Source organism: Vulpes lagopus, chromosome 20 (genome assembly GCF_018345385.1).
Source record: "Vulpes lagopus strain Blue_001 chromosome 20, ASM1834538v1, whole genome shotgun sequence".
NCBI classification, from domain to species: domain Eukaryota; kingdom Metazoa; phylum Chordata; class Mammalia; order Carnivora; family Canidae; genus Vulpes; species Vulpes lagopus.
This window is the reverse complement of record NC_054843.1, coordinates 23,629,292-23,771,319: the sequence shown is the minus strand read 5'-3', so window position 1 is coordinate 23,771,319 and position 142,028 is coordinate 23,629,292. Positions and strand designations below refer to the sequence as shown.

Sequence of the window (142,028 nt, the reverse complement as noted above, 5' to 3'; positions counted from 1 at the left end):
AAGAAGAAGAAAATTGGAAAATTCACAAACACATGAAAATTAAATGACACTCTTCTAAACAACTAATAGATCAAAGAAGAATTAAAAAAGAAATAAAAAAGATCCTTGAGACAAATGCAAATGGAAGCATAATATACCAGAACTTATGGGTCAAAGCAATTCTAAAATGAGAGTTCATTGGTGTAAACACCAACATTAAGAAGCAAGAAATATCCTAAATAAACAACCTAACTGTATAGCTTAAGAAACAAGAAAAGGAATTACTGATCCCAAAGATAGCAGAAGGATGGAAATAATAAAGATTAGAAGAAAGATAAATGAAATAGAGAACAGAAAAACAATAAAAATGATTAGCAAAGATTTGGTTTTTTGAAAAGATAAACAAAATTGACAAACTTATCTAGACTAACCAGAATAAAAAGAGAAAGGACCCAAGTTAATAGTTTTATTGAAAAACTATATATTGGGATCCCTGGGTGGCGCAGCGGTTTGGCGCCTGCCTTTGGCCCAGGGCGCGATCCTGGAGACCCGGGATCGAATCCCACGTCGGGCTCCCGGTGCATGGAGCCTGCTTCTCCCTCTGCCTGTGTCTCTGCCTCTCTCTCTCTCTCTCTCTCTCTCTCTCTCTATCATGAATAAATAAATAAAATCTTTAAAAAAGAAAAACTATATATTGATATATATAGTGGAATATTATTCAGTCTTAAAAACGAGAAAATCCCACTATATATGTCAGCATGGATGAACACAGACATTATGCTGAGTAAAAAAAGTCAGAGAATGACAAATAACATATGTTCTCATTTATATGTAGAATCTAACAACAACCACCCCAATACTCCTGGAATTTTGGTATAAACAGGTAGAACAGGTATAAACTTCCTGTTATAAGTGAGTAGTAGAGATGTAATGAATAAGATGATTAAAATAGCTATCACTGTTGTAGACTATATAGAAAAGTTGTTAAGAGAGTAAATCCTAAAAATTCTCACCTATGTGAGAAGATAGATGTTAGGTGACCCTCTTGTGGTAATCATTTCACAAAATACACACATGAAATGATCATGCCGTATGCCATAAACTTACACCATGATGTATGTCAATTATTTTTCAGTAAAACTGAGCCAAAAAAAAAGTATTGAAATATAAAAAATAATTGTTGAATCAGGAAAAAAACGACTAACTTCTTCTGTGCTGTGCAAAGGACTGAATGAATTTTATGGGCATGCATGACTTATTTTCAATCTGGTAATTTTGTCATAAATTTCAACAATATTGTCAGCACCAAGTTGTTACAGATTTCACATAGTATGATGATCACAATTCATTAATAATTTATTTCCATTATGAATTTAAAATACAATTAAACATTGATAGCCATTATCAGTACTAAACACATGGTATATGCATTTACGCTGGTAAAGTCAGCATCTGAGCTCTACTGATGATAAAAGGGGAAAGAACAAGCAAAGTGAAAAGTTGACATCCTTGTGCTGATGAAAATATTACATTATAGAGCTGGCTGGATATCTGAAAGTTACAGACCTAGAATTCTGCTTCTGAGTGAAACAGCAGCTGGCGGAGGAATAGTGGACAAAGAGAATGATGAATGAAATCGAGGTTTGATGTGGAGTGGAATATGGGGAACAAACATTGTAGTGCTTTTGTGGAAGGCTTTATTTCCTTTCCGGTTTTTTTTTTAAGTGAACACTACTTGAGAAAGCTACGTACACTTTTCTGTCCTTTCCACTATATTGCTTTCTTTACTTTTTTCTTTCATTTATTTTCAGTGAGATTCAGCCCCACCTCAGAGGACAGTGTCCAAGTGGAACATTTACTTTTACAGAAAAGGAAGGTTGTAAGAAATGGGAAAAAAGATATTTCCTGTGCTTTGATCATTTCACTTGCACTACACAGAGAAAACACTTAGGTAAATATTATGTATTTTATTCAAAATATACTTTTCTAAGAAATTGTGTATAATCATTTTGGAATTATTATTTTCATGATTATTTTATGATAACTTTCAAAGTTTGTGATAATGCAACAAATATAGAATTAGTGTCAAAGTGCTTGGATTTGATTCAGACTTCCATCACTACCTTAGATGAAATTCAGATAAAGAAAAACTAAAAAATATAAGGTTTCTATTTGATATTCTATTATTTAACAATTTCTAACAAATTCTTTTGTGAAAAGTATGTTTTACATGTATCCATTTTCTTTGGACTTCAAGTGTTGTAAAAAATTTTAATAAATTAAGGGCATAAAATAATCTGAAGGTTTTATCAAAGTTGATCACTGCTGTTACTTCAGAAAACAGTTTGATTAGTCTCCATATTTTAGGCTACATGATATATTATCAGCTCTATACTCCAGCAGTTATAATATGACTTTGACTACAATATGAAAAAATAACAAGACAGAACTGCAACAAGAAACATCAAGTCCACATGTTCCTCTATTTGATCAAAAAGTAACCAGCATCAGCAGGCCTGGAGTTTGACAGCACTAGGCAAGTGGTATTCAGAAAGGACATTAATACAAGGCTAAGTGGGTAGAATGCAATTCACATCTCACTTACCTATTAAAATTTTAATCAAGTATTGTTTTATCATTTGAAATATAGATCACTAGAAAATTTCAATGATATAATGATCTATATTTTAGAGGTATTTATTATACTGAAATTTAGTCTTCATTTTACAATTCCTCAGAAATTATCTAATTTTGCATCACTATCTACTTAAAAAAAATAAAGCTGTAGGTTAGATCTATTATTATTATCCAGTCTATCCATCCAGAAGTACTTCTAACATTAAATAAACAAACATCTTTTACATTCCATTCTTAGAAAAGTTTCCTAAACTTATGGTTGTTGTATTATCTCAAAATTTCATGAATGTTCATGGAATAACTATTGATAAGAAACAATTTAATTGTAGGTAAAAGAAAGGAGGTAGCACTGCACTAGTTTTAATGTATCTAGAGATGGATGGCGAAACAAAAGGAACTGAGTATCATCAGGAAGATCTTCATTTGATGAAGCATTTCAGGTAGTTCTTGACAGTTTTGTGACTATATAAATGCTATCTCTTAGCACAAATAGGCCACCAAAACCTTACCAGAAAGAGGCAGGGCGTTCTGACCTACTTATTTACCTAACAATTACTCCATTTTTAACCTTCTCTGTTCCTTTAAAAAAAGAAAAACACTTTTTAAACCATAAGAGGCTGGAGTTTCAAATGGAGAGGTGGTGAAGGGGATATTTTCCTCCTAGATATTTCATTACAACTGTAAATGTATTTATATATATATATATATATATATATATATATATATATATATATACACACACACACATATATATATATATACAATTGCTTTATAGATATTGTGTTTTCCTGTAAAAAAAAAAAAGAGTGTCAGTCTTTCCAACTTGTATGGAAAGACTTTTGCTTTCATGGCCATCCTCCACTCTTCCTATTGTACAAAAATGGATCACTTATTTGAGTAACTGTTACAGTTGAAAGGTTTTCAACTGGCATTATCTGGAAATAACAAATATTTAGAATGCCAGATGTGTTCTAAAATGTAGGTCAATTTCATCATGACCAAGAAGACACAAAGGACTTTGTGAAAGTGATTCTTTTTTTTTTTTAAAGATTTTATTTTTTTATGCAAAAGAGACATAGAGAATGAGAGGCAGAGACACAGGCAGAGGGAGAAGCAGACTCCATGCAGGAAGCCTGATGTTTGACTGGATCCTGGGTCTCCAGGATCCCACCGTAGGCTGAAGGTGGGGCTAAACCACTGAGCCACTGGGGTTGCTCAAAAATGATTCTTTTTGGTTTGAATTAATATTATCCATTCTACTGCTAATCAATTTTCTTTAATACAGTTTGCAAAAAAGATCATTCATCATTTTCCACTGGAATATAAAAGGGCAAGGCAATTTGTTATTAATAAATAACAGTGCATGTTATATTTTATATGTTTAATAAATATGATAACATAAAATAATTATTGATAATTTATTTTATTATTTTTCAAAATAAATATTTGGGAATTAAATACATATTTCATATAAAAAGAATGTTCTGTTTCTTGGTATTATACAAGCATGCTGCCATCAAGTTTAATTTGTTTTCAGACATGCCTCCCTAAAAGATGCAATGAAATAGAATGTAGTTCCATACAAGTTATCATTATGTTTATGACTCTTCAGTAGATCTTACCTTTTAATATAAAATAAAAAACAGACTTTAAAAGTAATGAATGTGTATGTGTGTACACATATATACATTTATATAATATGTTAAAATGTGTATGTATAAATCAATATATTAACTTTTTTTTTCCTGTTAAGATTTTCCAAAATCTAATCAAGAATTGACTTTAAGGGACACCTGGTGGCTCAGTGGTTAAACATCTATCTTTGGCTCAGTTCATGATCCTGGAGTCCCAGGATCGAGTCCCATATTGGTTTCCTAGCAGGAAGCCTGTGTCTCTCTCTGCCTATGTCTCTACCTCTCTCTCTGTGTCTCTATTGAATAATTAAATGCAATCTCAAAAAAAAAAAAAAAAAAGAGAAAAAAAGTAATAAAAGAATTTAAAGGTCAGTATGAAGATTTTTGTTAATGTGAAAAATTTTATTATTTTGTGTTTTATCTAGCTAGGCATTTGTTCAACAAGCAAATTCATGCTGAATATCAGTAGGATGAACTGCCTGAAATACAGATAGCAGCATTTTCAATATGGCATGTTGTAGTAATATTATTTCTTTGAGACAGAAACCACAGAGTTGATTTTCAGTTTATTTCCAAATTCCAATCTAACTAGAGTGATAAGCAGTGTCTGGAATTAAAGAGAACACTCATTCAAAATTATCCAACGCTATGTACATAAGTATACACACATACATATGTGAATATGTGCATGTGTTTACATTTTAACTCCATCAGAAATTTGATTTCATGTTTTCACAATTTTCAGATAATATACATCTAAAAAATTAGAATAACAACAACATTTACTAAAAAGTGTAAAAATTAAGATATATAAATTCAACTAATAATTCCAGGAAACAGAAAATTAGCAATTGAAAACAAGTCCAACATGGTACAAAAAAGAGGACACACTTGGAGTCAAATAGATCAGAGCTAGAGTTCTGTTCTTATATGTACAAATAAGTGATTATGTGTGAGTTATTTAACCTCTTGGAGTCTCAGTTTTCTCATTTAAAAAATATACATTATATTGGGGATCCCTGGGTGGCTCAGGGGTTTAGTGCCTGCCTTTGGCCCTAAAGGGGCGTGATCATCCAGGGCCTGAACCTGGAGTCCCGGGATTGAGTCCCACGTCGGGCTCCCTACATGATGCCTGCTTCTCCCTCTACCTGTGTCTCTGCGCCTCTCTCTCTCAATCTCTCTTGCTATGTCTATCATGAATAAATAATAAATAAATCTTTAAATAATAATAATAATAATAAATATACATTATAAAAGCCTTTTTCAGAGTTGATGAAGGAATGTAAATCTTAAATGACAGATTACAGATATGGATATTTATATTTATAGCCTTTAGCTAAGAATTTAGAACATAAGTGCTCAGCACATGGTTGTTACACTTATTATTATTAAATTTCTTAGTTTTATTCTTTTGTTACTCAGAAGTAAGTTATTAACTAGTATCCATTATGAAACATTTATTAAATATCTACTACATTTGTCAACAGATCAGCTTCTTACCATAGCTATAAAGTCAGTAGGTCATGGTGCTCAAATTCCAAATATTCCCACTGGGTATTGTATGAGAGCGATGAATCACTAAATTCTACACTTGAAACTGATATTACACTGTATGCTAACAAGCTAGAATTTAAATAAAAACTTGGAACTACAAGAAAAAAAATCCAAATGCTCCCAGGTCAATATTTTGCAATTCACCAAATTGCAAATGTTCTCTTATTTATTATTCTAATTGAGAGACTATCTGTAGTACACTTATAATTTCAATTTTAAATCATTAAAATGCAAATATTTTGCATTACAAATGAACATTATTTTATCTATGAATACGTAGAAGATATTAGTTATGATTTATGGACTTCTATTTTCCATTTTGTTATTGAAAAGAAGCATGAGACACTAGTGAATGTGGCTTTGTCTAAAAATACATTTTTCAAGTTGCTGTATGAATAAGTCACTGTTATTAACTATTTAAAGTTTCGTTGGCTCTTTCTATTGGGTGTTTGAGCTTTCCTGACTGATAGGAAAGTATACAATGATGCTAAATGAGAGAACTCAATTATAAAATTTGAATTAAAAGGTGTTTTATTTTATTTTAATTTTCTTTCAAGTTAATTCTGATTTATGATTTTCTTTTCTTCTATAATTTGTTCAAGTAGCTTTTGTTGAACTCCGGTCTGATTATAGTCATCAATCACCAAAGTTTAGTAGGAGAAATTGTATAGTTATGCTCTCAAATGACAGTTTATATGTCAAATTATTTATATATGCATTGTATAAGAAATTGGAAAATTTTAATTAATGTGACTGTATTTAGGTTCCAGAGCTCCTTTGAATTAAGATTGACATTTAAATCTAAATCCTATACCATATGGAATGTTCAATAATATATTTTTAAGATTTTTATTTATTTATTTGAGACAGTGAGAGAGCAGGAGCAGGAGTAGGGACAGAGGGAGCAGGAAAAGTAGATGCCTTGCTGAGCAGGGAGCCTAATGCAGGGCTCCATCCCAGGATCCTTGGATCATGACCTGAACTGAAGGTTGATGACCAACAACTGAGTCAACCAGGTACCCCTGGAATACTCAATAATTTAAAAATAATCCATTTAGTTCTTCTGTGAAAGTTCTGTCCTTAGGATAGGTAGGTAAACTCAATAAAAGAATTATAATTCTTCCTTTTATACATTTTCACTACAAATAGTCAATGTTTCTTATCTAGTATTTAACAGAGGTATTGTGGTAGTTGTGTTTTAAGAGGATAAAAGAGAAGGAAATCCTGAATGGCTATCGTAAAAAACTGCTAACACGTATGACATTAAAATGGGATCTCATGCAGACCTGAAAAGGTTCCAAGTATATCCTACTATCCTTAAATCTGTTGCTAATATCTGGGATCATTTTCTTATGTTTGTTTGTTTGCTCTTGTAACAAGGTAGAAGCAGCAATTGCTGAAAAGAGACACAGGCAAAGCAGGTGAATACTTGGCATAGACTCTCTACGAAAGAGCAAAAACATCGGAACTTCATATAGATTGAAAATAATTTGAAGCCAGAAAAAAGGGACTCAAACCATTTAATGTGACCTGGGAAAAAATACTTCGTGCAGGAAATTCAACAAATCACCAGAGGAAAAAAAATAGAAGGAAAATATTCAGAAATTTAGTTGAGTTACTCACTACCTTTAGGCTACAGAAAAATGAATAGAAATCTCAAACGTATCTGAGAGAATAAAATTGCATTAGATATGAGAGAATGAAAAAAGGAAAATTATTGACAATTTGCTGAAATTTGAGAATGCTAAGCATAATATAGATATTTTTAAAACAATTTATTTATTTATTTGAGAGAGAGCAGCATGCATGTATGCATGCATATGAGAGCATAGAAGGAGAAGTAGACTCCCTGCTGAGCAGAGTCAGAAGAAGGGCTAGATCCCAGTACCCTGAGTCATTACATAAGCCGTAAGCCGAAGGCAGATGCTTAACCAACTGAGCCACCCAGGTACCCCAATAAAGATTTTTTAAATATATAATGAAGTACAAAATTTTGAAGTTGCCTGGCATATAAAAAATGTAAAGAACCCAGTCTAGAGGGAAAAAAGGACGATAATAAAGTTCCTTGCAATTGCTTAAACTTGGAAACATTTTAAATTAAACAAAAATTCAATTAAATGAGTTAATGATTAGATAATAAAAAAGTGATTGGCATGAAAGAGACTAGTGGCCTTAGAAAACAAAGAACTAAAACACTCATTATAGGAAAATAAATCAGATTGAAAGGTTTAGGGTAATCTCAATAAATTTAAAGAAAAAAATAAGAGTGGGAAGAACTCAAAAAAAAGTATTTTAAGGTTGAATATATAAAATTTCTTGTGATGACAAGAGATCTGCAAGCGCAGCTCAAAATAACATTCAACATTTGTCTAAATACATAAACATAAATTCAATAATGCAGAAACAAACAGGTTCATATAGAACTTCAACAGCAAGACTTTTCTTGTAGAGTTCAAATAAGAAGTTTTTAATAATGCAGAAAAAGAAAAGATTTTATATGGGTTGAAGTTAGTGGAGGCAAAAATAAGCATGGCCTTGGATTTCTTTTTAGCTGCTTTCAAAGTTCCAAACAGCAGAACCATGCTCACAACATTCTGGAGGAGAAGAGCATAAACCAAAACTATCATATTCAGCTAATGCTTAAATAATTATGTTATAACCAAACATCTTCAAGTACAGAATAACTCAAACATGGAAGGGGAGGACCATTGAACATAATTTAACCAATTAATTGAAGTATTACAATTTTTAATTTTCTAAGTTTCTATTCCAATAATTGTGCATCAGCATATTACTCATGTATTATTGCATGAGAAATCACCCCAGGTGTAACAGCTTAAAAATATCACATATGTATGTTCTCATAGTTTCAGTGTGTCAAAATATTGGGTATGGGCTTATCTGGGTTCTCTGTTTTAGGGTTTCTTATAGGCTGAAGTCAAGGTACTGGCTAGAGTTGTCATCTCTATCTCTGGGAATAGATCCATCTGAGCTCATTCACATGGTTTTGACAAGAATTAATCCCTCATAGACTGTTGCTCCTCAGTTTCTTACTGATTGCTGGCTATAGTCCATCTTCAATTCCTTACCACATGGGCCTCTCTAACATGGCACCTTGCTTAATCAGAGTAGACAAGGATAGAGTAAAAGAGAGATTGTCCGCAAGAGAGCAAGGGTACAAGCATGAGAGAAGTCACAGTCTTTTATGATCTAATCTCAGATGTTACATCCTATCACTTTTGATGTATTTTATTTGTTTGGAGCAAGTTACTACATCCAATCCACCCATAAAGTGAGACTATTACTCAAGCAAGAGAATACTATAAGTTGAATGATTGGGAGATTTTTAAAAGCAGCTGGCCACAATGTTTTTTCTGATTAACCATTCCATTGAGAACTATTAGAAATGCTAGTCAAATATTAAAACAAAATCCTTTTGAGGGCATTGGAGAACTTTTAAGGCATCAAAGAGTTGTAGAACCAAGATTCCAGATAGTTGAGGTCAATATTTGGCACAATTTTTATCCTCAAGTCTTTTTACTCAAAATGGCAGCTGAGGAAAGAAAAACTGACCAGAGTGAAAGAACTGGAGGAAATATATTGGATTTCAGGCACTGCCTATGAAGAAGGACCTTGTTACATATCCTAGGCTTTTAGTCTGAATATCACAAAACTATATCTTAGGAGTAAGAGATTATCACATTTAGAATGGCTCAACATAATAAAATTAAAGGATTTTAAATGGCATACTAGTAGGGTGGAAAGAAAAGCTCTGCAAGAAAAGTAAAAGCAAATTTGCAAGAGAGAAATAAAATTGGAAAATCAGGTAAAAGCATTTTGATTACAACACAGGTTACTTTTCCTCAGTCAAAATGTTTAACTGCCATTTAGAAGATCTAAACTTACTCTAAAACTTATAAACTGGAAATACAAACCAAATTAATCACCTAAGAAATATAAACGCCAAAAATATAATTAGAATGAAATTCTTCATATAAAAAAATCTGAAGTATAGTAAATCCACAACACATTCTGATAAACTGAGAAATGTATATTATTGTAGTTCATTATGACAGAAATTCACTTACATAATATTTCAGAGTAAATTTCAATTTAATAATTTTCTTCCATAAAGCCCCAATTATTGTTTGAATTGTTTTTTACATTGATGTAAGTTGTGCTTATATATTCAGATTGTAACTGCTTCACCACATAGACCTGCATATATTGCATATCTAAACAAAGTGGAAATACATTATAAAATATGTAATTATGCTACAATATCTTTTGCAAAATACATATGACAATTCCAAAGAAACAGGCTGAGTATATTAGTCAGTGTGCCATTAAACACTTCATACAATTCAAAACTGTGTGAAAATTACATAATTAAACCTATAATTATACCATTCAGGGCCATTCAATATTCATCTTGCCATCTACACTGATGAGAGAGAAGAGGAATATGTTCTGTTCAAATGAAAAACCAGTATCTTAATATTAACATCAATGCTAATTCTCAATGGTATGTTATAGATATTTCTGAATTATCAGTTTATATTTCTTCCACATAGAATAAATCATATATATTAAATTTAAATTTGCACACATAAGGAACAACCACCTGGCAAACATTCATCCATTTTCAAAAGAAATGCAATCTTTTTCAAGTACCTTCTCCAGTGATTTCTTCAATTCTAAAAAAGATCCTTATCTATTTAACATATTATCGCTATTGATTCACATCAACTGAGCTGCAGTGAACTCCACACCAGAGCTATTCTCATCTTCCACTGATTACTTCATGCTACGTTTTAAATTGTCAAGTCTGCCCATTTAGCTCCATGATGCTTTTCTCCAAGACTAGATATAAGCCACTTCTTCCATCCCTTAATTCCTGAAAACTCAGCCAGCAATAGATTGATTATAAATTAAAAACAGATGAGCAAGCAAATGACCAAAATAATTAGGAATAAATTATAAAATATCATCTTAAGTGAATAAAAAGTAATTAGTGTTGGAGCTATTATGTTATAGTTGACATAACCAATATCAGAGCCAATTGCTGAACTCACCATATGGAGTTTGTGGAGTTCCTCACAAAGCAATGTGGTCCAGGTTACCTGCCTTTTATTCCCAAATACAGGAGAAAATTCCTCCCTCAACCAAAGACCTGCTGCTTTTCTCTCTCTGAAGTCTGAATCACTGATGGGGGGAACATACAATTTCTCAGGTAAAAATCACAATACACTCTCTCCCCAACCCTGCCACCTCAGAATGAATCTGATCTGTGTCTCAGACATAATAATTCCTTAGACTGCAGGGCATCTTCCACAAGCTGGTTTATTCATACTTACACAACATTTGCTGAAAACCAGCAATTTAATCCCACACTTCTCCCATTGCAATGTTGTTTCTCATGTCATATGGAGAAAAACTCAGAGTTGCAATCCTTTCTCACATTGAATGGAATCCCAATTTACTGTGAGCAAGCTCTTCTACAACAATGCAAGTCCTTCCCAAGAAACATAATGCTCGCTAGTCTACATCTTCAATTCAGAGGAGTTAGCAAAATACAAAATAAAACAAAACAAAAAACCTTCTTTTTCTCTAACTCACAAAGGAAGTAGTTGGCAATATACCCAATTTAAAATAAAAGCAAAAAAAAAAAAACACTTTTGATTAATCTCCTTATTTTTTGACCTACATTAAATTTTCTTAGCCTTTAATATCTAATAGAGATTATATAAGTTACAAGAGTGCCTCAGTAGCTTCCTGGAACAGGACTGTTTAGAAACAAGGCTACTGGTAAGTCAATATTCCAATTAGCTATGATCCCTTTTTGGATAGAGACTCTTAAGGAATTTTAAGGAAGAAGTCATCACTAGAGATTTAATATGTGAATTATCTTTACAGTGTTACACAGTAGATCATTTCTTATTAAATTAGCCTTTGTATTGTTACAAAGGAGAAAGAATATTCCTTAGGTAAAGATCTGAATGATAAACAGGGAGATAAAGGAGGTTGGGCATTTTCTTCATAATGGGAAATAATTTGCCAAGGAAGAAGCTGCGGCTATGGAAAGAGGTTATGTTGAATGTGCCTGAATCAGTCAAAATTTTCAAGGTTGTCTTTCAATATGTAGGGGGAAAATGATCCTTGTGAATTTAGGATAAAATGAGAAAATGAGTGCCTCACTTGGAGAAGCTTCATTTTTCATAATTTTTTTCTTCAGCTTTTTAGCTAATGCAGGTTAGCTGCTTTTTCAATATTCTTTGAGTTTAGTATCTATACGTGTCTTTTTTTTTAAGATTTTATTTATTTATTCATGAGAGACAGAGAGAGGCAGAGACACAGGCAGAGGGAGAAGCAGGCTCCATGCAGGGAGCCCGAGGTGGGACTTGATCATGGGACTCCAGGATCACATCCTGAGCTGAAGGCAGAAGCTCAACCACTGAGCCACCTTGGTGTCCCGTACATGTGTCTTTAGTAGGAGATTCCCCACTCTGGTGTTCATAAACTAGAGTAGGAATATCCGGTTATTTTACCTATAGGCCATTAATTTATTCTATGTCTTGCTTTCCTTTGTTTTGAGGTTTATGAAATGCTCAGCCAGGGGCTGGAAATCCAGCAATGGGGCTGTTATCCATTCCAGTGTTTGCTTGCCTACCAAATCCCCTATTATAGTATAAAGTCCATTCATAAAAAGTGCAGGGAAAGTGGGTCACAATTGCTTAAGGATAGACTTTTGACTGTTGTCCTCTTAATCTATCCTTAAAATCTCCACTGGTTCCATTCTTTGTTTGCTTAGAATAGGGGTCTTCCAACTACACCCATTGGCTTTCTTTGTGAACAAAGTTTTATAGAGATATGGCCATGCCCAAAACAAATGAATTTGTTTTGTTGGTGTCTGCTTTCTCTCTACCACAGCAGAGTTTAGTAGCTATAACAAAGACCATTTGATCCACAAAGCCTAAATTATTTACAATCTGGCCCCTTATGGAATAAGTTTACTGACTGCTGAGTTACAGAACTGAATTATACACTAACCTAGTTTCACAGAAAAGACCTTAGGTACAGCCTTGAAAAAAATCTTGTCTAACATCTATGATTTTTCTAAAATCTTCTGGTTTTCTATACAATGCAATGTGAGGTCTCTTGACAAATGATCGAGTTATTCCTACTCTTGTCTTTCTCATTTAATCATTTGTATCTGAGACTCCAATGACATACAAAGTAATGGATCCATAGCTGGAGACCTAGTATTGTATTTCTAGACCATTCTGAATTTCTGTCTTAACTAGTCTTTGGAACGTCTTTCACAAAGGCTATTAGTTGAGATTAGGGCTTATACTTTCTGAGGGACTTTCCCTGTTCTGGGGGTGTTTTACTTCAATAGATAATGGAGATTCAGGTCTTTTTAGTCATCCAGGAGAGAACACAGGCAGGCCAAAATGAAAAGAGCAAAGAGAAATAAAGGAGCATCACATGGAGGAATAGAAATAGTAATTTACATTCCTAGTGACTACTTTGAAGAATTTTTGATATTAACATTTTTCCCATTTGAAGGGCTATAGGTTTTTAACATTTTTTATTTGTTTTGGACAATGAATCTTTTAAGAAATCAATTTGGGGGATCTGTAATATTTTTGGAAATTGCTTCATACCAAAGCAGATACAAACACAATTGGCTATTTGGCTCTCTTTTTATTCTAAAATGACCTTCAAATAGGAAAAATGTTAATATCAAAAATTCTTCAAAGCAGTCACTAGGAATGTACATTACCATTGGTGAAATCATGATATATAGAATGAAGAATACAGAATAATGTGAATACATATACTGAGCAGAAGCACAAGGCTATACACCCAGAAACTGAATCAAATCTCTGAGAATTTGGCAATAGTTGGTTCCAAGTTTTGTTTATGATTTGGGCTCCCAAACTAACAGCTAGTTGTCTTGAATCCCAAACACAGCAATCTCTGAATTTCAGGAGATGGAAATTATGCAGAAGAGATGTTTCCCAGAATCAGACTCCTACCAACAAGACAATATAACATTGAGGAATATTTTTGTAATTCTGATATGGGATTCAAAGCAAAATGCTGCAGTGATTCTGACCTGAGGGGGTCTCCTGAACACACTGGTCTTTGAAGCTATGCTCTAGATAAATTTCTTACTGTTTTCATCCATCCTGCTTCCGATGAACTTGTTCTGATAGATTCAGGACAAAGATAGCAAGGAAAACACAAAAGCAGGGTTGTGAGCAATGAGGCAGGTTTCCATCAAGAATTAAAATAAATAAATTGTTAAGATAATAACAGAATTCCTATAAAGTATTCTTTATTCTTAAAAGTAAAAGTGAACTTTACTTTGGAGGGCCTCAACAAAAAAATGCTAGAGACCAGAGCCAACAATGCAAGATGTATTTCTTTACTGTGACTAGGAAGATTCCTGAGTGGTAGGTTCAAAAACTTCAAAAGAGTGTGGTGTTTCTGAAATGGAATTTAGGCAAAGAGGTTTCCATTAGTTCTCGCTGGAAATTCAAATTATTGATAACTGTCTCCCTGAAAAGGCTCTTTTATCCCCATCCCCACAGATAATAAACAAAAAAAAAAAAAAAAAAAGAAGAAGAAGAAGACTGTGAATCCATTGGTGTTACTTACTATAGTTAGTATTATCAATATAGTATGTGAGACCACTACCTTGACAGATTCTTAGTAGGATCTTCATAAAGGGAGGTCAAGATTAGGATATTCATAAAGTTTTCAGGACTTACCTTAAAGTGGAGTCTTCCAATGTAGAAGTCTGATTGAGATTTGATATATAAAAGATATAATAGCTTAACAAGGGCAGCCACAGCAAGATAAGCATTTTGAAGTGGAACAAAGAATGAACATTCATTTTTATGAGGTTAGATGGGCACTTCCTCATTTGGAGAAGAGGGCTTTAACCCATATGAGAACTAGGGGGATAATCTAAAGTTCAGATAAAGAGAGTTTCTGGAAGTTCTTGAACCAAATAATAGTTATTTGCAACTTTATTTTCTTGGACATGAAAGTGATATCAAGACTTACAGTTGAATAGCACTCATATTAATTTGAATGGTGTTAGTTTGTAATTCAATTATGCTATGTGACCAAATATATGTTCTTATGTATCAACTGGACATACATGACTTAACTAAGCAAATACTTAGAAAATATATTTGAAAGATAGAGACATACCTGAACAACAAGGGTAGTTACATCTTTGGCAACAAAGATGGTGGTCAGAAGGAAATTGTTTTTATCTTTATTTTTTGAAATATGTACGTTGGTAATATTTATATTTTGAATGTGTAAATATGCAATATATTTTTAAAGGTATATTATTCAAATGTATTATTCCTTTTCAGTGTCCTATAGGAAGTTGCAATTCAACTATGCACTTAGATTTTTTAATTAAATAATTTAGTGCTTCGCAGAACTCATTCTCCCCATAAGTTATTTAGAATTAAGATCTAAACTTAATTGTCTAAAATCTATGTGACTAAGACAAAATTTAAAAAATTGTCCTAAAGCATATTCAAAATCCAAAAGCAACACAAATGCTGGTGAATGATTAGATATAATATAAACATATTCAAAAATAAAATTTAATGTTTACATACCATGTGGGTTATGAATCTGGTTTTTCTTAACCAAGTAGGCAAAATAAAGGCACCTTAATTTCTTAATCTCTTTCAGTGACCCAAATGAGTTCAGAGAAATTTTGGGTTGTTTCCTACTATGTTATATTAACAATATTATATATACCTCTAAATATATGTCTGTGTGTATAATCTGTATGTCTTTATTTTGATATATGTTTTAATATATAAGTGTTTTATATTAATAAAGCTTTATATGTGTATTAGTTTGCTAGGGCTGCCATAACAAATCACCAGACTAAACGGCTTAAACAACAAAAATTTATTTTGGGGATTCTAGAGGATAGAAGTTCAAGACTAAGGTGCTAGAACGAAGGTTGGTTTCTCTGAGGTCTCACTAGTTGGTATGCAAATGACCACATTCACTCTCTATCTTTTCCTCTCTGTGTACTACTAATTCCTGGTTTACCTTATAATGACAAGATAGCTAAAAAAAGCGGCTACCTGTGGTGTAGGCAACTCCTCTTCTTCTCTTCCAATGAAGTGTTTCTAAGTTTACAGGTAAAGTACCATAAAGCATGTTGCCCATTATTGACACATTGAGGGTTATTCCAAGTGTATAGAAAGTGTAAAGCATACTATGACAAACTCTCATGGATTCATCATCCAGAATTCACACATTTAATGATTTTTTGTCATATTTGCTTTGAATACGTGTTACTTAATTTAACAACAACAACAACAAAAACAAAAAACAGATAGAGCTCAATCTCTAACATTTTATTCCATTCCTTTCACTTCCTGAATATGATAAATAATGTAAACATGGTAAATATTCATCTGGTAAAAATAAAGGTACCAAAGAATGCCAACTGTAGAAACCTATTTAGCTAAACACTACTGGACCAGTTCTGTAGTTGAACTAAATTAGCATCTGCAAAAAAGGAGAGTCATCTCACTAGATACCGAATCTGCTTGCTCCTTGATCTTGGACTTCCCAGCCTCCAGAATAGTGAGAAACAAATGTTTGTTGTTAAAACCACCCATTCCATGGTATTTGATTATAGCAGCCTGACTTATTGAGACAGTGTCTGTATATAATATAGTTTTTAAAATAATGATACCTGAAGTTGGGCTGACATGACTAGAATTACAGTTCCAGCAGAAACTGTTAGAGTTTTTCCTTTTATTTTTTTTTTTTAAGATTTATTCATCTATTTTAGAGATGAAAGGGTTTCTTCTGTAGGCTCTCAAAAAGGAATGTAGTCAAATTCTTAACTTTAACCCATTAAGACTGATTTTGGACTTCTGACCTCCAAAACTATAAGCAAATAAATTTATGTTGCTTTAAGCCACTACGTTTATAGTAATTTATTAGACCAACAGTGGAAACTAATACAATTTTTATTTTATTTTTCATATTACCTTGAGTACTTGAAATATATTCTTCTCTAATACCAAGCATCCCTATGTACACACATGAGGAAATGAAATACCAAGTGTCATTGCTATGTATTCTTTTCTTTCATTCTTCTCTTACATATAATTTGTTTTGTAAATTTTCTACTACATTTCTGAAAGTAGAATTTTTTTTCACTATTCCTTTGAAGAAAATCATATGCAGAGGAACACTACAGAGTTGGGGAGTAGAACAAAACATTTTACTGACTTAGAAATTGAAAAGTATAATGACCTAAGCTATAATTATTATTTAAAAGGATTGTACTTTCTGTGAAATAGATAAATATTGCAACCAGACACTGGCTCTAAAGCTTAAGTTGGGAAGCTAATAATATTTTTGTGTTTAAAAAGGTTCTTACTTATTAACTGAGGATAGAAACAGTAATTATTTAAAAATTTTATTTATTAATGAGAGACAGAGAGAGAGAGAAGAGAGAGAGAGACAGAGACACAGGCAGAGGGAGAAGCAGGCTCCACGCAGGGAGCCTGATGTGGGACTCGATCCAGGGTCTCCAGGATCATGCCCTGGGCAGAATGCAGGTGCTAAATCACTGAGCCACCCAAGGATCCCCAGAAACAGCAAACTTTATATGTAGTTTATACAACTGTTTTTCAATTAAAAGTTTTCTCCTCCAATTTAGATAGTCCTCCCAGTATTAGAAAATAACAAATTTCTAACAATGTTTCTCGACTTATTATTTGTTTACATAATTCCTAAATAACTTATAAATTTAAAAAAAAGGAAAACTGAAATTGTTAATTGAAAACACATGCCCTAAAAATAAGATCCTAGCATATTCTCATGATTTCTAGCCTAGTATTTTCAATTCATCAAGCACCAATGGATGACATGAAATTTATGTATATTCACTGATATGCAATCAATATGATCTTGAGGAATTCCAAGAAAGTATATTAGTTTAAATAAATGTTTGAATTACCTGAACTTATCTTCTAGATCACCTATCCCCAAATATATTTCTACAGAAGATTAATCCTTGACATGCTTTTCAAAAAAAGTTTTCCTTGGTCAGTTTAGTTAAGGAAAGGTATATACTGTATGACCTTCCCTACTTACAAAGCAAAGTAACATTTTAAAAGCTCTGATAATACTTTCAATAAGGAAAATTTTTTGGCTTCTTTTTTCAATCAATGTTCCAAAAAATGTACCTAACTACAAAATCTTCTTGCTGTGCAACATTTATTAATATCTTAAACCTAAAACTTTCTGAAAAAGGCTTCCCAAGGTACCATTTACCAAAGACATTCAAATTTAAATAGTACCCTTTGGAAGATGTTTGCCAAAATTCTCTCATATATAAAGAAACAAGTCATTTCTTTGATAGTTTATTAGCACATGGGATATGTAAGGTTTTCTTAGATTTGTGATATTAACTATTGTAAAGTCTTTTATAGAATAACCTACAACAATAATAATAGACAATTTTGAATTCTTGCAATGTGTCAAGAATTATGTTAAGTTCTTTAAATGAAATAATATATGTGATCCTCATAATACATAGTGCTGAATATCATTATTTCCAATATGTAGAAGAAAAAAATGAGAAAACAGAAAGGTTAAGTAAATCGACAAGTCATATAACAAGTGTGTAGCACAGCTGAGATTCAAAGCCAGGCAGCCTGCTCCAAAGCCAGTGTTTTTAATCACAGCACAATGCTGGCACTTACCATGAGAGCCTGTGCTAGACCCTCCTGATTTTCCCTCCATCTCTATTCATTTGTAGCTTTAGCTTTCCAGGGGCTTCTAGGATCTCAGTGAAGAGGAAACTTACTTTTGCTTCAAAAGCTTAAGACACTTTGCAAACTTTCTGACATATGCCAGCAACAGGGCAGTAATCAATACAAATTCTTGAGCCAGTCAACAGAATAAATTTTTCAAAGGTTAGGCTAACATTGTTTCCAGAAGTAGTATTCTAGCATTCCAATATTTTATGAACATGGTGCCAATAAAAATTTTTCATTTTAGATAAGATGAGATAAGAGAAATATCACACTATTTCATCTGCTTTGATATTTACAGTAACTTTATTTAATCTAGCATATTCCAAATTTATTTGAAGAAAAAATACCTTCTTCATGGCACATCTATTAAAATCTTAAAGAACAGTGTTACAACAACCCTAAGTTTGGTAAAAGTGAGTTATGGCCAGTAATATCCTAGTGTTTAGAAACTGGCTGTCCAAGACAAGAAGGAAAGGAAGGAAGGAAGGAAGGAAGTCAGGGAGGGAAGGAGTGGGATGGGGAGGGAGTGGAAGAAAGAATGAAAGTAAGTAAAAAAGAAAGAAAGAAAGAAAGACAGACTCCCAATCTGTGGGATACTAAGTACACAGGAAAAAAAAAAAAACTTGCCTTGGTAAATGAGGAATAAATATTTAGCTCTAGACCAAACACTGTCTCTGGTCCCACTTAATAATACTTAAAAGCAAGACCAGGAAAAATAAAACTTTCCACATAATTTAATTAGGACTCAGAAGAAAGATCAAAAATGCTTGTGGGAATAAAAATGTATTCTTCATACAACTAAGGAAAATGTCCAATGCCAGGGATCCCATTAAAACCTAAAAGGCTTGCATTAAGGCAGGAAAATATGACCAACCCAGAACTGACAGATGCTAAAATTAGTATAAAAATAAATAAAACAGTAATTATAATTACATTGCATATTTTCAAAAAGTTAAAGAGATAATGGAACATATACTAAAAGACTCATCTCAAACTTCTAGATATAACATATCAAATGAGAAATACACTGAAAGAGTTTAATGACACATTAAATATTACAGAACAAAAGTTTAGTGAATTTGAAGATAAAGCAATAGGAAATATACAAAATGAAACAGAAAAGGAAGGGGAAAAATCACAGTAGTGAACATTGGGTCAGCCTCAAGCTTCCCTATGCACCAATAGTTCTAACTTCCAAAAAATAAGTGGAAGGATAGAGGGAGAAATGGAAAATATTGGGAAAAAAAACCCTAAACATATATAACTATTATAGAATTATATATTATATTGAGCATGGATATTGCTCAATAAAACCCAAGCACAAGAAACATTTTAAGAATAAATAAAATGACAGCAATGCACATTATCATGAATTTGTTCAAAACCAGTAATAATGTGAAAATCTTTTATAAAGTTAAAGGAAAAAATATTATGCACAGAGAAACAAATAAGAATGACAGCAAGATTTTTTTTGTAGAAATTAGCAAACTGATTTTAAAATATATTTAGAAAAGCAAAGTATCTTGAAAAGCCAAAACAACTTTGAAATAAAGCATATTTAAGAGATAAACACTACAGTATTTCAAATAAGACAGGGTGGTATTGTCATAAAGGTAGAAAAATAGACTAATGAAACAGAATAAAGATTCTGTCTGTTCAACAAATGTACAGGAGAAATTAACCACAAGGGGAAAACTGAACTTCAAATCTTATAACATGTAAAAAAGAAAAATCAATTCATGGGGCAAATTGTTGGCTCAGTCAGTTAAGCTACTGACTTGATTTCAGCTCGCGTCATGATCTCAGGGTCCTGGGATTGAGCCCCATGTCCTCTGGTTTCATCAGCAGGGAGTCTGTTTCTCTCCAAATCCCTTTCATTATGCCCATCTCCTGACTCACATTTCTCTCTCTCAGATAAATAAATCTCAGAAAGAAAAAAAAGAAAAATTCAAATCAAAAGAACTATGTACCGAAATTTAAAATTGTATCCTATGAAATGCGTAGAAATAAAAGAGAAAATCTTTGCATTCTTGAATTATCAAAGATTAATCAGATATAATACAAAATATGATATCCCTAAGAACTGATAAATTAGAATTCATTAAAATTAAAATCTTCACTTTCTGAAAGATACTCTTAGGACATTGAATACACAAGACAAAGATTATATTTGCAAATAATATATCTGATAAAGGACTTGTATCAAAATGTATATATGACTGTCAAAACTCATTAAGAAAGCACATACCCTATTTAAAAACATGGGCAAATAATTGAACAGTCACTTCACCAAAAAAGATGTGCAGATAACAAATGAGAACATGAATAATACTCATCATCATTTATGAAATAAAATTTAAAACCACAGTGAGACACTACTGCACATTTATTAGAATCAGTAAAATTAAAAAGGCTGGCCATGCCAAGTGTTGATGATGATGCCAAGTGAGGAAATAGAATTCTCATAACTGCTGATAAAAGGGTACTGGAAAACACTTGGGTAAATTTTTAAAACATTAATTATACATATGATACAGTCATTCAATTTCCAAATGTTTATTGAAGATAAAGGTATACATTTCTTAAATAATGCTCTACAAATGGTCATAGTACCTTTGTTTATAATTGAATAGGTAACCAGTGCGTGAACAAACAGAATGAGGCATATCTAAATAATACAATACTCTGTAGCAATTAAAATATATGAACTATTGATACACAAACCACAAAAATACATCTCAAAATAATTGTTGAATGAAAAAAGTCAGACAAAAATAGTTTATACCTACCTTATCATCTTATTTACATAATTTTCTAGAAAATTTAATTTCTAGTGTCAAAAAGTAAAACAATAGCTACCTAGGAATGGCAGGACCATGGAAAGAAGGACTACCAAGAGACATAAAGAAAATTTAAGGGTGATCAATATGTGTACTAACTTTGTTGTGTTGATGATTACACAGCTCTATACATATGCCCAAACTTACAAAACTGTACACTTTAAATATGTGAGGCACATTGTATATTAATTATACCCCAATAAAGTAGTTTCTTATAAGTTATAGATAAATGAAGGTGGGATGATCCCCTCAATTTTTCTACCGGACTTAAATGAAAACAGGTCAGTCAAAATTCTATTATCTATTATAACATTTATTATCAAACAAGCAAGAAAGAGTCACATACCTTCTTTTGTATGTGTAATGTGGATCTAGTGGTCTGTCCATTTATGTCTTCTAAGCACACTGTACAGAAAATGTTCACTTAGGAACAGCAACAAAAGGGTGCCTGGGTATCTCAGTGGTTAAGCATCTGCCTTTGGCTCAGGCTGTGATCCCAGGGTCCTGGGACTGAATACCACATCAAGCTCCCTGCAGGGAGCCTGCTTCTCCCTCTGCCTCTGTCTCCACCTCCTGTGTGTCTCTCATGAATAAACGAATAAAACCTTTAAAAAAAAAGAACAACAACAAAAAGCTAATATTCTTGAGACAGAATTCAACTATTTTTCTTGCTATCATCAGACAACCAACTAATCCGAGTCCATGAGTAGGCATGGGAATCTTCAGAGATTATGCCCACTAGAGCCTCAAGTGACAGCTAGAGCCTAAAAGCTTCCTAGATTCCTTTCCTCCTCATGCCAAAGAGGAAACTATCCTAAAATAATTCATTTGAATAATCTATTTTACTCAATGCTAATATCAATAGGAGCTCATTTCCTACATCCATTATGTCAGCAAGTCACTATTTTCAGCCATGGAAATTGATTAATAAATTTCATTAAAATATTTAGCAATGTCTCTGGCATTAATGATAAGGGAAGACACCACCACTGGTGTCTGGTCATCTTGATTTCAGTGTTGCTGACATAGATCTGAAGTAGAAATACCCAATCAAGATCACTTCGTACACAGAAAGTAGAGCAAACTATTTTCTTAATCATACCACCAGTCTAAATGAAGGTGTATTCAAATAAAAATAAAATACTTCAGCAGGGATTTGTTTTCAATTATGTAGCACATCACCTTATTCCAATATTTCATTTACCAAATATATATTTGGTACCAATCATATGGCCCTGTGGTACTAACAACTAAAGGCTGAGTAAGATTTGGTTGTAGATAACATAAAGAAAGTAGAAAATACACTCCATAATTTTCACCAAGCTTCAATGATGATAAGAATTATCTAGAGTATTTGACAATGTAATTTCCTTACCACCTCCACCTCCTTTTTTAGTCAGTTTGGGAAAGTTCTGGGGAATTTTTATTTTAAAAAAATTTTTAAGTAGGCTCCATGCCCGATTTGGGGCTTCAACTCACCACTCTGAGATCAAGTGTTGCATGTTCTATGCACTTAGCCAGCCACTGGCCCCTGGAGAAGTTTTAAGACGTCTTTTAAATGATTTTTATTATTGGGGAAGTTTAGAAAAAACTGCAGAAGTGTTTGATACCACAAGTTCCTCTTCAATAGAAAAACTATAATAATAATTTCTCATGAGAATAAAACCTCAGGCTGGTTACTCATTCTTAGTATTTTAATTTATTGTCTATTTGCTCTGGGTTTTTTACACGTACTGAAAATAAGGCATACAAAGATAATCACTTTTAACTCTACATTCCATGTACATCATTTTCATGCCACATTTTACAATGACTCTTGAAGTTATAATTTTCTTTAACCACCAGTCTCACTGAAAAATGTCTCAAGCTAGTTTTCTAAGGAAATCATGTCTGGAGAAAGTACTAGGCATTTGGCTCTCTTAACTTCTATTCCACTTTTTTTTCAAGTCTGGGATTTTAGAAAGATAAAAATTACCTTTCCCAATTTTCCTTTTTCTTGATGTTCTGTACCAAAATTAGGGGTTTTTGTTTTTTGTTTTTCTATCTTGTATTTTTTCTATCTTCTATTATATTTTTAAACTATTTTCTATCTAAGTTAGAAGTGAAATAAAATCAACCTTTCTCCTATTTTTTATTACTCTCAAGCAATACGTGGAATGAGAGTATTTGTATGAATCTGCGGCACTGAGACTTAGTATTCCAAGTCATGGGCATCAAGTGTCAGTATTGGTAAACGAGATTGACTGAAACAAGAGCTTTTCATCCAGGCATCTGCAGAACCAAGAATTAATAGATTACATTCTTAAACAATTCTCATATCAAGAGGTGGGGTTTGTATTTCCTTCACTTGAATCTGGGATAGCTTGTGCCTTCAACTATTGTGGCAAAAATTATCTCAAAACTGTTGTGAACGTACCATTTAAGGGGACTGGGAGTTGTTGCTACATTCTTTTTTAGAGCGCTAAGTCACAGTAGAGAAAACCCACTCCCTTGCCATACTGTAAGGAAGCACAAAACAATGTGGAGACACAGAAGCAGGTATCTGGGCATTTCCCAACTGTTCCAGCTCCCAGCTTTCATCATACCAGCAGTACCACAGATACTATGAAGCAGAAATGAGTATTACTTCCTGTTGCTTTTTCTAAATCTCTGTCTCATGGGATTGTGAACTATAATAATATACATTATTGTCATAAGCCACAAAGATTTAGGGTGGTCTGTTATATAGTTTACCATAACATAATTTAGGGCTGGAACTAATGTGATACTATAACACCATCTGAAGTTGTATAGCACTGGTTTTGGAACTGGGTGGTAGGCCCACACAGAAAGTTCTTGAGGAAATTGTTTTTTCAGAAACACGTTGAGACACTTAATGAGAACTTGAAGAATAATGATGAAAATGTTAGCTGAGGCTGTTGAAAAGGCTTTTATTGTGGCAAAAGTTTTGGCAAAAACATTGCTGGTGTTAATATGGAAAATAGCAAACGTAATAAACTCATGGATTTGCATGAGTATATTTCTTTTGTTGTGTTGTGTTTTGTTTTGGGCAATGGGTAAATTTCTAAGCAGAATGTAGAAAAGCCAATTAGCTACTTCATGCTTCCTATGATAAGACACAGGTTGATAAATAGGAACTAAAAAGGACCTGTTCACTTTTTAAGAAAAATCTGGAAGAAATATTTCTGACTCAAGACTTGGTGGGATCAAAACTAAAACCATCCTATTCTTTATTTTCTCTACTTAAAAAAAAACTCTCAAAGAAATAACAGATGGGGGTCCTTAGGACAAATATAAATTGTATGGTATTTCAAGATGTCAGTGTAAAACTCCCAGGGGTATAACAGTAAGACACTCTGTTGATAACTTAGAAAGATTTAAGGCAGTGCTTCATTGAAGCTTTCAGTTACACAAAAGGTATCCTAAGGGTTTTATGAGCACTCTTCATGGACCAGGACTTTCTGGGTACAAAAATAAAACTAGTTTTCATCTCAAGTTTCTTTTAGAGGAATGTTCTCAAAATTAGAAAGACCTTCAAGAAAGAGATGAAATATGAAAAGCTGTCAAAAAAAGGTCTCAGGCTAAAGATAAAGCCAAGGTTATGATTGCAAATTCTTAATTAGGACCTCATAGACAATTTGAGAGAAGAAATCTTTTAAATAGTTTTAGAATGTGTCTCACAGGCATATTTTTAAAATAACAGAGCTTCTAAGAACCAAGAAATGATGTCCTCCAGCAGCCTTAGCCCAAAGTAGAGAAGTATCTGTCTCAGAGATTTGGGAGCATAGTACATTGTAATGCAGTGTAACCAGTAAGTTTCATTAGAAACCTCCAAGATTTTAAGATAATTGTACAGGTGTAGTCTTCCCAGTTGAGAATAAAAAACAGAGACAGTTCAATGAAAAGAAGGCATTGGATCTCCAAAACCTAATGCAGGAAGCAAGCTGAGAAAGCTATTCAGTTGTAAACATAGTGCATTTCTTATGGAAAAGGTAGAATGACCCAGAAGGGAACCAGAAGAACACAGGTGGCAGAGCTAGGAATAACCGATGATCATTCTCAGGAAGCAAGATTGGCCTTAACTAATTAATCAATTATAACATGTGCCTTGCTGGAATTCAGAACTTCCATGATGATTATTATGTGTATCCTCTCTCCTGTGCTGTTGAATAAATTGTCTATGGAAATTGTCTTGTGCTGTCTCAGTATAGTACATTGGAATTATGTATGAGACCAGCAGAGAAAACTTTTCTAGGTGGTGATCTTTAGATTGAGAAGAAGTGTAATTGAAAAGTTGTTGCCATAAAATGCACCCAAGGATCCTTATCTGTACCCGGTTCAGATAGTGACATGCTGGAACTTGAGCCTGTGCCAAATGCTATAATAAGATGAGATTTTGCATATGTGAAAAATGTAAATAATTTGTGGCTGGGGGTAAATTCTGGTGGATAGATGATTGTTGATATTTATCTAACAGTCCTTCCCTTGGAAGCTGGGGTTTAAACCATCCCTTTTAATCTAGGCTGTCCTATGATGGCTTTGACCAATAGTGTACAATGAAGTGATGCTATACCTCTTCCAAACAGAGATTTTAAAAGAACATTTTCCCACTTTTTTGGAGCCTTGAGCTGTCATGAAAGATGTATGATTAACCAGAAGGCTTCATAGTCAGAGGAAGCTTAAGGCAGCCACATAAAGCATAAGAAAGTGAGAATTTGAAAGATAGAGATAGATCTAGTAGGTCTCCAGAGTTTCAGCCTTAGACTGTGTGAGTGATCTTACCTGAGACCCCTTCATGAGATGCATGAAATAGAAGCAAGCCATCCTTGCTGTGCCCATTCTGAATTCTTGATGCACATCATACTGAGATATAATAATGTTTTTCCCTACTGCAAGGACTGAATATGTGTTTCCCAAAAATTCATTTGTTGAAATCCTGTCAAGGTAATAGTATTAGGAGGTGGGGGTCTTTGGAAGATGATTAGATCCTGAGAGTGGAGCCCTTATGAATGGGATTAGTACTCTTATAAAGGGGAGCCCTAAGAGCTCTCTTCCCCTCTTTCCGCCAGTTGAGAATATAATCAGAAGACAGCAGTCTGCAATCTAGAAGAGAGCTCTGATCAGAACCTGACTATAATGATGACCAGATCTGAAACTTAAAGCTTCCATAACTGTGAGAAACAAATATCAATTGTTTGTAAGTCACCTGTCTGTGGTGCTTTGTTACAGCTACCCAAACTAAAAGAGTTACTAAGTCTTGAGTTAGTTGCTACATATCAATAGATAATATTGATTCTGATGCCTACCTCCAGTTTAAGTACTGAAGTCCTTTAATTTAATAAATCCCTTAAAATTACAGTATGATTTTAGTTTCCTATGCCACATCCCGACTGAAACAACTTCCCAAATCTTTTCTCACTGAAAATAAAACCTTTTCTAAGTAACAGTAATTTTAATGCCTATTCAGTAATGAATGTTATTTATATATTGGCTGAGTATCACTAGAAAAACTGTGGCATTGACTGAATTGTGCTCCCCTGCAAAATCATATGTTGCAACCCTAATCCCCAGTACCTCAAAATGTGACTGTAGTTGAAAATAGGGCCAGAGAGGTAATCAAGGTAAAGTGAGATCTTCTGGGTGGACCCTAATCCAATACGACTGTTATCCTTTTAAGAGTTTGGAGAGTGGGATACAAATGCACACAGAGGAAAACTCATGTGAAGACAAAGAGAAAAGACAGCCATCTATAGGCCAAAAAGAGAGACCTCAGAATGAAATCAACCCTGCTGAAACTTTGATCTCAAACTTCTGGTTTCTGGAATTGTGAGAAAATAAATTTGTTGTTCAAGCCACTTAGTCTATGGTATTTATTATGGGAGCCCTAAGTAGGCTAATAAAATCTATTTCTCCAGAAATGAGTAATGCGTATGAACTTTTGTACGGCATTTCATACTGTTTACTTTACTACTTATGCAGATCAAGTATCTCAGGGCCCAATACCCATGATTAGCAATCATTCCAATATCTATTAATTATTTGAAAACTAATCTCTTCTCCAGAAGTTTATCTATCTATCATCTATCTATCTATCTATCTATCTATCTATCTATCTATCTATCATCTACCATCTATCTATCTATCTATCTATCTATCTAATCTCTGTATCAATCTGATCTATGTTGTGTATGTGCATACTTGCGTATATATATATATATATATACTTAAGCCAGGATATGAAGAGAAAAAGGCCCTTATTATTTCTCAATCTGTTGTAGTTTCTGCTCTTGTTCTTTCTTTGCCCAGTCCCTTTGAAAGCAGAAAAGTCAACTTCCTTCTTCTGAGTTAGGACACATTAATCAATGTTGATGCTTCAAAGCTTAGAAACTATAAGATTCCTGAGATCAATCTTCCCAGGCACCAAATAAAGTTATTCTAATGATGTGTCTAGAGTGGACTCCATTTTCTCTGACCACCAACCTGTCCTTATACCCCATTCCTTGGATGGAAGCTGAGGTGATGGTCTAATTAGGGGTGATGATAATATATACAAGAAAACAGATGTAGGTCAAGAGAAAGTCCTTGTTAGCTTCTACTCTCAAGGCACCAAGCCCCTCCCTGACTTCTGGTAGGATTTAGGTTAGGTCCTTACCTTGACCTAACCATAGAAAATAAAGGTATTTTGCTTGCTTTTAGGTTCTGGGAACTTATCTTTTTTTTTTTTTTTCCACGTGGAAAAACAAATGATCATAACTGTGCCCTCACAGGTAAGTAAAGGAAATGCTTTGTTACAGAAACTGTCTAGCCACCATCTTCAAGAAATGATGATAGAGTAGGTACAGGATACAAATTCACCTCTGGCCATTTTAAATCACCTACAAAATCAAACAAATACAAAATAGTTTTTCAAAAGGAATCTCATTATAACAATTATTAAATAAATTAATATAAAACTGTATTACTCTGGTAGATTTATTTTATTTCAAAACCAAACCGCTTCCTAGTTAATATTGGCCATCACCTCTGTATTCTCTAGCCATACTGTGTAGCTATAGAGCACTCTTTCTGGGAAAGGTTCATCTTTGCATTACTCTGTCCTCTGAATTTCTTCAAAATGTGGTCTTCATCTTTTCAGCTCACAGAATCTATGGAGTTAGTTGCACATGTACTGACCCTTCTCATGCTATATATAGCCTGGAAACTCTCTCAGGGTTGTAATCTGGGACACTTGGGCAGTTTACCTGTTTGTTTGTTTGTTTGTTTCTTCTCTCTCAAATATCACTTTTGTTGCTTGATGTCTGCTGTTACGAAGACATCTGTTTTATATATTTTATCTTTGTTATTACTTTAGGCAAGTGAGTACATCAGGTTCTTATTCCTCCATGTTGGTCAGAAACAAAAACTCCCTCTTTTATATCACTAACTAGGAAGACCACCTTGTATAATAATTATGTATACTTGATGTACCATGTGACAGTAAAACATATATGACACACTTCTGTGATTTAAAAAGAAATTTCATCATCTAAACATGGTGGGATAAACAAAGGGTTATATAAACAAAACTACTACAAAATATAAAACAAAACTAATTGTAAACCTCTTGACTAAAATATCTCAGATAAGAAGAACAGTATGGATAAAATATGATATTATTATCATCATTATTTTAGTATCATTTTAGTTTCAATTACTTTCACGTTCTCAAATAAATTTGAAAAAATAAATCAGTGTTTGGGGAAAAATAGGTATTTTAATGTGATCTAATGAAGTGAATGAGGAGGTGAAAGTTTCAGTTATGGCTGCTGATTCTGTAGAAGGGCATGTGCTTCCCAGTAACCACTTTATCTGTCTACCCTAGAGAATCACTCCTCCAGATAGTGGCTGAGAAAATTAAACCAGATTATGTAAGGGAGCCACAAGTAACCTATATGGTCTTTGAGATGAACCATTCTAATAATTATTCTAAGCCATGGAAATGTGATTGTCACAATGATGTGGGTGGGTAGGTAGGTGCTGCCAGTATTTAATATCCAGGGTCTTGAGATGGCTAAGCATTCTGCAATTTGCCACAGTCCCACAGAATGCCAGAAGCTTACCTATTAAAAAATTAAAAAGCAAAAGACCACTTTCTTTCTTTCCTTGGTTTAGTTTAGAAATGTCTAGCCAAACAGGAAGTGTGACACTGAAAACAGCCCTCAGCCACTTCTTCACAGGTTACATTCAGGTATATAATAAATTTTTCTTCTAAGGCTAGGAAGTAAAGAGTGAATGATAAAGCAGATATTCTGTGATGTTCAGGATAAGTAAAGGTTACAAGTAAACAGCCATCATTTGCTATATTGTCTGGCATCCTCCTGATAGACGCTGGGAAAATAGCAGAAAACCAATGGGTTAGGGATCATGTAAAGAAAGGAAGTCCTGAGTGCCCTGTTAATCTTTTGTTCTTTTAATTTCAGCAACAATATCCTACCTTTTTATTTTCTTTTAATTGAAAGTCAAGGCTGTTTCCTCGTTCACAAAGTGCAATATCTAGGCAGAAGGGAAAATGCTGCTAATTAGCACTAGCACAAGATTTTTATCTCTGTGATTTTTTTAAAAATCATGTTTTTTATTGAGTCTTTCTGAGCTCTGTATCTCTGCATCAAAGAAAAGACCTGCCTCAAGGCTGACTCTCCATTCCCTCTTCACTACTTTATCCTGGGGCCAACTAGCAGAAGAGCTTTCAAAGGTTGTGGATAGCAGGATAAAAGCAAATAGAAGTGGTGCAGCCCTGTCAACCACAGGACTGCAATCTCCTCCAGCCCTCTTACAAAGTGAAGCTGTTAATTGACATCTACCAGCATGATCTGTTTGACTTATTTCCAATAACTTAATGTTACATTTTCAGGAGGAGCTGTAAATTGACCTTCACTGTCTTCCAATTTTTTTTTTGCACCTGGAAGGCATCCTTTCCTTTTATTTTACAATGGTAGTGTATGTTTGCCTCTATTTTTTATATTTCTATGGTTATGTCAATTATGATCACGTGAAGTAAGAGAACAATATACCTATACTCAAGTCCTAAATTTATCATGAGATAAGAAATAGTGCATTTTAGGTGATCATAAAGTAACAAAGAAATGGTGAGAGACGTATCCATCACGTCAAGATTTTACAAGTTTCTAAATATCTACTAACATATGCTCTCTTTCTCGATCTTTCCCCCCTTTTTTTTTCTTTCAAATTTATAATTTCCTTATACATTTGTATATGGGATTTTCTTTAGCATAATTCAGTGGAGAGACATGAGCCATTGCTTCCTGGATCAACAGAAATGTACATCTTATTCTAACAGGGAACAGAATAATTTTCTTAATCATTCTTAAAAACTCAGCCTAAAATTGAACTGAGAATAGACTATGATAAACTACACATATCATATAAACTATATTCTTGGGAAACTTTAACAATTCTAATTTCCCTATCTTTGTATATCCCAAGTGAAAACCAAGGTTTTATTTTTTTCCTCTTTTAAGTAAAGTTGTATTCATTAATCAAAAATATTATATAGGTTTTATTCTGATTCAGTTCAATTTTTCTGATTCTGATTTTATTCTGATTCTGATTCAATCAGTCTCCCAGCCTCTGTGTCTCCTCCTTGAAACTGAGGAAACTTTCAGTTTTGCCTGCCACCAATATTGACAGAGGAAATTAGATTCTCCCTCTGTACCCCTCCCTGTGCTAACCTTGACATACTCTCTCTCTTTCTTGCTCACGTACCAAGTTATACTTGATCACCTAGGAAATGAATAAGTTCTTCTAGATGCAGTTTTTCTCAACTAGGTATGGGAGATAATTAAACACTAATGTCCTAAGGCATACATTGTATGTGCTATCCTTGAGAGAATTGAGTAAATAGTCACGGAAATCATTTCCATCAGACCTTTCAAAATAAAGTACTATATCAACCCCATATATTTGGAAGCTTATCCTTCAAGAGTCTTGTCTTTCAGGTTTCTGCCTTTTGAACACGAACGATTTGCTGAAGCGGGTAGATGATGATGATGACCTTGTCTCTAACTAATCCAAACTATCAGTTCTTTGCTGTTTTTCACTGGGCCCTGTAAGGCTGGACCTTCTCTGCTTCTGATAGAAGGAGATTATTTTTTATTTGATCCTTTTGGACTTTTATTCTAAACTTCAATGTAAAAATTCTATGAGGTATGTCAAATCTTATTCTTGATATGTTAATGAAAACATACAAAAATCTGGGAAAATTTCTCTGAAAATGTATTTCAAGTCAAGATCATCTTCTGGCTCTGGCCTCAAATACTCTGTCACAAGATGAGTACTGGTTCCTTTTTTCTCTTTGCATTTTTGTTCCCACCAATTTTAATCATTCCTGAGGCAGACAGATGTTTCAGGCAAAACAGAAATAGAAGAATGAGAGATAAAAGTATATTGATATTTTTTTCACATCTGAACCCAGTTATTCTCATGTAGAAAAGTCCTTTGTCTTTGAACTATTCATTCATGTGGTACAAATATTGATATATGACCCCATGAATTTGAATATACACCTTTCAGATTACTCAACTGAGCTTCGTTGAATCATCTGTCCAAGATACCAAGGTCCTCAGTTCTGAGGTCACATATAACCCTTAATGCTTGGGAATAAAGAATTTCTAACAGTCATCTTGATTTCTTTACATATAAAAACTACTATTCCTGCAGGCATTCAAATACGTTTACTCCATTCTCTGGTCCAGGTCATGCAAAACCAGCTATAACACTCTTCAAATCACATTTATAAGCTTTAACTGTGTCCTTCAGGAGCAATCTGGCAATAGCGTTACTTTATCAGTCACTTCTTAAGCTGAGGAGAGTTTAACAAGCAGCTTTGCTTTGCCTAATAAGAAGCTCAGGGCTAAATAAAATATTCAAGAACAACATTCAAATTGTGTAGTTTACTGGTTAATTAAAACTAAAAAGAATTTAGTATTTTACCAACGTGACATAGTCATAGCTTCAATTATAAGTCAGAACACAGTTTTTGTAAGCTAGCAAATTATAAGTCATTAAAAATATAAAGGACAAAAATATAAAGGAAAATCACATGCTGTGTTTTATTGTTAGTTGCCTTCCTACCTGCATTATTCTGTTGTTACTTATTTCTATGCAACAACAGCACTTTATTGGCTGACAATGAAAATGTTTTTTGCTTTTCTTCTAATAATCTCTGAAACCGAAAAAGGTGAGCTCTTATAGGAAAAGTAAATCTTATTTTAGAAACTTCATAAGGATATTTTATGAACAATCCTAAATTCTTAGTGTTTCATGTAGAGAATTAGAAAAAGAATTAGGGTAGAAAAAGTAGAATAACTTAAACTGAAACTATTAAAAGTAATTTAATTAGAAATTATTTTTTTGGTCCCTGATGTACACTTACATTTCTAATGATGTATGATTTTATAATTCTTATTCATGAAAAATATCCCTATTCCCATTAAGAAGCAAGTAAATTCTTGAATAGAGAATTAGACTTGTGGGTTTTTTGTTATAATAAGTAATTTAAATTCTGCAAATCTGTGTGAGTTTCTCTTTTGCCCAGTTCTGCATGGGAAAATTTTCACTTTAAGTCTTGAAATAAAAAAATGGGGAAGTTTACCATGATTATGTTTACAACCTACTGGCTTGTTTCTTTCACTCCTTTAGCAGGGATAAAGCAATTAGCTAACTGTAGGAAGAATCAGACAAATTAGAAAGAAAAAAACTCCACAGAAAAATAGGATCACATTCTTCAGTAAATCAAAGCAACCTGAAGAAAAAAGCCTAAAGAAGATTAAAACAAAGAAATTAAAAAGCCTAAGAACCCAGTCACAAAACCTAGTATGGAATTGTAGTCTAGTTTGAACAAGCTGAAGAAGATAGATATATGGGGAGTCAGTGGAGGAGGAAAAATATAAATGTAATCCAAATAATACATCTCACTAAGGGATTCTTACTAATGTTATTGGTTTTGAAAATATTTCAGTATGAAAACTATTTTTAAGAAAATAATATTGGAGCATTACTGGAGAAGACTTATTTATAATTTACTTTAAAGTGCTTCACCTTAGAGAGTATGAAATGTAATATTTACTTGACTTAAATGACACCTTTGGTATGATGGATTGTCCCTATCAAGGATACACACTCCAGTTCTGGCACCCTGCAGGGACTGGCTAAGATAGAAACATCTGCTTTCTAAATCTCAGGAAATATAGGAAGCTTACTAATTAACATTAAAAATTTCAAAAAAATGGGATTTAATTGATCAATGTTGAGGCTTAGCATTCACAAAACGGATGTTAGAAATGTGTTTTCAACTGAGAAAATTGGAAATATTCAAGATATATTGATTAACATAAATCTAGATGCCTTTCTCACTCTTTCTCAAAAAAATTAGTAAATTTTGTAGCTTGTATACTCAGCATAGAACCTGAAACTTGATTCCTGAAAAGTCAGTGGCTAACCAATGATTCAGAAGATTCTTGTGCAAGTATGCAGTTATTAAGTCATACATCCTACCACTAGAATGCTGCCTTGATAACTTCGGTGAAACTGTTGTAAGGAAAGTCAGATCATCTAAGTGGAAAGAGATTTGAGACTTCCATAACCTTAGCAAACATCATGTAGGAACTACTACTACTGCTTGTGTGCCAGATTTTGATCTAAAAGCTGCTTTTGTTAAAACTTACTAGTGGATTTATTGGGGGCTGGCTTAACGACTGGCAGCTACTTTTTTTTTTTTTAAGATTTTATTTATTTATTCATGAGAGACACACACCCAGAGAGAGAGGCAGAGACACAGGCAGAGGGAGAAGCAGGCTCCAGGCAGGGAGCCGGAGGGGACTCGAACCTGGGTCTCCAGGATCACACCCCAGGCTGCAGGCGGCGCTAAACCACTGCGCCACCGGGGCTGCCCTGGCAGCTACTTTTGTATTAAAAAAAAGAACATAATTGTGCCTGACATAACTGATCAAATTTATTTTGCTTGCATCATAACAGGCATCTCATTTAAATTTAATAACTACTAAAAAAATAAAAATTAAATTAACTTAATAACTACTGTATCTCAGAGCAGTTTTGTATCCTATTACGAATACTGTGTATTCAATTTAAAACATGAATAAATTATTCACTAATGTGTATCCTTTTTTTTTCTCTTCTCTTTTCAGATTTCTTACTTCTTTACTTACATTACCTTAATTTTTGTATCTCAGTATAAAATGAACTGATTTTTGCTCCTATCACTGCAAGTAATGCAAACCAATTGTTACTAATGATTTCCTGGTTAACAAAGTCAGCAATATGCTTTTAGTACTTGATTTATCTCACTTTTTAAAAGCACTAATAATTTGATACTTTGATATTTGATTAATACAGTCAGCTTCTTAATTTTTTTTTCTTTTTTCCCTTAAACTTCCTTCAATCTTTCTTGATCTCTGATTTGTCTTCTAACTAGCTAGGGGTTATTTCTCAATATTTTGCAGTTTTTGCATGATTTTTCATATTCTATTCACACTCCATGGCCAATCTCACCCACCCCAATGACATCAATTACATAATCACAAATGAATTTCAAGTGTACATTTTAAGACTGACCAATTCCTCCTAAACCCAGGTACAGATAGTAAGTTATAACACCCCAAGAGGATATCCACAGATGCCTCAACTACAAAATATTTACAATTGAATTTCCCTTTGCCTTAATACTCATCTTCATTATCTGTAGCACATCTTATGCCAGATGCTGATATCTTATCACTTACTGGTATTTAAAAAATAAAATACATATGGGGATAAAATATAATAGCAGTTGGCATTTAGTTACTTTATACCATTTCTCTTCAGTCACATAGATGATACATATTTAAGATGTGGAAATGTTTTCTTTAAACTTAACAACATAGACAAACTTCTGAAGGAAGAACTCAGCAGACACTTCATTTTACAGAGTTTTACATACACTTCTAATTTTCTTTTCTTTTTTTAAATTTTAGACTAAATAGCCTCAGGCTATAGATATGCTCCTGGACTAAGGATAGATAATGAGTTTGTTACAATGCTGTTCAACTCTGGAATTATGTGTTCCAAGACACAAAGCAATTTTTTTCCATATATAAGTGCAAATTACAATATCCACCTAGTGGAGGCTCTAATATAGAACCCAAATAGCCTTTGGGGACTAAAATAATTTTTCCCCTAGCTGCAGAGAATGCTGCTAGCTAAGAACTCTCAGCTGCCATCATTCTTTAGAAATTGCCTTAAGTTAAAGACAGCCATCAGACCTAGGTTCATACCCTTTACATAAGGGCAGCCTGCATCCTCACCCACATTCAGAAAAACTCTGACGAGCTAGCTCAATTTCTGAGCTTCCTGAAGGATCACCTGAAGCCTCTGTTAAGACTACATCAGACCTCAGTTTCTCCCTCTCCAGATCCTGCTTCCTTCTTTTACCCACAGGCATGGATCCTAGAATTATTCTAACAAACGTCCTGCATGCTAATCTTCATGTAAGATCTGCTTCTTAAGGAAACCCTACCAAGCAATAATTGGTTCTCTGAGTGGTTCAAGAAAGAAGTCCCTAAGATGGGATTTTGAAGCTGGGAGTTGGATCACCAACTTCTGATCACTCTTAGCTAGAGAACACAGAAGCTGAAAATAATGATGATATAGATAGCTGTTTATTATTGATTTTCTTCATGGCTCACAAAACTTAAAACATTTGCTATCGTCTACTTCTTGACAGAAAAAAGTTTGCTGATGCCTGTGCTAATGCCAACATCTAGCATTAGGTCACAGTACAACCCAGCACTGGAGCTGCTTAAGGAGAGGAAAGAAGACTATATCCATGTACCAAAGGAGCTGCAGAACTTAGCCACCACATATTTGTAGGAGCTGAGAGCTGGAAGATCCTGGATCAAAGGAGCCTTTGAAAGACTTCCAAACCCTGACAAGGGCTATTAGTCTTTGTGCTTCCTTTGCATTAACTTTCTACTGTTGCTATAACAACTTATCACAAACTTAGGGTGTTAATGCAACAAAAATTTATTATCTTATAGTAAGTCTTACAGACTCAAAATCAAGGAGTTGACTGTGCTGCAATACTTTCTGGATGATTAGGGAAGAGTACATGTCCTTTCCTTTTCCATCTTCTAGAGACTGCTCACATTCCTTGGTTCATGGCTTTTCCCTCCATCTTCCAAGCCAGCCATGTCACATCTTTCTAACCCTGTAACCTATGACACCTTCTCCAGACCAGGGAAGAGTATTCTGTACTCATGTGTTAAAATTGGGCCCACCAGGATAATCCGAGAAAATTTACCCATCTCAAGGTCCTTAATCACTTCTGCAAAAACCCTTTTTGCAAAATATAGCAACATATTCACCAATTCCAGAGATTCGAACATGGACATCTCTGAGGACCCATTTTCTACCTACCACATCCTTCCTCGTGTTGGAAGCTGTAAAATGTAATCACTTGTCCCTTACCTCAGAGATAATATATAGGTATGACTCAGATCACTAAAAATTTCACTAATGTGGCAGAGCTCTAAATATAATTGGACCAGATATACTCATTTGGTCAAAGTGCCAATGATTTGTGACTCTGATAGGACATATGTACTTTAGAAAATGAGAGGAAAATAAAATGTAGTTTCAAAGCTAGGGTACTGGCAGGGCAGTGCTTTATTATCAATGAACGAAGGAAGATAAATTTATCTTCCAGGCTTGGTTCATTAATGAGAATGGGTGAGTTCAATATTCACATTAGAAAAGTAAGTAGGGACACCTGGGTGGCTCAGTGGTTGAGCATCTGCCTTCAGCTCAGGGTGTGATCCTGGAGTCCCAGGATCGAGTCCCACATCGGGCTCCCCACAGGGAGAACTGCTTCTCCTCCCTCTTTCTATGTCTCTGCTTCTCTCTCTGTATCTTTCATAAATAAATAAAATATTTTTTTAAAAATTAGGAAAGTAAGTAAAACGAGGCTGTTGTATAGCCTCATTCAGCTGTGGTCATAAAGAAAGCAGTGAGGAAGGGGAGGGTTTCTCTCAATAGGCAAAGCATTTGGTGGTATACATGACAATCTAATCTGGGTTGAAAGAAAGGTGGCCGGTGCTGGTCCTGCTATAGCTGGAAAAGCCTGCTGTGTTGCAGCCTATGACTCCTGCTGAATAAAAATAAAACTATGTAAATTAACTGAGGACCTGAAAAGTTTAAGTAAAATTGGGCAGATTATGAACGGGGTGAATTTCCAGATATATATATTTCCCATTTTAGCTTTCATAACTTTGTTGTAAGAGTGGGCTCCAGTCATATTGGTGCTTAGGGAAGCAGCAATATAGAGGGCTAAAACACTACAGTAATGAACTGGATAAGAAAAAGAATTCCCTGTTGGCTAAAGAGTAAAAGGGCAGGGATCCTAAAGGGGCAAGATGGAGAAGGGAGTTCCTTAATTCTGATACAAACCCACATGTCAAGTACATCCCTGAACAGTGCAACAGACAGACACCAAAACAACAGGGTCAAATCTTGGAGAATTGAACTAATATATAATCACTATCCAAGTCTCAGACTTATCTCTGAGTGGCACACATAGAAGACCAACACAAATCAAAATAGTAAAGGCTTGGGGTGCCTGAGTGGCACAGTAGGTTAGGTATCTGACTCTTGGTTACAGCTCAGGTCATTTTCTCCGGGTCCTGGGAAGGAGGACCTGGGAACGTCCCCCCCACCCCCGCCCCCAACTCCCCTCTAAAATCAATCAACCAACCAATCAACCAATCAATCTTAAAACAAAATAGCAAAGTCTCAGGGAATTAAATATGATTTAAACAATGGCCAAAGTTACAATTAATCCCTGAATAACACATGCACAGGAGAGATCTAAAGCAGCATAGCTAAGATTCTGAAAACAGAACTGATAATGGAACTATCACTCATAGAAGACAAGATAGAACTTGTGGTCAAATTCTAACTGGATTCATAGAGTAAAAAGAACAAAAATGGGGCAGCGTGGGTGGCTCAGCGGTTTAGTGCTGCCTTCAGCCCAGGGCCTGATCCTGGAGACCCCGAATTGAGTCCCATGTAGTGCTCCGTGCATGGAGCCTGCTTCTCCCTCTGCCTGTGTCTCTGCCTCTCTCTCTGTGTGTGTCTCTCTTGAATAAATAAATAAATAAAATCTTAAAAAAAAAAAAAAGAACAGAAACAACAATAAACATTCTTCAGGCTATTGTGACAGGACCCAGAATGTACACAAAATAATATTCAAAATGTTTAAAATATCTAAAATTCAATCCTAAAACATTAGACAAAGAACCAGAAAAATTTGATCAAAGCTATAAGAAATGACAACTGAAGTAGGTCAAACACAAGATGGCTCAGCTATTGGAATTATCTGATAAATTCTTTAAAGCAACTGTTATATTTTGTCACATATAAAGTTAAACATACTTGGAATTTTGGAACTGAAAAAAATACAATAGTTGAAATTAAAAAGAATGAAATGGGCTCACTACAAAAAATTAGAGGAAAAGAAATAAATGGGTTATTTGAAAATAGATAAATAGCATTATCTAAACTGAGGAACAGTTTGATATTGATATATGGGACAGTATCAAATGGTCTAACATAAGTGTGTCATTGGCAACCAGGAAAGAAGAAAGTGACTGAGCCAGGAACAAATGTTTGAAGAAATAGTTGCCAAAAACTTGAAAATTTGGCTTCATGACCATATCTTCTCATGTAAATTAGTGATTTACTTAAATGAAAAAATGGAAATTACTAGAAACATGTTCTTTTTTAAAATTATTACCATGTATTCATGCATTGAACTGAATTGTCTTAGCATCCTGGACAAAATCAATTGACTGTAAATGTGAGAGTTTATTTCTATATTTTCAATCTATTCCAGTGATCTACATTTCTGTCCTTAGGCCACTAACACATTGTCTTATTTTCATATCATTGTATTAAATTTTGAAATCAAGAAGTATGAGTCCTTCAACTTTGTTCTCTTTTGAAGTTGTTTTAGTCATTCTGGGTCCCTTGGATATTCATATGAATATTAGGATCAAATTGTCACTATCTGTGAAGAAGTCAGCAGATATTTTGATAGGGACTGTGTATTATATATTAAATTGGAAAATACTGCCATCTTAACAGCATTAAGCTTTCTTAGCAATTAACGTGGCATATTTTTTCCATTTAATTGGGTCATGTTTAATTTAATAATGGTTTGTAGTTTTCAGAATACAAGTTTTGCACTTTTACAAATTTATTCCTAGGTATTTTATTCTTACTGATGATATTGAAAATGGAATTGTTTAGCTAATTTCATTTTTAGTCTGTATAGTACCAGTATATAGAAATACAAGTGAATTTTGTAAATTAATAATGTATTTTGCAATTTTAGTGAACTACTTAATTCTAATAGCTTTTGAGTGGATTCTTTATGATTTGATATGAACATGTCATCAGCAAATAGGGATAGTTCTATTTCTTTCTAATTTGGAAACTTACTAATATCATTTTCTTGCTTCTTTTACTTTGTCATACAATAATATCCATTGTCTACATATACCATAGTTTATCCATTTATTACCCACTAAAGGATTCTTGGTTGCTTCCAAGTTTTGGAAAATATGAAGAAAGCTTCTGTAAACATCCATGTGCAGGTTTTTATGTAGACCTAACTTTTCAGCTCTGAGTAAATACCAAGGAACATGATTGCTGTATATATGGCAAGAGCATTTTCAGTCTTTTAAGAAACTGCCAAATAGACTTCAAAGTAACTGCACCATTTTTCATTCCTTTCAGTAATGAATGGGAGTTCCTATTGCTTCTCATCCTTTTGCTATTCTAATATGTGTCTGCAGATATCTCATTTTTTCTTTAATTGGCATTTCTCTAATAACACATGACATGAAGCATTTTTTCTAGTGTTTATTTACCATTTGTGTATCTTCTTTGGTAAGGTCTCTGCTAAGGCCTTTGAGACATTTTTTAATCTGGGATTGCATATTTTCTTATTGCTGTATTTTAAGAGTTTTTGTTCTTTTGGAAAAGGAATTCTTGGCCAGAGTTTTTGCAAATATTTTCTCTCAATCTGTGACAAGTTCTTCTCATTCTCTTGACATTGTTTTCACAGGACAAAGGTTTTAATTATGCTAATGTTTACCTTATCAAGTATTTTTCATGGGTCATGAAGTTGCATCTAAAAATTGCCTAAAGTCGTCTAAATTTTCTCCTATGTTGTTACCTAAAATAAAAGTTTACCTTAAAGATAAAAGTATGTTATCTTCTAAAACTTCAAAAAGAATTTTTTATCTTATATTTATGTCTGTGATTCTTTTGAGTTAATTTTTGTGATGGCTGTAAGATCTGTGTCTAGATTTATTTTCTTGCACGTGGATGTCCAGTTGTTCCAGCACTGTTTGTTGAAGAATCTGTACTTTCTCCATTGTAAAATAGGCTTTGTTCCTTTGTCAGAGAACAGTTGATTAAATTCACATGGGTCTATTTCTGGGTTCTCTGCTCTGTTCCATTGATCTATTCTTTCACCAAAACCACATGGACTTGATTAATATAATTTTATATTGTCTTGAAGTTGACAGTCCTCCACCTTTCTTCTCCTTTAATATATGTTGGCTATTTGGGTCTTTTTCTTCTCTATATAAACTCCAGAATCAGTTTTTAATATATACAAAATACTTGCTGGGATTTTGATTGGGACTGCATTAATATATAGATCAGTTTCAGAAAAACTGAAATCTTGAAAATATTGAGTCTTCCTATCCATAAACATGGACTATGTCTTCATTTACTTAGTTCTTTCATTTCATTCATTAGAGTTTTGTACTTTTCTTCAGATAGATCTTGTATGTATTTTTATTACATCTATATCTCAGTATTTCTACGTCAATGGTGCCAATGTATACGATATTGTGTTTTAATCTCAAATGCTACTTGCTCATTGTTGGTATGTAGGAAAGTGGTTGACTTTTGTACATTACCATGTATACTACAATGTTTTTTATAATCACTTACTAGTTCCAGGAGATTTTAGGTGATTATTTCAGATTTTGTACATATATGATTATGTGATCTGTGGACAAAGAGTTTTACTTTGTCTCCATTAACTTTTACATTTTAAAATATTCTTTTCTTGACTAATTGTATTAGTTAGGACTTCCAATATGTAGCTAAAAGAGAGTGGTGAAGGGCACCTGGGTGGCTCAGCTGATTAAGCAGCTACCTTTGGCTCAGGTCATGATCCCAGTGTCCTGGGATTGAGCCCCACAGGGGGCTCCCTGTGAGTGAGGAGCCTGCTTCTCCCTCTCCCTCTTCCCCTCCCCCCTGCTTGTGCTCTCTCTCTCTCTCTCAAAAAGTGAGAAAATTGAAACCTTTTCACTAAGATCAGGAACATAAGTGTGATGTTATCTATAGGTTTTATACAGATATTCTTTATCAAAATGCCAAAATCTTCTATTCCTAGTTTACTGAGAGTTTTTATCATGAATGGGTGTCAAAATCTTTTGTCTGGGGGCATTTTCACAATATGCTTAAAGTGCTATTACAATGAAAAAGCAGAAAATGAATGTTGGAATACCAGCAGACTGTGGTATCTATCACAGAACTCAAAATTGGTCATCATTTCTGTTCTATTTTACATTTCATGAGTACTTTTATGTATGGTATTTTTTTTGAATATAGAGTAAATTTGAGAAATTATTACTATGTAAAGACTAATTTATTAAACCTCAAAAAGACAATGACCTGCACAAGGTCCACATATATGCTCTAGTCCTTTGATCTTTTAAAATGTGTTACTTCCCTCTTAGTTAATTAAAATACATATTAAGAAATTCCATAAATGCTATATGAAGTTTGAAACCAAATAATGAATGTGGAGAATATAAAAGTTGTTTGCCCTTAATCTACCACAGTGTCATTTACTGAGCAAGCACTAAGTATTAGCAAACACTAAATTCCCAGTATTATAGGAATGAATGAGTCAGAATTATTTCTTTGATCTAGGTCTTTTTCATCAGGAATCTTATGAAATCCAGGGCTCCTGTAATAATAACAACGGTATATCCTGAATAATATGTCCTATTTTTTTTTAAGATTTTATTTATTTATTCATGTAAGACACAGAGAGAGCGCAGAGACATAGGCAGAGGGAGAAGCAGGCCCCTCCCAGGAAGCCCGATGCAGGACTTCATCCACGGACCTGAGATTACACCCTGAGCCAAAGGCAGATGCTCAACCACTGAGTCAGCTACTGATCAATCTATAATGAAGATAAAAACTATTATTTTTCCCAATATTTTATATAAAAATATATATAAATATGCCTCAGGTAAATGAAACTTAACTGACTTTTCTAAGATTACACAGAAAGTGAGGCTTAGATCCCTAATTGGAATCTTTAATGTGCAATGGACTATTGGTACTATGCCCCAAAATCATTTTTAAACTTAGAGACTCAGATAGCTTAGTGTGAATTCCAGAAAAATAAGGTTATTATTTATTGCACTGGCCAGAGACTAGGATGGACCAGATAATCACAAATTGTTTAAAAATGGCATAAGTTCCAAGCAACATGCAAATAATAGCCGGTCTTAAAGAATTAGTTATATATGTGTGTATTAAAGCAAAGAAAATTTCATCTTTTAAGAACAAAAAGCACTATGGTCTATCAGAATTATTAAAAAAAACAGATGAAAATTGGTAATCACTACATTTTATTTTGCAGACTTTATGGTGTGGGAATCGATAGAGGGTAAATTTAAAATATATGGTAAGAGTTGTTAAATGTGTTTCAGTTTACTCTAATGTTTGACAACATTTACCAACCCTCTAGTAACTATAATCAATGTTTGCTTTTTCACTCTTTTTTATTCTCCTTCAAGAATATATCTTTTGAAGAAAACCCAGCAATAGTATAAACACTTGACTTGAATACTTTTCTCCTTACATTTACAGATGCCCTACTGGGAAAGCAGATTAAAAATGAGATCATACATAATACATAGATCCTAGAGCATAATCCTGATAATGCTAAATAAATCACAAAACTAAAAAAATCTATTTAATTTTTTTTGTCATCCATAATATCAAAAAATTCTATGTCACATTGACCTTAAGGTTATTTCCATAAATTATTTTAATTTTTCCATCAATATATTTCATTCAGAAACTCTCCTATAATAGATAAATGGAAAACATGCTAATATCTGGAGGAAGAATACATATCCTGTACTTGTGTTTTGTTTTTGTTTGACTTCCTTTGTTGAAACTTTTGGATATTGATTTAAAAATATCTTACTCTATTACTTTAGGATACTATATTTTCATAGCACCTATTTTTTGTAGACTTATTACTACTTGCTTGATATGTAGGAGGCATTTTTTAACATCACAAATATGATCCATAAAATCAATATCCTGGAATATATGCTTATTTTTATAACATTGAAATTACACCTATGTGATGACACAAAAAATAATATAGGTCTTTATTAATAGTGCTTCATTTTTTAGTCTTTTACTTTTTGGTAAGAAATTATTTAATTCTTTCTCATTTTCCTCTGGCAGTGAAAAGATGTCCTTTGTTCACTTATGCTCTGTGCAACTTCCAGATAAATATTTTTTTAGGAGGTGGAGATTTCTGCTATTGCTGATAACCAGGCACTAACTACAGTGAGGAATAGAGCCCATGAGTGGAAAACTGTGAAAGCTTGATATAATTTCACAGAAAATATTGTTATCAAAAGAACTAAGTTATCCACATGTGATCAGCTGCCTAGGCACTTACTGGGGGGGGCGGTAAGAGGAACAATAAAAGAAAGGGGGCATTCATAGCAACAAAAATGTCTTATGGTCATAAGTTCTAAGGACAGAGGGAAAATGAATGTATATAAAGTGCAATTTTCAAAGATTATCACATTAACATATACACACACATCACCTAAAATTACTTCATTACTGCATTTGAGTCTGAACTCTGGTCTATAAGTGTTTCTGGTAGAGTTGATTTCAACCATATATGCTTTGGTAATCTAGCACTTTGATAAAATAAAAGTGTTCCCTTTGTATGGACTAAAAATCTAAGAAAACTCCAAATTAAATCTAGATGTAAGATTATAAATCATACCCATGTTCTCACAGATTTGTGTGAATTTGGATACTGCCTGTGAATATTTGTTTTTAAAGTGTTTGTAATATCTATCAAAATTTAAGATTTGGTCTGATTGCATTTTAAATTAAATTGAGTAATTGTTTTGGATTTGGGATTTTACATTAAAAGACATAACAGCTTTAAATTTACTATATTACCATGTTTAAGAGAATTGAATTTGCATTTACAAAATGGATAAGTTTAGTTGATTACGTTGAAATTGGTTGTTTAAATGCTTGAGAAGGATTGATTTGTTAGTTTCTGGCACTGAAAGTTTTAAGATTATTAAATTCATTACATTTAAAATATAACTTAAATCTCTTAAAGAAACATTAATTATGTTCATTTCTAATTTAGCTCTTTTTTTATTCTTGAGTTGATCCTTGAAATAGATTAACAGCTAAAGCCAAATATGACTAGCATGGGGTTTGAGGGGTTTTTTTTCCTTTAATATGTTAATTCAATAAAATAATATTAACAAACACCCACATAAGGGCATGAAGTTTCTTTTTGAGATGTTCTAAACTTTTCTGTGATGATGGCTGCACATATCTGCAAATATTCTTTAAAGCATTAATTGTACATTTTAAGTGTATGAATTTTTGTCTCAATAAGACTGCTAAAAAAACAAGTTGACATAGTCTTTTTTGCTCAAGATTCATCTCTCAGTCATTAAAATTTTTCATCTCATGTGACTAACCATGAATTTTTCTTTTGAGAAATTATCAGTGATAGAAATGTAGGCAGTTCTCACTTTCCCATTTTAAAAATGTATTTAATTTTCAAAAAAGTTTTAAATGCCACGTTGCACATAAATTATTGCACCATCTCATTATCCCTCAGAATAAATTCCAATAATTATTTAAGTGCTTGAAAATTTTTAAGAATTTAAGCTTTTGATTGCTTTCTTAAATTTCCCGTAGCAACTCATACTTTTATCTTTAGTGTATTATAGTCCACATCTTACCATACCCAGCTACACAAAGGGTTTTAATTATTAAAAAAAAAAAAAACTATACTAATTTCATTGTGAAGATTTAATATCTCATTATCACTATTGTTTTAATATAGATTGATTGAGAACCTGTAAGGATAGCAATTTTTTTTTTTATGTATAACTGTATTAGTCAATCTAGTTCCAGTAAGGAAAAGGAAACCATGGAGTAATATGATCAGAAAAAAATTAATAAAGAATTACTAACTATAATAGGTGATTAGCATAATGAGGGTTTAACTTCCACAAAGTAAGACTTCTAAATACAGGGTAGCAGATACAAGAAGAACCATTTCCTCTTGGGCTGAGATAAAGCACTCCCTCACTCAGTCCCAATCACAACACAGGGCTGAGATCTAGACTTAGAGAAGGCCTTGTCATGGCAACAAGTGCATTACTGATGGAGCTTGCTGGAAATCTGCCCTTCAGGGAGCCAAGGAGACCTGTTCTCTGGCAGATTCCTCACTAGAGGCACTCTGATACAAATCTGCCCTAAGGATTCTGAAAAAAAGATATTGGCTCCTTAGTGCTTCTGGGCACTGAGGACTATAGGAATTAGGTACTAGAAATCTTATAAGTGCTGCAGGATGAGGGCTGAGGATGCCATGTGTGCCAGCAGAGCCCAACAAGCAATCATACCACAACCAGGAAGCAAAATGTTTTTTCCTGCAATGTTGCTCCAATACCCTCTACTGGCAAAGCTTTAATGGAAGATGGCAAAAGGAAAACATCAAAAACAGTCCAGATCCATTTTCACAGAGCAGGTACAGAAGGTGAATTTGGAGTTAAGAAGAAAGAGATGGACAAACACTACAGTGTCTTTAATGTTTATATTGAGAATTGTACATTCATTTACATTTAAAATGTTTCTATCAGAAGGTGAATTTTGTACTGATTTTAAGATATTTCATCATAATTGTTGAAAATGATTAGAATTTGTAATATATCTTTCCATTTGTGTTGAATTTTTATTTACTTCCTATCTTAACTTTTATGCAAGAAACTTATTCATGTTTTTCTCTGTTATACCATTAAAACATTTCACCATTTTGAATGGCTTATATATTTATCTGTTTATTTTTACAATATTTTGTTATTTTACACTTAGTAATTTTAATCCCTTTGGAAATTCTTTTATCATATCATATTGGGATATTTTATTACTGGCATCCATTGAGGCCCTAAAGCCAGTTGCATCAATGTGGGCTGTACTTTGTTCCACTAAACATCTTGTTTTAAATTTCTCTCAGGAAGAGAGATTCATTCAATAGAATTCATAAAGAGGGATTCCAAGAATCACCTGAAGAAATGGAAGTAAGGAGAAAAACTGAACTGAAGATATAGTGATATGTAGTACAAATCTCCCTGCAAAAAGAAAGGATTTCCTTCTTCATTCTAGAGCAGCTGAAATACTATCCCAGACAGTCCTCAGGTGTCAGGATTCTTCAGAAAATCCTGCAGCTTTATACAGCTATCTCACTCAATTCAGAGATGACTACTTGTATCAGGACTCCTTTGCCCAAGGCAGTCCTAGAAGCAACTGACCAGTACTTATCTTTTCCAAACAGTTGTTACCTTCTCCACTTCTTAATATAATGGAGAATATAACCAACATTAATTAGCTAAAAAAAAGACCTTTAACTTTACAATTATTATATCAATAACCGCTGAAATATTTATAGACACATTGATAAATTTAGCCAATGCAAGTCCCCTTAAAATGTCCATTAGAGAGTGAGAGTAAGAAATCTCAGAATCTATACATTCCATACCCCACCAATACAAGAACTGGCTTTGTTCATGAATCCTTATGTTTTATTTGTTTGTTTCTTGACAATCAGTTCTTTGAAATGTGGAATAATCCATCACAGAATTTCTACTATGGTAAATTCATGAATATCATGTTATTTGAGAAAACATAGTCAGAAGGATTATGTTTTTGTTTGTGTGTTTTTCTTGTAACATATAGATTTAAAATTCAATAGAAAACCAATTTATCAAAATTAAGTTATCAAAAAAATTAAATGTTCTATTACACAAAAAGTAAATATATGAAGAGATGGATGTTCTAACTTGATGGGCAGAATCAATCTTTCCAAATATATATGTATACCAAATCATCACATTGTACACTTTTATAATTTTGTCAACTATACCTCAAAAAAAAAAAGGAAGTCAGAGCTTCACAAATATAGCATTTGGAAGGTTCCCCATCCTCATAAAGACCTCTCATAACTGTAGCAGTTTGTGTTTAAATGCTTAAATATCAAGTTGATATCTTTGCACATTCACAACCCCAGTGGGATAGGGCTTGGCACATAGAAAAACAAAGTTGTAACATGAAATCTTCCAATAAAAATTTTCTATCATTGTGCTAGAAAATAATGCTATGACTTAATAATATTATGTCAGCAATGAGCATCTCAATTATTATTGAGATATTTATATAATATAATTATAATTATTTATAAATTATAATTATAAATAATTGGATAATTATTTCAAAATAAATATATCTGTGATCTTTTTCCCAGAGATTCTAATTTAGTTTTCTGGTTCTCTAGCAATGAGGAGCTACTACACCAATTGTAAAGACTAGCTCATTGAATAAAAAGATACTAGGTAGCTACAAATGGATAACCTTCATTTAATGTAAATTTTCTGATTATTACCTATACTGAACAATGTACTATTAGCTAATCGTCTGAAGTCATTAGAACATTTCATCCTTTGCCTATTTCCTTCTCCTCTCCCTCCTTTAAAAAAAAAAGATTTTATTTATTTATTTATTTACTTATTTACTTATTTGAGAAAGGGAAAGAGAGCACTCGAGGGGGTGGGAGGTGGCAGACAGAGAATCTTAAACAGGCTCCATGTCCAGTGCAGAGCGTGATGTGGGCTTGATCTCACAACCCTGAGATCATGACCTGAGCTGAAACTGAGAGTCAGATGCTTAACTGACTGAGCCACCCAGGTGCCCCTCCTCCTTATCCTTAAACATGCATCCCAAACACTGCTTTTTTCTGCAGCTTTCCCCTAATCTCTGGAAGGTAGCATCCTTCCTCATTGTGCTCCAAAATACATTACTAACAATTCTATTATAGCACTTAAAACATTATGTGGCAATGATTTGTTTACAGTATGTCTAACCCACTGGATTATCAGTTTTCAGGGCAGTAATCAAGTTTGTAAACATATCACTAAGCAATAGCAATAGAAATTGCTTTATAAAATTGGTTAAAATAAATATTGGTGATGACATCCAAGCTGCAATAGGATCACAGCAATTCAATGTCATGGCACTCTGATTTTCAGATAATACCAGTTTCACTTCCTTGTGTTGGTTTTTGGCAGCAATAGCACTTGAAGGGCAATTTGAGAAAACTCAACTAATATTCTTGGCAGATATTTAACCTTATGAAAGGAAATCACTTACCCAGGGCTTTAGTATTTTTATTTCAGTGACATTTAAAATGGAAATGAGTCCATTTTCTTTTCAGATTTTAAAATATGTTTTGGTTCAAAATTAAACCCATTCAGTGAATTAATCAACTAGCATAAAATCAGAATATAAGAGAATTGTAAAAGCAGAGGCTTTTTTTTTTTCAGTGAGGCTCTTGTATTTGGTACATTCTATATTTTATATTGATTATACCAATAGGTAAAAACATTGCAATTGATATTCAATAAAATCATTATTTCTAGTACATAGTGAACATTTAACTTTATTTCTCTATGCATAAAATATAATTTAGATTCAATATATATTTTTACTTTTAATCATTCCAGGAAAATTAGTTATTCGAAAATATTTTTAAATTTTATTTATAGATTTTGGCATTAATAATAACTTTTAAATCTTACTGTATTTTTGTGTTATTATGATACTGAAATGATACTGAAAATGTTTATAGGAATGCAATGAAAATAAAATGTAAAAAGAATTAATCTCTAAAGTATCTATAGCTACTTTTTTTTTTTGGTTTGTTTAAAAAGCCTTTGGGGCACCTTGTGGCTCAACTGGTTAGGCATCAGACTTGGTTTCAGCCCAGCTCATGATCTAGGAGTCCTGGGACTGAGCTCCATGTAGGGCTCCTCACTCAGCAAGGAGTCTGCTTAGGATTCTCCCTCTCTCCCTCTGCCCCTCCTGCTTATTCTCTCTCTCTCTCTCATTCCAAAATAAAAATAAAACATAAAAAAAAAGGTTTTGTTCATCTTGATCAGGTAAAGGATAAACTCTTTTTTTTTTTTTTAAGATTTTATTTATTCATGAGAGACCAAGAGAGAAAGGTAGAGACATAGGCGGAGGGAGAAGCAGACTGCCCATGGGGAACCTGATGTGGAACTTGATCCAGGACCCCAGGATCACGCCCTGAGCCAAAGGCAGATGCTCAACCACTGAGCCCCCCAGACACCCCAGGTAAAGGATAATCTCGATGTCAATTTGCTACCTAATCATCAATTTCACTTAACAGATTCACTACCCTAAATACACTGCAACTACAGACTTGACAACTTAAAATGAAAATCTCCCTTGTTCTATAAGATTGTATGCTGAAAGAATAAATAGTTCCCTGAAATAACCAACATTAGTACCTGGTATAGGTTTTCGGTCAAATAACAAAACCAGGAGCAAAACAAGGCCAACTACTTGTAACTTGATAGCCAGTAAGTACAAACATTGAAAGATCCAGGCACCAAATGTGAGCATGTATGCCAATCCTAGAGACTAATGTCTAATCACAGAAACAAAACCTAAAAACCTTAAATCCATCATGTACACTTAATGTAAAATTCAAAGCTTGAATTTACCCAGGAAATTCTCCAATATCTAGAGCTGAAACTGCTCTTTGATGCACCAGGAAGATCTGTTGTAATGACTCAGTCACTTAGATTTGTGTTAATATGCATAAAATTTAAAGTATACTTTTTTCCTGCTACTCCTTCCTATGTCTGAATATGTGTATGCTTCACTACTCAGCTCATGCACTAATGCATCAAAAATGATGAAATCTACTACTATGACTTTTTCTAAGAACTCACACTAATGTTGGAAGCAAAGGCAAAATAAAAATTAAATTCCCTTACTACTTACAGCCTATTCACAAGTCCTTGAAACAGGCAGAGTGACCTTCCTCTAGGGACTCAGGTGCCTCGATGTTAATACTTTGCTAAGGGCAAAAGGCAATCTTAGCTCAACTCCCAGGATCCTGTACATGTACTTTAACATATAAAAATTTCTTTGGATGCTTCCTTTATCTCCCCCTCACCCCAGATACATGTTGGCAGTCATCCTCCATGCATATGACCCACCAATATACGTCTGAAGGGTCTCATGACTAAGATTTTATTAGACAGTGATAAAAGGCCTTTTTCTAAGAATAGCTAGCTCCCTCAAGGTCCTGGAAACCTTGCTTTCAAAATTCCTTCCAGACTTACACTATCCTTAACCCCCTCCCAACTTGAAAGTATATAATGGGCCACCCCTCATGACCCCAGTGCAGGTTTTTCTGCCCATGCCTGTCCCATGCTTTAACAAAATCACCTTTTTGCACCAAAGATGTCTTAATTCTTTCTTGGCCCTTGGGTCTGAATCCCACCACTTCAAAACACATTAATAATCAACACCCAAGATACCTTCCTATGAATGTCCCAATAGAAAACATTTTGTTTAGCTTGGTGTTTGCTGTACCATAATACCAACAGAATACAACTAATTTCCTCAGCCACTGCTTCAAATATCTGTATCTAATTTTTGCTCAAATTTTAACAACCTCATACCTATCTGTCAAAATCCTTTTAAAATGTAACTATTTTTGGTACCCTTAATCTGTAACTCCTACACACACTTTAATAGTGCCTTTTCCTTGAGAATATCTGGACATTTTTATCAAGAGAACAATTAAAGCCATGGTATTATGATTAGCCAAAGCTCTTTCTAGCAGACCACTGATTAAGTCTGATTTAGCATATCATAACAAATGGCTTTCCAGAGACAGGAACAAAGTAGTATTTTCTATTCATGAAAGGAGCTAACAACATTCTTTGTGCTAAAAAGGTTCACTACAAAATATAATCCAGAAGATTCGAAGTCTGCTAGAAACCTTTCACTAATGACAACACTATGACAAGGTCTCCAGATACACAGAGAAGAAACACTAAAGGTATGGTGGACACCTCAGTTAACAGAACACATCTAACAAAAATGGGCAACAGGGTGATGCTGTAGCTAGTTATTTATAAAGGGCTATAGTTTCTCCATATGGGTCCATACTCCCTACAAAATAAAATTTGCCTTAGATATTGCTTATTTAAAATTACATTTTTATAGGGGAGCCTGAGTGGCTCAGTCAGTTAAGTATCTGCCTTCAGCTCAGGTCATGATCCCAGGGTCCTGGGATTGCATCCCACATGGAGCCTCGCATTAGGCTCCCTGCTCAGTAGGGAGTCTGCTCCTTTCTCTCTCCTTCTGCCCCTTCCCCGACTCATGCTTAATGCTTTTATTAAAACTTAATAAAAGTTTTGTAAATAAAAAAATAAATAAAATTCTATTTTTACAGAAGTATTTAGTACCTGACGCAGAAAAATGCTCATATAAGGAAGCATTTATTTGAAGTTTAACATGAAATCATACAAACAAAATTTGTATAAACAAATCCAAATTGAGTCATAACACAGATAACTAAAGACAAAGTAAAAACAAAGACCACTAATGGACCATTAGATACAGCTGTGTCTTTGTTTTTTTTTTTTAAGATTTTATTTATTTATTCATGAGAGACACACAGAAAGAAGCAGAGACATAGAGGAGGGAGTAGCAGGCTCCCTGTGGAGAGCCTGCTGCAGGACTGGATCCCAGGACTCTGGGGTCACGACCTGTGCCAAAGGCAAATGCTCAACCGTTGAACTACCCAGGTGCCCCACAGCTGTGTCTTGTACACTACAAACTCTTTTACAAAATAATCATGTTACATCAACACCAACCTTCAATGTCATCCTGCAAGATGGGAGACTTTAGAAGTCTCCTCCTGTTTTCTCCAAAGTCCTCCTGGTAATTGTTTTGAGTGATTGCCACCCTCTCAAGATACCCTGACATAAGTGTTCTGTTGGCCACTGGAGTCTACGTATCTCGGTCCATATTCATAGTTCCTGTAGTTTTATGCAGTAGAATCACAGCCGTCATAGCCACTATAGTTCTGATCACCATCATAACCACTATTGCAATTTCCATATTCTTGGTCATAATAGTTTTTAAATCCTTTGTTCCAGTTTTGGCCCTGAACTGTTTTGGTCTACAGCCTCTGGTATCACCCTGTCCACCAACTGCAGTACTTCTTCCACCTTCTTATTGTTGCTGTTGCTGCCTATATACCTCTTTGGGTTGTGAAACTTTGATTTCACACTTCATAGGACCAATTTTATGAGATCTGCATTTATTTATTTATTTATTTATTTATTTATTTATTTATTTTTATTTCCAGTTTTTATTTAAAGTCTAGTTATTCAACATATAGTGTAATATTGTTTCACAAGTAGAATTTGGTGATTCATCACATACATATAATAACCAGTGGTCAGAAGATATCTCCTAACAATATCTTTACGGGCTCTTCATTTGTACATGTGATAAAACAAAATTATCTTCTCTTGTTTTTGTATCCAAGGAAAGTTCAATATTTCAATCTCTCCAAAGTCTCCTCAATATTCTTTAATTGTTCTTTAGAACAATTGTGGGTTCAATCTACCCACAAAAACCTCTTTTTGGGGGGTTCTTTCCTTTTTAAAGCTTTGGCCTTTTGGGGGGTGTCTGTCAATTTGCCATCTAGTTTGTGTTGTTTCCATTCCAAAATCTTATCAACATAAACAGCATCTTTGCAAAGCATAAATCCAAATTCTCTTGATCTTCCAGTCCCTGGATCTATTTTAATTGTACAGCCTACAAATTCCCAGATCAAAACAAATATTCAGTCAGATCTTTCTTGCTTGTATCCCAGCTCAAGCCTCCAATAAATATTAACCTGGCTCAAGCAGCTGTTCTACATTTCTCATAACACTGCACTGAAAACTCAGAAAAACAAAGGTAGCAACATTTTCAAGCAAAAGAAACAAAGCAAAACGAGTCATTTTTCCCAACTTAGGTTTTTCCTCAAGTACATTCTTTGGGATTTTCAGTTTATCCCTCTATCTCCAGAGAACTGCAATGTGAAATCTCAAAGTATATAATACATATTTCTAGAGAGTAATATACATTAAGTTGATAAATGTTTAACAATAAGCTTGGTAAACAACAACAACAACAAAAAACCCTGATTGTACCATTTGCCCATTGCTATGGTCTGAATATCAATCCTCCCCACCACCATGATCACTTTTAAACTAATAATGTGATGTTAAACTGAGTGCAAAGTTCGGAAGAGGTGTGTTGTAGCACACTATTATTTATTTCTCCCATATAGATGAAATAGATAAAATAGCATCAAGAGCAAGTATGATAACACAGTAAAATAATTATGATGTAGTTTTTAACATTTATTAACCTTTAAAAATAATTCATGCAAGTTTATGTAATTTAACTTTCAAGAACAGCTGTATTTTACAACCAACTTGTAAGACTAGCTCTCATTATCCAGCACATGCTGGATCTAGCATACCGCTGGTAGTAGATGTCTTTCATATCTTTTGCTAGTTGACATTAAATATCTGAAATAACATAGATTATTCTCAGTTTTAGTGATTGAGAGTTTTGAAAACAAATGAAAATTGGTTTAAATATTTATTACCTTTCTTTAAATTGACAAAAGAAAAAGCAGTGTCTAAAAAAAAAAAAAAACAGTATCTAGAATTATATGACCCTTCCTCTACATTGTCCATTTCATTTATGTTACTTTTATGTAAACCTCTTTATGAATTCCTTTTCTTAAATGTACAATTTATGAAATGAAAAGATAATGGGAGCAGGGGATTCCACCGCTAATTTTAACCACTAATTTTAGCTCAGATAAAACTTGCCTTGGCAGTTGCCTCTCACCTGTCTCATTTGTGGATATGGAAATGAGGAGGCCAAAAGTCAGGGGCCTTTCTTGGAGAAAATACATTGTTGAGTTCAAGACAAAAGACACAGTGATGTAAGTACTCAAAGTTTTAAAACTTTGACAGTGGAGTGATATTTCTTGATTCACTTAAGATCACATTTTTTTTTAAAGGTTTTATTTATTTGAAAGAGAGAGACAGACAGAGATAAGGAGAGAGAGTTTGAGCTGGAAAGAGAGAGAGAGCAGACTCCTTACTGAACAGGGAGCCTGACTCAGGGCTCAGCCTCAGGTCCCTGGGATCATGATCTGAGCTGAAGGCAGACACTTAACTGACTGAGCCACCCAGGTGCCCCTAAGGTCACATTCTAAGATTCATTCTAAGATTACAGTATAGTCGGTCTGCTTCTTTCTTTGGAAATTTCCTATGAGCCCTTATGTTCCACCTTGGCTCATTCTCTTGGCCATCTCTGGTCAAACCAGCAATGGACACCTTTCCAACTTGGTTCACTGTCCTATATTTCCCTGAGTTTGCAATCAGAATCAATTAGCCAGTTCAACAAGGCTGGAATTATAATGCATAACCTCAGTATTGATATAGACAAATATATTTGTGATGGGGCCTAGAGAAGCAAAGAAAATTATTTTTTCTTTCTTTCTTTCTTTCTTTCTTTCTTTCTTTCTTTCTTTCTTTCTTTCTTTCTCTTTCTTTCTTTCTTCTTTCTTTCTTTCTTTCTTCTTTCTCTTTCTTTCTTTCTTCTTTCTTTTTTTTAATATATTTTATCTATTTTTTCATGAGAGACACAGAGAGAAGGCAGAGACATAGGCAGAGGGAGAAGCAGGCTCCATGCAGGGAGCCCAATGTGGGACTCAATCCCCAAACTGTGGGATCGTGTCCTGAACAGAAGGCAGACACTCAATCACTGAGCCACCCAGGTGTCCCGCAAAGAAAATTCTAGAAGAGAAAATAAATAAAGAAATAAGTAGGAAAACAGGGAGAAAAGAGAAAGGTCAAGTGTTTTAGAGTGCTCGGTTCCAGTTTTTTCCCTAAATTACCAAGTATTCCTGCTTTAAGCTTCTATGAAGCATATTAAGTTGGTTCTGTTATATAATTTTAAAAGCATTAAATAGCATATAAGGTTTAAGAGTATCTGTATTTCAGGGTCCATTCATGTCAAAATGAACTACAATATCATGGATCTCTACAGATCCATTATACTACTCACATGTATGCATTTCAGCATACTTCCCCTATCCAGGTACAAGAATTTTTAAACAAGGGAGTACCCTGTGTATACTCTAGAAATAAATACTTCCCTGCGCTCAAGATTACTCCTTGTGCTTTCCAGTCAGTATTTAGCAAGTGAGTCAGTTAATTAACACTTATCAATTATAGGCTGACAGGTAATGCAGAGGAGTCAGAATGCAGAACATCATCCCTACCCTGTATGCAATCAGTTAAGTCTTGGGAGAGAGTCACAAACACATGAAAAAAGAGTTTATAGTAATAATAAACATAGCTCTTGACTCTTATTCTCCATTGGTCATGCTATTCTTTTCCATTTTCAAATCCATTATTCTTTTCTATTTAAGGTATCTGTGCATTAAGGCTAATATCCTTGAGGAGATAAAAGCCAAATGCCAAAGCAGATTTGATCATAAGTTAGGCAGATGGTGGTGATTTGATTAGGAATTTGTGCACTGAGTTGTCACCTGCGATCTCTGCAGGACTTTTTTTCTTTCCTCTTGTGTAGTTTCACCAGTTGTGTTAAATGGTAATTTGAAAAATATAGTTTGGTCAATACTGTAGTAATATAGAACTTCTGATTTTTAAAATTCAATCTTCATTTTTCTTGTTTTCTCAACAAAATTATTAGTCACTTTCTTTCTTTCTTAGTTTCCACCACAGTATAATTCTTATACAATAATTTACAATTATCTACCATGCTGCCATCTGCCATTGTAGAGGAAAACCCTTTAATGCTTGTCTGCTGAGAGTTATGAAATTACGCCGATGATAACATGTACATCAATCTATTATCTGTAGGTATTCTCTATAAAGGAGAAAGTGAAAATAAAATAATGAAGAAAATGATATATTGTACCTTACGTACTTGAGATTTCCATAAAGAAATGGGTTAAATAAGAACCTAGTAAGTTAAAAGGCAATATAGAAAATTCTTATTTTTATACAATTGCTTACTGAATCCTTAACCTGACTTAAAAAAATCATATTAGCATATATTTGAGAAAGCATATTTGTAATTGATTCTACATTCTAGAAAATAATTTGCAGATACTGTAACTTAAATGGAACAAATAAATTACAGCAACAATTCAAAAAAATTATAATGGATAAATGTATGATAAATTAATGTTCATTTTCTTATATATCTATAGCTTAATTATTATACCCTATATTTTAATAATTTCCAAATAAGAATTTTCATTGTTACAATTGGCATAGCTGGTGCTTGCCTCCAATCTAAGATTATGATATTAATTATACTTTTGGAACATATTCTTGCTCATATGACTATCTGTGTTTTAAGGTGCTGTCTTCTAAAACTAATGTGGCCTATTAGTTAGAGGGACAATGCTCATTGGATTCCTAAAATATCTTAGCATCCTACAAAAATGTTGCATTCATAATCTCTACAGAGCACAGGAATACTTCCTAAGCATTTTCTCCATCCTGATGTATTATCAAATTGAACCGGGACGCCTGGGTGGCTTTAGCGGTTGAGCACTTGCCTTGGGCCCAGGACGTGATCCTGTGTTTTGCCTTTCTTTATTGAGAAGGAATATCTTATGAAGTGTAGAGTCAAAAAGCAGTGTATTAGCTCTGCATTGCAACGTAATAATACTGCCATAAATTTAGAAGCTTAAAATAACACCTGTTTTTTGTTTCATGCTTTCTGCAGGTCAGGAGTCTTATCTTTGTTTAGATATATACTCTGCATTAGGACCTTAAACAGGCAGTCACGGTGATGGCCAAGGCTGCAATCTGCAGTCTCTTATAAGTTCTGATTGGGGAGAAACTTACTTCTAAACACATGTGATTGTTTACGGAATTTACTTCTTTTTGAGCTAGTGGACTGAGATCCAACTTTTCTTGCTGATTTTTGGCCACCCTCAGTTCCTTGCCTTTTTTTTTTTTTTTAAGATTTTATTTATTTATTCATTAGAATACACAGAGAGGTGGGAGAGAGAGAGAGAGAGAGAGAGAGAGAGAGAGAGAGAGAAGCAGGCTCCATGCAGGGAGCCGATGTAGGACTCTATCCTGGGTCGCCAGGATCACGCCCTGGGCTGAAGGCGGTACTAAACCGCTGAGCCACCAGGCTGCCCAGTTCCTGGCCTTTTGATATGGATATAGCAACTTGCTTCTTCCAGGCCAGCAAGGAAGAGTTTCTTCCTAGTATGGGTATTGCAGTTACATGCAACATAATCATGTACATGTAATAACATATACGCTATCGCCTTTGCCATATTCTATTGTATTGAAGCAAGTCACAACCCTGCCACACTCAAGAGGAAGTGGTAGCATAAAGATGTGACTACCAGGAGGCAGGAATCATAGGTTCCACCTTAGACTCTGTCTCTTAAAGAACTTCATTCCCAAAAAGCTAGTTGAAAATCTCTTTGTCCATATCACCTCCTCCTCAAATTTGTCAACCTCTTCTTCTAGGGTTCTTAGCAAGCTTCAGTCTAGGAAGTTCCCATGCATGTTTGGACAAGATGGCATTGCCTGAAAGTTCACACATCTGACCTCTGGAACATCTTACAAATTGGGTTAATTCCTGTGAAGATATTGTTCTACAGATGTACTTATTTTTATTCTAGTTACTCTCTGAATGGAAGGATATCAGAACCTATCTACGGTGACAGAACCAAACTATATTGAGTATATCTTCCTCATCAGATATTACTTCAGTGACTTACACTTTTCAGCTAAAATGCTTTTTTTTTTCTTTCCATTTGGGGAACAGATGTGAACCATCTGTTTTTAATCAAAAATCCATATTAAATTACACCTTTAATTCTAGTGATAAGTAGGAAAACATCTTAAATGTAATTTGACTTGTGTATATGATTTCTTCATTAGATTTACCTCCTTTTAAATATGTCAAAACCTCATTATCTTGAATGCTGATGATGTAATGAAGAGATTAAGACTCTGTATGCTGTATAAACTATGAAGAGCTACCGGAGCAAATCTGAATTACACAAGCATGTGTTGAGAGGATCATTAAGTAATTTGGTCCATTTAACATTATATCCCCATGCGACTGTTCCATATTTTGATACTTTGAAGCTTTGAAGCAACTTTTGAGTTTATTATTCATTGATCTCACTTTTGTCTGCATATCTCCCTCAAGAGCCAGGGGTAAAAGCTCAGAAGTCTTTTCTAATCCATGTAATCTTTAAACAAAGATTTAAAAGATAAAAAACAAAGATAAAGGTAACGCTTTTGTATGATGTAGAGAGTCTTATATTCTTTCCTATTTTTATGGGCAAATTCATGGCCATGGAGAGAGAATTTATCCTAAATGATTGAAAGCTTTTCCGTCAAGGAGGTAATTTACCTTCTATTATCAGACAGACTAGACTTGTACAGCCCCTTATCACAAAAATGTCTTCATCATTTAAGACCTAATGGAGGGAGATTCCTCTCCCCTCTCATTGGATGTAATGTCAGCAAAGCTCTGCACTAGCATAATTCCAGGAGACACAGAGAGAGAAAAAATATAGAGAAAGCAGATTAGTGCAGCTGTGATAATCCTCCTTTTGGTATATGCTTCCCTCTGTGGAAAACACTATTGTCCTTTCAATGTTACCTCTATATTCTGGCTTTTTGGAGATATCCACAGTCTATATCACAGCCCTGATCTTGGCCTCAGAGACTCAGATCTTTCCAAATCACAGTCAAAGATTCTTAGCAGGGTTTTATCCATAAGAGATGCAAACTTAAATTCTATCAAAACACATATTTTTTTCTTTTGCTTTCATTTAAAAAATCATGTTAACAACACAGCATATTCTAAAATGTTCAAAGCACTGATTTTAGATAAAAACCTAAGTTGAAAGAGGTGACTTTAGGATTGGAGCAGCAAAAACTGTAACAGTTTCAGATGTGTAGCTAGTCAGGATCTAGCCCAATTTGTTCACTATCAGGCATCAGATGCAGTACCAGAAGAAACCCTGCATGGTGTCATGGCCCAACAAAGCAGGCAGACACTAAATTGACTTCCTTTATAGGCAAGAAAATCGGGATGCCAATGCCCAAGGATCAGACAGGCAGACTAACAACATTAGTTATGATGAGTGGGGGATTAAGAGTGGTGTCGGTTATGGAATTGTTGCTCCTCATGCTGCCAAATATGAGAGAAGTTGTCAGACAATGAGCCCACAGGCCAGAGAATATCAGACTTCCAAATGCTTCCTAAATAGATAAAGGCTACTTGAAATCTTGTCAAATCTGACATGCGTTCCTATCTGATGCAGCTTTTGGAGAACTGGATAACACACAACTCACTGAAAGATAAGAAATAACAATGCAAATGGCAGGAAAAAGTCCCAGAAGATAATACTAAAACAATACAATATAAACAGTGTTAGTTACATGTTTATTGAATAGAAACTATGTGACCTGACTTCTCCGCACACTGGGGACACCTCCAAGTCCCGGCTTCTCACACTACGTTGGAAAAAGAGAGACCATAAACAGAACAAATAAGTCAGTTATGTTTCATGTTAGAAGGGAATGCTTTTTAGAAGAAAATTAAAGTAGATAAAGATAATAGCTAGATAATTTGTATTTGTAGGGCATAGAGATGGGACTGAAATTTTAAATAGAGCTATAGGCTTGGCCTTCTTGACAAAGTAACATTTGAGTACCTTGGTATAAAGACAGTGACAGAATGATCAAAACAGCCAGGTTTCTGGGAGTAGAGTGTAACAGGTCAAAGGAGCAGCACTTACAAATGTCCTGAGATGAGCACATGCCTGGAGAGGGAATATTAAGTACAGAGTCTCTGCAGTGAGATCCCACGTGGTGGAAGAGGCCAGTGTGGTTGGGGGAGAATGAGCAAGCTGATGAGTTAGAGGAATAAGGGCAGAGATACAAGAGAGAGAATAGATCATCGTGGCCCTCTTAAGCCATTGTCAGAACTGAGTGCTTATTGTCTGAGAAATGAGAAAACACTGAAGCACTCCAGAAGAAAAGTGAAATGATGTGACTTATGTTTTAACAATCTCACTCCAGCTGCTATATGGGGTGATTTTTTTTTTTCTTTTCAGAGCCTCTCTAAACTTTCTACATTTTTCATATTACAGTTTATAACTGAAATTAAACTTTTTTTTTTTTCCCCTTAGGACTACTGCCAGGGGCTGAAACAAAAATCTCATCATTTGGCGGTGGGGGGTGAGGGTGGGGGGAACAACAGTGCTCTGATAGAAAGATGTGACCATAGTAAAGCATTATCATTATTAAGTAACAGCAGCACTCCTACAAAAAGATAGGGTCTGTGGCCGGGGTCAAGTAAATGTTACCTAAGTTGGGGAAGGGGGGGGATATATTATACATTGCCTGCTGGCAGCAGTGTAGTAGTAATTATTCAAATTATAAATAATCTTTTGCAGAGAAGATAAAGAACAGGATATGGCCTCCACCTACTGCCTGAAAAAGGAAAATTTTCAGAGATACTCATCACACTCCTCCAACAGTTTTGAAAATCAGAATACCCCCTCAAGTAATTGTTTTGGTTCTTTTATTGTTTTTGTTCTGGAAAGCGGATGGAAGTCATAGACTGTGACCAGTCCATTGTTCTGAAGCAAGATCCTTCAGAAACTTTCATATTCCTACCCAGAATGCAGTTTATCTATAACAACAAAACAGGACTGCCTGGGATGCTTGCAAATTACCTGGGAGAAGTCTCCCTCCAACTAAAATTATCTTTGCTTTCTTTTAAGGTTTCCATACTAACAAAAATAAATCCAGTACTTCATTGCCTCATATTAGTTGAATATCTTGGCAAAGCCATGATTTCTGTCCTACCCAAGTTGTCAATGTTCTTGTTGGATAGTAAGCCCATCTGTGGGTCATTATATAACTAAAAATAAATCAACCAACCACCTGGTAAGTAAAAGGGGCTCCAATTGAAATAGTAATGACAGTATGCATGAACTAAAAATCATAATTAATTCTATTCTGTGTAACTGAGGTCTATTCAAGAAAAAATGTAAAAACATTAAAAGTTAATAAAATCCATTTGATTGGCCTCAACTATTTGGTGTACTGGACCTTCTTCATTATCATGATTAAAGGAATCTAAAAGAGCCCCAGCCAGTATTCGTTAATTAAAAAAAAAGGAAAAATCTTAATTACAATAAAATTCATTTTGAAAATCAAGTTTTTTATTCTAAAGTTTTATTTATTAGAATGTTTTCAAAGATGGCAGAGAGTTCCTGACAAAATGAAAGCAATCACTTGTTTTTCAGGATTATATTCTCCCTGGATATGCTAATTTTTAAAGTCAGTCAGGAATTAGGTAGCCCTGGTTTTCAATAAATAAGAAATTCAAACCTGTCAAAGACAGTTATAAATTGTTAATTAATGTTAATTGAGTAAATTGACTAGCATTAATTGACTAAATTAAGTGTGGGCTTTTGAAATAATAAAGATTATACTTTTTCATCTCCACTCCAATCCTATATGGGTGTAGTTATAGAGTCTAATCAAGTTTCACATGTCACCCTCATTGGGGATTTCTGAAAAAATTGCATGACTGGGAAAGTTATAACTTGTGTGATTAAGAATGGAAAATGAGTAACCAGTTTGTGATTTTAAGGGCACTGTCATGAGAGAGTAAAGTAACATATTCCAGTAGTTAACAAGTTAATTCCCTCAAGATTTTACTCATCTGCTGGTATTACAAAACACTTTCCTGTTCAGAAAACTAAAGCACTTGAGGCAAAACGAATGAAGCCCCTATTTTCAGCAGAGAAAGGCTCACAAGCAAATCTCATGTGGCCTATTGCCTCTGATTTAATAACCCTGTGGGTGATGGGCAAGGTTGCCAGGCCTCCCATGGAAGGTTATGAGAACAGAAAGGGAATCCCTCTAAAAGGATTTGTTTCTTCATAGACTGCCCTGCTTTGGTATGCAGTCAACATGTTCTAAAGATGCTTTAAAGTTTTAATTAAAGAATGAATAACTGAAAATGGAGTCCAATGAACATGCAAATCATGTTCTGACACCAGTCGGTAATGCTTGCCAATTGTCAGCTGCTACATTTTTTTTTCCAACTTTACTGAAGCTGAGGAAGATTCTAAGATATTTCAGTGATGATTTGATAAACGCCTACTTTGTGAAAGGACTCCTGCCACCGAGATAACATATCCATCACCTCACATATTTTCCCTTCCTTTTTCTTTGTTGTTGTTATTGAGAAGATTTAAGCACTAACTCTTAGCAAATTTCAATTATATGAAATTTATGCTATGAACAGCGTTACCAACTAGAGTCATCATGTTATAGATTAAACCCTCAGGCCTAATTTATTTTATAAATAAAAGTTGATGCCCTTTCTCCAGCTTTTCCTTTTGTCCCCTACACCCAGCCCCTTGGCAACCACTTCTACCCATCCCTCTGTCAGCATCACTGGAAAAATTCATAGATTATAAAATGATGCTTCCTTCATGAAAAAAGGTGGCAAATTGGGTAATGGAGTAAGTGTTGTTACTTCTCATTTACTATATATTTATTTTAAAAAAAACAGAACTCATTTGTTTATTTTTTGATGGATATTAGGTCTTAAGTGTCCATGTACCTTAAACCCATATGAGGAGAGTGTGGAAGAGTGGCATAAACTGTCATTTCAGCCTCATTTCTCTAGCCACTATCTCTAAAGGAATGGATTATATACAGAAGAGAAGATTTTTTGGTTGATAGGGAACTGAGTTATATCCTCACAATAATCTCTACATGTGTATACCATATATGTTCTTCTAGAGAACCCTCCAAAATCTGTGTGGAAACTATATTAATCTGAGCATACTTCATCCTGCTGAAATCCCTGGACTGCTTGGAGAGGAGAACATGGCTTTTCATCCAAATTATGAACATTACTTACATTTTATGTTGCTAAAATTTTACTAGGAAGAGAGCAACTCCGTTGGGTAGCTTGGGTGGTGAAAAAGGGGAAAATCAAAGAAATTCTATCAATACAAAGGATGTTATTTCTCATTTAGCACTTAGTTTAAAAGGTTTTATAAATGTTTTTCTCATTACTTTTACATAGTTCATATCTTCTGTTTCCTTTTATAATGACAGGACATTTCTATTTCTTTCTATCTCTACCTATCGATCATCTAATCTATGTATTTTTGTATCTCTATCTATCATCTATCTCCAATATCTTTCTCAGAGAAAAACTGAGAGACAAAGAGAGATAGAGAGAGAGAGAGAGAGAGAGAGAGAGAGAGAGAGAGAGGAAACAGACTACTTTGAGGCAGGGCAAAAAAGAGTAAAGAAAGCTTACTTGCTTACTTTTCTGTCAACCTTTGGTCTCAGTCATGATGGAGCCATTGCTGCCCCAAGTTTTTTTTTTTTTTTTGAGCATCCTAGAGAATTAGTCTCTCCTTAAACCAAATATCTGCCTAGCAATGCTCTTCCTTAGTTGGTTGTTTTTATTGTTTTGCTCTAAATATGAGGAAATACCCTTCTTTTTGCCATGCCCTAAGAAAATTGTCTCTTCTCATGAGTCAGTAAATAATTTCAGTTGTGGCGAGATAGAAGCTATTCCAAAGAGTTAAGTAACAAGACCTTTTATTTTATATCTAAAAGATAGTTATCTGATATTAACCACCCTAATTTCTTAGCCTTCCACTCTTTAAATAACGTTTTTTAAATTATTTTTTTCAGAAATATTAACAGTGAAGAAGCTTTTCCTCCCTCAGTAATTCCACCTCCTCCTAATCTTTGAAGACACACCCCCAGAGAGGTTCATTCACAGTTGAACACAGAAGACATTGCCTATTACTGTTTAGCCTCAGGCCCAGTGAACAGCTGCACTTCTCTATACCTGACATGATTGACACTGAGGATTTCATCCCTAGCATTATTTTCTTTTTCAGAGCACTGATAATCAGCATCTTTTATTTCTCTAAACAAAACCTTTGTAAATAACAAGCATACAAAACTTTATTATAATATGGGATAAGATGTAAAAACTAAAAAAAAAAAAAAAATCTCACGATTTTATTTCTTCCCATTGATGTAACATACTTAAATAATTTCTTGAGAATGACTTAGGTGTTTCATATTATGCTACTCTAGGGACAGTCATTAAGTCCATCACTTTTCCTTTTTTTTTTTTTTTTAAGATTTTATTTATTTATTCATGAAAGACACAGAGAGGCAGAGACATAGGCAGAGGGAGAAGCAGGCTCCTTGTGGGAAGCCCCAAATGGGACTTGATCCCAGGACCCCAGGATCATGCTCTGACCCAAAGGGAGATGCTCAACCTCAACTTCTGAGCCACCCAGGAGTCCCATGTCCATCACTTTTCCTGATGAAGGAAGGATCCTCACAGAGCAGATGGCAGTACAGCCTTAATCAGTAAAACAAGGTTTTCCAAAGGTCTTTTACTATCTCCTCCCCTTACATCCTCCTTACTCTTTAAACCATGTATTTTCATTCAAATTGTTTTAATTTAAAAAGGCCTAAGTCAGATATTAAGCAATGACAAAGCAACAATTACCCTTTTTGCTTATTTTTCTATAATGATCCCATGATCCTAATTATTTTTCTTCAGTCTTGAAAGGGTCACCTCTATTTCTGCTACTGTAAACATGGATGTGCTATGGTGCCCTAGACTTTTGAGTTATAACTTACTTTTATGTGATTTCCAAATTGACCTAAATGCTTTCTGGGGTGAATTCTTTAGAACGATGTGAAAACAAGAAGGTACTTGCTTTGTCGAAAGTGTTTGAGTAGGAAAATATAAGAAAATTCAATGATGTTTAAAGATGAGGATGCAAATAACCTACTCAACATTTTCCTCTGAGTATCAGGTTCTAAAATGAAAATAGATACTTAAGAAATGTTATTAATAACAAGGACATCAAAACATAGTATATTTAAGCATGTATCAGTAGTTTATTACTTTTTTTTTGGAAAAATATATCCAAAATATAGTATTTTTTAGATGAAATAGCACTTGATATATCTTTCTCAGATTGAGTTGGTTTCTAGATTTACTAATACATCAACTGTAGTCAGTGATTAAAAGGAAGAAGCTAAAATTAAGTGCATGCAGGTCTAAAGGGAGTCATGTAACATTAACCCTTCAGTAGGTGGATAAAATTACAAATTATAGTCTTCAAGGGAGGAATTGTCTTTGTATTTAATTTGAACAAATGCTTATATCTAGAGTGTCTACTGGAAACGGTGTCTTATGTTACCATTAATTGCTAAACAGAATATTCTACAAGTCAACAGATGACAGAATCATGGGTCCCAGTGGTTCAACCCATAGAAGTCAAAAATACTATCAAAACCAAAGTTGAGGGGATCCCTGGGTGGCTCAGTGGTTTAGCACCTGCCTTTGGCCCAGGGCGTGATCCTGGAGTCTGGGGATCGAGTCCCAAGACAGGCTCCCTACATGGAGCCTGCTTCTCCCTCTGCCTGTATGTCTGCCCCCCTCTCTCTCTCTCCCTCTCTCTCTTTGTCTCTCTCAAATAAAATCTTAAAAACAAACAAACAAACAAACAAACAAAAACAAATTGACAGGCAGCCTGGGTGGCTCAGCAGTTTAGAGTCACCTTCAGCCCAGGGTGTGGTCCTAGAGATCCGGGATCAAGTCCCATGTCAGGCTCCCTGCATGGAGCCCGCTTCTCTTTCTCTCTCTCTCTCATGAATAAATAAATAAAATCTTAAAAAAAAAAAAAAAAGTTGACAAGGAACAGGATTCAGTATTTTAAAGAGGAGGCTGGAAACAACTAGCCCATCTTATGAGATGCCTTATGAGGGATCTGGCCAACCTTGTGCTTGAGTAGCATGTACTGCAAAGTAGGAAGAATAAAAGAAATGGAAGCCTAGCCTGATGGCATACCAGGGGGAGGAAAAACATCAAACCTTGGAGATGTCAGAGGAATGATGACAATCAAGACATGGCTATGGGAATGTACTGTATCTAGAAGTCATTTGGATATCATTTTATTTGTTTTTTATTCCTTTATTTTTAATCTTTTTTTTTTTTTTTTTTTTTTTTTTTTTTTTGAGAGAGAGAGAGAGAGCATGCACATATGTGGGGGAAAGGGCAGAGGGAGAGAGAGAATACAGACTGGCCCAGGGCTGGATCCACCTAGGGCTGGATCCCATTACTCTGAGATCATGACCTAAGCCAAAATTAAGAGTCAGGTGCATAACCGACTAAGCCACTCAGGTGCCCTTGGATATTATTTAACTATCCATTGAAGTTTATATCCATGAGTATGAAAAAAAAATGCAAAGTTTTCTTCGGATAGGAAAAATACCTTTATATATTTTAAAAGCCAAGAAAATGCAATATCCAATTGTGTGTTCAACCTTCAAGTTGCAAGTAAGTTAGAAGAAAGAATTAGGGGTCCCTGGGTTGCTCAGTTGGTTAAACGTTGGACTCTTGATTTCAGCTCAGGTCATGATCTCAAGGTTGTGAGATCAATCCATGTCATTCTCTACACGCAGCAGGGAGTCTGCTTGAGTTTGTCTCTCTCTCTCTCTCCCTCTGCTCCTCCTGCTGCTTGCTCTCTCTCTAAAATAAATAAATAAATCTTTAAAAAAAAAAAAGAAGAAGAAAGAGAATTGAACAATCTAAGCCTTAAGAACAATTATCTTTCAAAGTCTTAAACCTATTCAGAAAAGTCTCAGTAAGACATCCTGGGAAGATGAAAAACACTCTGGGTGTCTGTTGCTCTGGTTTCAGAGCTGGTCAAAATCTCTGCTTGTAATATCTTGTTAAATTGGATAGGAATTGCCTTCCTTGAATGAGTAAGGCTCTTTCAACATTGGGATGATTTAGAATTAAGTTTGTACATCATTAACAAATAAAAATCATTGTATTCATATTTGTAAGTTAGAAAACTGTGCATATTTGATATTTTATAGTCCTTTAATGTTTAAAAGAATTATTCCTATTAAAAAATCAACCATGTAGTTCCAATTTTTTTCAAAGAATTGATTTAAACTCCTATCATCAATGAAAAGATAATGCACCAAGGTAACAATTTGGTGCATGTTTCTGGGGTGAAGGTATATCTGAAAAACAAATATGTTTCTGGCATCTAGCTGGAGGGCTAGATCAGTTTTCTCATAATTTTCTGATAGCTTTTGGCATCATATAATAGTAGAAATTAATCTGCTGTTATGAAAATATATCAAGGCCTGGAAAAGGCAAATTTCTAACCCCTCCCCCCCCACACACACACATTTAAACACTGTCTTCATGTGTCTCTTCAAAATCTGTCTTTAGTTCAATGAAATGAAAAAAGCCTAGCATCCCATATAAATCTCTCAATTATTATTTCTGGTTAGATTAAAGTGAAATACAAACTAGAGAAAGAATTCCTATAAATAAAATAGCTCTGAGTGATTTTTGGATTTTTATCTATATAATTTATAACCCTTTTTAAAATGTCTATTTAATGCTCTTGAGTTGATTTCTCTTGTTTTTTGCATCAGTCTACCTTCTTTTAGCTTAGTATGCTAATATATTCTTTCTTACTTTTTCAAAACTCTTTGAAGTATGTTTTATCTTGCACTGCTAATTTGATAAATAGAATGATTGAAAAATTAATTTATTAGTTATGCAAATTATTAGTAATAAGTGGCTGATAATTACTGTCTTTCCCCTAAATTCATTTTCTTGAATTTTTCATTCACACACAAATAGAGGGAGAACAGGAAAGAGACAGAGATTTCTCTTTAGGTTCTTCTATCAAACACAGAAATCAGTGTTCATGATTCCAAGTAGTAAGCTAGTCAAATAGTAAGAGCCTAGATGTCATTCCAAATTTCTCTCTTTTTTCCATCCTTTGGATAATGTTTTCATGTTAAATCAACAAAATACAACTCAACACAATGAAAATGAAAAAAAAGCACACTTGATATACAAATAGAAGCCATAATTATTCATTTGCTACATATACCAGTCAGTTGTAAAATCTCACTGTAAAGAAATTATTTTTAAACTAATATATAAGCTGGTATTTATCAACATTAGAATCTATATGTTCAGTAGGAATAATACTTATGAAACTCAGAAGACTACATAGGCTTTATCTCATTTTTTGATGACATAACTGTGATATATGAAAAACAAGTGTTTTCTCCATACCAATGATGAGAAAACAAAGGTCCAAAACCAGAATGTTTTGTCCAAGTGACTAATGAAGTAATTACACAATGAGAAATTCTCATCATAACTTGTGCCCTCTGTATACTTCATCTAAATAAAATAATATTTACAAGTACCATTTATGGATTATTTTTTCTACCCTGCCCTGCGCAGTGCACTTTATATGAACCATCTTATTAAATTTTCACAAAAACTGTATAAGAGAATTACTGCTCCCATCTTCATTTTATTGATGATAAACCGAGTACTGAAGAATGATATATGTCATGTGAAGTCAATAGCAGTCATAAGTGCAAAGCCATCAGTCAAGCCAGGCATTCCAATGTCAAAACCTCTTGATTTTATATACTGAATTGTGTTGCCCTCCAAATACAGATGTTGATACCCTAAGCTCCAATGTAACTATATTTGGAGAAATGACCTTTAAGGAGACAATTAATGTTAAATAAAGTCATAAGGGTGGGTACCTAATTCAAGAGGATGGTGTCTTTGTAAGAAGAGGAAGAAACATAGGAGGGCAGGTGCATGGAAGGTACCTATGCATGTGAGACACAATGAAAAGCTGGTCTTACCAGAAACCAACCCGTTGGCACCCTGATCTTGGACTTGCAGCCTGCAGAGCTGTGAAAAAATAAATTTCTTTTTTTAAAAGACATCCAGTCTGTAGTATTCTTTTAGGGCAGCATGAACAGACTCATACAATGGCATCTGGTTTGATGATTTGGTGCCACGTCTTTTGATTTTGGTCCTTCTTGGGCTAAATTTAAGATATATATTCTTATCAGTAAGCAGTTACCTTCACACTACTGATTCTTCTTCTTCCTCTTTTTCTTTCTTTTTTTTAAATTTTTATTATTGTAAGCTAATGGAAGACTTGAAGGTTATTGGTGATTTGTGCTGTTGTAATGAGTTGGGAAGAAATTCTTATTTTTTGTTTATTGAACCTAAAAGAAATTATGTTATGAAAGACATGCTTTCCTTTGGTTATCTCTGTTTCTACACTGGTATTATATATTAAGGGTCTTCCCTACCATTGGTCATACCTCAAAGAGCAGTATTAGCTGCAGCAAATGTCACAAGAGACGTACTGACAATGAAACAGACAGTCAGAATGTAATGGCTCAAACCAGAGAATGCTAATGGCTAAACTGTTACTATTAATTGTGTAAATGCTTCATTTGCCCACAATTTCAAATAATATTTATGTTTCTACTCCTCTGCCCAGCCATATGTGTATATAACTGTACATATGTGCGTTTGTGGGCATAAGCATTCTGGATTTCCATTACTATCACTAAATATTTCTTTGGGGGGCTGTGAGGGTAAAAACATGAGCTTGATTTCTTTAGACCCTCAAAAGGCCATTCTCAATTTTATATCTCTGAGTGGTCCAATGCACAGTCATAAGATTAATGTGCTGCAGTTCTCAGGATCCTTCTAGTGAAACTGACTCTCTGGATGCGTATTATTTATGGATTTTATGTTACCTCCTTAAATAAGAAAGAGAAAGAAAGGACTTGAGAACTTGTAAACTAAAATCAATAGAGATAATAGCCTCTCACACTGAGAAGGTTGGGATGTCTCTGTTTATTTCATAAATGTTCTTGTGGATTAGACATACTCTTTTCTCACTAAATGACTTCATGCTTTCCTCGCGTTTCTTCCTTCTTTTTCTTTTTCTGCTCCACCATATTTCATTTTCTTTCTCTGCTTTTTTATCTCCCACACAGAAAATCATTTTGGATTTCATGATTACTTGACTAAATAAAGTCACTGACACAGGCCACAGGAGGAAGCAGGAACCCATTTATTTCACAGTGTGATAGTGATAGTTCAATATTCAGAAGAGAGCAATAAGAGCGTGTATGGAAGTTTTTTTCATGCATGATCATTATTTGAAAGATTTTGTCCCTAATGGCATCGTGTTTTAGGGCTTTGTAAAATAGTATTACATAAACTGATGTCTAGAGATATGTCTGTAAAATATATACATATATTTTAAAAAACTGATTATTTATATGGAGCAGAGTTCAATATAATCAGCAATTTAAAAAAAAATCCAAAAGGATTGGATAACTCAGGGTAGTTCCTTGGCCTATTCCTGTGTCTATGTTAAAGTTAGACTATATTCTTAAAGATGTATTTAACTATTATAAATGTTCTCTATAAATTATGACTTTGCTTTAAGATATGATATAAAAGAAACCTTGATGCTTCTTTTTCCTTTATGGTCAAAGCCACAAAGAACATAAAATTCATTCTGACACTTTTATTGGCCACATATTTTTTTCTCCTATCAAATTAAATAGTTGTATTAAATCTGTACAAAATCTCAATGTTTTTATATTTATTTATTCAGACTTTTCTACAGCATTTTAAGTTCTCAGGACACTTCACTGGTGTAGGGATCAGAGAAATATTGTTTTCAGGAAATATTGGCAACTTATAATTTAATCTAAATTTTCTAATGAGCATGGATTGAGGGTAATGACTAGTGGCGATTGTGACCTCTCATACTATGTAACTACCTCAAGACCAATGATAAATATTCATCCAATCCACTTTATGGAGATGTTCAACATGTTGCTAATTATTCTGATAAATTAAGCAATGGAAACTTTTATGTTTGTATTGTCCTTTATGCTGGTGATCATGAATATCTTAGTAGGAATGGAAATTTCATTGTATAGTCACATTCAACTTACAGTATATAATGCAGAACTATTCATTGATCAGGACAAAGAAATTAGCAAATATTATTTCACACTATAGAGAAGAAAATAACCATTGCATTCTTGAATTTTCCATCTTTGTAACTACTAGTATTAGCATAGAATATTTAACCACCAGCGATCCATTAATTAAATACTACACAACATGCTTTGCTTTATTGATCCCCATTGTGTCAAAGAAAACTACAGTACAAACATAATTTTAAAATCCTCTAAATGCACAGATCATCTCCACTTTCTTCAAAATAATGCTGGTTCTATCAATATCAGTGAGTTGAGTATTAAACAAGAGGATACAAAATCTCCAGTTGTTGTCTTTTCTGTTAATCATTATTTAAATTTAACTTCTGCATTTCATTTTCATTATCACAATAAAAAGGTTTTACTTGACTTATTCTTACCATGAGTTTCAGATTAAATTAATTTTGTCTATGAGTTCCAATTCACATGATTTTAGTTAAATATATACTATTTTAATAGATGTAACCATTTTGGTTAGTTTTTTACTAATATAGGAAAATAATGATTTTCATTTGTGACATAAAATATGATATTAAAGATAATTTTATACTTAATATGTGATACATGTCCTCAATTATCGTTTTTGGCTATCCTCTGGAAGTCCTTTGAATATCTGCCACTTATACCTGAAGTTGTCCCAATGTGCTCCATCAAAAGATTACTGTTGGGGTAGGGAGCAGGCATATATTCATAAACATATTCATTGCTAAAATAATAGCAATGTTGTATTGTATAAAACTGGAGGGGTCCAGATTTTTCCTAGTTTAACCTATTGATATATAAAATATCAAAAACTTTTTCATCTCATTTCATTTTTAGGGACAAAACATGGTTCTCTTCCATTCATTAAGAATTCTAATTTGTGGCAGAAAGGGAAAATTCTTTAATGTGAGTACGTCTCAGGTGACTAATGAGATAATTGTAGTACCATTAATAACCAAAGTGCTGGTGAAACATGGTTTCATTATTTTTTTTCTTTACGGTATAGAGACTGATAAAGCAGGGATAACAATTGACATGCAAAAGAAGGAATTCTGCAATAGAGTGAAGTTGACCAAGGGGAGTAAAAGGTCAAATTTGACCTAAGAAAAACTTAGGTCAAATGATTGAAGTGTTAAAAATCGTGAACATAAAATTACTTTTTCCCATTGACATAGTAGAAAGGCTTGATGAGAAAAAGCAAAAATTATGAAAAAAAAAAAAACCCTACATGATGAAAGGTAATGTCTTTAGGATTATCTTTGTTATTGACCTATAAATGTGCTAACCAAGTTGTTTTTCAGTGTTAAGCTGCCATTCTATGCCCTGGACTTAAGGGGCCTTTTTGGTGCTGAAGCCAGGACTCTGTAATCCTGTTTCTACTTTGCCTGTAGCCTTTCTATTAGTTTCTGCCAAGAAGGAGCGCCAGAGGAAGATTTAAGGACAGAAGATGATGGAACTAACTTAATGTTCATTAACTTAGATGTTGACTTTTTTCTTATATCTTCCATAACCCCCATACATGGCTGAGGTAGCTCCACATCCATTTGCCATGGTACCTACTGAACACTTAATATAATACTTATCATTCTGTGTAGAGGCACCTATTTACTTATTTGTCTTTCTCTTCAGAACAGTAAGTTCTTTGAAGTTCTTTGAAGAACTGGACCAACTCTTACTCATTGGAATTTGTACATTAGTATTACTGTCATATACTAGGTGCTCAACAAATAAGTATTGCATAAATAAATAAATGAAGATTTTTGAGGTGGATTTTTTTCAGAATCATGGTTGTTAGATTTAACAAATAAAAATGATATATCTCTCATTTAAATTTTATTTTCAGTAAAATAATGGATAATTAGTATACTATGTCTCAAATATTGCATTGCTAAAATAATATTCATTGTTTATCTGGAATTCATATTTAACTGGATGTCCCATATTTTTGGGGCTACTGTAGTCTGAATGAAATATTTCCATTTCAACAATGACTACTGATTGAATGAATTCTGGAGAAAACAATCTTATGGCTGCATATAGAACAGCATTTTTCTGTGTAACTTTGGTTTGAATATTCAGACAGTATTTTTCAGGACAAGATGTAGATAAAGATCTGTGATATTGGTCCATTTTATCATACAATGAGTTGTTGATTAAATGGACAAAAGTGACTTTTAGATGTTTTTTACAATAGTATGTATACACTGAAATAGTATGTTTACATAAGATGTATTCATTTACATTTGTGCTGGCTATGAAAATCATGAGACTGTTTATTATGTTATTTGATGGATGGAGCATGCCAATTACCATAATAGGTAGACTTAATTCCTTAGATTCGAGATTAATGCTTTCCTAATAACAATGAAACATACTTCATCTCCCAGCAGAACATGTCTGGATGTCTATTGACAGGCTCTATAGTATGACTACCTAGGCAAATACCACTCTGAAGGTCATCGTTTGAAAATTATACTGTTCCAGGCAGATCAATGTCAATCCATCCTGAACTAGTCATCAAGCTTCTAACACACTGTGGTCTTGGAATATAAATATCCCAAACACAGTTTTTGACAGCTAATAATAGCTTAATAAATGATGGTTTCCCAGTATATGTGAATCCATTTCATAAAAAAAATGAAAAGATTGTTTCAGAAGAAACTTCTGGGTTCTGGAAGGCCAGACTTTTAGTATCACATCCTCTGCAATTAACCTAATATGTTATGGGGATTTGATAGGATGCTGAAGCACACACTGTTTTTTTTTTTTTTTCTTAAAACAAAAATGCAGCTATCCCAAACCCTCAATATATACTCTGGAAAGTTTTGGTACATCAATGTTTTTTATTAAACTTGTTTCACTTAGGAGCTTGAGTAAGCCCATAAATTAAATTGTCTATGTTGTTTACAATTTTAAGACTCATTATTATGACTACAAATGCTCATGTATTCTGACTTCAAGTTTTGTGGCCTGAGAAACTGAATGAATAGAGCTACCATTGGATGAGATACATGGGAATAGGCAAAGATGGAGCAGATTTTGACAGGAGGTGGGGTAAGAAGGAGATTAGGAATTTAGTTCTGAACATTTTAACTTTGATATGTCCATCAGCCATCCAAAAGGAGATGTTAAATAGGCAGCCAAAAATCAGTCTGGAATGCATAACAGAAAGTAGGACTAGAATTACATCTGAGAATCATCTCAATATAGATGTTATTTAAAGTCATACAACTTGAGGAAATCCCCAAGAGGAAAGAGGTAAATAAAAAAGATGATGGGACCTAGGACTGAGCTTTGAGTCATTCATCCGAACTTCCACCCCAGCTTTATTGAGGAATAATTGACAAATATAATTGCATATGTCGAAAGTGTACAATATGATGATTTGATACACACATAAATTGTGAAATGATTACCAAGATCAAGATAATTAATATATCCATCAACTCACATCATTAACACTTTTTTGTCACTTAATCAAATTTAAAAGTAAGGGAGAAAAAGAGAAAACAGCAAATGTGACTGAGAAACAGTCAAAGTGAAATAATAAGAGTAAAAAGTGCAGTATTTTAGAATATAACAGACCAGAGTCTAATTATATGATAAGCACCAGATATACCTAATTTGAGAAGCATTCTACACAATATTGACAAAATATGCCTCAAAATCTCAATCTCATGAAAAATAAGAAAAGATTTGAAAAACTGTCATAAACTAGATGAGAGTAAAGGGACAGTACAATTAAATGCAAATATTCTGGACTGGCTTTGACAGCAGATAAAGGACATTAATGGAAAAACTGGTGAAATCTGAATAAATTATGGGGTCTAGTCTAAAAATTATTCTTAAAGATGAATACTAGAATAATATAACAAATTGATGATCTGAGTAATATATCAATTCTTGGATTGTCATGGTAGGTACATTGGTTTCAACTAACTATAAGAATATTGATGTAGGACATGTCTATATTACTTGGCAAACACCAAATGACAAGTATACCATTTTTTACCAATGGCTTGGGATGAAGGTCTTTGTTCTAGTCTTTAATAGTCAGTTATAGAAATATAAATATATCCCAAGGCTCTCACTGTCAAGCCAGATGTGCGTTCGCTTTCTCTCTGTATTTTTAGTTAGTTTTAATTGTCCTAAAGTGATCATAGAAGTGATGAAAGTGTAAATATTCTACTGGTTTTCAATTTTACATCTAATTATACCTCAGATTTTTTAATATACATATTGTACCTAGAGCCCTGTGTGGTTAGAAGGTATCTCCTGATTACATGCAGAAAGATTATGAATTGCCTATATCTTTATTTGGCAATGAAGCAAACCCTTTTTAATATTTTTAGAAATTATAGATATGTAAAGTTCACACACTATATTTTATATACTTATATTTACAGAGATAGTGTATAAATGAATAAAAACAAAAAGTGCTTTATCTGTATTTGTGTGTTTAAGCCTTTTTGAAAAAACCTTTTTGATTCAAGTTAGCATAATATGTGAAATGCTCCAGTGCACTTTTTCACTTTATTCTTCTACAGAGTTATTTTTATGATAGGATTCTATTAAATAGTTATAAATCTTTTCCCTTTGGCTTGGGTATGGTTGACTACTCTTTGCCAATCACATGTCAAGAGTAGGCAGTCTGGTCAAAGGGGCAGTCAAGAGGCAAGAGATTTAAATATATGTAGGTTCAACTGGCATTTATTAGTAACTCCTTTTGAGACTTGAGAAAAGGCAAAAAAGCATTTGCTTTCTTTTAAACACACACACACACACACACACACAGCACACATACACATTCTCTTATGTATATTGCTGTCATTTTTGTATGCCTTGGATAAAAAAAAAAAAGTTTAGAATATCATTTCTCCCCCTCTAGTAATACAAATCTTGAAGCACATTTACAGTTGAGACCATGAAAGTAATAGCTGTTTCAGAAGAGATTACACAAGCCTTCTGGAGATTGAAACTCTCTTGTCATGAAGTAAAAAGGAGGGGGGTGGAATAAATAAAGGCTGAGAAATTTTGGTTTGTTTTGCTTCTGGAATTCTGAATTGTAGACCAAATTTAATTACTGTAAACCAGCCTTGGCATTAGATCATTCTGTTCTGTGGGTATGGCATGTCAGGTTCCTAACCTCAGTCCATGGCTTGAATAATCATTTTACTTGTTCAGAAAGTTTATTTATTTATTTTCTACAATGCCCAGATGGCCAGAATGTGGTTTGGTATGCTCTTGTGTCTACCATATTTTCAGCAAGTCACCCTCTACCAAAGCATTCACATAGAGGTGTTTTCTTTTGTTGTATATCACTTCCCACCTGGTGGCTAGACATTCATGTCAAAAGTATTCTGAGCTATAAAGAGAGGAAACACAGAAAGTAGTCCCAAGCCTGTTAGCTGCCAAGATAATCCAATTTCTTTGATAGACTCTTAAGGAAATCTGAGTCTCCAAAATTGGTGTAGAGTAAAAAAGACAAGTAAAAGGCAGTCTGTGGCAAAACAAGGTTTATAACAAAACATAATGGAGTAATTCAGAGTTAGAACACAGTTAAAAAGAACATAGTCTAATTCCTTTTTACCTCATTTCAAACTGCAGTCTTGCATCTGTTGCTTGTTAGAAAATAAAACAAGCTATAGCTAGTCATTTAGGAAGGTGTGAATCAAATGAATCTGTACTTTAGTGGAGCTCTAGTACCTTGTTAATCACAAAAAGAAACAGATACAATATGTTTTCTTTCATTTTTGATTAAGAAATAACAAATAGGCTTACATTTCAAAAAACTTCTTTAAATCCCAAAGAGGAAGATTACATCTGAGTTTTGATATTTAATATGGGTTAGGCTCTAGGAAGAATGCATTAAGTTTAAAAAAAGTTAAGCTTCTAAAAATTTCAAAACACTTTATAGGGATTATCCGATCAGAACAATCACTACATGGTACAAAAATATAAATAATGTCCAGGCACATAAATGATTTAAATTATAGGGCTTTTTGCATAAATACACTGAATTATATATAATATTTAGTCTGCTGGTACTTTAAGAACATGGTAGGGATCATTGTGCTATGTTCTAATGCCACTTATCTCTTTTATTCATGCTGAGTGTAAAACCAGCTTAGACAACACTCTTCATTATTGTTAAAGCATAATTGTTAATGAAATTGGATGTTTTCTGTATAAAGGAAGGTTAACATATTTTCTTGGTTGTGGAATATTTAGATTAACAACAGATTTGTAATTATATTAAATTAAGTGGATGATTTATCCAATGAATTATCTGCATAGATAGCCATGGGAGCTTAAGTAGTAAATTTAGACACAGTCATAAGAGTTGCCAGCTGAGATCACTGGATGTAGTGTTAGCCACTAATTTTTGTCATTTTGCTGGCTCTTTTATCTGTAACTACATTACATCAATTATGAGTGACCTTGGAAATATATCCATTTAATTATAATGTGTGTTCTTCCAGAAACCTTAAGCATTTTCTCAAGTTTGTCATGTCCGTAGGCATAGTTTATATTAAAAGTATCATCAATAAACTGGAGAACACTGCATCTCTGTTCATTATTTTCTGCTGTTCAGTGCTTAAAGCATAGATGATAGATAGATGATAGATAGATCGATAGATGATAGATGATAGATAGATAGATAGATAGATAGATAGATAGCTTTAATCCGCATTGTACTATGATCTAATTTGTTCATTTTAAGAGATCATTATATTCTATCAGGGTGCAGGGCTCCCCTTTCCCTAATAAGTAACTCCAACTTAAACGCAGAAATGTTTTAGTGCTCTCTAGAAAATATTAATTATTCATAACATTGTTCTAGCAGGGCATTTTGGTAGGCTATTACAGCAAATCTACGGCTCACCATTCAGAGAAAATCCAGAAATACGAACAATTCTTTCTATCTCTGTAAAAACAGTGCACTAGAACATGGGTGCATTATATTTCAATCCTGATTGATTAAACTATTGAATTTGCCTCTCTTTTGTAAAATGTACAGGCTTCTCAACCTCTACTTGGCTTAGTTTCTTTACTTATAGGAAGGGAATAAAAACTATAAGAAAAAAAAAAAAACTACCGCAAGGGCAGAATGAAATTTTAAATTTTAAAAAGTCCTTACTATAGAGTATAGGCTCAATTAACACTAATCTCTATTAAATTTATATTTTGGAGCTACTTCAGCATATTGAAAAGCTATTTTAACTAGATATGAAGCATTCTCCTGCATTCTTACTTTAAATATATCATTTAAATTCTTACAGTCTGAGTTTCATCACTTGAGGAACTATAAAGTTTAAACTCTAGGTTAGACTAGAAATAAAAGAATAGTGCCTGTTGTAAATTCTCACATTTTGTAAATAAAAAATAAAGTCAGCACTGAGAAATCCCAAAGTAATCGTCATTTTCTTTTCATAATCTTAAAGTCTGGTGTTTGTTTGTTGGACAAGTGCTTTTGTTACGACTGCTAAAGCTAAAGAGAGAATTTTTAAAATATTCTTGTGCCTCATATCCCAAGATGATGAGGTCCACTGTCTTCTAGTTAATAATTGAATCTCATTTCTGGCTTACATCTCTGTTGTGAAAAGTATGTCTACATTATATTTCTCTAGTTTCTCACTCTAGAATGTTCTCTTTCTTTTGTGACTAATTTTAAGCAGAAAATTCTTGGTTGATATCACATTCCCCAGTGTCTAATAAAGTATCAAGACTACTTGTGGACTTATTGATCAAATACTCTTAATTCAATCAGCTCTGAATATATTTAGAGTTTTACTTGTGTTCTAATTCCCTACAATAAGCTCTAGTTTCCACTCTCCAGTTAATCTAGTACATTGGGTCAGTCAACATATTTCTATATATCACTAAATTTTGGTAATTTGGGAATACTTTAAAATACATCATTACATGCAAAAAAATGATGTTTGACAACGAAATAGAAACGTAGATAAAGACAATATGTATTTCATTTAACAAATGTTTTGGACACCAAAAAGAAATTAAGAGAACCATATATCATACAGATGACAAATATTTATAAATTCTAAGATTAAAAAATACTTGTTGAAATACAGTAGACATCTCAGTAATTTATTTGTTATGTGGAAAATAAGCCTAACATTCACCCATCTGTCTAATGTCTATTTTATTAATAGCACAGTAGGTTGGGACAGGCTCTCATTCTGGGTTGGTTTCATATTACATAAATATAAATCCAACTCATCTTAATCAGCCTTGCCTGTGTTGACATGGTGTTTAATAACTCAAGCAAGAAGAAAGCAATTTATATATTATTTTTTTGAAAATTAATTTCTCATTCTTTTAGGGCCAAAAATGAAGTCTCACTTCTACTCCTGCTGGCGTACTCATCTAAATATTATAAAATAAGAAACACTTTGTATTATCAAAGGTTAGAAATTGCTTCATAACTGAATCACATGTTCATTCAATAAGAAGTGTTTTTTTTTTTTATTTTTTTTTATGATAGTCACAGAGAGAGAGAGAGAGGCAGAGACATAGGCAGAGGGAGAAGCAGGCTCCATGCACCAGGAGCCCGACATGGGATTCAATCCCGGGTCTCCAGGATCGTGCCCTGGGCCAAAGGCAGGCGCCAAACTGCTGCGCCACCCAGGGATCCCAATAAGAAGTGTTTCTATCCAGAGCACATGGTTCTGGGTAGTAGTAAGTATGAAGTAAAAGAAAAAGAATCTGCATTGTGTGTGCTTATTCCAGTTTGAGTATTTTTACAGAGAATGCTCTATTATGGTTTCTGTTCTCTGATTAGGAAGCCTGTCTTTTCGGTTCAAAAGCCCCCTGTGAACTGAGAGTGCAAGAAAAGCATATACTGGTGAAGTGACTTGCTGGACCATTGAAGTTCAATTTAAGCATGGAAGGCATCTCTGGGGAGAGCAGGGCTGCTCTAGTCTGTGAAGATATCTATATATGCTGAGCTGGTAGGAGGTACCAGGAAGTGATGGCGGAACCACAGGGTATCTTTGATTCACAATAAGATACTGCTTCTTTTAGAATGAAAAGTCACCTGTTGTTTGTCAAAAGGTACTACTTACTGATTACTGCTTTACATATTAATGCAAAGAACCCTCGGATGTAGTCTCCTGTGCAGCTGCTGAAAGTCAGTCTTTCACCTGTCTCCAATAGGGCAAACTTTAAAAAAATGTTTTGTACAGCCAGGAGAGAATGCTTCTTTCTTTAAAGAAATCAGAGCCGTCTGCTGGGGGCAATAAAGAGGGAGGGTATAGGCAGTATTGAGTTGCTTATTGCCAAGCACAGAAAAATGCTAATAAGATCCATGCTGAGAAAAGCTCTCACTCATCAGGGTGCATCATTGCAGACATTAAGCTGAGGCTGTGAATTGCTGTTAGCCAAAACTGGAGAAAGGCTAAGGAGAACTGTGCCAAGAAGTATCTCCAGTCACCCTGTGAATTGCTGTCTGGGGGCATGAGGTTTACTATATTGTTTTTGAAATAATTTGCATAGCAAAAATTATCTGGCTAACTTGTTAAATATATCAGGACATAGTCAATATATATGACATATATTTGCTAAGTTATTTGCTGAGAAATATAAAATGGTAAAAAAATAATTACATACTTTAATTAATAATAAAATGGATAAGTGCAGACACATTAAATACATACATCATAATCTAGTGTTTGCTCTGTTAGGTTCTGAATCTCAATAAATGAGATTAATATGAGACCAAAGAAAATCTGAACAGAGCCATTAATTGACTTTTCAAAGGAAATTTTATGTAAGAACATAAAAAAAATTCATCCCCCCTCATTGTTTGACAGTATGGCAACATATATCAGCCAAAACTGTGGCAATTTACAAATAGATAAACCCTCAATCTTTCTTATGAGAAATGAAACAATAAAATGGAGCATTCCATTCAAAAGTGATAACTGAATACTGATAATTGTGTGATTCTTCCTATTTTAACACTGCCGCTTGGCTTATGCATGTCTGCTTAAGTGCGCGTGTAAGAGAGCACAAGAGGATCAATGAAAAGTTGGAGGAAGTTCAGCACAGGGATTTCCTGATGTTGCTTAAGAAGCACAGGTTAAGATTTGCTAATGAGCACAGTTCATTTTAATTGCCAATAACTATTGGGGTTATCTGATAAACATGAAAAATATTTTCCCCATTCTACATAAAATCTTGATGTAACATATTCCTACTAGTGCAGTTGAGGAAGTTTTGGAATATAGGTGAGGTCCAGAGCCTACAACCAAGAAAGAATTCTTGAGACCTCTTTGGTGCAAAATGGTGGTTTTATTAAAGTGCAGGGACAGGACCCATGGGCAGGAAGAGCTGCTGCCTCCTGCCTGTGAGGGGTGGCTGATTATATGCTCAGGAGTTGGCAGATGCAAACAAAAGGGAGATTTCAAAAGGATTTTCACATGCTAAGGAGGACCTTCAAGATACTGGAGGCCTTGCCATTGTTAAATTAAAGATTGCTTTTCCCTCTAGCAAGTCATTAACATTAAGACAATTGGAAACTTCCTGAAGAATATCACACATATCCCACCCTGGGTGGGATCATTTGTGGGATATCAGCTGTGCTTTGTGGAGCTAGCACTGTTCTGTCATCATAGTCAGGTATAAATTTAGGGTAGTAAAACTTCAGGAAATTTGAATTCTATTCTCTGTTCTTTTGCTAATTAGCTTCCCTTGGGACAATGACTTCATTTGCATGCATCTCACTTTAAAAAAATATATATAAGGGTTTGTACCATTGATAAAAATTTCAGACCTATATGTGGACTCTATGCATAGTCAGGGAATTAAGTTTTTCTCTCACTCATTTGATAGTTCAGAAATAAAAAGAGCCCTCTAAGATTTTTCAGTGTGCATGCATGTGTGTAAGACAGAGAGAGAGAGAGAGAGAGAGAGATCTGGATACATCTTATGTATGAGCATTTCCTGTTATTGTTGAGTTTTTTAGTTCTCAGTTACATTCCTTTCCTTTGTGTTTTCCATTACGATTTAAAAACCTGCCCAGGAGTTAGACAGGAAATGCGTTTTTTTTTTTTTTCAGGGACAAATTTTAACTTCTAGTACTCCATCTGAAATTTAACTAATCTACTCAAAACCATAGGTCTGCATGCTTACAAAAGAAAAACTTTACTGGGCACATTGTTAAACATGGCAAATGAGACCTTACAGAGGACTACTGCACTAGGGCAGAGAGAGTGAAGTCAACTTCACTGAAGTAAAAGGCCGGGTTTTTATAAAAGTCTGGGATGACCAAACAGATAGGCAAAGGGGGAAAAATAAAAGAGAGAGAGAGAGAGGTAAACCAAGAAACAGATTCTTAACTATAAAGAACAAATGGTTATCAGAGGGGAGTTGTGCGAGGGGATGCAGATTAAGGCAGGCACTTGATGTGAGGAACACCCAGTGTTGCATGGAGGTGTTGAATCACTATATAGTACGCATGAAACTAACATTACATTGTATGTTAACAAACTGAAAATTTAAATAAAAGATTAAAAGGATAAATTTGTGGTTTCTAACCTGCAAAAAATAAAAATAAAAAAATTAAAACCTGGGATGAGTTAATGGAGAAGTAGTAGACAACTTCATGAAGGTGGATGGTCATATGATTAGCCATCTATGTTTGCTAATTGTCACATATTTAGTGAGGTTCCTACCCTCCCACAGAGGTTAGGGAAGCAGGGGTTCTATCTTCCTCAATGGTCACATTTCAAGGGGATTGCCCTTGGGTCACTGAGAAAAATGTTCCTATGATGAAGAAGATTTGCATCTCAGAAGGGCAGAGAAAGAATATACAACTGTATGTTTTCTACAGTAAATGTTCTAGGAAAAGGAGTCCAGAGGCCTAAAGTGAGGAAGAAGCCTATCTAAGTTTAATCAAGCTGAGGGGAACATCTTGGTCACATCACAGGTAGGAACCTAGCTTAAATGGTAATTAAACTCAGGTAACAAAGGAAAAAACTCTCATCCAATCCCCCCACCCCACCCCCTCACAGGCTGATTATGGTAAGTGAGGGAGACCAGAAGACAATAGCTACCACACTGAGAGTTCTTCTATCAAATCTCTTAACATAAAAATCACTCTTTCTCTTGTGGAGAGATCTATGTGAAGGAATATGGAAAGAAAAGAGATAAAAGGTGTTCTTCTGAAAAACTGCTTTAATTTGAGAAACATACAAAGTCCCCATAGCATTAAAAAATACATAAAAACTTGGGCACTACCATTTATTTTTAGTTTCTAACCATAATCAAAGAACATACAGGATCTATATAAAATAGATGTTCAGCATCTTTGGTTCTTAATCATATTTCTATATCTGTTTCTATTGAGTTTTTACTTCACTGTGGATATTTTTTTTTCTTCTTTGTATATTGGGTGATTATTTTATTGGATGCTGGACTCTTGTATACATTTAAATATTTTGGGATAATATCTGGGACACAATTACATTTATTGGAAATAGTGCAATCAATTTGAAATTTGCTTTTGAAGGTTTTCTAAGATGGCACCACAAAAGCCTTGAATTTAAGGCTAATTTGGTGCTTTACTGAGGCAATATTTTTCTGAGGGTTCACCTGGTTACTTGAAGAGATCCTTTTATATGAGTGTGGTCTTTAGTGATTTTTACACCTAATCCTCTGTGGTCCTTCTTTTTTCTGTTAAGTATCTATCTATCTATCTATCTATCTATCTATCTATCTATCTATCATCTATCTATCTATTTATTTATGAGAGACACAGAGATAGGCAAAGACATAGGCAGAAAGGGAGGCAGGTTCCCTGTGGTGAATGCAAGACTCGATCCCAGGATCCCAGGATCCCAGGATCATGAGCTGAGTTGAAGGCAGACGCTCAGCCATTGAGCCACCCAGGTGCTCCCTATGTGGTCCTACTTATGATTCCATGCAGACAAAGACTCAAGGGACATTTGTACAGATCTAAAAATTCTTTTTCTTTGTGCAATTCTTCCTTTCAGGTAGTTGCTTCCGTGTACTCTGAAGTCTGTGTCCTCACCTCACCGAGATCCCTGTGATGATTCTCGAGTTTCCTCTCCTGTGCTGTGGCTGAGAAACTCTTCATGTAGTGAATTGGACATGTGCATTCACTTGGTTTATTTCTCTTCTCTCAAAGATCATTGTCTTGAGTTGTCTCTAACCCAATGATCGAAAGCCACTTTTTCATGGATTTTGTATGTTGCTTTAGTTATTTAATATGGAAAGGTAAATCTTGTCCTGTTATTTGTCATGACTCTAAACCTCATCATTAGCATTTCATGTAGCATGTGTGAGTTTATATAGAGAGTGGGATGTGAATGCAAAGTTAGTAAGAGTGAATCTAGTAGAGCAATAAAGACAGTCTGTCAGGCGGTTCCCCTATGATTTGACTTGGATTGATGAAACATTTGAACTATACAAAATAACACTGGCCACACTGTTACACAGAACATGTGCCTTGAGAAACTTTCGATGTTTAGGTGGAGACCAGATTTTCAAATAAGCATAGGAAATGATGCCTTCTAAATTTCATTTTTGAGAAATCATAGGCACTTGGGTCTTTACTATCTATGTGACCTATATCATTTAATCTGTCTCTATTCAGAGGCTCATATTTTAAATAGCAATGATAATTGTACCTTCTTCATCAAGTTGCTCTAAAGATTAATTTCACAAATATAAAAATCTTAGAACTTTGCATGGCACACAGTAAGTGCTATATAGTGTTAGCGATATTTAGTAATCTGGTAGGTCCTGCAGTAAACTCATATAAACACATATAGCTGTTTAGACTATTGTAATAGTCAAATGTACCTATGAATGAAAAGATTTTCCCCTCAGAATATGTACTATCAATTAAAAAATTAAAAAAGAATATATATTATCAATTGTCTTCTAAAACCATCTGCCTTGAGGAGCATTGATACCAAGGAAAAGAAAGACTGCAATATTTGTCTGGTTATTCTATATAAATATTACTTTTCACAGCCACATTTTTGTTAAGTATGAATAAAGGTTTTATTCTCAATGAGATATCAATACGGAGTTCTCTGAAAGTCTCTATGAGGCCTGGACAGGACTCATATATTTGACACTTCAACCTTGGAGTGTTTTGTAACCTCATATTTAATGGTATCCTAGTAGGCAAATTTCTACTGGTATAGATATTTGATTAAGTGTCATTCTGCAAAAGTTTTCCTCTAAACAAAAGACAAAATTTAGATATATTTGTCATTGCCTCAAAGTTGATGTGGTGCATCAGCTATGTGTTCCATGATCTCAAGTAAATGTGTGAGTTAGATCCATGCCAGATGGATTATGGTTAGAATATTTCTTCTTGATGTGGTGAATTTTGCTGGGCTTTAACTATTAGAAGATGTCAGGGCTTACAGTTTGACTGTATCAAGACACAGATGATCATTTAATATTCAGGACACAGAAGGGATATGGCCCAATAGATGTTTGAATTGTATTTAGGACAATTCAGCAGGGACTTTTGCTTCATCTGGTCAACATGTGGACAGATGATTGAGATATTTCTAATTACTAAGCTCAGTGAAGACATTCTGCTACAGAGAGAAAGGAGTGATGTGAAGGCAGAACTTAGGACTTAACTCTGGGCCATTGTGACTGGGAATAACTGTAATTCCCACTAACTGTTCTGCATGAGACCTAGAATCACATGGAACTTTGCATTGTTGTTTTACTCTGTACAATAAGGCCATCCAAGGGCACCAAAAAAAAAAGAGTTTATAATGTAGGTTAATATTAATAATTATGTTGGGGTGTTGGAATATTCCTTTTCACTTAACTGAATTGAGTTTTCTGGTACTTTCTGGTACTTGAATTATAAACATCAGTCTATATTTAAAGAAACATCACTGGAAATTTTTTAATGTTGAGGAAAATGGCTATTTAATTTTTAGTCAGAGAGCACCAGCTTCACACATAACCTCCAAACAAATCTGTATACATTTGCACTGAGAAACTTAATATGTTCACTTAGATTAGTCTGAGTTCTTAAATTACTTTTGACATTCTATATTAATTTTAATCATTTTCCTCAGTGATTGAAATGCAATCATTTAATCTTATGTAATTTCCATGCTTATGAGGTCTTTGGGGAAATTTTGTATATGAATATCAGTCATTTCATTAGAAACACACACCTAAAATGTTAGTTGTGAGCTCCTAGCAGTACTTTACCTTTTCTTTTCCGTGGTCTTAAAGAAACTATGTAGTTCTACTAGAGTATTAAACATGCAGTTAAGTTGGTATATAACTTCTACTCTCTGTGCACTATTATTGATATTAACATAATTTCAAAACTGTCTGTGGTGGGCTCCCTAAAGAAATATCTCCAGGCCTTTCTAGAAGACCTCCTAAGTTGCAGTGATCATCTTGCTGCAGTGGTAGCTAGTTATGTAGCATATAGTAGAGGACAACTATGGAATGCACTAAGCTACTATGAATACATAATAACTTAAAATATGAAAGAAAGGGAAAAAGTAACCAATTATTTTTAATTGTATTCGATTTTTAGATTGACAAAAACAAACAAAAGTTTGCTTTATTTTTAATGCTACAAGACAGCCATAATGTCAGGAAATGCAGATATTTATATATATATAAACAAATATATTTTATTAGTATATAAATTTATCACATAATTATCATTAAATATGAAATGTGAATTCAATATATACATATAAATAGTGTCTATACTGATTTGTATATTACCTTTAAACATTAGAAAATATGGTTTATCGATATTATAACACAGTACATCAATATGTTATACATTCTGTAATGTTATTAGTAACACATAATTCAATGCATGTATTGCATCTGAGCAATACAGTGTATGCATTTGTGATGTGTACCCTTAGATAATTTATGTATCTGATTTTCATTGTATAAACATGTGCCTGCCTCATAACTCAGAAGACATAAACAAGGGATTTCAAGTTAACTACAAAAACCCAGTATGTTTTTAGAATTTAGGCTAATCATTATTTTTAACTTACTTTTTAAAAAAAACTTTAAAAAATACGTTTAAACAATTACTAGGTCAATTTCATAGATGACATTTAAAGCCTATTTTAAAACATTTTGGTACTTTTCAGCAAATTACTAAGATTTCTATGATAGTAACATTATAAACATTAAATTCATTATTCACTATGAGATTAATAATCCTGTCCTTGCCAAAAGGAATTCAGTGTTAAAATACTCTTATGTCAGAGCAATAAAAAATCCTTATTCATAATATTTAATTTTATGAATTACCTGTGATAGTTATCTTCTAGATAAAACCAAGTTTTTCCAGTATAACATATCTTTATTGCTTTTTGGCCATCCGATACATGGTTCCCTCACCTCTACTTCTGCTAATAAGAATTTAGAAATCTTACTTTCTCCATATTTAATCCATAAATTTTAGGTGGGGATCTTTCTCTCAATTCCTGACAAATAGGTTTTTCTTTTTAATCCCATGACCACAGTGATTATGGCCTGTTTTTTGATTCAGTCAGAACAAAAGGATTCAGTAAGATTCTTGATGAAAACTCTGGGCAAGAGACCCTTTTTGTTTTCTCTAATATACTACACATAAACGTTGTAAGGGCTGAAGCTGAGTAGACTATTTTTACCTGATAACAAAACTACAAGAGTAGAAGGCAATGCTGAGAGATAGAAACTGACTTATGATCTCAAAATTGAGCCATGAATACAGCTATGATTTTTGTCAACCTAGCCAATAAAATGTTTAATTTATGTGAAAAGTACTTTCATTTTTGGCCAGGCCAATTTATATTAGTTTTTGTTTGGTAAGCAAAAAGTGGAATCTAACACCTTGGTTGGACTTGCCATCCCTTTATATAACTCCCGGCTCAGGGCATCACACCTGGGATTAGCTGCTATTGGAAGAAAGATCAATATCTACTGTGAGTTGGGCCCCTAAGTAGAGTGGTCAATAATTATGGGTTGAAAACTAGAGCTTAGACAATTAGCTTCCATAGATTGTTGAATTGATACTTAAAAGTAAAAAAATACCACTTGAAGTGTGAGTCAGAGAACAAGCCCATACACATATTCTAAGTAACAGTAATTATGGAGTGTGAGAATTGAAATCTTTCAACTTGGTAAATATGTCATGTCCTGCTTTCCTGTGATCTCTGTATGGCAACATAAACTTCCATTTGTTAAGGTAATTTAAACAACTTTCTTCAGGGGACAAAAACAGCCTGATGATTATATTTTATCTTGCTTGATTCCATAAGGATTTATAATTTCCAGACATATTTTATCATTGAAATAATATCTGTACCTTTATTACTGAAATAATATTTATACCTTTATTTTTCATCATTTTATTGCTCCAACTCTAAGATTATTTGGGCATGTGGTGATAGTTACATGAATGTCAGTCTTTTGTCAAAACTCATGAACATATATACTAAAAAGGGAAAAATTAGTTTTAATGAGTGTAAGTTATCCCTAAACAGAATATCTATGTCTGTAAAAATTGCACAGATAGCCATAATCATCATGGTCATCATCATCATCATCATCATCTTCCTATTTCCCCCCCAGTTATAGCATGAAGTGTGGATGTAGATAGGTATCAATGATGCAAAAATAAGCACAATACTCATAATTGTTGAAGCTGGGTGATGGGAACACAGAGGCTCATTATAATGCTAATTAAATTTGTATGTAAATTTTTCTATAATAAACGTAAAAAAAAAAAAAAAAAACCCTTAGGTGTGTGCGTGCACAAACACACACACACACACACACAGTCACCAAATGAAAATACTTGGACTTTGCATGAGAAATTATTAAAGCTAGAAAGATGCCAATCCTGAGTATTTGCTTAATATCCTCTAGATTATGTGTCTAAGCTAAATTAGTCTAAAATACGCCAATCTCAAGTAACATACCTATGAGGGATGATGCAAGCTTATATTTTAAGCAATGGCATAAAAATATCTAAAAAGAAACTACTTTTATGTGTCTAAGGAAAAAGTAGAAACATAACAGAGGGGTGAAAGTTCATGAGAATTTAGAAGTCAAATTTCTGTGACTGGGGCCTAATTCTATCACTTCTCAGCTGTGAGAGCTTATGGAAGTAATTTAACCTCTCTGAGGCTGGTTTCTTCAGTAAAATGTCAATGAAAGCACTTGCCTCATTAGACTGAGGAACAATTGGAATAATGCATGTGCAAGCTATTTGTAAAACTGAAATTGTGGTTATTATTCACTCCTATTTTGTGTCTTAGAAACTTTTTTTTGAAAAGAAATGCATAAGCAGCAACTCACTTATTCTGCAATTTGTAAAGAATTCAAAATGTTGGAAAGTGTCATCTCTTTCATGAGTATTTTTCTTTTTGATTTTATAGTTCACAGACAGCAGCAGTCAGTTACTACCCTAGTTCCAAATGCTTTAATAAAGTCATTCCGTATGCTCAGAACAAATAACAACCGGAATTGAGAAATAAATTGTTGAATAAAATATGGCAGAGCACAAAGTATTTCATAAAGGTACATAGACTGCACTCTCCAATACATCAATCTATTTATTTCGCTGAGAATGCATAAGAGAATAGTTTCCTTTATAAAACATGCACATACATCATTGATTTTGTAAATTGTATTTCTTAGTAAGGAATAGATTATAGATAGCTTTGAGGGAGATAGCTGTGATGTTAAAAGACAGATGAACTTGGCATTACAACACTTAGGCCAAGATCTTTAATTTTCTATTTGCTAAGTATTTGACCTTGAATATTCACCTATTTCTCAGAGCATTGGTTCCCTGATATTCAGAACAGTAATTATAGTTGCTACTTTCACACCTGTTACTCCAAAAGTTGTGATGAACATTTCATTAATAAATGTATCTCTTCTATATTATATTGAATTTAATAAATACTAAATGCATTAATAAAAAGCTCAGTTTCGTTTTCGTCTTCTTTAGAAATGACTTCATTTTAATCTGAAAATAATCAAATATTTTGATAAATTATATCAAGTTCTATCAAAGACATTGTTTATCACAAAAGATAGATAAATTGAATCGTGGTTAAGTCTCCATCATCTGTGCCTGTAAAACTTAAATTTTTTTCTAGTTTTAAAATAAAAGTATCTTTATTGAGCAAACTTTTGTTGAAAAATGACTTTAATTTCTATTCAACATTCAGTCCATATTTCAACAAACCCCAAGCTATAGTGTTTGTAAAATTAAAATGCATATAAAAAAAGTATATATAGGGGTGCCTGGGTGGCTCAGTGGTTGAGTGTCTACCTTCAGCTCAGGTCATGATCCCAGGGTCCTGGGATCGAGTTCCACATCAGGCTCCCAGCAGGGAGCCTGCTTCTCACTCTGCCTATGTCTCTGCCTCTCTCTCTCTGTGTCTTTCATGAATAAATAAATAAAATATTTTTTTAAAAAGTATATATAAATGTATGTGTTTATATGTACTTATACATATATAATAGGTATGTATAAATGGCTTTGTCTGACATTATTATATAGTTTCTCATATGTAAACAAGTCACTTGACCTATGTGATATTAAAAGGGACCTTCAGGAAATATATTCTCTCTCTTTTTTTTATTGTAGTCATATAATAATCTACTTTTATTTTATTTTTTTAAAGATTTTCTTTATTCATGAGCGACACAGAGAGAGAGAGAGAGAGGCAGAGACACAAGGAGAGGGAGAAGCAGGCTCCATGCAGGAAGCCCAATGTGGAACTTGATCCTGGGAACTTGATCCCAGGATGACAACCTGAGCCAAAGGCAGAAGCTTAACCACTGAGCCACCAAGGTGCCCATAATCTACTACTTTTAACCCTATTCCAACTTATCCAATAAAATCTATAACCTTAATTTTTAAGGTAAATTATGTTTTATTTCAAATTAATACTAGTATCAGAAATGTAAAATCATGTTACCACAAAATGTGTAGTATAAAGCTGCTAGTGTAGAAGTGGCATGAAAGCTACCTACCACTCATTCCATCTATATCTGCCCCTCTCAGTTTGGTGTTTCCCTGTAGATTGAGAAGCTGACACCATGCTGATCTTATTTATTTCCCCTATACAACAAATCATATTGGTAATAAAAATAGAAATAGATATATAATTTTTTGATAAGTAGCCATAAAGACACAAGATGGCAGTACTAGTCTTTATTAGTTCTGGAAATATGACAATACATTTGAAATTTTAATACATTTCCCCTGTTTTTAGTCTCAGTATTTGTAAAGAAGCTTTTGCCTACATATATAAACTTTCATCAGTTTTATGGAATTAAAAAATAATTAGAAGGGGAGGATACTATCTATCATCTATCTGTATCTGCTGGCAGCTACTGCATTTAGTAGAAGTACTTTGTCTTTAAAAACTTCAGTTTCCTCATCCATATAATGAACATGTTGATCCTGATAACCTTTAAGTTTCTTCCACCTTAGAGGCACTTTTAAGAGAACCCAAATCTCATTCACAAGGGCTCCACTTTTATAATCTTATCACTTCCCAAAGGTCCTATCTCCAAATAAACATCTCATTGGAGATTAGGATTTTACATAAGAATTTTGAGGGGATATTAACATTCAGTCTCTAACGTTTTCCATTCCTATGTTTTTAATCTCAGTTAAAAATTGAGATCCCTCCTCCTTTTCTGTAACCTAGCAAATCACTATAGGAAAACTCCCCTATGGCACCATGGCTACAATGCATGTATCCACCTAAGCCAAGCAGATAAGGCTGAGGGACAGTCTGACCCTAGTCTTTGTGTAAGACCTGCAATCCACCCAGGAATATGGTAAAATAGCTAGCTTCGTGAAGAGTCATCACAAGGCCGTTTCCCATTCACTTAATCTTGTGGGAAGCTCCTTCAAAGTGGTTTCTCATTCACCTCCTGGTTCCCATGAGCCATGAAACCTCACCTCATCCTCCTTAGGGTAAAGCTGATAACCTGCAGTGTAGAAGCAGCATGACAGCTACCAGCATTCATTCCAGCTATATTTGTCCCTCCCAGTTTGGTGTTGCCTTGTGAATTCAGAAAGCTGATACCATGTCAATCTGACTTATTTCCTCTCAATCTCTTTGAGCTCATTGTGTTCTTACTGGCCAAATCTATGTAAATATGACAAGCCACCCTCGAAGCTCCAGTATTTTCTGCTTTTTAGGGACTACTTGACTACTTCCAAATATATTAAGGAATCCAAACACTTTAAGGACTCCATGAGATTTTATATAATAGAAAAAAAAACTAAAAATTTAGTAACATACACTCTTATTTTTATTTTCTCTTTAAATCATCCATGATAATGATTCTGTGGCATTTTCCTCTTTGGAGAAGACAAAATCCTGTACCATATTAAAACTTTTATTTGATCTTCTTGTTACTGCTAGATGACATTGTATTTTCTGTCTTCATTTTACTAGAATGCTTTTGAAACCATAGCAGCCACCGTTTTCATGATCTCTTTACCTACTTCTACCATTAAACCCTTCACCATAAATTCTGTAGCTACATTTTGATGAAAACATATTTTTTTATAATTTCAGGAGTTCTGTCACAAATGAGTTATCTCAGTATTCATACTATATAAACTGCAGTGTATTTTACTTGGTCCAGATTTATAAAAGCTCCTTATATGTATTTAATGACATTCTAATTGCCTTAAAATCTTCTCCTACTTTCCAGTAGTTTCTTTTCCTTTTTAAATTTCTTAAGTGTTGTAAGATTTAATTCTTCGTCTTTCAGTTTCTTTTTCATGCACTACACTTCAAAGATATTCTTATCTTCCAAAATCACTTCCAGAAGTGTATAATATGTACCTTGCTGCAACATAGTACATCAAGTATATGTAATTATTGTGCAAAGTGGTCTTTGTAGTTGACTGCAAAAATCGCTTCTGGCCAAGAGAGGAACAGGAACAAAACTTACCCACTTGCCTGAAATAACAACAAAGACAAAATACATAAAACAGATGTCTACACAATTCCAGATATTAAGCAAGAAGACCGTGATATTTGAGAAACTGAGAAAAAAACAAACATATACTGCATGATTGTCCCAGATTATAATCTTTTTTTTTCCAGATTATAATCTTGAGAGAATTTACAGGCTATAGCATGAGGAGGGTGAATGCAAGTAAAACCCCATAGATCCTCTGAATTGAGAAGATGGAGATCACATTTTGAGAACAAGAAAACTATCAGAGGATAGAGAAATTCAGACTTTTACAGAAGAAGCTCTATAGCTATGTAGAGGCTGATCCTCAAGAGTTCACAAAAATACTCACTAATCAGTAAATATGTGTGAAGGAACTACCTGAGGGTAAAAAAGCAACAATCAGAAAGGATTAAAGAAATATTACCTGAAACACAGCTCTGGGAACAATGTCAGTCGCAATGGCATGGAAAATCCTCTTAATTTATGGGCATTTGGGTAGAATAGTCTGATATATCTTGTTTTAGGAATAGGGGAAAAATAGTCCTACACTAAATGCAACTCTAGTCTTGCCTAACAAATTTTAAATGTAACACCTAATTAGACAAAGCTATCTCTAAAAGCATTAACTGTAGCCAAAGCTCATGTAGGGATACAAAAATATCTGGCATTCAAAGGCAAAATTCACAATATCTAGCATTGGTAAAAAATTAGCAGGCATGAAAAGAAGCTGAAAAATATGACTCATAATTTTGAGGAAAATAAGCAATTAAGTCTGAGAACTGACAGAAGGTTAAAATTAGTAGAACAATCATTAAGATGGTTATTGTAAATGTATTCTATATGTTCCAAAGCTAGAAAGAGACGCAAAAAGTGCAAAAAGAAAAGGAAAAGAAAGACAGTCAAAATTGAATTTATAGAGATGAAAACTACAATGTCTAAGATGAAACATGCACGGGATAGATATAATGGCATATTCTACACTGAAGAAGTAAAGATTAGTTAAGAACTAAAGATTAGTGAACTTGAAATCACATCAACACTATTCAAAATGAAATATAAAAGAAATAGATATTAAAAATGAAAATCTTTAAGCTTGTATGAAAATTTCAAGGATCCAAATATGCATGTAATGGAGTCAGTGAAGGAAAGAGGACAGAAACAATATTTAATGAAATTGTGACTGAAAACTTTTCATAATTACCTATATTACTATCCATAATAAACTCGTAAATCTAAAAAGGCTAATGAAAACCATTTAATATTTTAAAAGGGCAAAATAGTTGAATAGAAACTTCATGAAAGGCAGTATATGGAATGCAAATAGACACATGAAAAATGCTAAGTATCACTAGTCTTTAAGAAAATGCAAATCAAAATCACAATGTGATAACACTAGACATCTATTCAATTGATTAAAATGAAAAGATCTGACCATATTACATGATGCAGAGATTGTGGAGCAACTGAATTCTCTCATACCCCTGGTAAACAATAAAATGATATATCCACTTCAGAAAACAGTGTGGTAATTTCTTTAAAAAGTCAATATTCATATACTGCATGCTCCTGGCATTCTACTACTATGTATTTATCCAAGAGAAGTGATAACCTATGTCCATACAAGATTTCTTCACAAACGTTCATGTTTACAGAAGCTTTATTTTTTATGGCCAAAAGCAAAAATAATCCAAAGGTACATTATTGGGTGAATGGATAAACATATTTTGGTGCATTGGTACAATATGATTCCACTTGGTAATCATAAGAAATCAGCTTGATCTAAGTGCAAGTATGGCTGATTTTTTTTTTTAAGATTTTTTATTTATTTAAGAGAGACACACAGAGAGAGGCAGAGATATAGACAGAAGGAGAAGCAGGCTCCATTCAAGGAGTCTGATGTGGGACTTGATCCTGGGTCCCAAGATCACTCCCTGAGCTGAAGGCAGAAGTTCAACCGCTGAGCCACCCACGCGGCCCAACAAATATGGATGAATCTTAAAATAATTATGTTGAGTGAAAAAAGATTTAAAAAGAATATAGATCATATGGTTACATTTATATAACTTCTGGATAATTTTATTTAATGATTCCTGCAGAAATAGATCAGTGTTCACTTGAGGAGTGAAGGGGATGGGATTAGGAACAGAAGAGAGAAAATGCAAGAGGAATGAGAAAGCTTATGAAATCGATGGATATGTTTACCAACCAGACTTGTACTGGTTTCAACTGTCAAAATTTAGAAATTACATATTTTAAAGATGAGAGGTTTTATGTTAATTATACCTCAACACAGCTATAAAAAAGAGTTTCGTCCTCTGACTGAAAAATTACTTTTAAAATTTCTGGAGGGAAATAGCACAGATAATGGCAAAAAAATAGCACAGAAACTCACTGCCAGGTTTTCTTTCAATTGACAATCATTGGCATTGACTTCACATAACTCGAAATACTCACAACCGTTAATGAGCACATTTATTCAACCATACTAAGAAACAGATTCTTAACTATAGTGACCAAACTTAATAATTAAGTTACTGAAAAATGTCATATTCTTTACATTTTAATAAAATGGCATTATAGTTAAAGTTGTGAAATAATTTAAATATTTAAAAAGTATGGTTTTAAGTTGGTCAGAGAAAGACAAATACCAGGTGATTTCACCCATATGTGGAATTTAAGAAACCAAACAAACAAAAGGAAAGAAAAGAGAGAGAGGGAGGCAAACCAAGAAACATCTTAATAGAGAACAAACTGATGGTTACCTGGGGGAAGGTGAGGGGTGGGGAATGGTTTGAAACAGGTGATGGGGATAAAGGAGGGCACTTGTTCTATGAGCACTGAATGTTATATGGAAGTGTTTGACTCACTATATTGTACACCGGAAACTAATATTACACTGTATGTTAACTAAATGGAATTTAAATAAAAACTTAAAACTCAAAATGTATCGCAAATATACCATGTGCCATGTGGGGATAACAAGAAAAAACAAAATGCAGTGCAGTAGTCCCCCCTTATTGCTATTTCATTTCCCACAGTTTGTTACCCATGGTCAATCACAGTCCTGGAGCAGATGATTCTCCATCTGATGTATTCTCAGAAGTCAGTAGTTGCTTAACACTACGTCACAGTACCTACATCATTTGCCTCACTTCATCTCATCACATAGATATTTTAGCACCTCACATCACCATAAGAAAGGTGACATCCATACAATAAGGTATTTTGAGAGAAGGAAAGAGACCACATTCACGTAACTATTATTATAGTAATATTGTAATTCTTATTTTTAAAATTATTGATATTAATTTCTACTGTGCTTAATTTATAAATTAAATTTTATCATTGGTAGGTATGCATAAGAAAAATCATAGTATATCTAGGATTAGGTACTATCTGTGGCTTCAGGCATCTATTTGGGGCCTTGAAATATATCCCTCCAGAAAAGCAGGGACTGCTGAAAAGATTATTCTTTTTTTTTTTTTTTTTTTTGAAAAGATTATTCTAAGAGAGCTCATCACCACATTGTTTCACCAGAGCCAGGTCATTGCTACTCAGAGTTCTTCTCCTTCTTCCTTTCCGTTATATACCTACTAATACTCTTCTTTTTCTTGCCATTTAGCCATGCCATTTTCACCTTTGATTTTCTTCTTTTCCTTGTGATTTATTTGTGAGCCCAACTAATTAATTCTTGCTACTACTCTGCTTCCCAGAGTCTAAATTCGATCCTCCTTAGGAAAGATGGGGTTAGTTAGTGATGATTTGTGATTTTCAAATTACACATTGACCAAGTCAAATTCAAGTTAGAGAAATAAAGAAATCATAAGCTATATTTCACTCTCCTTTCCTTTTTTAAAAGATTTTATTTTTATTCATAAGAGACACAGGGAGAGGCAGAGACATAATGTGGCAGTGGGAGGAGATTCTGATATGCGATTCGATCCCAAGATCCAGGGATCATAAGCCAAAGGCAAGACGCTCAACCACTAAGCTACCCAGGTGCCCCTCACTCTCCTTTCCTTTATCCAAAACTTCATTCCTAACAATTTGGGTCATTTTAAACTACACTAACTTGTACTTTTAGGGGGCATGAAGAATAGAAAATATTTTATACCTATACAGTGTGTGTGTGTCTGAGAAAGAGAGAGAGACAGAGACAGAGAGAAAAAGAGACAGAGATCCTGTCCTAAACCATCCTCAAAAACTTTATCAGGTAAGAACGATTATTTTTCCCATTTTACACAGGAAGAAATTGAGGCATGGGGAGGTTAAGTAAATTACCTAGACTGAAGAGATCCAGGCTGTCTGGCTTCGGAGCATGTACATTTGTGGAAAGTACAGAGAAGAAAAGACCTGATGTACAATAATCCAGAAATTCAGAACCGTGGGAACAGATCTGTAGGACACCCCTTATTTTCTTATGTCCTGGACCTAAGGACTCTACTTAAAGAATTATTTTCCAGATCGGTTTGGTATTTGCAGTTCCACCATCTAGGAGAAAGAAGAATGAGAAGAGTAACTGAGAGGAAAACAAGCCAGTGTTAATTTCTGAAATTGTTATTTAATTCCAAATGTTAATTCTAAAGATGATTAAAGATAATAGGACAAAAAATATGTGTTTGAGTGCAAACGGCTGCTTATGTATTCTTCAAACACAAAAGCAAAAGAACAGTGATTTTCAGAAAGCCAACAAACAAATTTGGTTTCTGGCCAATTTAGAAATAAACAGAGAACACTGATGTGAAAAATCCTTGCCCCTTTCAGAAAGAAGTACCCCTTTGTTTTAGGAAGTATCATTATTGAGCAAAATAAGATAATAAACAGCCCTGCCCAGAACCTGGGAGAAATAATTAAAACTTCTGATTAGCATGGGGTTTTTTTGTATCAAGATTGTTAAAGTCAATTAAGTGGTGAGTAGAGCTAAATGACCCTGATTGAATGGAAACCTTGAAAAAGTATGAATTATTTTTTTAAGAAAGTCATCATAATTCTCTGACTTGCAGGTACTTTCTCTTTAGGCAGCCTGCCAAAGCTCTCCCCTGCCAATGAAAGTAAGCTGCGTGTGCTACTTTTTGATGGTATTGCCCATGATAAACCTTAAATGGTACAGGAGTTCATTTCAGATAGAGATCTGGAGCTAACTTATCCAACTTATCTGGTCAGAAAATCTTGCTGTAAATCTTTCAAAAACAAGATGACTTGTGAGATTTTTAGTAATCCTGGATTGTGTCTGGGGAGAAAATGTGACAGGAGTAGTTGTCTCTACGGCTTCAGTAAGACCAGGAAATACATGACCCAGGCAAATTTAAACCCACGTTTAGAATAAGAATCCCAAATTTCCCCCAGAGTCCACAGTGGAAGGAAGAATTAAAAATGTGCATGCTTAGTAAAATTAAATTTTATTTACCTCTAGGAGTTTCCAAATTTATCAAATTCACTGCATCTGGTATTAGAATTTAAAGACTAAAACAGAAATAATTAATATCCAATATGACATTTTCAAAATCAAAATCTGATAGCCAGTCTTGCTTTCTGGAGGAGATAAATAAATGGTAGTGTATATCTCAAAAGTGTTATCTGACCATTCTAGCTATCTAGATGAGCTAAAACTGTTTAAAAAAGAAAGAGGAGGGGGGCGTCCAGATGGCTCATCGGTTGAGTGTCTGTCTTTGGCTCAGGGCATGAACCCAGGGTTCTGGGCTCGAGTCCCGCATCAGGCTCCCGGCGAGGAGCTTGCTTCTCCCTCTGCCTGTGTCTCTGCCTGTCTCACTCTGTGTCTCTTGTGGATAAACAAATTAAAAAAAAAAAAAAGCGGTATTCTCAAAAACTAATGCTGAGGTAAAAATTTTTTAATAAATTGGACTTAGTTTGCATTCTTTTTTTTTTCTTTTGCATAACAGTCACTGGGCATGACAGACTTTTAAAGGAGATTTAAGGGAGATATTAAAAAATTGGTCATTTTAGAAATACTGAATAATGTTAATAGTTGGCTATAAAATATTTAAATTCCTTGGAGATAATATTAAAAGATACCAAAACACAGCGTTGCTAACATAGACGGCCTCCCATACCCAGAGAAAAGAAAAAAACTTCCAAGTACCTTTTTCAGCCCTTAGATTTATTATATAATTATGAAGAAGTAATCCTCCTCCTGCCACTCTCATCTTGAGAGATTTCAGGCAAAACACTAAATCTCTCTTGACCTCAATTTAGCCATCTATAAAATGAGGGGGCAGGAGCAGATTATCTCTGTGTCTTGTAACTATAAAATTATACGTTCTATATTATTTCTCCATTTTTTTCTTTCAGTTCCCCCTACTGAAGTGAAGACCTTAAAAAAATATGCAGTACTTACTATATGCCAGGCCACTTAAAATTATTCGTGGAAGTAGACACAATAAAGTTCTGAGCTATTTTAAAATTCAATTTTATAGATAAGGATACTGAAGTCCAATACGTTTAATATCTAGCCCAGTTTAATGCAGATTAATAAGGATATAACAGCAATTTAGTCTTAAGTTGCCTTGAATGTCAATCTCATATACTTCCACTGACTATACCATACACAACCTAGTACATAACATTTAACGTATTTGGTGGGTTTTTTTTTTTTTTTTGCTTGTTTTAAAGATTTATTCATTTATTCATGAGAGACAAAGAGGCAGAGACATAGGCAGATGGAGAAGCAGGCTCCTCGTGGGGAGCCTGATGCGGGACTCGAGCCCAGATCCCGGGATCACACCTCAGCCAAGGCAGATGCCTAACTGCTAAGCCACCTAGGCATCCCTATATTTGGTATTTTAAATGTGCTTTTCAACTATTGATCAAATGTGCTTTGTAATTATGTCCTTTGAGTCAAATATACTAGAGAATTTTTTTTAACAAGTTTCAATGATGTTTATTTGATACACATTTACCACCACAATTTGATACTTTATAGTTGGAAGAAAGGACTAGAGAATTTTTTTTTAGAGATTTTATTTATTTATTCATGAGAGACACAGAGAGAGAGAGACGCAGAGACACAGGCAGAGGCAGAAGCAGGCTCCATGCAGGGAGTCTGACACGGGACTTGATCCTGGGTCTCCAGGATCGCGCCCTGGGCCAAAGGCAGGAGCTAAACCACTGAGCCACCCAGGGACTTTGTGTATGACTATTAAAGAACATAAGGTTTGTTTACAGAAAATATATATATATATGTGTGTGTATATATATATATATATATATAATATATATATATATATATGATAAAGGAGACCATGCCTCTGATAAATCGAGAAGAAATAATTGAAAATAGTAGATTTAGCAGCCCAATCCAATCATACCCTCCAAAGCAGAAAGGTTTACTTCTGAAAGAAGCTAAGTGTCAAGTTTCAAGAAAAATGATGGGGTAAAAACTATAACTCTTCATATTATCTAAGAGCATAAACTTGTTAAAGGTCTTAAAGAGAAAGTTCAAAAATATTGAAATGAGGACTGCCTGGCTGGCTCAGTCCATAGAGCATGTGATTTTTCATCTCAGGGGTTGTGAGTTCAAGCCCCATGTTGAGTGTAGAGATTACTTAAAAAAATTTTTAAGTTGAAATTTAAAAATAATTGTACAATAATAATAGCATTATATTGAAACATAAGAAAATGGTGCTTTTGTCCCATTGTGACAATAGAAAATCAGGTGATGGATGAATTAAATTATCATTATCCAATATTATTGGTGTCCCTGGAAGAAATCTTTTTGGTGAGATAAGGAGAACAGATAGATACTAATGTTATTTTTTTTTTTAAGGAAGGAGAGATTGAATCTACATATTATATACATTTAGCATTTTATTTTATTTTTTTTAGTATTTTATTTTATTTTATTTTTTTTAATTTATTTTTTATTGGTGTTCAATTTACCAACATACAGAATAACCCCCAGTGCCCGTCACCCAATCACCCCAGCCCCCCGCCCTTCTCCCTTTCCACCACCCCTAGTTTGTTTCCCAGTTAGGAGTCTTTATGTTCTGTCTCCCTTTCTGATATTTCCCACACATTTCTTCTCCCTTCCCTATATTCCCTTTCACTATTATTTATATTCCCCAAATGAATCAGAACATATAATGTTTGTCCTTCTCCGATTGACTTACTTCACTCAGCATAATACCCTCCAGTTCCATCCACGTTGAAGCAAATGGTGGGTATTTGTCATTTCTAATGGCTGAGTAATATCCCATTGTATACATAGACCACAGCTTCTTTATCCATTCATCTTTCGATGGACACCGAGGCTCCTTCCACAGTTTGGCTATTGTGGCCATTGCTGATAGAAACATCGCGGTGCAGGTGTCCCAGCGTTTCATTGCATCTGAATCTTTGGGGTAAATCCCCAGCTGTGCAATTGCTGGGTCGTAGGGCAGGTCTATTTTTAACTCTTTGAGGAACCTCCACACAGTTTTCCAGAGTGGCTGCACCATTTCACATTCCCACCAACAGTGTAAGAGGGTTCCTTTTTCTCCACATCCTCTCCAACATTTGTGGTTTCCTGCCTTGTTAATTTTCCAAGTTCTCACTGGTGTGAGGTGGTATCTCATTGTGGTTTTGATTTGTATTTCCCTGATGGCAAGTGATGCAGAGCATTTTCTCATGTGCATGTTGGCCATGTCTATGTCTCCGTCTGTGAGATTTCTGTTCATGTCTTTTGCCCATTTCATAATTGGATTGTTTGTTTCTTTGCTGTTGAGTTTAATAAGTTCTTTATAGATCTTGGAAACTAGCCCTTTATGTGATATGTCATTTGCAAATATCTTCTCCCATTCTGTAGGTTGTCTTTTAGGCTTGTTGACTGTATCCTTTGCTGTGCAAAAGCTTCTTATCTTGATGAAGTCCCAATAGTTCATTTTTGCTTTTGTTTCTTTTGCCTTCGTGGATGTATCTTACAAGAAGTTACTGTGGCCGAGTTCAAAAAGGGTGTTGCCTGTGTTCTCCTCTAGGATTTTGATGGAATCTTGTCTTCCATTTAGATCTTTCATCCATTTTGAGTTGATCTTTGTGTATGGTGAAAGAGAGTGGTCCAGTTTCATTCTTCTGCATGTGGATGTCCAATTTTCCCAGCACCATTTATTGAAGAGACTGTCTTTCTTCCAGTGGATAGTCTTTCCTCCTTTATCGAATATTAGTTGACCATAAGGTTGAGGGTCCACTTCTGGATTCTCTATTCTGTTCCACTGATCTATGTGTCTGTTGAAGCAAATGGTGGGTATTTGTCATTTCTAATGCCTGAGTAATATTCCATTGTATACATAAACCACATCTTCTTTATCCATTCATCTTTCTATGGACACCGAGGCTCCTTCCACAGTTTGGCTATTGTGGACATTGCTGCTATAAACATCGGGGTGCAGGTGTCCCAGCTTTTCATTGCATCTGTATCTTTGGGATAAATCCCCAGCAGTGCAATTGCTGGGTCGTAGGGCAGGTCTATTTTTAACTCTTTGAGGAATCTCCACACAGATTTCCATAGTGGCTGCACCATTTCACATTCCCACCAACAGTGCAAGAGCGTTCCTTTCTGGCCTGCCAGGTCTCTGTGGAGAGATCTGCTGTTACCCTAATACTCCTCCCCATAAAAGTCAGGGATTTCTTGTCCCTTGCTACTTTAAGGATCTTCTCTTTATCTTTGGAATTTGCAAGCTTCACTATTAAATGTCCAGGTGTTGAACGGTTTTTATTGATTTTAGGGGGGGGGGATCTCTCTATTTCCTGGATCTGAATGCCTGTTTCCCTTCCCAGATTAGGAAAGTTTTCAGCTAGGATTTGTTCAAATACATATTCTGGCCCTCTGGCCCTTTCGGTGCCCTCGGGAACCCCAATTAAACGTAGTTTTTAGTTCCTCTGGCTGTCGTTTATTTCCCTTAACCTAACCTCATGGTCTTTTAATTGTTTGTCTCTTTTTCCCTCAGTTTCCCTCTTTGCCATCAACTTGTCTTCTAAGTCACTCACTTGTTCTTCCACCTCGTTAACCCTCGTCGTTAGGACTTCTAGTTTGGATTGCATCTCATTGAATTGATTTTTAATTTCTGCCTGATTGGATCTAAATTCTGCAGTCATGAAGTCTCTTGAGTCCTTTATACTTTTTTCTAGAGCCACCAGTAGCTGTATAATAGTGCTTCTGAATTGGCTTTCTGACATTGAATTGTAATCCAGATTTTGTAACTCTGTGGGAGAGAGGGCTGTTTCTGATTCTTTCTTTTGAGGTGAGGTTTTCCTTCTAGTCATTTTGCTCAGTGCAGAGTGGCCAAAAGCAAGTATTGGGAAAAGGAGAAAAAGAGAGGAGAGAAAGAAGGAAAGAAAAGAGAAAAAGAAAAATGAAAAAAGGAAGAAAAAAAGAAAAAAAAGAAGAAAAAGAGAAAGAAAAAGAAAGAAAGGGAAAAGGGTGGGGGAAGGAAACAAATCAAAAAGCAAAAACAAAACAAAACAAAACAAAAACAATAAAACACGGGGGAGTATCTTCCGATTCTGTATACTTTAAATCCCTTGACTTCCCCTGGAACTGGTCCGTCTGGCTGGTCTTCTGGGGGAGGGGCCTGCTGTGCTGATTTTCAGGTGTTAGCACTTGGGGGAGCTGCTCAACCCCCTGCCTGGTGCAGGGCTCAGTGAGTGATGTTTATCCTGTTTATCCAGTGAGGCCACTGTGAGGCTCAGTCGGGTTGTTCACCCCGTGAGGCCCCAGGAGGAACAACCGCAGTGGCGGGGCCAGCTCTGCAGCCCTGGAGTCAGCTCCCGCAGTAGCTCTGGGGCTCTCCGTCTGCAGGGCCTGGAGGCTCGGGGCGGGGCCGCTGATCTGCTCAGCTCGGTTCAGGAGCGTCCTCGCTGTCCTGGGCCCTCCCGGCCTCTGCCTGTCCTGGGGGAGGCCGGATCCTGGGCTGTGTCCTGGCGCCCTGTGCTCCGGGGCCTGCGCTGTTGGATTCACTCCCACCCCGCAGCCCCCTCCGCGGAGCCGCCGCCCGAGCCCCTCCGAGCTGTTCCCGGAGCCCCGCAGCCCCCTCCGCGGAGCCGCCGCCCGAGCCCCTCCGAGCTGCTCCGGGTCCGGCCGAGCGCTGCAGCCCTTAGGGAGCTCGGCGCATCTCCCCGGGCGCAGGTGCCTGTTAGTGTCCCCGGGAGCCCGAGGGCATCCCCGCCCTCCTGGGTCCTGCTCCACCTCCCTGCAGGCCCCTTTCCTCCCGGGAAGGTTGGTGCAGCTCCTGCTCCTCCGGGACGGGGCTCTCCTGTCCTGGGGACACTCGCCCCGGCCTCAGCCCGGCTCCTCGCAGGGCCCCTCCCCCTTGGAGGCCTTTTGTTCCTTTATCTTTTCTTTACTTTCCTCTTTCTGTAGCGTCACGTCTCTCTTACTACACTTGATAGGGGAAGCGCGAAATACTCTTCTCTACTGTTGCTGTTCCGCCTTCCTGTGTCCCACTATATTATAAATCTCAGGCCGAATTCGTAGGTTTTCAGGATGATTTGAAGGTTCTCTAGGTAATTTGGTGGGGATAGGTGACTTGGGGACCCTCCTCTTTCGCCATCTCGCCCCTCCTCCACATTTAGCATTTTATTTTTTTATTATTTTTTTTTCACATTTAGCATTTTAAATAAGATTTCTTAGGGAATATAAACTATCTCTTGCCTTCCTATACATTTATCTGTCCACGTGGCATACTTTAAACTCACACATATATACATATACATACACATTTTAGTAATCATTATTAGACACTTTTAGAGAGAGTTTATTTTGTCCTAAAACTTTAATTTACATTTAATTTCTACACATTCAATTAATGATTTAATAATTATTTTTGATTAAAAATTACACATGCTCACTGTAGAAGATAGACTGCAGACTGGAAGTTACCATTGTTAATATTTCTTTTCCAACCACATCTATCAATTAACTCCTGAAACAATTGTGTTAGTAGGAAACGATTCTGAATCTCAGTGGTTTAAAACAAAAACTCATTTGGTCATTTTTCTTCAGGTCAGCTGAACCTAGCTGCTCTAGACTGAGCAGAGACAGACTCAATTATAATTAACTATAGGTCTGGTTTAGCTGACCTGTCTCTCATCCCACTTGGTCTATCTGATTATACAATGCATGTCCTCATCATTGTGGCAGAAGCATAAGATGAACTGAAGGGAAACATAGGATTCCTTTAAGGAAATTGCACATTATCATTTCTATGCATAATCTATTGAGCAAAATAAGACTAAGCCCTACATCTATTTTTCCCAATATAAATCTTAGAAAGTTAGTTTAGTAAGAGCTTCATTTTATCAAGATTAATGGAGCTAAAATTTCTAAGCAAAAATTTTTATTGAATTCAAGGAAAATGTTTTACAGTTCCCATTTATAAATCTTTTGATTGTAAGATAAACTAGTTTGCATTTATATTTTGCTACTCAGTAGACAAAACTTAATAAATTATTTCAATAGTCTGCCCTTTCATTGTAAAGAGACTGTCATACATGTAATTAAATATGAGAATGAGATATCATCACCTTACAAAATTTAATAATTAAATCATCTTTCTATGGAAGCAAGTTTCATAAGCGGTTTGGTTTTATTAGTAGTAATGTTAACTTTAAATATGTGAAGTCATTTGTGCTTGTCTCCATGATACAAAATATAGCTCTTATGGGTCTTCAAAATTTATCTCTTAGCTCATATATATATATATCCTTTAGGTTTTTTAGAGTTTGACTGACTGAAATAAATAACTTTGATATGACTAGAAATTCAGTTCTGCATGTAGTTATCAACTAAGATTTTTAAGACAGTACTTTGTATTGTAGGACAAATGAAAAGTTACCTAGATGGAAATTTCTATATATTGAAAATGTATGTGGGGGTGATTATTCCTTCATTTTCAAATAACTTGGACTTTATATCCTATGATCAAATATTTTACTGTTTGCTTTACTAACAGGTCTAGAGGTTGGAAGCCCAAGATCAAGATGCCAGCATAGTCAGGTGAGGGCCTTTTTGTGAATCTCAGACTTTTTAGTTATAACCTCACATGGCAATAGGAGGGCTAGGGAGTTCTGAAGGGTCTTTTTACAAGAGCATTAATCTCATTCATGAAGGCTTCACACTCATGACCTCCCCCCCCCCTTAATGATTTGTTTATTTACTTGAGAGAGAGTGAGCGAGTAGGGGAAGGAAGAGGGAGAGACTCTTAAGCAGACTCCCTGCTGAGTGTGGTGCCAGAAGCAGAGTGCTAACTCCTAACTGTGAGATCATGAACCAGTTTTAACCAAAAATCTGATGATCAACCAGCTAAGCCACCCAAGTGCCCCATTAAAGGCCCTATTTTCCATAGGCATCAGGATTTCAACATTACATTGGCACCAGAATTTCAACATACTAATTTGGGAGGACACAAACTTTTGGACCATAGCAAATGTATACTTAAAATCTCTTATTGGTGACACTTTTCACTGCAGTCTTCCACTGTAGGAAAGAAAGCTTGCTCAGATATATTTCTTCATCCTTTGCTGGGCAGTGCAACTCACAGAAAATCGTTTAGTGGGAGAAAAAAAGTGAGCTCTGAGTTATACGAGAAAAAGTAAAGTAGACCGGGAAAATCTTATAAATTGTTTATAATCAATAAAAGTAATGGCCTATATTAATCCATTCTTGAGTTAGACAATCTATGTGACAACTGGTGGTTTTATCAGGAGAAAGCCATATGTATATTAAACTCTGAAGCTTTATTACACTAATGTCATAGATTATGGATTCCATAATTCCAATTATGGAATTGCTTTGATACAAGTCTAGTCTTAATGATGTCTAAGTTCACACTGATATCTACCTGATATCACAACTACCTGAAATTTCTTTTTAAGATTTTATTTATTTATTCATGAGAGACAAAGAGAGATAGAGAGAAAGAGGTGGAGACACAGGCAGAGGCAGAAGCAGGCTCCATGCAGGGAACCTGACATGGGACTTGATCCTGGGGTCCCCACGATCAGGCCTTGGGCTGAAGGTGGTGCTAAACTACTGAGCCACCCGGGCTGCCCAACTACCTGAAATTTTAATGTCAGCTCATGATCTATGTGCTTTCTTGTGGTGTGTGCAAGTTTCTGTAATATTTTTTATTAATTTTTTTTAAATTTAAATGTTGTTAGTTAACATAGGGTACTGGAATAGAATTCAGTGATTCATCACTGACATACAACACCCAGGGCTCATCACAATAGCCCTCCTTAATACCCATTTAGCCCATCCCCCACCCACCTCTGTCTATCATCCTTCAGTTTGTTCTCTATCTTAAGAGTCACTTGTGGCTGTTTTTATCTCTCTCTTTTTTTCTTTCCCCCCTTTCCATATGTTCATCTGTTTTCTTCCTGGCATTATACTTATGAGTGAGATTGTATGGTATTTGTCTCTTTCTGACTTATTTCACTTAGCATAATACACTGTAGCTCCATCCATGTCTTTGCAAATGGCAAGATTCATTCTTTTTGATGGCTGAGTAATATTCCAGTGTGTGTGTGTGTGTGTGTGTGTGTGTGTGTATCACATCTTCTTTATCCATTCATCAGTTGATGGATATTTGGGCTCTCTCTATAATTTGGCTCTCTTTGATAATGCTGCTATAAACATCGTGGTGCATATATGCCTTCAAATCTGTATTTTTGTATCTTTGGGCGAATACCTAGCAATGCAATTACTGGATCATATAGTAGTTCTATTTTTAATATTTTGAGGATTCTCTATATACTGTTCTCCAGAGTAACCACTATGGTGCACCAGTTTGCATTCCCACCAACTTCACAAGATAGTTTCCTTTTCTCCACATCCTCACAAACACCTATTGTTTCCTGTGTAGTTAACGTTAGCCACTCTGAGAGGTGTGAGGTGATATATTCTTGTAGTTTTGATTTCTATTTCCCTGATGATGAGTGATGTTGAGCGTCTTTGCATGCTTCTGTTAGCCATCTGAATGGCTTCTTTGGAAAAATATCTATTCATGTCTTCTGCTCACTTCTTAACTGGGCTATTTGCTTTTTGGGTATTGAGTTTGATAAATTTTTTGTAGATTTTGGATACCAACCCTTTATATGCCATTTGTATATTTCTTTTAAGATTCTTTTGTCAGAGGAATCAAATAAGGTTATTGTGATTTTTAGTCTAGTTGAATTGGTTCATTAGCTGTATGATATATTTAAATGGGAGTTATAAAAAGTTGTATTTCAAATGAAATATTCAATGCAAAGATGTGCTTTTACTATCAATTAGGAGACAACCTAATATGTTTCCAATTTCTACTTCATATGTTCTGAATGATGAATGTCTTTTTCTGCTTAATTTAATGTCTTTTAGACAGTGCTTTGCAAAATTTCTTTAAGGAAATCAAAACAATTATCCAAATCTATATGAAAGGTTTCTGAGGCTTTTCTTTTGTCAGTCTGATATTCTCATTTTCACTATAATTTTGCTTCAAACCACTAAATATTTTCCCCAAATATATCCTTCATTTTATCTCTTTTTATATGAAAAATTCTTATCCATGCTAGTATTGTCAAATAAAAAAAAATGGTAAGAAAGCAAAATGCTCTAAAATTACTTCATTATTCTTTTAACTCTTCTGTTTACTGTGCAAAGTGATAAACATAGTCATTTTTTAACCTAGCATATATTTCTAGAAGCATGAGATCTTTTAAATTTGACCAGCTCCTCTTAAAATGGTTTGACCCGTCTTAAAATTTGAACAGTACTGCTTTCTGCCGAGACCTTGATTGAGCAATGAGCCCTGCAGGTTTTTGGTTATGTTGTGGGTTTGCTCTGGCCCTTGAATCAGCAGAATCAGGCCCCTCATGTGTGGGGTCAAAGCCACAGTGGACTTGTCTTCTTGCAGGCTGGCCCGGGTGACTTCCAGAAGCCTGGCCTGGAGGGGCTGGAGATTCACAAGCATTAGGTAAGAGGTGAGATCGAGGTGGGAGCCAGCCAGGGTAGGAGGTCATCCCAGGGCTCCACGGCCCCCTCCCTTGGCTCACGTGGAAGGGGTGCAAACTCCACCCTGTTTGCAGGCACAAGGCACAAAAACTCTTTTCTTAGGTGGTCCCTGAAACAATCACAAATGAATTATTCAATATCTCTTATTTTTTTCCCTCTCTTCTTATTTACCTTTTCTTTTCTTCTCCCTAAATCAGAACTTTTTCAGTGTTCTGCGTTGACGGTCACTTAACATGGCCTCAACATATATAATGAGATTCTTGGATTCAATTTTCTTTTATTTACTTAATTTTCATACACCCATTGTGAGAAGTGATGATTAGTTTTCAACTCTTGTCAAGATAATATAATTTAGAAATTTACCTTTAAGTTTATTGACAACTATTTTTAGTTTCCATTGGCTGTAGGATCAGTATGAACATTAATATTTTAAAGACAATAAATGTAGGGAGGATAGATATTTTATTTATTTATTTATTTATTTATTTATTTATTTATTTTTAGGATAGATATTTTTAAAGTTTTTGTTTTTTGGGGTTTTTGTTTTGTTTTTTTTTAAGAGATAGTGAGAGTATGAGCAGCGGGAGGCGCAGAGGGAGAGGAAGCAAGAGAATCTCAAACAGGCTTCAGGCTCATCACAGACTGGATGTGGGGCTCAATCTCACAACCCTGAGATCATGATGTGAGCTTAAATCAAATGTCGGACCCTTACTAGATTGAGCCACCCAGGTGCCCCAGGACGATAGATATTTTTAGCCTAAAGGTGACACAAAAAGGCATACAATCTCCATCATTCCCTTCTCAAATTTTAAATTCCTTATTCCCTTTAAAAGTATAGTTATGTTTCTTAAGGCAAGTAAGTAGCAGTCAATTATAATCTTTTAATAAAATTATGCCTAAATTAAATGTAAAAAACATAGCTTCCCATACTTTAAATGACACTAATCTCATATATTATATACAACCCTTTGTGTCTTACATAAATACATATGATGTCCTCCATTGATCTCCAACTCCTAGGATTAATGCCTTTTGCAATCCCTTCTTTAATACGGGCTAAAGCTAGTAGTTTGCTTCTGGTCAGTATATCACAGCAGAAATGAAAGGTTACCACTTCCATGATCAGGCTGTACAGGAATGAATTTCTCTTGCGGTGTATGCTATTTGATCCTAGGGATGTATGCTCAAAGATATTTGCTGGCTCATTCCCATGAACATTATTTCCCTGCTCCTATTAGGGGATGGTTATATACAATTTAATAGTGAAACTAAGAAGAATGAATAGATGCTTACTCATTCTACTATAAAATAGAATCCTAGTTTGTCAATAACTCGCAGACCTGAGTCTGTCCACAGTCCAAGAGATTATCATAGAGGAAGGTTTTCTTAAATGTAGTCTTCCTATAAGAAACTGAAACAATTTCTAAGTTTGCTATCAGTAAAGGAAAATATTCAGACATGCAGTGATCTTTAGAATAGTAGTTGTTTATTATTATGATAGATTCTAGGGGTCCCCATCTGTTAGTGAAGATGTAAATGATAGTTGGTATGTTTTCCATATCTGCTTCATGGTGGGCCCAGGGTACCTAAAACTAAAATAATCCCCTGATATTTTCTCTAACCTGGAGGGTATTTGGAATGGATAATTTTGCAACAGGACACCACTCCTCCCCGCTCTCCACCCCACCCCCCACAGTGGTGCCCTGACTTTTGTAGTGTGTATTTTATGGGGGGGGGGGGAAAGGACCAAAGCCCAGTAAATTCCCTTCCTCTAAAAAGTAATCAGTAAAAATAATTGTCTCTTCTAGAGGATTAAAGAGATTACCAACTCAAACACATGTAAGAAGTACTGATATGGATTTCTATTTCCTCCTCTTACTTTTGAATTTGTCAGTTTGCTCAGGAAGCTGACCCATTCCAGTCCTCATCTTAGCTGACCTTTCAGCAGTTTTTATCATAGTTCATATTCCTTCATCCTTGAAACTGTATTTTCTTATGTTTTCCCAAATCCTGTACTTCTTTTTCCTTCTACATCCTACATTGTTCCCTCTTATCTTTTTCTGTTTCCTCATCGCTTCTCAATCCTCTGATTTTTTTTTATAAATTTATTTTTTATTGTTGTTCAATTTTTCAACATACAGAATAACACCCAGTCCTCATCCTGTCAAGTGCCCACCTCAGTGCCTCTGATTTTTGACTAGGCTTTGTTCTACCACTTCCTGCTTCCTCCAACAAAACTCCAAGTTCTGATGTTTCATCCCACTTGATGGCTTTAATTGCCATCCACATGTTGATGACTCCCAAATTTATAACTTCAGGCCACCCCTTTCCTCTAAATTCTAGGGGGGTATGCTTGCTTGCCTACTACACACCTTCACTTAGACATCCAATTTGCAACTCAAAATTCTCATGCCCAACAGTGAACTCTTGATCTTCACTATCACCACTCCAAACCTGTGCTTTCTCAGTGTTCTCTCCAGTTAAGGATGACAAATTCATTCTTCCCCTTTACTCATTTACTCATGGAAATACCTTGGAATTCTTGGCTTCATTTTTCCTCTCATATATTATATCCAAAGAGTCAGTTAATATCTTGGCTCTGACCTAAATACACCACAGTATTTTCTGAATCTAGCTGCCTTTCTCTGCTCCACTATCACCCTGATCCCAGATCACCCAGAAAGATGATCTTCATCTTTCAGCTGGAGTTACTGAAACTTCTAACTGGTTTCACTGTTTCTAATCTTTCTTACCCCTCCTCAGCCTCTAAAGTCTATTTGCAACAGAGAAGTGAAAATAATCTTTTTTCAAAAAATCCAGCAGATTTTGCCTTCCACTTCAGGGTCTTATTTATTGATTGTCTATGTCCTCAACACAACTCTCCTGCTTACATTTTTTAGTCCATTGGTCACTTACTCTAAAATAGCCATTCCCACTCCAATATTGCCTGTCTTCCCACTCTACATTTTTCCCTAGCAATGATTAACATCTGTCACACAGTATGTTTTATTTATTCTATTTTCTATGTTCCTATGCTAGAATGAGTAAGGACCATATCCTTCTGTGATTATAATACAGAAATGTCTATGAAAAAAATACATAACTTTTTTTTGACAAATGCCTAGGAAAGGATGGTGTCAGCCAAGTTCATCCAAAGGTGTTAAGTAGCAGCATCTATGTAGCCAGGCCGTGGTCAGTGTTTGGGGACAGGGGTAAATATTATCTTTAAGTATTATAGGTAATACTAAGTATTATATTTGTATTATTTAGTTGTTTAAAACCCATACTTAAAAAAAAAATAAAAAATAAAACCCATACTTAGGGGCACCTATGTGGCTCAGTCGGTTAAACATCTGTTGTGGCTCAGATCATGATCTCGGGGTCCTGAGACTGAACCCTGCATCAGGCTCCCTGCTTGGTGGGGAGTCTGCTTCTCTCATCCCCTCTGCCCCTCCTCCTGCTCATACTCTCTCCTGTGGAAGTTCTCTCTCTAATAAATAAATAAAATCTTAAAAAAAAAAAAACAAAAACCAATACTTAGAACTATGGCTAGCATAGAATACAACAATTTTGTTGAACACATTATTACAATTTAAAATAATTTGAGGGTAGCCCGGGTGGCTCAGCATTTTAGCACCGCCTTCAGCCCAAGGGTACGGTCCTGGAGACCTGAGATGGAGTCCCACGTCAGGCTCCCTGCATGGAGCCTGCTTCTCCCTCTGCCTGTGTCTCTGCCTCTCTCTCTCTCTCTCTGTCTCTATGTCTCTCATGAATAAATAAATTGAAAAAAATCTTTAAATAAAAAAATAAGATAAAATAATTTGAATTTTAAAAATTAATTTATAATGATGAATTTCCCAAAAAAGAGCAGAAATATTGCTGATTTATTTTAAATCTTCCTTGATTTCTGAGGAATATGAGTGTTATATGCCCTGTTATAAAATTTCAGTCTGTATCTTGTAAAGAAAAAAATGTATATTAGCAAAATAGTTATTTTTGAAGATTTTATACTGTATAGTTTTCTTTATTTCCTAGTGCTCAACTCTGCTCCTTTTTTCCCTCTTGGATCAACTATTACAATTGTTTTTAAAGCAATGTTGAAAACCTGTGGAGTACTAAGCGTTTTTCTCAAGTTAGAGGTAAGATTGTCTATTTTATCAGCCAGTGCCAGTCCCAGTTGCTATGAGATATATTTCAAAGCTGATGTAAGCCTATGTATATGCTAACTGAAAAACTGTATTTGCCTTTTTCTCAAATGGAATTTTTCTGAGTTTAAAATGAACTAATTTTAAATATCCTGCCTAGATACAATTTCAAAGATGCATACTTATTACCCTCATGTGAAAACGGAAAGCAAAAGCATGCAGAGTATACAAAAGTGTTATCTTTTAAGTTACTTTTTCATTCTCTCTTTTTACCTTTTTAAGAAATGATTCCCTGTGGTTATACAGAAAAAGTGAATATCCAAACACAGTAAGATTCAGTAAGATGCAAAAAATGATTCTAGGCATTCAACATCTGTCTCTTTGTAGGCTTTCAAAATAATTATGTAGGTATCTGCAGCATTGCTTTTCATTTGGTAGGTTTTCTTCAAATTTGGCTATGGTGCACTGAGTTTTTTTACCAGATGGCCATTTGTTAGTGACTTAGTAAAATGTTGATTTAGAAAAAATGTTTGTCAGTGCATAGTTAATGCCAGAAATACAAATTTCAGTGTTGAATAACATGTGATATAAGCTGAAATTTGTATATGATATAGAATTTTAAAAATAATCAGCAATTCTTAATTTTTTATTATTCTGTTGGGAAAGTTAAATGTTATATAGACATAAATTAGGATAATTCTGTTAACTGTGAAACAAATTGGACCTTGTAATTTAGAAGAAGAGTCAATGTATAAATTCAAATATACTATAATCTATGTATCTGTATCTATATCCATATAAATTGTTTATCTAAATATTCTATGACCTGAATTGAATATAATTATCCCTCCTTTGGTGCAAAAAGACGTTTGACTTCAGGTAGATATACCAGTTGAAATTAGCTAGGCTTTACTGTAAAAATCTCATTTAAATCTCATGATTTAAATAAGTTTATTTTTTTGCTCATTCTACATGTCTTGTATGTGTCATCAAGGATTCTTCATTAATGTGGCTAGATTTAGCAAATAAAAATAAAGGGTACTCAGATGTTAAATTTCAGATGAACAATGAATGCCTTTCATTGAATGCCATGAAATAGGATCTATTTCTATAGGATCCCAAATTGTATAAATACATGATATACTTCTAACTTTGTCATTGATGTTATCTAAAAATCAAATTTTACTAGGCATTCAGCATTTTATCTGACAACTCTACCTTGAGAATCAGGCTAACACAACAGCAACAATCCCAGATATTGCTAGTTTTAGCAGGGGAAAGGGAATCTTGGAGTTTCCAGATTGGAAGGCAAATGTCAGATCTCTCAATCTCATCACATTTTCTTTTTCTTGTGCCATTACGGGCTATCCAGGAGAGTGTTAATATTTTTTCCCATCTCTTATTTTACATAAATTAATTCAATCTCCAGGAGTCTTCCACAGGTTTACAACCAGTATGTGATAATAGTCTTTGGGAGAGTACATTGAGAAGAACATGCTTCAATATAATTATATTTTATTTATTTTTTATTAAAAATGAAAAAGTATTTTTTTTTTCTATCTCAGTAAGTATGGTTAAGAAAGATATAAAGCTTTTGGTCATATCTATGTGATTATATGCTATATTAGTTAAAGGGAATTTTTTAAATTACATAATTATACCAAATGTCTATTAAGTTTAAGAATGAAAGAAAATAAAATAGGATGGATAGACATCTTGGCTAATAAGAAGAAACACTGCTGGAATAATTCAATTGTGCATACTTTTTAAAACTGTTACTGAAAACTATTTTTTTAAAAAAGCAGTGTCCCTATGTCTATTTTTATTTAGAACAAGTCTTGGGTTAGAAAGATTTAGAGCATCTGTTGTTCCATTATTTCAACATTTCTTAAGAAATATAGCTTGATATTGAATATATATTGTCACTCTCTCCCATAAGGGAAATATCAAATTATGAATTTATAATAAATAGCTACTTGAAGTTAATAACATACACTATCTATACATTCTAATAGTAGAGCAGATTAGGCTAATTTCAATAATGGATATTTTGATTGAATATGGGAGACTGTATTAAAGACATTTTTAAAAATATTCAAATGTGATTAAATCTGAATGTGTTTTTTAGTTTGGGATGTTGGAATACTGGTGTGCATGAAGAATACAAGTGATGTAGATAAACAGGATGAGTTAACCAACATTCCAAGAATGTTTTAAACTATGTCTGTAATTTGTTCTTTCATTGGAAACACATCCGTTGATGTTTCTATTTACTTGTTTTTGCATGGAAATCGAGAATTTATCATATGGCTCAAGAACTTTCTATCCCTGAATTTGGAACTTCTATCATATGGCACAAGAACTTTCTATCCCTGAACTTGGAACTTCTTCTCCTTTTTCGTTTTCAGGGTGCTTTGGCATTATTGAGTATTACTAAGTGGGGTGATAAGGATTTGAGACTTTGCTATAGGATCTAAAGATATCTGTTATCTTTGTGGGTAGTAATTTTTGTATTATTAATTTTGTTGGAAAAAAAAGAAGAGACGATTGTGGAACATATGCTTAGTCCATTTGTACTGCTATAACAAAATGCCACAGACTGGATCGCCTATAAACAAAAGAAATTTCTCTCTCACACTTCTAGAGGCTAGAAAATCCAAGATCAAGGCAGCTGCAGATATGGCATATGGTCAGGGCCTGCTTCCTGATTCATAGACAGTGTCTTTTTGCTGTGTCCTCACATGACAGAAGGGGAGATAGACATCTCTTGGGCCTCTTTCATAAGGGCATTAATCCCATTTATACATTTTTAGGACTCAATCTCCTTAAAAACCCCACCTCCAAATACCATCCCACTGGGTATTAGGTTTCAACATGTGAATTCTGGGGAGTTAAAAACATTCAGTTTATAGCAATCTCTTACGTAAAGATACCAGTATTGTTAATAGCAATTATTTACATATTAGGGCTATGTTTGACTTTCAAAACTTTATTGTTAGTATTAAAACATCTTTAAATCAAATGCAAGCTTTAATATATATATATATATATATATATTCTTTGATTTCTTAACATCATATTATGCTTATCATAAAATAAAACAATTTACCAGAAACTATGTGATTTGATTATATTCTTATTGTAGTATATAATCTCTTATTATTATCATTATTGACATCATCAACATTGTGGGAATCAAGGCTGTGGAAAATCAAGAAAAAGCTGCACAGTAGAAGTTCTACCAATGAAAGAACTCTCTCTATAGCTACATCCCCGTCTTATACAAACCATGAGCAGTTGTTAAGATTAAATTGTTAAGGGTAGCAATTAAATATACATAACATCAAATAAGTACTAACTAGTATTTTCCCCTTCTATCCTAGCATTTTACTGGCAACCATAGAAAGGATTTGTGCCATATTAGACTTAAGAAAAGAGGAAGGATAATTTACACAAACTTGAGATGCCATCTAGAATAATTACACTTACTTTATTAAAACAGAGAATAAAAGTATTTAAATAAATATATTTTATCAATTCATTTGACATGTGTATTTCTATGGTTAATATTGTAATGTACTGGCAGCTGATGACAGCTTAAAAGTGTTCTAGAATGCCATTCTAGCTTGCATAATTTTGTACATGTTTTATAACAGCATTCCAAAATGCTCCCCACCAGAAGAAATGGCATTAAAAATTTAAAAACTTAGCATAATACCCTCCAGTTGCATCCACATTGAAGCAAATGGTGGGTATTTGTTGTTTCTAATTGCTGAGTAATATTCCATTGTATACATAAACCACATCTTCTTTATCCATTCATCTTTCGATGGACACCGAGGCTCCTTCCACAGTTTGACTATTGTGGCCATTGCTGATAGAAACATCGGGGTGCAGGTGTCCAGTGTATGTTCTCATTCATTTGGGGAATATGAATAATAGTGAAAGGGAATATAAAGGAAGGGAAAAGAAATGTTGGGAAATATCAGGAAGGGAGACAGAACATAAAGACTCCTAACTCGGGGAAACGAACTAGGGGTGGTGGAAGGGGAGGAGGGCGGGTGTTGGAGGGGAATGGGTGACGGGCACTGAGGTGGACACTTGATGGGATGAGCACTGGGTGTTTTTCTGTATGTTGGTAAATTGAACACCAATAAAAATTAATTAAAAAAAATTTAAAAACTTTGCCACCCATAATCTTTACCACAAATCTGAGAAATACAAATCATAAAAGGATGTGGTCTCTATTTATAGGTTAGTAAATCAAAACCAAGAGACAGGCTGGAAGGCTTGTTAAAAAAAGTAACATTATTTAATAAGAGAATGATCATTAAAATAGTCGTGTCTAATGTGATTTCCACTTAAATAAATTATACCTTTACATTTCTCAGGTAAAAGATAAATCTTTGACTTCAATTTGTTTCATCTTTCAGCCACTTTTCATGGAAACTCAGTTTGGGCCTGTCAATAAGTAAGCCAAGATTTAAGGTTCTAAATACTCAACAGAGATGTAATGTCTGTGACTAGGGATGACAAAACCTCCCCAAAGGCTCAGGTCTTATCATCTCCAAGCAATCACCTGGAATAAAAGGCATTATACACACCCCTTGAAGCTGTGACAATTTGTTTAAATCACAGAATGTGTTATCATCAAAGAACAGTTCAAGAAAAAATATGAATAATACCTTAAAAAATTCTAGTTATACAAAATATAAAAATAGACAATAATTTTCAAATGCTGAGAACTTAATCCAAGTAATATTTCTTAATGTGCCTTTCCTTTCTTATTCATTTCCTTTATGCATTTTACCTCCTCAAGGTATTTCTCCTTCCTAAATATCATGAACATGTAACTACTGCCGTAGTTCCCCCTTATCTGTGAGGAATATGTCCCAGGACCCCAGGGGATGCTAGAAACCGTGGATAGTACTGTACCCAATATATGCCATGTTTTTCCTAGACATACATACCTGTGATGAAGTTTAGTTTATAAATTAAGCACAATGAGAGATGAACTAATTAAAAAAATACAACATACTGTAATAAAAGCTGCATAATGTGGTCTCTCTCTAAATATCCTACTGTACTGTACTCATCCTTCTTCTTGTGATGATGTGAGATAATAAAATGCCTACATGATGAGACTAAGTGAGATGAATGACATAGGCATTGTAATGCAGCATTCTGGCACTATATCAGGAGGATCATCTGCTTCCGGACCACAGCTGACTATGGGAAACTGAAGTCATGGAAAGTGAAATGTTAGATATGAGAGAACAACTGTACTTCTTAATCCTATGCCTTTTATCATTTAATGACTGTTTCTACCTGAAGTTTTGTTTGCTTTGCTATAGTCCCCTGATTCTCCTGTATTAAAACCTGCCAACCATTATTGGAAATGAAAGACCTATCTTGGAAGCACCTGGGAGTAGCTAAGGAATGAAAATGAGCAGGTAAATAGAAACCCCATATAGAATTCAGACAGTATGAAGGGAGAAACAGGAGCAGTGGAAGGAGAATCACTAGAATTTTCATGCATTAGTAGTTAATACCTTTTATCTTGTTCATGATCATTTATGCTCCTCGTTTTTCAAATTTATATGTTTAGTTCAGATTACCATTTCTCTGCCACAATGTCAATCTATTTATTTTTCCATTGGGGTATAATAAAATGTTCAAAGTGAACATCATGAAATACTCCTTCAACACCAATCTGATCTTCTCATCACTTTCTATTTTCCATGGAAACCACCAGTGACATCCTGTTGTACAATCCAGATTGCAATATTCACTTTTGATATCTCACCAACTCCAACACCCATGTTTATCTCCCCTCATGTCCTGTCAATTTAATGTCCATATCTCTTCAGGACATCCATTTTCTCAATATTTACCATTACCACCCTAAGTACCACCATCTCTTTTAAATTATACATTAGCTTCCCAGTTGATTTTTTTCTGAATTACTATTAGCTCCTCCTAGTATATTATCCATGTTTCTTAAAAGAATAAGATATGTCAATGGTTTCTCATTTTATTAGGATAAATAATTTTAACAAGGTCTCCAGTGCCAAGTGATCTAATTCTTGTCCACCTCTGCCACATGATTCTGTGCTTCCTCTACCTTTAGATCCCTACAATCTAGTAAGGAATAAGGTTCTTTGGAGTTACAAGCCCTCTTTTTTCATTTTTCTAGAAGGCATTTTAATTCCTTCTGTTACAGGATCATTATCTACTAGGTTTCTTCTTTCAGGAATGCTCTCACTTATTCATTCTCATTATAATTAGGAAATCTAAAGGCAGATAAGAGTTAGTTGAGCCAGATGAAGTAGTTAAACATATGCTCAAGTTATTAACTGAATGGAACTAGTGGCTTTGAGACTTTCTTAACCTAGAATTATGATAAGAGCAATTTTCATATAAATAGAGACTGTTGTATTTAAGTATAATGGATTCTCAACAAATAATTTTTTCTGATGCTCTAAAAATGAGAAAATAGAGGAAAGAGGCTCAATTTGAGAGAGAAAATATTTAATTTGTAGAAAATGTTTTTAAAAGCCATTTCATTTGTTAAAATAAAAATATCAAATGAACTATCCATATAATTCAGGCAATGTATATTCTTTCATTTGCCCAGAAAATTATTGTAAACTATTCTCTGCTAAAACAATTACCTGAAACATAATTTCAGTTATATTTTAGAGTTCATATGAAAACTCTTGGAGTTATTCTACAAGGACATATTCAAATTTAGTTCCAGGGATGAGGATATTTGGTTTCAGTTGTATTTTAGAAAAAGGGGATTGGTTAGATGACCTATGGAGACCCTTCAAGCTCTATAATTTTATGAGTTACTTTCTTCCTTCTTCATGAAATTCAATCAATTTAACTTACAGTTCTAGTCACAGGAATAAGAAACATGAAGTCTAGGGTCTTTGGAAAGGGCTTTGCTATTGACCAAATTTTTGACCCTTGGCAAATTGTTAAGTTCTCTTTCTCTGTTTTCTTTAAATACCACTTCCCAAAAGTACTCTTTAGGGCTGTTTGAAGTATTAATTAAATAACATATAAAAGGCACTATAGTAATGTTAATTGTCTTCTAATGAGTGAAGGAAAGTTTGTGTTTCCCTCTTCCAAAGCACGACTATTTTTTCTTTATTTTGCAAAAGCACAATAAAACATATATATAAGTTTAAATAAGAGTTCATTCAAGAAAAGTGTAACTACTGTCAACATATGCAAAGCAGTATGCTAGATACTAGGGGCCTTGTTTCAAACAAGTATTCTGATTGACTGTCTTTTGGGTTTACATCTCAGTGGAGGATATTACAATTTGGGTTCCATAAAGGACAATGTGAATAAAAGGCTTCAGGTAGCAAAGAATATGTTCAAATAAAAGAAGACTCTGTGACTAAAATACAAACAACAAAGAGAGAAGAACAGATGTGGGATGAAAAGTGGTCTTCAATTTTTCTTTGAATGCACACATCTTTTAAAATATTAAGTATCCATCCATATTACATAAATATTTACTTACTTAAACTGGTTACTGTCTAAGTACAAGCACTAGTAGTGTAAGTTATCAAAATATACTCACATAATAAAATTTAATACAATGAAACAAAATAAAGGAGACAGTAGGAACTTGTGTGTTAAATGTGCATAACACTAAATTTAATATATTTTTCAATTTAAAAAATATAGAGAAGCTTAATCTTTTTCTTCCAGCCCTAGATGGATTATCTTTGTTCCCTTTTGTAGCATATACTCTACTAGAGAGATCAGCGGGAAAGAGCAAGGGGGAGAGAGATCATGCAGATCTTTCTAATCCAAGGAACAATTGTAGCTTTATTTCATTTGCAATAGAAACCTCAGTGAAAGTTTTAAAACACTGAAATAAGGAAATTGATTTGCATTTTCAAAGTTAAAATGCTGATTCCTATGAATGAAACAAAAATTAAGTTTAAGACCGAAGAAAGGAACATAGTTTGATAGCTATTGCAGAAGTTTAGTTAAAATAAGAAGGAAACTTCAAGTAGGATGTTGGCCATAAAAATGGAGAGAAGTAAAAAAAGAGTCACCAATAGAGAAGGTAAAAGAGTCAGGAATTGATGATATATGTGATGTTCATGATATATGGGAAGAAGTAAAATGGGTTTGAAAATTGTTGAATATTTGTGCTGTTGCTTAATTTTTTTAAAAAGCAGGAAATACTAGGCCAGAGTCACTTTCCTAGAATAAGATACAGTGAAGAGAGAATATTAGCTCTGTTTTGCACATGTTAATTTTTGGGATGCTAATTAAAAATCCTCATGCAGCTCTCCAGCATAAATAGATAAATGGATCTGAAGATGCAAATTTGAACCAACAGGGCTTCTGGACAAAGATGAAAATGCACATCAAAACTAAAATGAGACACCACCTCACAGCTGTTAGGATGGCTGATATCAGAAAGACAAGAGATAACAGATGCTGGCAAGGATGTGGATACAAGGAATCCTTGCACACACTTAGTGGGATGCAAACTGGTACACATCTTTTTCATTTTCACCCAAATTTTTTTGAAAGTTATTGTTTTTGGGTTTTTATCATATATGTGATTGGATCTGAAAGATTTAGATTAATGTTATATTTTTATATTTAAGGAGAAAGTATAAATGTTAAGGCCCCAATAGTTCAGAGGTGCTGTGCCTTAAATCCAACCCCAAAGTCTTAGAAACTGCAAGGAATACTATAATCCATGTCCCTAAACTGTCTCATGCTGACCTAATTTTTCCTTGTGCATTCTGTATGATAAAGCATGTGAGTAATTACTCCTTTTTAATTAGTATTTTATAGTTAATATAAGTCTTACAATATAAGCTATATAAGTTTGTAGTAAAAATAGGAGAAATTTGAATAAGTATAAATAAATATATAAAAATATAGAACATATATTTATATAAATAAATAATTATAAATGATTAAAATATTTACAAAAATTAATCCATGATTTTTCCCAGGACTGAATCCATTAGTTTTTGCATTTACTTAAATAACCACAGAGGAGGCAATCTCCTAGTATTATATCTCGGTAATTGACAGATCAAAGTTTGACTTCTCTGTCTCCAAGGTAGACCAATATCCTATTCTCCTTTTTCTCCTTGGTCCATGTGGAATACTGTGTGACTCATCTGGTCGATATAATATGATAAGCGGTATGTGACATTTCAACATCTCAGGCGGAAAAGGAAGCTTCGTGATTCTTCAGTCTGTTTTCTCAGGTAGAGGCATTGTGTTGAGAATAAACAGCCATGATATTAAGGCCCCCATGTTCACTGAGTCACTGCATGCAAGATTGGTGTTCTAGAGAATTGGCATGAGTCAGAAACTAATTTTACAGTATTAATCCAGGTTAGTCAGAAGATTGATGCCTCTCCTGGGATTGAGACATTTTCTGAATCAATATCCTTCTCATCTTAGTGGTATTTCTCTTTAGCCTCTAATACAATTGAATGCATCTGTACTTTTTAAAAGAATGTTTTCCAGATTCACTCTTGTACAATTCACAAATAGAAAATGTAAACATTTACAGTGTACAATGTGATGTTTTGGCATACATATACACTGTGAAATCATTGCCACAATAAAACTATTTAACATATCCATCACTTCAGAGAGTTATATGTGTGTGTGTGTGGGGGTGGTACTATATGACCTATTCTCTCAGCACATTTCAAAGTCAGTATTATTACCTATTACCACTATGTTGTACACTGAATCCCCAGAACTTACTCATCATTTCCTATAATTTCATTCTTTGACTAAAATCTCATTTCTTCCTCCTTCCAGTCCTTGGCAACCACCATTCTACTCTGCTTCTGTGAGTTTGACTTTCTTAGATTCCACTTATAAGTTAGATCATGCAATATTTGTCTTTCTGTGTTTTATTTATTTCACTTAGCATAACGTCCTCCAGCTTCTTCCATGTTGTTGCAAATGGTAAGATTTCTTTCTTTTCAAAGGCTGAATAATAATTCCAAAAATTAAATTCCCTTAACTTACTTCTATTTGATGATAATGCTATTTCATGGTGAGATAATGGAAACGTGTAAAGAAGAGAACTTTCTTGCACTCAGGTGTAGAAAGAACCAATGGTCCCCAGATGCCACTAATCAAGGGACTATAGAACTGGGTTCTTCCGTTTTTTTCTGCCATAGCACTAAAAACATAAACAGGTAGCAGTCCTCTGCATAGGATTCCTCAGCAGTGACTTTTGTGGAATGTGGTGTGAGGCTGATTACCTGACAGAACGGGTTTTACTGGTGTGGGTTCACCATTGGATAGTGGCAGATTGTAACCCTGTATCAGCCCAGATGATTGGAATAGCAGCCATACCTATGATGACAAAGAAGTACTTCAGCCTGTTACAGTGGGGATAGGAAACAGGGATGTCTCCCCAAAGGGTTTTTTTTTCACCAAGTATTTGTATACTTGGGAGAGGAAATTTAACCTACAGTATATGCCATTATGAATATGGTATTAGGTATAAAAATTAATTAGGATGAGAAACATTTAAATATTACCAATTGTTTTAGAAAAGTGACAAATACTATAAACATCACAATCCATGAAAATAAAACTTTTATTAACTGCCTACAGTATTTTTTCTACTTTTTTGATATATATTCATTCATGGATTACCAACAATCATGCAATAATTTTAAAATATATTCTATAGAAAGGATAGGTCACTCATGGTTGACCAAATTATACTTTTAATTTATCACTTGTAAAAGGCAACTTCAGATTTATTTATTATTCCGATTTTCCCCTTCATATATATTCATCCAAATTTTAGGATTATTTTAAAAATATATTTTTAGAAGGTCTTCAAGTTTTATTTTGTTTTGTTTTGTTTTAGTTTTTTTTTTTTTTAATTTAGTAATCTCTACACCCACATAGGGTTCAAACTCATGACCGCGAGAGCAAGAGTCACATGATCTTCTGAGTGAGCCAGTAAGGTACCCCTGGTATTATTTTTTTTTAAATAAAGAAAATAAAGAAAACCTCTGTCAAAATAATGCTTTATGGGATCTGTAAGACGTGTAAGAATTTTCCAAAGACCAGTTTTTTGTGTCATTCTTTCAAATTATTTTTTCTCCTTTACTACTATAGATGTGGTTATCATTACATTCTAGGGAAAGGTTCTGGAGGGCATGTTCACACTGTGTTATCATCTCTAGTCCTGCACATTTATCAGCACAGGAGACCAAAAAGTATTGTTGGAGGATATTATAATGGTATGGCTACAGTCTGAGAGAGCAAACAAGTATAAAGAAGAGAAATCTAGAGGGAAGTCACTGCAAAATCATATATGTATATCTCACCAAACTCAACTAAATATATCTTTCCCTCAGCCAGATCCCAACAATCACCTTGACCAGCATAAGCACCACTACATAGAATGGAGAGGAGACAATAGGGGCCGAGAGAAGGGAAGGAGGGGGAGAAAAGAAAGATATGATTACATTAGTCAAGTTCTCCAGAGAAACAGAACCAACAGACGACACACACACACACACACACACACACACACACACACACACACACACAGGTGAGTAGTATTTAAGAGATTTATTTTAAGGAACTGGCTCACATGTTTGTGGGGCTGGTAAGTCTGAAATTTGTAAGACAGTCCAGTAGGCTGGGAAAGGTTTAATGCTGCAGTTTTGAGGCAGAATTTCTTCTGGAAACCTCAGTTTTCATTCATAAGGCCTTCAACTGACTGAATAAGTCCCATCTATATTCTGGAGGACAATCTCTTTACTTAAAGTGAACTGACTGTAGATGATAACCACATATATGAAATAGCTTCATGCCATACCTGGAATTCTGTTTGATTAAGTAAAGGGGTACTGTAGCCTAGACAGGTGGACACATTAAAGTAATTTATGTGTGCGAAATTCACAAAAGTGAGTAACAACACGAACACATTGCTAGTACCTTAACAATAAATCCATGACTATCTCATAAATTTTTCAGAATAGAAAATGCAGAAAAACAGTGGTTACTATTTTACTGGGAATCACTTGGAGATAAAGTTTCAGCACATATTTCATGATGTGCTTTTGTAAGAGGGCCTGACAGTGAAATGACTTGTTGGGAAAACAGGTGCCTTTGCAGAGGATGATTCTAGATTTAATCCTTTATCTTTTAGAAGCTGAAACTATATTCACCTTAAGAGCAGCACTTATGCAGGGCATTGATCTTAGAAATGACTTGGTAGTGACTTAGTTAAGGAGTCTCTTTATTTGGAAAAGCTTCTGCAAATAACCATTGGAAAAAATGTGGCTTAGTTAAGGAGCCCCTCATTTGAAAAGGCCTCTATGAATAGCCATTGGAAAAATAACAAAGGACATGGCCATAAGACCTTGAGTCACTGGAAATGACAGCATTCTGACACCTGGCATTGTGTCTCATCTTCTATTTGTTCAATGCCAAAGTCATTTTACAGCTTAAACCTTCAATTAAAAATAAAAATTATTTTCTAAAAATAGTTGAGATTCTGGAAAGATGACTGTAATGAGAAGATTGAATGCATCATTATGATACTGAAGAATCCATGGGAGTGCAGAGAGGCTCAGTGAGAAAAAGGTAGGAGAGAGAACCAATAACAGCAGAAGTGAAGGAGAAAATACATATTTTAGCAAAAACAAAATTTGTAGTAGGCAAACTAACTTTAGGGCTGTTAAAAGAGGAATTGATTTTTTTAAGGCACAAAATCCTCACAGAGAAGAGAAAAAGTTGTTAAATATCAATTTACATTAGATAAGAGTTTTGCAATATAGTACAAAAAAAGAACTCTGAGACTTTATTCTGTTACTGTAGCTAGCTTATGCTGTAGAAGAAAGAAAAAGAAATCAAATGTATTTATTTAATCCTTTTTGTCAGTAATACCCAGGGTGAAGAATTCATTTGTAGCTTTTTTTGGTGCTGAGTTGCATCTTAGAACTTCACATATATTAAAATGAAATGTAATGCCTTTTGATCCTAAGACTTCAGGATATAGTTCACTTCTACTTATGAAAAAGGATGGTTTCTGCATAATTAAAATGTCATAGAAATTGTCTAAGAATCTATCAGTTATCAAAATTAAGATTTTTTTACTATTTTGTTCATAGAACATATCTAGTTACATTTTTAAAATTTTTATGTGATTCATGTTTCCTTTCACATTGAGATACAGAAGATAGATAAGTCCTCATAATTCCAATATATTTTTAGAAACATTTAGGAGATTGTATTATATCCGCAAAAGAAAATACTTTCCTTTAAGCTGTCATTGGGCTAATAACTTTTTAGTCAGGTAATGATTAGCTATAGAATCAAATATATTGTTTATATTGTGCCTTTAAACTTTTCTACTCTTGAAAAGGTAGATAAGAGAGTATAAAATGGAAGAAAACTTACTGAAAAGATATAGCATATTAATAATTGCATCATTTATACTCAATAAAAATTTCAGAAACCTGGATCATTAATGGAGACTCAAAAAGGATGAGTGAAGAATACACTACAATATGGATGAACCTTAAAAACACTAAAGAAAAGAAGCCAGACATAAATGGCTACATATTGTATGGTTCACTTTCTTTTTTTTTTTTTTAAGGTTTTATTTATTAATTTGACCAAGAGGGGGAGAGAGAGCACAAGCAGGGGGAACAGCAGAGGAAGTAGGAGAAGCAGACTCCCTGCTGAGCAGGGAGCCCACCGTGGGGCTGGATCCCAGGACCCCAGGATCTTGACCTGAGCAGAAGGCAAATGTTCCTACCAGACTGAATCATCCAGAAGTCCCTGTGTGGTTCAATTTCTACGCAAAGTATAGAATAGGAAACTCTATACAGACAAAAAGATTGTTTCCACTATCTTTGTTGCAAGAGAAGAGAGACATGAAAGACCAATGCCAACAAGTACATGCTTCTTCATGGAAGTGACACATATATGTACTCATATCTGCATATAAGGTCTATTTCATAGCAAGTAACACAGACATGCCTACACTTGAGGAGGTGAGACAGTGCAGGTCCCCCATATTCTCAGAAGGAGACCCAGATATCTTGATAAAAGGTACTAGGTTCTAAAACAATGTACTTTAAAAAATGTTACATTTTAAACTATGATCATGTGTTACTTAATCAAAGTTTTATTTAAAAATACAGTTCTATCAAGAAAGAAAAAAGAAAAATAATTAGTGATAATCAGATTATATAACATCTTAGGAATAAAAAACAATTTTTTTAAGTCTCTCAATCATCTAACTCTACATTTATCATGATTTGTAGCATGCAGTGAAAAAGGCTGGAAAATAAACATAAATATAGTCAAATTGGTTATTTCCCAGTTACAAATAACACTCTATTCATATACTTTTCTAGACTCTTTCCATACATTTACCAAAATATATGTTTATGATAAGCAATTAAACACTGTTAATTTTAATGTGATTAGTGTTTCTGAATTGTATATCATTTTTTTTGTCTCTTTATTTACTCTCCTAGTATTTTGATCCCATAAATGATATTTTGTTATCAATATTAATGATAATAAAGGACAGAATTACCATAGTGTCTTCTTAAATAATATACATGAAATTGTAGTAATAATAGAGTGAAAAATTTTTATGGCCAAATAACAGTGAGGTTCAGTGTAGATACATATGTTATCTATGTCTTAAATATAATGGATATTTGTGTTCCTTCACCTAATTTGAAATAATGTTATTTTCCAATACAAAGCAGCAAATAGCAGAGGACAGAGCAGTAAACAGGATTAGAAGAGGAAAGGACCTATGCCAGAACCTAGAAGGAGAGAGTTCTATGGAAGAGATCACCTTGAGAAATGTAGTGTTAATTCAGTCTAGAGAGAGTCAGTCCATCATTGTGTTGGGTCATGGATTGACTCAGAAGAATAAGTACGCTTACATTACCATGCTCCCTTGTCCTATCTCCTTCTGGAATTTCCATTGGCTGAAACCTTCTGGTAGCAAAAGCTCATGGGTGCCTTTTGAAGTTGTCACATGGGTCAGGCTTCAAGATTTTGATAAGAGGGTAAGATGGGGAAGTGAATCAGGAAGGCAAACAGAAGTTATCCGGAAAATGTAGAATCACCAACTTATACTTGGAGGAAACCTATTGCAAACATTTCTTAAATTTCTTGGTTTTATTTTTTTTTAACATAAGGACAAAGGAATAAGTAATTTTTTAAGGCAATAGTGGCTAGAAAATCTAGTTAAAACGATAATGTATTAGTAAGGAATTATAAATTTTCTTCTATGAAAAATTATTTTGGAATGAAAAATATGAAAAGTGATGACAGATGCATCATGTATACAAATATTTACAGAATAACTCCATAATTTTTCTTTTTTGCCTGTAAACTCAAAGTGTGGGAAGCACAAATCTAATCTGCACATTGAAAAGAGATAAACGTGAAAAGAAAAATAATCCTTTTCCTCTGATAAATTACAAGCAATTAAAACTTTTAGAGACAATTTCTTTATATATAGAAGATGTGCAAAATTTACTTTGTCCAATTAAATAAATAGGCACAATTTAAGGGATGACTTTAGAGAACAGAAGACATAGATTAACTAACCATTTAGATAGTTTAAATGTGGAAAACAATGCACTTACTTTGCATGTAGATTGTAATTTGCTTCATTGCATGCATTAATTGTGGCAAAGATTGCTTGCCGAACTGCACAGATTTATGTCCCCTTTCTGTTGTGCACAGTTGAGGGAGCTGTCCACCTCCCAGGCATTGCATTTCCCAGCTCCCAGTGACATGATATCACTGTACACTGGGTAGTAGACAGGAATGCTGTGCATGTCATTGAGGGGCTCAGAGGGTGACTGCACAATTCTCCAAAATTTCACTTTTTCTAGTCAAACAACTAAATGCAGGGGACTATGAGGACCGGGGCCATTGTGGGGCCACTAAATGGTAAAAACTTCAGTCCAGAGCCCTCACTTAGTGAAGAGGTGTCCAGGAGGGCCACTTGATGAGAAATATTAGCGTTTTACTAATCACGGGAAAGAAAAAAAATTCTGTGTTAACGCACTGAGACTTTAGAGTTGTTTGTTTCAGTAGCCAATGCCAATTACCCAGCCTAAAAATGTAAGTGATATTAATCAAAAGAGGAAAATGAAAATGAAAATAAATCAAAATGAAAATGAAAGTAAAAAAGGGGTTAGAAGCAATTCTGGACATAATCAGTGTGTTATGTTAGTGTTAATGTTTATAATATATGCCATATATAATATTTACATTTATATAATACATGGTATGTATACTTTATATATAATAAAATGCACAACAAATCTTGTCTTCTGTGCACAGTCTGTTAAAAATCATTCAACAAGTTTGATTTCTTTCTTTCAGCAATTGTATTTTATACTCTAAAATGTACATATGATTCTATTTTTATAGATTAAATTTTTCTATTAAAATTTCCAGCTTTTCATCATTTTTGACTACCCTATATTATATGTAGCAAATTAATAAGATCTTGTTTGTACTCATGTCACTGTTAGGATTATTATTCTGTTTGTGTTCATTACTGGTCACCTTTTACTTGCCTTTCTGCATGTCTGTTTATTTTTTTAAAAGAACCACAGTGCCTTCACAAAGTCTATTTTGCCAAAGAGGGCTTTCCCTTTCCCTTAGAGGAAGACGGTGTAAAGAGTTGATCTCAAATTAGACAGAGATTGAATTGGTTCATCTCTGTAATCATTTAGATGGTTTAAAAGTACAGTCTCCATAAGATTCAATCTGGTCCTGGTCCATCTCTGTTCTTGAGGTATGTTCTTAGGACATTTCAGTCTTTGGATTGAGACCCTGGCAGATCTTTCTTTCCTTTGAAAACATGGGAGGTTTTGACCTGCAGAAATTTTATGTTTAGCGCTCCAGTGTCCTGATTCCTCTTGCTTCTAAGTATTTCAGATATGTGGAAAAGAAAATTCACTATGTTTTGAGGCAGGCTCCATTTCTCTGGTGAGACTTGCGCTAAGTACGACATAATCATTGGAGTTATTACTTGGCTTACTCGTAAATAAAACCACGAGCTAGCAGACTGAGATTCAGAATTTGTGCTTAGGGGAAAACTGGCTGGACTGGGGTATTTTCAAGTTATCTGTTCCTTACATCAGCCCTGTAAAGTTTCAAGAGAATGACAGATTTTACTTTCAGTCGACTTCCTCAGCATGGGCCAAGTCTGACATAGAGCCAAGCCCCTCTTTGGTCCCAGCTTATAATTAGCAAATGTCACCAAGAAGAAAATAGTCAGTGATAGGATAGTCAGCTCACCTGCAAAGAGTCTCCCCATTTCTGGAATTCCAATTCTATTCATTATTGCTTCCACTGCTCCTTTGTATCTATAAAATGATGATTCTTACAATAGACCAAGCTTTTCTAATTGTTACAGTGGAACTGTTAAAGTTGTCATGTTCTTCCCAATATGAATATGAATATATGAATTAAATGCGTTATGAAGTTCATGTCCATGAATTAAATGTATTCTGAAGGTCATAGATATATTAATAGAAATTATATGACTATAATAGCTTCTGATGTGTCTCATTGATTCTAATCTTAATGAACCCCATGTTAGAGTTACACTTTCCCAGAAAAAGAAGGGATGGTCCTTTAAAATATAAATACATTTATGGTGTATCTCCAACCTTTCTAATGGTTTCTGTGCACATTTAAATAAACCCAAGTCTCTTAGGAGACGTTACACTGCGTGATTCCTGACTGGTATTCTGACTTTTTAATTTCTAGAGGTTCGAACAGGAATGTCATATCTTTAAAATAGGTTCCCATCTTTAGGTTTTCCTATTATGACACCTATTACCCATGATTATGATGCCTCACCCACTCTCTCCAACCTTGCTGAACGCATAAAGACCATATTTCTTATGCTTGAAAATCTCAAGCTTATTTTCATCTTAATTCTTTATCACTTGCTCATACTTTGCCTAGAACTGTTGAACTGGTAAGCTAATTCCTCACCATTTAAGAATTCAGTCAAATGCCACTTCCACAGAGAAGCCTCCCCTGAATACCTTACTTAAATTAGCCTCTTCCATCATGCTCAACTACATATTATTTTATTTCCTTTATAACACTCAACCCTATATGAAATTATCTTTTGCATTTGTCCATTCTCTACAGCATACTTCCAAAATGTAAGGAAGGCTATAATAAACTTTATTGTACCATTTTATTTTGTCATTTGTCAAATTATTTTGATATGTATTTAAGGCAGATCAACTTTATATCAAAGTTCATTTTGTCTTTGTCTTTGACTCATTTTTAGGGAAATATTTTTACCGAGAACCTCTATACTGTGTTCCATAGTGGCTGTACCTCTCTGCATTGTCCCCAACAGTGCAAGGGGGTTCCCCCTTTCTCCAGATCCTTGCCAATATCTGTTGTTTCTTGTATTATTGATTTTGGCCATTCTGACAGGTATGAGGTGTTTTGATTTGTATTTTCCTGGTAATCAGTGATGTTGAGCAACCTTTCATATGTCTGTGGGCCATCTGGATGCCTTCTTTGGAAAAATACATATTCATGTCTTCTGCTCATTTTTTAAATTTGATTATTTGTGCTTTGAGTGTTGGGTTTTTAAGTTCTTTATGTTTTTTAGATATTAATTCTTTATCAGATACATCATTTGCAAAAATCTTCTCCCATTCTGTAGGTTGCCTTTTAGTTTTGTTCACTGTTTCCTTTACTGTGCAGAAGCTTTTTATTTTGATGAAGTCCCAATAGTTCATTTTTGCTTTTGTTTACCTTTCCTCAGGGGACATATCTAGAAGGAAGGTACTACCGCCAATGTCAAAAGGATTGTGTCCTCCTCTAGGATTTTAATGGCTTCCTGTCTCACATTTAGGTCTTCAATCCATTTTGAGCTTTTGTGTATGGTGTAAGAAAGTGGTCCAGTTACATTCTTTTACATGTTGTTTTTCAGTTTTTCCAACCACCATTTGTTAAAGAGACTTTTTTCCACAGGAAATTTTTTTGCTTTGTTGAAGATTAATTGATGATATAGCTGTGGATTCATATCTGGGTTTTCTGTTCCATTGATCTTATATGTCTGTTTTTGTGTCACTACCATACTGTTTTGATCACTACAGCTTTGTAAAATAAGTTGAAGTCGGTAATTGTTATGCTTCCAACTTTGCATTTATTTTTCAAGATTGCTTTGGCTATTTGAGGTCTTTTGTGGTTCCATATAAATTTTAGGGTTATCTGTTCTAGTCTGTGAAAAATGCTGTCAGTGTTTTGATAGGCATTACATTAAATGTGTAGACTGCTTAGAAATGAATTATTTCCTTAGCAAATTAGATGAATACCAAAAAGTTGATTTCATTTTAATTGTATTTATTACCAAGGTTTATTATTCATTAGTAAGACCAAAAATTGACATATGCAGGTTTTTTAAATATTTTATTTATTTATTCGTGAGAGACACACACACAGAGAGAGAGAGGCAGAGACACAGGCGGAGGGAGACGCAGGCTCCATGCAGGGAGCCTGATGTGGGACTCGATCCTGGCACTCGAGGATCATGCCCTGAGCCGAAGGCAGTTGCTCAACCACTGAGCCACTCAGGCGTCCCGACATATGCAGTTTTTATTCAAAAGTTGATTTATGAGTGATACATATATAATATTTCTCCTCGCTTTTTTCTTTCTTACTTCACGTCATCATTATGACTTCTAAGAAATTCCCTAATGGGGCAGAAATTTTTGTGTGTTCTGTCAATATGAAAAGCACTCATCACAAAATTTAAAAAAAATTCTGACTTTATCCCTGTCCAACTTTCACATCTTCTAGATAGAAATTTGATGCAGCTGATGTATTTGCATTAATAACATCTGCTGATTTCATCATTAAATTCCACCCACTGCTTAATGCCTGGAGCTTCAAAAAGGAGAATTAGCTAAAAGAGTATCAAATTAAAGAGAAAAAAAAATAAAGCTTTGAAAACACGTGTTACCACCTATAATCTTACATAGTGGGAAAAATCACAGCCCCTAGCCATACATGGAATACATCACATTCCTTAATGGTGGAGGAAATTTAAATCAAAGGAAATTATTGGAGGAAAGTTAAGTCTATGCTGTGTTGTTGGGTCAAATGAAAACTAAGAGAATGAAGTATTCAGTATCATAAATGTGATGTTGAAGGTCTGAAAAGAGGTCTCATTTCAAAATAATTATACGTTCAACTATGCATAACATAAGGTAATTTGTAAGTAAGGAATATGCATTTAAACAGTAAATGCAGGTAATATAATTAAACATATATATCACACATATATGGAAATGAGTCTTTTAGCATACTTTTAGTATGTGAAGATTAAAACAAAAAGTACAATAGGAGTGATATAAATAGGTAATCATAGACATTTTATTGTAAGGATATCCACACATATTCTTGTGATGAGAACTTTTAAGATCCACTCTCTTTTTTTTCCATTTATAATACAAGTTAATATGCATTAGATGAAGAGCCACCTCTATTTAGATGTCAAGGTTTTGGTTTAGGGATTTTCTAAGTGAGATTCTTTTGCTATATGCTTGGCCAAATCTCTGCTTTGTCCTCATTTACAGGTTACTAAGATTCCTTTTGTCCAGTAAGATATTATCTTCACTTTCAGAATTCATAGCTCCATTTTGTTGATTTCTACATTTCCTCCCCACCATTCTGCCCAGTAGCATCCTTCATAACACTACTTAAACCTTACTGGTTAAGTGGCACATAGCTCCTCCTCATTAAGAGTTTGTAACTTTCTCCAGAATTTGAAAATGTTTAATAAATATATAATAAGTCACAGATTATTTTTATACTCCAAAAAATGCTAAGATGCTAAATTTCTAATTTTCCAACCGTAAATTAAAATTATTAGGTGATAACTTCATCAGAATGAAATATATATATATATGTATGTGTGTGCGTATTATTGTATTAGGACCCTAATTTCTAATAATGCTATTGAATTTTTAAAAATGACTTTTTATCTGAATACTATGTAATTTAAATTGTTGTCTGATACATATAGGCTTTATAGAGTGTTAAGACACATATCCTGATTCATCAACCAAAATTTTATTCAGGATCTGAAATCAATGGCAGGCTTAATGCTTTTTAAAATAGATAGCACTGTTTTAATTAAAAATGTCAGCAATGTAATTACTCCTTAAGCAAAAGGCCACAGAGAGGAAAATTGGATGATACTTAAATTGAGCATATGAGAAAATTAATTTGCGTTAAAAAAGTAGCAATTAGACATTTCCATGGGAGCATGAGAGATCACAATTTTGTCTTTTACTCCTTTGCAAAGTAGAATTTTTTGAATTTGTTTATTTTTAAAGGGAAATCAAACCTACAGAAGTATGGAAAATAGTACTAGTTGCAAAACCCAAAAATGCATGCTATCTTAAAATATTTCTAGGATATTTCATATTGCACTTAACCCTTTCAGTCTTTTGTTTGTTTACTCCCAAAATAAATTACTGAAACTAAAATTTTAAATCCCCTTCAAGTCTAAAATGCTGAAATATCAATACAGATTTTGTGAAATATCTATATATATTTTTGCTAACATATGTACTGCTTGGTATCTAAGCAGATTGATCATTTGTTTAGTCAGCAGGAAGAAACCGTTTTCTTTCCTCTAATACTTCCTCTAAATACAAATAGTTTGTACACAGATTTTTCATTCTCAGTATCCTTTTATAATTCATATTTTTAAAAATCTCAAAATAAATAATTGTCTATTTACATACAATCCTGACTTTAAAACCTCAAAGAAGGCATATTGAAATTTACTTAATTGAAGTACTTTGGTTAATCGTAATTGTTGCATTATAATTTTATAAATACAAAGGAGGTAGGCCTATTCTCTACTTAGATACAGTCTGCAGTGAGTTTTTATATTTACTAGGATTATTCTCTATCTTGTCTTTCAATGCTTATTTTGTTTCTCTTTTCCAGTTAAAACTGTTCCTATGTAGATGGATGATACACATGGGTATCCAGCAGATTTAAAGCACTCTGTCACCTTACTGACTGTAGGTCATAATCACGATCACCTTTTCTTATCCTTCACCTGGGCTGGATTTCATACCACAAGGAAGAAAGTAACGATATCTATTTTCTACTTATTTAGTTATCAAGGATTGCTCACACTCTTTCCAAAATCTTATTTTATTCCATCACTTCTAAAGAAAAGTAGGACTATACCATGTAAGCTAAAATGTTCATGTGCCAGTTGTGCCAAATTTTACTAAATATATGTAAAGAATTATGTTATAGAACATTAAAATAATGAAATAAAACCTTTCTCCATAATATGGAATATCCATACACATTTAATGGGATCTGACTGAAGCCATTATATTCTTATTGCAGAAGTACAAAGTTTAAGTGTCATTAATCATTCAGGTATTGTTTTTTTATCTTCATATCTTAATACATTTCTTTGTTTTAGCATCCCTAAATTTTCTACTGTTTCAAATCAGTCTAACCCCATCAAAAAGCTATTTTTCTTCCAAAAATACTCCATTCTTCTAAGTATTTATGATATAGTATTATTTTGAAACTCATTTTTTAAAAAAGATATTCTCAGATGATATTTTTTCTTTATTCAAGTTTTTATTTAAATTCCAGTTAATTAATATATAGTGTAATATTAGTTTCAAGTGTAGAATTTAGTGATTCATCATTTACAAAAACACCTAGTGCTCATCACAAGTGGCCTCCTTAATACCCATCACCTATTTAAGGCATTCCCCCCAAACACCTCCCCTCCAGCAACCCTATAGTTAAGAGTCTCTTTTCTGGTTTGCCTCTCTTTTCCCTCTATGTTTTTTTTTCTTTTTCTTAAATACCATATATAATGAAATCATGTGGTATTTGACTTTCTCTGACTTATTTCACTTAACATAATACTCTGTAGCTCCATCCACATCATTGCAAATGGTAAGATTTCATTCTTTTTTATGGCTGAGTAATATTCCATTGTATATATAAGTTATATATACAATGTTATATATACAATGTTTATATATATATATATATATTCCTTTCTTCAGATATTATTCAACTATAATATCTCCTCCTGGAATCAAATGAATTAAATTTTAAGGGGATAAGAGTGATAATATGATGATATCTTGTTAGTATAAGAGTATTTCTATACTACATTTCCTTTCCATGGCAGCCCTGTTTATGGATTTTCCAGATGGCATTCATCCTCTTCCACCAGCAATTAAATCTTAAAGGAAATGCATAACAAATATAGGTTTTTTCTCAAATTTTTTAGTGTTGTTTTTCATTTGAAATACCTTTAAATTTAATTCCTTAAATTATTTACTTTTAAAAATATGACTTAATTCCTTTTTTTTTCCTAGAAGAGAGAGAATGAAGTACTGAGATATTATGGTTTCTTTCTTATTTGTTTTTGCATTAGGTCAAATGTGAATGTCTGAAGAATCTCTCAGCGGGGCCAATAAGTATATGGCTGACATAGAAATATATGTCTGTAACTGATAAAAGTGGCATAAACTGAAGTTTAGGATTGATAATTAAAAGAATATATGGGAGAAATGAAAAAAAAAAGTAATTGGGAGTGAATATGTAGTGTGGTCATAGAGAACTTGAAGAGGTACAATTGATAATGGGACTCACCAGTGAGAGGATAGTCAGAGAAAGATGATTCAGTGAAGCACTGGAGAAAGAATGATCAGAAAAACTGAAGTAAAACCTTGATGCCTTGGAGTCATAAAAAGAAAGATGACAAAATCACAATGTAGAAAGACATGCCAATGGTATAAAATGCTTCAGAGATTAAATAATAATTAAAATGTATCCATTTGATTGAGCAATCAGTAGGTTTACGGGGGTCACATTTATGAGTCATTCAATGGAAAGGTAAAAAAATGGATGCTAAAATGCAGTAAGTGAAGAAAGCTGATGAGGTGAGAACTGATTATAAATTACACTTTGGATTATAAATTATACTTTGGATAACCTCCCCTGGCAAACTAAATGGAGGCAAGGAAATAGCAGAGTAAGTACTAGAGGAAGGAGGGGGTATACTGAGGGTGTTTTTTTTTTTTTTTTTTTTTTTTTTTTTTTCAGCCTCACGGCAACTATACTTTATCTATTCAGGAGGAAACATCATCCCTGACAAAGAAAAGTAGGTCTTTGCCTGCAAAGGCAATCATGTAAGATGAGTAGGTCAAAGTTTTGACATAGTTACCTAGGTAAAATTATGACCTAAAATAAATTACACAGAACTGATAGCAAGAATAAAGTATAAAATAAATTGTGTACAAGACTCATGTCTGGACTCTGACCTGATACATTTCCCTGTGTATACTTGCATACTAAATTTTACAACTCTAAATAAAATGCAAATGTCATCCCTCAGCTGTGCTGAAGCCTCCTCAGTAGGGTGCCTGTGCCATAGTGGTGGCCAAAACCCAAAGTCATACTGGAGTTGCATCATTTTAGCATCCCCTCGGGGAGGAGGCAGTCTCAACATTTGCACTTGGTACTGGATGAACAATAAAGTGACATGAAAGCCTGGGGTTCTTTGACTACAAAAGACCACGTATTTATTCCAACTCAGAGTGACCATGTTGTCTTGAAGAATGGTTGCAGCAGGCTGGACTGATATCCATGAGAGAAAGGCCATTAAGACTATGAGACTTGAAGCACAAGGATTTGCCATGCCACTGCTGGCATAAAAACAGAAGGAGCCACATTATGTGGAATATAGAAATTGTAGAGACAGAAAATTTTGTTGCTTATATTTACAATGGCTAGTTAGTGACTATTTTAGAAGCTCTTCATGTACAAGTAAGTGATTTTTTTTTCATACTTTATAAACAAAAGACTAAATCTTCATGGGAAAATTGGGTGATTGTTAAACTGCCCTGGATCTACAATTATGGTCATTCATGCTTCAAAGGAAGAAAGGATAGAAACTTTTAAAACATGTATCACAAGCTAGTTGACTTGGATTTGGTGTTTTCTTGAAGCATTTGTGGTCACTGTGACTTTGATAGTAATCTTTGTGGTAGTACTTCCTCTAAATGTATGGACGTTTATATAACAATATGCTTACTCGTAATTGGAGCATTTTCAGAATTCCATTTTAAAGGTATGGATAGTGTTATTAAATACATTTTTTGTGGGAAAGTTTGTATGGGACATCCCTTGGCTCAGATTCTTCTGCTTAGCTTTATAGTCTATGTAAGCACAAAGGTTAATTATATCTAAATAGGGCCCTGAATATAGTCAACCCTTCTATAGTGATTCTATTATATTAGGTATTCTTTATAACTTCAGTTTTAACTAGTTTAGCTCTTCTTTCCAAGGACTGTTAAGATTGTGCCTGTTAATGGTACTTTTAGTGCTTATCTCATCATTTCATGGGAAAACAATATAATATTTTTGTGCCTCTTTTTAAATATTTTATTTATTTATTCATGACCGATGCAGAAAGAGAGGCAGAGACACAGGCAGAGGGAGAAGCAGGCTCCCCGTGGAAAGCCTGATCCTGGGACTCAGGGAACAGGACCTGAGCTAAAGCCAGATGCTCAACCACTGAGCCACTCAGGTGCCCCTATAATGTGTCTTTAAAGATGTCGGCTTTTCTCTACCAAATCAGCCTATGTCTTTTCAAAAAGATAAAAAAAATAATGAATGACAATCTCTTAATACGTATGCAATTCTTCATAATAATGAAGAAAACTTAACTGGTGTAATTTAATAGCAAACTGGAAAAAATCCCCTAGAGAAATGGAAATCTGATAGCTTCATGAGAAAAAAAAAATATTTAAAAGGCTAATCTGTAATTCTGCTACTAAATGAATTTGAATATCAAATGTGTCTGAAAAAGGATTTTCTTTGTGTTAAGCAGAATTTTAAGATGTCCCTCATGACCTTTACCTCTAGGTGTTAGTCCCATGATTATGTCATGTTACACGGCAAAAGATGTTGCAGATGTAGGTAAGATTACTAAGGAGTTCACTATAAAATAGGGAAATTATTCAAGTGGTGCTAATCTCATCACATGACCGCTTTGCAAGCAGAAAGTTTTCTCACTGCTGGAAGAAGATGAAGTCAGAGGTCTGAAGAACAAGAAAGATTTACCCTGCTATTTCCAGCTTCAAAATGGAGGGAGCATATTAAAAGAAATGCAGGTGACATTTAGAAACTGAAAGCAGATCCTGGCTGACAGCCTGACATGGAACAGGGGCTTCAATCCTAAAATGACAAGAAACTGAATTCAGCCAACAACCCAAGTAAGATTGAAAGATAATTCTACCTCAGAGTCTCCAGATAAGAATTCAGCATCTTGACTCAACATTTTGACTTTGGTCTTGGGATGACTAATCAGAGACCCAGCTGAGCATGTCTGTACTTCTCATCAACAGAAACTGTGAGATAATAAAACCATGTTGTTTCAGGCCATGAAGTTTAAGGTAATTTGTTACTCAGCAATAAAAATAAAAAACAAACAAACAAACAAAAAAACCTGAAACAGTGCCCAACAACATTTTCTAAAGACAATTGTCTTATTTTCTAATTTAAAACAAAAACAGGGCAGCCCCGGTGGCTCAGCAGTTTAGTGCCGCCTTCAACCCAGGGCCTGATCCTGGAGACCCGGGATTGAGTCCCACATTGGGCTCCTTGCAGGGAGCCTGCTTCTCCCTCTGCCTGTGTCTCTGCCTCTTTCTCTCTCTCTCTCTCTCTCTCTCTCTGTGTGTGTCATGAATAAGTGAATAAAATCTTTAAAAAAATTAAGAAATAAAACAAAAACAATTGCCTCTTTTATAATTACCTATTATGGTCACAAAAATGACCTAAGGGTACGATTAATTTCTATATCTTTTAGCATTCTATTCTAGAGATATTTTTTTTTTTTTCTAGAGATATTTTTTTTTTTTTCTAGAGATATTTTAAATGTTGACTCCTTTACCAAGAAATAAACACACTAATGACAATTTAAAGGATGAACAAATACTTGATTTCCTCATCGGTGAAATAACAATTGTGTAAGATAGAAATGCACTAGTATGCTAGACCTCTTCACCAGAGAATTTGCATTTTATATGCTATTAAGACTGAAGGAAAAAAAATGAATATCCATTGCTATATGTGATAGACTGTATTATTTCTCCAAATTATTTCTATTCTCCCCAACCTTGTCATGGTTTCCTTGTGGGTTCATTACACTTACATACACCTCATTGACTAAACATGAGACTTACTTTGGCAGATGGAAAGAAATCAGAAGTAACAGTGGATCAAGTTGTGAAATAAAGCCGTAAGAGGCATGACCAGTTTCCCTCACTCCTTTTAGAGCTTTCACCACCTGCTATGATGAAGCAGGCCCCAGGTGAATATGGCAACTTCAGCCTGGATTTTACTTTCAGCAGCGGTCCAACAATGAAGGTATATGGAGGTGACTTGGACTCACACCAAAGTTTGGAGTTCAGCCTAGCCTAGAAGTACCTAGTTGACTGCAGATAAGATAAACTTCATCTCAACCAACATGCAAACTTCTAAGTATGATATAAATGCTTGCTCCTTTTGTGAGTTTCTGTAATACAGAATTATGTTTTTTGTTTGTTCGTTTGTTTAGATTCCACTTATAAGTAGAATCATATGGTATTTGTCTTTCTCAGTCTCACTTATTTCACTTAGCATAATACCCTCTAGGTCCATCCATGTTTTTTTATTTTTTTAAAGATTTTATTTATTTATTTGTTTATGAGAGACACACAGAGTGGCAGAGATATAGGCCGAGGGAGAAGCAGGCTTCCCCTGTGGAAATCCCGATGCAAGACTTGATCCCTGGACCTGGGTTCACTCCCTGAGCTGAAGGCAGACACTCAACCAATGAGCCACGCAGCCACCCTAGGTCCATTCATCTTGTTGAAAATGGCACAATCTCATCATTTTTACAGCTGTATAATATTC

General features: G+C 34.3%; 1 pseudogene; it reads right to left on the bottom strand.

Annotated features, from left to right (window-relative positions):
* Positions 1–52,659: 52,659 nt before the first annotated feature.
* LOC121479365 lies at positions 52,660–109,841 on the bottom strand (annotated as a pseudogene).
* Positions 109,842–142,028: the final 32,187 nt, after the last annotated feature.